This window comes from Callorhinchus milii, unplaced genomic scaffold (genome assembly GCF_018977255.1).
Source record: "Callorhinchus milii isolate IMCB2004 unplaced genomic scaffold, IMCB_Cmil_1.0 Scaffold19, whole genome shotgun sequence".
Classification (NCBI taxonomy): Eukaryota; Metazoa; Chordata; class Chondrichthyes; order Chimaeriformes; family Callorhinchidae; genus Callorhinchus; species Callorhinchus milii.
Genome location: NW_024704760.1, coordinates 10,224,122 through 10,337,074, shown reverse-complemented (window position 1 = coordinate 10,337,074; position 112,953 = coordinate 10,224,122). Strand labels below are relative to the sequence as shown.

At 43.3% G+C, this 112,953-nt stretch overlaps 1 protein-coding gene and 3 long non-coding RNA genes across 4 annotated transcripts; all 4 read right to left on the bottom strand.

The window, feature by feature from the left end:
• Positions 1 to 13,830: 13,830 nt before the first annotated feature.
• On the bottom strand, positions 13,831 to 16,867 carry LOC121850429. Its single transcript, XR_006085591.1, has 3 exons — positions 16,840 to 16,867; positions 15,744 to 15,779; positions 13,831 to 14,215 (listed from the first exon to the last, which is right to left on the bottom strand). It is a non-coding gene; the product is annotated as an uncharacterized LOC121850429 (long non-coding RNA).
• Positions 16,868 to 26,624: 9,757 nt separating this feature from the next.
• Positions 26,625 to 29,439, bottom strand: LOC103188116. Its single transcript, XR_006085590.1, has 5 exons — positions 29,135 to 29,439; positions 28,807 to 28,842; positions 28,136 to 28,162; positions 26,829 to 26,855; positions 26,625 to 26,653 (listed from the first exon to the last, which is right to left on the bottom strand). It is a non-coding gene; the product is annotated as an uncharacterized LOC103188116 (long non-coding RNA).
• Positions 29,440 to 44,244: 14,805 nt separating this feature from the next.
• Positions 44,245 to 110,449, bottom strand: LOC103188142 (centrosome-associated protein CEP250-like). Its single transcript, XM_042342259.1, has 61 exons — positions 110,424 to 110,449; positions 108,840 to 108,872; positions 108,024 to 108,050; positions 107,797 to 107,832; positions 107,421 to 107,456; positions 107,218 to 107,244; positions 106,949 to 106,984; positions 95,444 to 95,521; positions 94,332 to 94,367; positions 93,989 to 94,024; positions 93,748 to 93,774; positions 93,360 to 93,395; positions 93,213 to 93,239; positions 92,145 to 92,180; positions 91,810 to 91,836; positions 91,539 to 91,574; positions 91,133 to 91,174; positions 90,319 to 90,342; positions 90,069 to 90,095; positions 89,863 to 89,898; positions 89,603 to 89,635; positions 89,432 to 89,458; positions 89,205 to 89,240; positions 88,959 to 88,985; positions 88,503 to 88,538; positions 88,158 to 88,184; positions 87,242 to 87,277; positions 86,689 to 86,766; positions 85,576 to 85,611; positions 85,233 to 85,268; positions 84,984 to 85,010; positions 84,596 to 84,631; positions 83,557 to 83,592; positions 83,219 to 83,245; positions 82,067 to 82,102; positions 81,737 to 81,760; positions 81,362 to 81,388; positions 81,154 to 81,189; positions 80,248 to 80,274; positions 78,852 to 78,887; positions 78,292 to 78,369; positions 76,617 to 76,652; positions 76,274 to 76,309; positions 71,635 to 71,670; positions 69,426 to 69,461; positions 68,415 to 68,441; positions 62,036 to 62,065; positions 60,589 to 60,615; positions 59,958 to 59,993; positions 58,924 to 58,959; positions 57,987 to 58,022; positions 57,728 to 57,763; positions 54,856 to 54,879; positions 53,684 to 53,710; positions 52,055 to 52,087; positions 48,124 to 48,150; positions 47,011 to 47,166; positions 46,398 to 46,472; positions 45,388 to 45,423; positions 44,810 to 44,866; positions 44,245 to 44,357 (listed from the first exon to the last, which is right to left on the bottom strand). Exons 3-61 carry the CDS (start codon positions 108,034 to 108,036, stop codon positions 44,245 to 44,247), a joined length of 2,298 nt encoding a protein of 765 aa, XP_042198193.1. The 5' UTR covers positions 108,037 to 108,050; positions 108,840 to 108,872; positions 110,424 to 110,449.
• Positions 110,450 to 111,217: 768 nt separating this feature from the next.
• Positions 111,218 to 111,750, bottom strand: LOC121850431. The gene is made up of 3 exons (XR_006085595.1): positions 111,735 to 111,750; positions 111,564 to 111,599; positions 111,218 to 111,247 (listed from the first exon to the last, which is right to left on the bottom strand). It is a non-coding gene; the product is annotated as an uncharacterized LOC121850431 (long non-coding RNA).
• Positions 111,751 to 112,953: the final 1,203 nt, after the last annotated feature.

Here is a 112,953-nt window from a genome sequence, read left to right as displayed (position 1 = left end):
AAAGGCTGCCAAGAACAAAAGGAGTATATCGACCTTGAAGGATATGTTTTTAACCCTACAATGAATGGTAAAAACATGCTGTTGAAGGTCTCACTGCTGACTTGGCGACTTGACTAAAAAGTTCTAAGTTTGGGAATGAAAAAAACAAGTCTAACCGATCTTAAGAAAAGATATTCTACAATCAACATTGATCGAACCACGTTAACAAGTCGATTCCTAATCACAGCCGCTGTATCAATCTGATTAATTAATTGCACTGAACTTTATTACTCATGTCTTATGCTTTTGTGATTACCGAAGCCATAATTTTATTTACAATGATTGTGTCTTTATGTTATTTGGGCTCCTATCAAGGGCTACACATGTGCAATCTGACCAGTTAGCTCGCGTAATAAATCATAGATAAAATGAGAGATCAAAAGTTTTATTTTCTCACTCTCAAGATGGGGGCTGTTAGTATAAGAAAAGGTTAACAGAATAGATGGCTCATTTGCAGTGACCTGTGAGGAGGGCACCTGACTAGAGACCACGGAAATGCAAGGTTATGAAACATACTGATTGGTGAAGAACAAGGAGCTAGGTAAGGAAGAAAACTAGTCTCAGCAGGGCACATAGGTTAGTGGAAAAGTACCATCACGAGCAGATCACGGGTCCACCAATTAGCTGGGTATGAATACAACAGACACACAAAGAAAAAGTTGAGCTATACAGAGTAAGAACTACAGGTTGCTGAGCCGAGAGCTGGTCATCAGGCAAGACTGCTTATCTGGTAGTATATTTCTGTTTCGTTGTTGAATAAACTGTCTTGATTGTACAACTCTGTGTTCAGACCCATATTGGTTAATAGTGAGGATTCAGTTACGGTAGAAGGAACCCAACACGTTCTGCTGATAGTGCACGAGAGACTATACCGGTATCTTTACCTGGATCTGGGACTGCGGAGTAAAGAAGTGACAATTAGTCCTATTGTCATGTTTTCATGGTATCAACAGTCGTGGATTTATTAACAATAATAACATTATAATTCTCACATTCAACGCAGTGTCTTATCACATCAGAGTGAAAACATCTCAAAGCGCTTCACAGGATTTTCACCATGTGTTTCGTTGACAGCCCCCATAAAGGGTGATACAAAAAACAATAACAGATTGTGGGAATGAAGCTGAGGGGGAATAAAAAATAATCAAAACATTTACCATCCGCTGTCCCTGTCCCTGCCAAACAAGAAAATGTAAAAGATTGGGACATTTCACTAGATTAAACAGGGATTATTTTATTATGTATCTGGATTGTGTTTCTAATTCACCTTAAACCACACACAGTCCCTTTGCCATCGTGACACTGGACAAATAGCAATTCACTTTTCACAATCAAACCCGTAATAAAGTATACAACATTGTAAAGTATCAACGATAAAAATTGGTCATTTTCAATCTACGACTGTTTGTGGGACATTGCTGTGCGCAATTGGCTGCCGCGTTCACCCACAAATATACAGTCAATTCACTTTACAGTGTGTTCTGTGAAGCGCTTTGGGACGTCCTCCCGACGTGAAAAGCGCTATATCAAAAAAATGCAAGGATTATTGTTTACATTATTATTAATAATAGTCCTTTATTATTAAGACTCTGCCTCAGCCACTAGTGCTGTGTCTGTCTTTACCGCCCTCCCCCCCTCCCCCAAGCCTCTCTCTCTCATACACCCGACAACTTCCTTCCTGAACAATTTCTTTCCTCAAACTCCCCGGTCAAGTGCTTTATTCTCATCGATCTGTTGACTTAAAATACTTTACCGGTATCCTTCTTCTCTGTTTCTTGAGAAAGAAAGACAGACAGACAAACACAGAGAGAGACAGAGAGGGATGAAATAACTCTTCAGCCTTTCCTATCTCATTCCCTCCCGCACCCCCTCCCGCACTGCCCCACCTCACTCCCCCGATGCCCCCACCCCCCATTCCACCCCCAAATTTGCAGGTTTAACAGGAAACGAGTGGGGAACGTGTGGAAACTCCCTGTGATATCGCAGACACAAGCCTCAACTAACTTGTTTCTTCTTTATTGCCATCCACATTTAATTCAGCATCTTTTTTCACCGTGAAGCTTCCTATCACTGGGAGTAAAAATTGACAGCATTAAAGCATTGTCCTTCAGTAAAGATCACAAGATCCGGTTTCCGATGAAGAAGGCACCTGCCCCCACCCCCCCCCCACAGGTAAAGGAAAACTACCTGGTGTCTGTTCTGAAATCACAACTCTATCCTGTGCCTCTGGTCTCACTTCCATCCCTAAAGTGTTCTGGGTTTGATGTTTTCGATCCCAGGTAAAGTTTTATGCAACTCTGTGAGGTCCCCTTTGAAGCCTCTTCTCTCAAGACAGAAGAGCCCCCACCCCAACCCCCCCACCCGCCAGCTTGTCTAATCATTCCACTGACCCTTAAATCTATTGTAGTGGAGTCCTGTAGCTCAGTGGTTAGAGCACTCGCCTTGCGAGCGAGACACCAGGCAGGGGGCGAAACCTTGGGCAAGTTTTCTTACTCCACACGCCTAATAATAATCCCTCCAAAACAAAACAATAATAAATTGGTCATTTTCAATCCACGACTGTTTGTAGGACACTGCTGTGGCTGCCGCGTTTCACCCACAAATATACAGTCAATTCACTTTACAGTATATTCTGTGAAGCGCTTTGAGACGTCGAGAAGACGTGAAAAGCGCTATACCAAATGCAAGGATTATTATTATTATTATAACTTATTGGTAAAAAAATATAAAACTTTGTCCTACCTTCGATCAAATATTTTCTGTATTCAGTTATTTCTGAAAAGCGAATAATCTCTCCATTTTCAGTGTAATGTAAAAGTGTGCGATGTGTGTAAATACAGACAAATACACAAACACACAGCAACACGTCGGGGCCTCGCAACTCATATAGTCTAAAATGAATCTCTAACGCAGCACTGGGCAGGGGGGGAACACCGCATTGTAGGAGACGTTATCCTTCGGGTGAGTCGTTGAACCTGACTCCCCCAACTCCGTGCCCCGTTAAAGATCTCCCGTGGCGCTGTTGGGAAAAGAGAATAGTACTTCTCTCGCTCTCGCTCTCGCTCTCTATCCTGGTGGTTCTGGCCGACAATCCCCCAGATACAATCATTCCCTCACTTCACCGCTGTTTGCGGGGACATTGTTGTATGTAAAATGGGGGCTATCCACGAAACGCACAGTCACCACACTTTGCGGGGAAAAACCTTGCACAGCGCTTGCCGATGTCCTCCTTCCTGACGTGATAAGGCGCCGTGTCGAACGTGAGAGTTATTTTAAATGCAAGGCAAAATTTTTAAAAAAAAGAAGCATTTTGACTCATTTGATCCCACAAGGATTTTACCTTTCTGTTTTTCCATTATCGTTTTCTCTACACGGATATCCAGAAAAACAGTTTACCCCACAGATTAAACACAGGGTGACGCAATCTGTGTTACACACACAGCACCTTTCACAAAATCACACAAGATCAGGATTACAAAGATTTACATTGAATGTACAGCACAGAACCACTGTGCCTGCGTTTAAACTCCACACCAGTCTTCCTACGATCCTCACTCCTGACTGTTGCCCTCTCCCTCATGTGAAGGTCTGGCTTCCTCTTGAACGCATCCACCCTATTTAATTCCACCCCCGCTTCAGGGTGTGAAATCCACAGACTCGCTGCCCACTCATGCAGTAGTTCCTTCTAAATTCTCTATTACACCACCCCCCACCGGCATCTTATGTTTCTCTGGTTACAAACTCTGTAACCATTGGAAAGAGCACATTTATGTTGACCTTGTCAAACTATTTTAGTGTTTTTAACATCTCTATTAGTTCCTCCTTAAATGTCTCTTCTCATGTGATAAAAGGCCTAACCTCTCCAGTCTGTCCACTTAGCAGTAACCTACCAGGTTTATCATCCATGTAAACCAACACTGTACTCCTTCCATTCCTGCTATATCCTTCCTATGGTGTGGAGAGCAGAACTCGATACAATTCTCTACACATGGTCCTAACAAGGTTTACACAAAGTCAATAAGATTGAGTTCAGCTGAAGAAAACCCTTTGACCATGTAATGTCCTCCCCTCCCGACTATAGTTCCCCCGACTGTTCCCACCCCAACACACCAGCGGTCTCACATCACAAGAGTTTGGGGAGAGAATGTGTGTGTGGTGGGGGGGGATTTAAAGGTGAGGATGAGGAGGGGCAGGTTGCAGTGTTCCGGACAGACAGTCTGAGGATTGGGCAAAGCAGGGCATTGTACAGATTTTTTTTAGAATTCAAACCATTAAGACATTAATTCATCTTAAAATAGAAATCGTTACCGTGTTGTTTTGTGAGCATTTTGAAATTCTTTATTTCTGAAAAGCAAAATCATTTGTGACTCAGACCATAGCTTAACTGTTCGCGCTCTCACCTCCAAGTCAGAAGGTTGTGGGTTGAGCTCAGCCTCCCACCCCCCTCCCCACCCCCTCACACACACACAAACACACACGTCTGAGACTTGGAACTCATAGTCTAAGCCAGGGGTGGGCAAGTATTTTGACTGGAGGACCGCTTCATGAGTTTTGGTAAGCTTCGCGGGCCACCCACTTAATATAGATGCAAATGCTTAATAATAGCTCAAAATCAAGTCTTACACTTGTACATGCATAAAATAAAGTCTATATAATTGACATTCATTAAAATTAGGTTAAATAAAAACAACTCATTGAGCAGACATTTATTCGATGTGTATTCATTTATTCACATATTGATGAGAATGTGAGAACCTCACTCATTGGGAAGAATGCAAGCGCTGATGTGCATTAACCAGACAATTGAAGTCAGGCATCGTCTCCGTTGCTGCAATGCGGAGTACTGCTGCAGGGTGGTCATCAGTCATCACAGATCTATGTTTTGATTTATTGAATTTCATCACAGAAAATGTCTCCTCGCAAATGTATGTTGATCCGAACAGCACAAGCTTCCTCCGGGCATGAGCCTTTATTTTTGGAAAGGTATATTCATTAAGAGAGGCGTAAAAATTGGGAAGCGCACTGATTTGAATTGCTTCGCCAGCAATGGATCACATTGCAGGTCAATAAGCTCGAGTTGGAGGTCAAATGGGGCTTTGTCAACATTAAATAAGAAAGGTGAAGAGACCAAAGACAGGTCATTTTCGATCCAATTGAAATCCTGGAATCGGCGAGAAAATTCAGTATGTAAGTCAAGTAGCGACTTCTCTTCAACCGTGCCTTCATCTCCCCTCTTGACTCTCTACCCCCTCCTCTCTCCCTCCCTTCCCTCCCCTCACCCTGACCATTTCCCCCTGCTCGGGTCCCAACCCAACTGTCCAGAGCCTTGGGACGTCCTCCCGACATGAAAGGCGCTCTATAAATGCAATCTTGTTGTTGTTGTTGTTGTAGTGATGGAGTGTACTTTTTAAAGCTTTGATCGCAAACCGTTGCTACAAAGTTGGACAGTGGGCGAACAGCCTGTTTCCTACCTGACCCAGTGAAAGAATTTTGTCATTAATGACTTGACACTGCAATTCAAATCATGCACAAAGGCCTTTCCGTTGCAGTTTTGAATTCAGTTTATTCATGTGGCCCATGATTTCAACGGCAAATACGAAATCAGAGCCAATTCATATCATTCAGCTGTGGGAAATCCAAATCTTTTTTGGGTCATATAAATCAATCTCTGTTCTCAGTTCCCACACTCTTTTCAAGCCCTTTCCTAAACTAAGCCATCTTACATTCGTGTGATACAGAATCCATGTGCTCGGATTCCAATTCCTCAAGCAGAGTTATAAATTGCCTGTGGTTTAATTCTCTTGCTTGAATGTAGTTGACCACCTTTGTAACTGTTCACGACATTGCTTAGGTTTAGAACACTCTTACAGAGGACCTCTTGGTGGATAATGCAGTGTCGATAAACAATATTCTGTTCTGGATTTGTTTCTTTCACTTGATCTTGAATTCTTTTCAGTAACCCAACATTTTTGCCTGTCAGGTTTGGGCTTCCATCGGTGGTCACATTCACCAATTTTTTCCACTCCTAATTTTAAGATACACTTATTTACTGCCTCCAAAAAGTCTTCACCAGTTGCCGTATCTTTCATTGACTGCATTGATGCCAATTCTTCTGTGTGCTCAAAATGTTTGGTGATACCTCGAATAAAAAATATCAACTGAGCTGTGTATTTGGCATCACAATTCTCATCGAATGCCAGTGAAAAACATGTAAAAATGCTTACTTTTTGTAACTGCACACTGTTTTTATTGTCTTTATTTATTTGTTTTAAATTATTTTTATTTTATTTGTTTTATTTTCCACCCCCACTGGTTAAAAAAAAATTTAGAAGTCCATTCTTTCTTGAATATTTGTCCTTCAGTGTCCACTTTCCGCTTCTTTGATAAATTCATTGTGAATTAACGTCCTCTTCAGTGAAAAGTATTGCCACAGTTGCCGTGCGCGTGTTTGAAAATTTGCTGATCCGTACATTTCGGATTCAACACTTAAGGAAGCGTGCGCACAACTAAGCCGTGTGATTGGCTGATGCTCCTGGTCAGATTCAAATAGGAAATCTGTGCGACTTTCTGGGACTGAACGAACTATAATTTTTTCTATTGCTAGACACAAAGACTGGCCAGATAGAATTATTTGGGAGGCCGGACATGACCCGCAAGCCATCTTTTGCCCACCCCTGGTCTAAGCCGTCGCTCCAGCACAGGGCTGGGGAATATCAGAGACGCTGTGCTTCGGATGAGACGTTAAAACTCACTACCCCCGTCTTGATCATGTTTAGCCAGACATTAAAAATCTCCCATGGCCGTGGGGAAAAGAGTTGGGAGGTTTTCTCTCTCTCTCTTCGCAACTGTTCACTCTGCACAAAACAGAGTCTGCACCATTGCATTTCATGGTGGAAATTCTACAAAGCGTTTTGAGATGTTCTCCTGACATGAAAGGCGACTGTGTTAAATGCCAGGATTACAATGTTTTTGTGGTAAATAATATGAATAATGATAATTACCTGTCTCTGCTTCAGCCAGAGATGCCACTGTTTGGAGGGAAAATAGATGCTTTGAATATCACATGATGTTTTGAGCATTGAACAATTGGAGGGGGGTATACCATATTTTTAATCATATCAGATTATCTCTCCAACCTTCTCCTCATCAACCGTCTCGCCCCAACTCTGCTGTTCACAAAATCCCACCAATTCAACGCCCTCCACTCACCGTATTCTCACCCACACCAAACTCCACACTCCCCCTTCAACCCAGTCCTCAGCAAGCTCCACAACCCCTCCCTCATACCATTCCCATCACCCCACTCCTGGCCCACACCCACTCCCTCCATCACTCCATCACTCCATCCTCGCCAAAATCCCCTCCCTCCCTCCCCATCATCCCAATTCTCAACCCCTCCCCACCCTCTCTCCTTCCCCATCACCCCAGTCCTCATCCACACCCCCTCCCTCCCATCACCCCAGGCTCCGCTGGCTCCTGTAGCCAGACAAGTAGTGATAGGTCATGTGATGGTCTGTAAACAGTGGACATTTTAGCTTTTCCTGTCCAAACTCTGGTTTACAAATATCAAGTAAAATAAATAAAAGAATTCTGTCAATCTGTTATATTCAAGCCAATCTGTAGCTCATGACTTGAGCGACCGGATGTGAATACTGTAACTCAGTGGTTAGAGCACTTGCCTCACAAGCAAGAGGGGCAAGTTTCCTTACTCCACACACCCTGATAATAATCCCTCAAGAAAAAAAAATAATAATAATTTGGTCACTTTAATCCACAATTGTTTGTGGGACGCTGCTGTGCACAATTGGCTGCTGTGTTTTGCCCACAAAATATACAGTCAATTCATTTTACAGTGTATTCTGTGAAGCGCTTTGTGACGTCTGAAAGACGTAAAAGTGCTATATCAAATGCCAGGATTATAATCTTTTTAGACATCCATTAACGAAAATGTCTATAGAAACATTTGCTTCACCTGCTCTATTCTCTGATTCTTTACTCTTTTCCATTTCTGAAAAAGAAGAAGAAATGATTCTGTCAGCTTAGACTATAGGAGTTCGGAGTCGCTGGCGCGCGTGTGTGTTGGGAGGGGGTGGGGATCGAAAACAACCTCCTGATTCGAAGATGAGAGGCTGAGCCATGGGCTGACACACACACACACCGCACACGCACAGCCGAGCTGCTCCCTTTGGCAAAAATGTTTAAATGTCACAAACCTTTTTTATGATAGTCGACAAATTCTTCTGTGAAAACAAATAGTGATTTTTTAATTTTTTGGGGGGAGACCATATCTCACCTGAGGATTTTTCAAGACAGGAGAGCGATAAGGATGATCCCCGGATTATAGGAACCGGCTATGAGCAATGATTAGACAAGCCGGAGGGTGGGGGGGGGGGGGGGGGGGGCTTCAGTCTTGTTCGAGGAACCAGCTTTATCTGCAGATGATGGAAATCTGAAATCAATTCAGAAGTGTGTGGGAACATGCATTAGGTGAGGCAGCATCTATGGAGAGAGGAAAATGAGTTAACGTTTCAGGTCGATGACCTTTTGTCAGAACCGACAGAACTGACCTGCTGCGAGTTCCCAGTGACTTCTGTTTTTATTATGTGGGAGTTTGTCGAGCGGGGTGGGGGTGGGTGGGGGGGAGAGAAACTCAATTCTCTTTTCCCGACAACACTACAGGAGATGTTTTCTGTACACCTGAACAGAGCACGGCACTGGTGCGTGTGTGTGGGTGGGAAGTGGGTGGGCTTAAACCCACAAGCTTCTGACTCGGAGGTGAGGATGTGGGCGGCTGAGATGGGAAATGTTGATTACTTTTATGATCAGGTGTTTAGTTTTCACTCACCAAACGTCCTGTGCTGTTTTCTCAACTTGTCCACTTCTGAGAATGAAAGCGAGGGAGAAATTTTTTTTTGCTTCATCTTTTACTACCTTTTACTCATATTCCTTATTATAAATTTAAGAAATCACGATTTTTTGGGGCTCAAAACATTTTGTTGTTCGAGGTCTTTCCCAAAACATCTTCAAAATCGGTGTGTAATAACAATACAATAAAAATAACTATACAGTGTATAAAGCTGTGTCTCTGACCTGCCGTTTTCTCAACGAGAAGCTTATCTGTGTAATTGATGAAAATGAAAGACCATAAGAGAGAAAAATATTCCTCTTTTGTTTGTCTCTTGCAAAAACATGATGAGAGATGTTCAATAACATTTTGTGAAAGAGAAAAAATGAATGGACTTTAGAATCAGAGTCTGTGGTCACTGTGGGACCTGCTGGTGATGGGGAAAGGCATTAAGGCGTGTGTGAACATCAGTGTGTGTAAATATCAGTGTGTATTAATGTCAGCGTGTGTGAACATGTGTGTGTGAACGTCAGTGTGTATGTCCTGGGAGCTTTCCCTTGCCTGTCACGCAGGGTGTACACAGCGCACGATTTAACAGAAATAAAAAGTCTGTTCCTCACCGGTATTTGGACATTTGGTGTTGAGCTCTGAACAGAATGATAAGGAATTATTAGGCTGGAGTTTGGACATGTTTGTGTTAAACAGGTTAGAAGCAGTAAAGGTCAAGTGAAAGAATGCATTGCCAGGAGGTGATGTTTCTATAAATGTATAAAATGGAGATGGGTACCGTTCTCCTTTATAATGAGCTTATCCTCTGATCAGTGGGAACAAATATTTCACCATATAAGATAACCGCAGTAAATCACACCCGTCATTCCCTCCTTTTGTTCAGATATATTTCTCCTCCCCACTTTTTGTTTAGATGATAATAATAATCCTTGGATTTGATGTAGCGCCTTATCACGTCTTCAAGATGTCTCAAAGCACTTCACAGAATATAGTGTAAAGTGAATTGACTGCATATTTTGTGGGTGAAATGCAGTATCCACTAGCGCACAGCACCTTCCCACAAACAGTCGTGAATTCAGTGACCAATTTGCTACCTATCCGGTTCTCTCCTTTTTGTTTAGCTATCTATCTCCTTCCCCATTTCTTTAGCATCTAGCTTGTGCCCCCCTTTTGTTCTGATATCTGTCTCGTCCCTGCTTGTTGAAAGCCAATATGGAATCTGCTGTGTGAGGGGTGAGGGACAGGTGTAGATCTTTCTTACCTGTTTCATGAAGCACTTTCCTCAGATATTTCTGTTCTAAAATTCCAAAAATTCAAAATCCAATCTCTCTGATCACCACTGTGTTTGTGTTGTGCTTTGCTGTTTGATATTCGGTTTCACCCTCACGTTTCACATACTATTTTCACGTCAGAAGCAAAGCCCAGAGGTCGGAGAAACCGGCTACGAGCAATGTCTAGGCAGGCTGGGAGGAGGGGAGAGGGTGTTCGGTCACTACACTTTACAGTGAAAACCAGTCAAGTGCTTTGGGACGTCCTCCCGGGGGTATAAGGGGTGGTCTCAGGTGTGGGGATTATTGTTGTTAGTGACTGCTGTAGGAACCCCGTCGCCATGTCTTTGACTGTAAGTTCCCAACAATTAGTAAAATAAAAGACGTGTTGGTTTGAAATCTGCCACTACGCACCTTCATTCCTGCTCTGTATTATATCAGCTGTGACAAAAAAGCAGTGAGACCTCGTCAGCTGCACAGACAATTTGAGCACGAGGATGTGGAACAAAAGGCGCTGCGGGGAGAGAGGGAGAGCGAGAGAGGGAGGCGAGTGAGGGTTAGAGAGAGAGGAAGAGGGGAGGAGGGCGAGGGAGAGAGAGAGAGAGAGAGAGAGGTAGAGCGAGAGAGAAGGAGAGAGTGAGAGAGAAGGAGGGGGGAGAGTGAAGAATAGCGAGACAGAGAGAGGGGGAGAGAAGGAGGGGAAGAGGTAGAAAGAGAGAGAGAGAGGGCACCGGGTGCAGAGTTCTGGCCGTGTACAGGGGAAAGAGCTGGGGTTGTCCACTCAACAATGAAGAACGTGAGTCACGGGATGGAGAGAGCAGCAGATGGGAGAGTGGAATCAGAGAAAACAACAACCACTTTTTAACCTTGGTTCTTTACGATGTTTCGGCAATTTTCTAGTTCTGGAGAGTCCAGATTCCAGTTAGTCATCCAACAACAACAGCAACAACAAGATTACATTTGTATAGCGCCTTTCACGTCGGAAGGATGTCCCAAGGCCCTGGACGGTGTACAGCATTTCAGACCCGAATTGGGGTCCAGGGGGGAAGGGAGGGGGGGGGAAGAGGGGTGGCCGATGGCATGATCGAAGAGGCGGGAATTGAAGGAGGCTAAGGAGGGGGCGAGGCGGAGTGACTGGGGGATGGAATTCCAGAGGTTGGGGGCAGAGTAGCTGAAGGCTCTCCCGCCAATGGTGGGCTGTGCGTTTTTTTATTTTTATTTTTTGGATTGTTTGTTTTAATGGGATGAATAATGAATTGTTATTATCGTTCCATTGTTACATGATTACATTCACGTGCTCCGAGACGCCGTCCGGCATGAAGGGCGCTATATAAATGCAAGTTGTTGTTGTTATTAATTGTTGATCATCAGTGAAAGATTTGACATGAAGGTGGCAGAACCGCTTTGCACACAGCGGCCAGCCCTGGGGGACTGTCGGCCAGGACGCTGGGAGAGAGATCCAGCGAGGGAGTAACCCCCTTCTTGTTTCCCAACAGCACTGCAGGAGATCTTTACCATCCGCCCGGAACAGGACACAGACAGGCGGAGTGAGGTTTAACATCTCATCCAAAGGATGGCGTCTCCGAAATGTGTCTCTCCCTCCCTCCAGCGCTGCGCTGCAGTATCAGCTTAGACTATATCAATGTCTCTTCTCTAGCGAAAACAAGGCCTAACTTATCCAGTCCCTCCTGATGGAGTTAAAATATTTAGGTCTGAAAACTCCATTGATGAATAATTTAACATAAAGAGAAAATCGGTTTACCTGTCTGCCTCAAATTGCTGGCGGCCTCTATTATTAATTATAATAACAATTTTAATATTGGATACAGCAACTTTCACGCCACATGATGTTCACCGTGAAGTGTAGTAACTGTGCGTTTCACAGGCTGCTCCCATTTGCGCTCAGGGTCATCCCTGCAAACAACCGTGAAGCGAGCGATTTTCTCTGGGGCAATTGTCGGCCAAGACACCGGTGGTGACAGAAAGAGAGAGAAATTCCCTTCTCTTTTCCCAAGCTTTAATGACTGCACGGACAACAACAACAAAATTACATTCGTAAAGCGCCTTTCACATCGGGAGGACTTCCCGAGAGGCTAAACAGTTGCAGATCACGACCCAAGTGGCGGATGGGGGTAGGGTTGGGATAAGAAAGGGCAGAGAGGTAGGAGAGTGGCTGAAAGTATGGCCGAAAAGGAGGGTCTTGAGTCATGCCTTCAAAGAGGCAAGCAAGGGAGCAAGGCGAAGGGATTGTGGGATGACGTTCCAAAGAGTTGGAGAGCTGGTCGGGTGGGAGACCAGGAGCAGGGCGGAGGCTGCTGAGCAGGGGGAGCGGACAGGTTGATAGGGGGTCAGCAATTCAGATATGTAATAATAAATATAATAATCTTTGCACTTGATATCGCGCCTTATTACGTCTTTTAGATGTTTCAAAATGCTTCACAGGATACTCTGTAAAGTGAATTGACTGTATATTTGTGGGCAAAACACGGCAGCCAATTGCGCACAGCAGCGTCTCACAAACAGCCGTGGATTGAGGAACCAAATTATTAATTTTTTTCTTGGGAAACTGCCCAAGGTTTCACCCTGCCGGGAATCAAACCCAGGTCTCTCAGTTGCGAGGTGAGTACTCTAACCACTGAGCTACAGGACTCCACTATGTAGGAGGGGGCAAGGCCGTGGAGGGCCTTGAAAGTGAGGACAAGGATTTTGAATTCTATCCTCTGAAGGATGGGGTGTCAGTCAAGGATGGTGGTGATGGGGTCAAGGAGCCTGGTGTCGGAGATGACATGCGCTTCAGAGTTCGGGATGATCTGCAGCTGTGGAGAGACAAGTTGGGGAGGCCGACAAGGAGGGAGCCTTGAGGTGATGAATGTGTGTATGAGAGTTTCGGCGGCTTGAGGGGTGAGGCCGTGGCGGAGTCAGGCATTTTTTGGAGGTGGGGGAAGGTGGAGCAGGTCATGGCACGGATATGGGGGAGAAAGGACAGTTTGAACAAGACGCCCAAGTTCCTGACTGGCTTGGTGAGGTGGAGTGTGCAACCATGGATGCTGATGCTGCCACTGCCTGAGGTACGGAGGCTCTGGCATGAACCAATCAGGAAGGCCTCGGTCTTTCTGACATTCAGCTGTAGAAAGTTGGCTCCCATCCAGGACTTGATGTCAGACAGACAGTCTGTCAGGACATCAGTTGTACTGGAATCGAGGGTGGAGGCAGAGAGAGTTGGGTGTCACGCGCATACATTTGGAAGTTGACCCCATGTCTGCGGATGATGTAACCAAGGGGGAGCATGAGCAGGCTGAAGAGTAGGGGACCGATGACAGAGCCCTGAGGAACACCGCACGAGACTGTGCGGGAGCAGGAAGAGAAACCATTGGCGGAGATAAATTGGAGACGGTGTGAGAGATAAGATCTGAATCATTCAAGGACAGAACCTTGAAGTTTGAGGTGAGAGGAGAGGCGGCGGAGGCAGATGGTGTGGTCCACGGTATCAAAGGCAGCAGAGAGGTCAAGGAGGATGAGGTGGCACTGCTCACAGATGGGCAGGACAGGGATGGAATGAGGAGCTACATATAGTCCAAAGGACAGCATTTCCGACAATGCGGTGCTCCCTCCCCCCGGTGCTGCCGTGGAGCATCAGCTTAGACTATATGAATACTGAATGTTTGGGGGGGTGGGTGGGGGGGAGGTGTGGCTCGAACTTGGAGGACAGAGTGCGAGTGTCTGAGCACAGTTACTGCAGACACGTTGTGATATCATAAATTGTTAAGATGGTGCATTGCTGTCACAGAGAGCCAGAGCTTCCCCCACCTGCTGTCAGCTCGTTCTTCTTACAAATGGTGAGTTCTGAAAAGCAAACCTGCCAATCGGTATGTGTCCTGTGCCTTCCCCGTGGGCCACACGGCCCGAAGCGCTTCACGGGATGCACAGCGAGTCAGAGAAATGCGCGATAATAAACAAGCTTCACTGTCAGCTGCAGATCAGGAAGTTTCCAAACTGTCAGGTGTTCGGTAAAATGATGTAAACTGACCCTCTTTTCTTGTTTGCAGATTTTGATCTGTAATGAGAAACAGGTAATCTTGATGAGGAAGATAATAATAATAATAATAATTATAATAATAATGATAATAGTAATAATAATAAGAATAACAAGAAGAATAACTAGAATAATAATCTCTACATTTGGAACAGCGCCTTTCACGTCAGGGGGACGTCTCAAAGTGCTTGGCAGGAGTTTCATCAAGAAGCGTAGTGACTGTGTGTTTCACGGGCAGCCCCCGTTTTACGCACTGCGAACAGCTGTGAAGCAAGTGAGCGATTTTATCTGTGGGATTATCGGCCAGTTCACCGAGAGAGAGAGAGAGAGAGAGAGAGAGAGAAAGAGAATAATCTGATTTGGGGGATTATCAGACAGGAGATGGGAAAGCGGAGAGTGAAAGAGAGAAAGAGAAGACAACCAGTGCAGCATTTCATTTGAATGCGACATAACTAAAGGTTGTTATTGGTTACATTAAAGATTAGAAACTGTTTAATCTACCGAGCTTTTCCAATATCCTTTTTACAAGTTTCAGCTCTGAAAAAGAATCAAAATAGAAACAAACCCTCTGAGTTGCTAAGAGGTATTGTCACAGCCACAGACGTTATGACTGAGCGGGTTAATATGATTTTTTAAAATGTTTACAGCAAAAGATTTTTAATCTATCAGTTTGAGCACACTGGAGGAAACGGGAAACAAATGATACCTAAATATCGCGACCATGTGGACATTCACAGTATACAACGTGCGGGAGGCCTGAGCCAGGGGTGTGGGGGGAATAGATGTGTGGAAAATATTTGCGTAGAAAATATCTTTTAAAAAAGCAGCTGTAAATCTCACTGCATTTACTTTTTTAAAAAAATAAATACATTGCCAACACCAACCATTGATTTTTAAATGCATAATGAGTTCTGTAAGGATAATCAATAATAATAATTAGTAATGACAATATTAGAATAATTACACCAATAATAATAATAATAATGCTCCTCACATTCGATACAGCACCTATTCACACCAAGAGGACGGCCCAATGTGCTTCAGCTCATCAAGTGAAGTGACTGTGCATTTCGCAGGCAGTCCCTGTTTTATGAACAGCGACGTCCCTGTGAATAGTCAGGAAGCAAGTGAATAATTTTATTTAGGGGATTGACATTCATGACACCGAGAGAGAGAGAGGAGAGAGAGAGAAACTCCCTTCTCATTTTCCTGCCAGTGCCGTGGGAGATCTTTAACATCCACCTGAACATGATAAAGACGACTGGACTGTGAGGTTTAACATGTCATGTGAAGGACGGGGGCTTGTGGATAGATGATATTTCACATGCTGGGGTTTATTGTATCAGTTTCCAGCTGTTTGTAGGGAGGCTGGAATTTCGTTGTCTGGTCCTGTTGGTCGTAACTAATTCAGCACCTTGGGACGTCCTCCCGACGTGAAAGGTGCTGTACAAATCTTATGTGGCATTGTCTTGTAATTCCCACCAAAACATAAGGAGGTTGAAAGAAATAACACTGATTAATAACTACAAAATATTATGTTTTTCTTCACCTGCATTAGTCACACGTTTCCTCATTGTTTCCAGTTCTGGGAGAAGGGAAAAACAATTAATAAGCAATACAGAAAGAACAACAGTGTGTGAATATAACAGCGTGTGTTGGGGTGGAGGGATTAGGAGGTGAGAATGCGAGCAAGTGAGCCACACCGCTGACTGGTATGTGTATGTTTTTTTCAATTATTGTTATATTAACTTATAAGATACTATTTCAGGGGGAAGGAATGAAAGTTGTAGGATGTTGTGGTGACTTCTCTGACCTGCGTTCTTATTAACCAGTCGAATGTCTGTAACATTGACAGTAAAAATAAAAGCGCAAATGTGTTGTTTTAAACAACAATAACAATAACAAGCTAAATTATGCTGAATTACTTATCCACACAATTAATAATAATAATCCTTGCATTTGATATTGCGCCTTATGGCATCTTCGAGACGTCTCTAACACTTCATAGAATATACTATAAAGTGAATTGACTGTATATTTTGTGGGCGAAATGAGGCAGCCAATTGCGCACTACAGTGAGTGTCCCACAAACAGTCATGGATTGAAGTGACCAATTTACTATTTCTATGTTTTTTGAAGGTATTATTAGCCCCGGAAAAGTGATCCGCCAATCGACTACCGAGCGGGTTCCTATTTATTGCAAGGTAAACAGGAGTGTGTTGAGTAAGGAATCTTGCTCCACATTTCGGCCAACATTTGTCAGCTCCTGCCTGGATTTTCCCAATGCGCTCCTCTTTGCCATTCTCTCCCCAGCTCCGCCATTCAACAAATCCAATTCATTCGCAATTCATTCCCCCACCCAAATCCGCATCCTCCCTAAACTCCACACCCCATCACTCCAGTCTGTAAACACTCCCCCATTGTATAAACCTCAGTCGTGGTTGCAATTATTATTGGCTATACAATAATAAATATTAATAAATGGTCACTATGTCTATATAAAAATAGGGAGTTCCTCTCTCTCTCTCGGTATTTTAGCCAAAATCCCCATCAAATAAAATTGCCCCCTCCCTCCCTCCTTCCCTCGTGTTTCACAACGAACTTGTTTATTGCATTCAACGTTTTTTTGCTTTTGCTAAACTCACCATCGGATTTGCATTTTTTATCAACCTCTGAAAAACAACAATAATAATAATGAATACATAAAATCACAATAGTAAATAATATTAGATTAATAATAAAATGATTAATTTTGCCTACAATATAGTTAATCACTTCACAATATACTCTGTGAATTGCTTTAAGATATCTCAACAATGTGATAAGGCACTATATCAAATACAAGGATTATTATTATAATAATAAACATAACATTTGTCAACATGTTGCGGGATTAAAAGAAGTCCTGTTTCCTCGCCGTTGCCCATATTCCCGGGGTCAGTCTGTGTAACTCCAATTTTACACACAGCAAAGCAACTACAATACCTTTCGATTTCTTCGTCAATTTCTCTTCTGTTGTGGAAAGATAACAAAAGTTAAAAAGTGCCAAAAACTTATCATTGGAGAAAAATAGCTTAAACATGCCTGATATTCCAGGTGGAAGAATATTCACAGTGCAATCGAACGTTAGTCTGCTGTGACTGAGGCTCATCTGGTCCTGACAAGACCTGCAGAGGGTCAGCTGCCAGAAAAAATGATCCTCATCCAACACTCCGATCCTAACCTGTTTCTTTCACAGCAGCTTTCATTCTTTTCAGCTCTGAGAATGACAGAAAAACAAACTTTTAAGCTGCGCCATGCAAAACAGATTGACCTTTGCACGAAAGGACTAGTGACGGAGGAAGATCTTGAGACAGACTTTGAACAGGGTGGGTTAAAGCCAATAACCCCCTTTTTTTAAAAAAAATAAAATTATCATATCAATAAAGAACAAATACAAAATGCTTAAGTTGCTCGTTATATGATGCATTAATTTGTTTCAACTACTTACCTTGCCCTTGCTTGCTTATTGTCTCATCTGTTTATTAAAATGATTATTGGAGGTTAAGTTAATAATAATAATTTGTCTTCGAGACGTCTCAAAGAGCTTCACAGAATATACTGTAAATTGAATTGATTGTATATTTTGTGGGCGAACGGCAGCAGCCACCTGAACAGTCTGCTAGACGCTACATTAAGTGATTCTAAGCATTTTCTAGCAAACCTTACAAATACAAATTTGTGCTTCCAGATGACCTCTTTTTACATAGAATTACATAGAATATACAGCGCAGAAAGAGGCCATTTGGCCCAACTGGTCTATAGCGGCATTTATGCTCCACATGAGCCTCCTTCTGCTCTTCCTCAACTAAGCCTATCAGCATAACCTTCTATTCCTTTCTCCCTCCTGTAATTATCTAGCTTCCCCTTAAATGCATCTATGATATTCACCTGAACTACTCCTTGTGGTAGCAAGTTCCACATTCCCGCCACTCTCTGGGTAAAGAAGTTTCTTCTGACTTCCCTATTTGATTTATTGGTGACTATTTTATATCGAAGGTTTTGGTCTCCTCCACAAGTGGAAACACCTTCTCTATGTCTATCCTATCAAAATCTGTCATCATTTTAAAGATCTCTATTCGATCACCCCTCACCCTTCTCCTTTCAAGAGAAAAGAGTCCAAGCCTTTCCTGATAGGTATAACATCGCAGTTCCGGTATGATCTTTGTAAATCTCCCTTGGATTTTCTCCAGGGCCTTTATACCCTTTGGGATATATATTTAACTTTGTTAAATAAACTAATGTTTAATGGTCATTCTCTACTAATGTTGTCCATCTTACATCTGAGACTAACCTCATTTTTTACTATATCTGTACCCGTAGATCCCTTTGCTCCTTTATTCCATTTAGATTCTTATTTTCCAGGCAGTATGTGACCTGTGCCCATTCAGCAAGTTTATTAATGTCTTGTTTTAATTTCTTGCAGTCCTATTCAGTATTAACTACACCCCCAATTTGGTGTCATCTGCAAATTTTGAAATTGTACTTCAATCCCTGAGTCCAAATCATTAATGTAAGTTGTGAACAACAGTGGGTCCCAATACCAATCATTGTAGAACACCACTGCCCACCCCCTGCCAGTCTGAGTAGCCACCCTTTACCCCTACTCTCTGTTTTCTGTTTTGTAACCAGTTTGCTATCCATTCTGCTACTTTTCCCCTGACTCCACATGCTCTGACCTTATTCATTAGTCTATTATGTTATACCTTATCGAACACCTTTTGAAAATCTAAATATATGATAACAACAACAACTTATATAGTACCCTCCACACAGAGTAGCGTCTCAGAGGGCTTAACAGTGGTGGAGCCTGACTCCGACTTGGGGGAAGTGGGGAGGTGGCTACAAGAATGATCGAAGAGGAAAGTTTTCAGGTGGGACTTGAAAGAGGGGAGAGAGGGGACAAGGCGGAGGGATTGAGGAAGAGTGTTCCAAAGTTTCTGGATGTAATGACTGACCTCCAATGGTGGGAGGGTTGAGCAGGAGGCTGGGCCAGTCGAGCGGAGATGCCGGGTGATGGATTGGGGAGTAAGGAGGTTGAAGGGTAGGGAGGTGCCCAATCTTATTCACATGTGGTGAAGATGGCTACCAATTCCAGGTAGGGCAAACAAATCCCAGCATTGGACAGTCAAGGCCTGACAAAAAGCTGTCTGCTATGGCTCTTTATGCACACAGATTCTTGCAACGTGAAGGCAATTACAACAACCTTCTGCGTGCAAAAGACCACTGCCATCAATTCATCGCAGACATGTGTGCCAAGATCGAAACTGAGAGACTCCTTTAGTTCCCACTTGATCCAGAAGAAACTCAGGGCTGAGGAGAACATTCATTTAAGGGACGCACTTATAAACGATGGTGATGCCGGCAACATAGGTCAACTGGGCATCTTGCCATTCAATTTCGCTGGGGGAGGGGGGCACGGTTTAGGCACCAAATAACCCAGGATACATTGTTCTGTGTGCGAGCATACAGTCGACCTGACCTATTCATCACATTCACCGGCAACCATAATTGGGAAGAGATCAAGTGGGAACTGTTACCTGGACAGAAACCTCAGGACCGCCATGATCTCATAGCCAGGCTTTCCTTTGGCTGGAAGTATAGCTGCAGTGGGTATACTCTATTGATAATAATCCTCACATTCTACACGGCACCTTGCCATGTCAGGAGCCATGATGAGGCAGTGTGACTGAGCCACAGGCTGAGACAATTCATTCTGAGATTTTCGCAGTGTTTTCTCCTGATATACGGAAAGTTATCTACCTTTCTTTTTCAGATCAGTGTGACAATTGGCCAGTTCTGCGAAGGGAAGAGAAATGTTACACATCTCCACTGCCGGTGTCCTCATCCGCCCCAAACCCTGAAGCCCCATTGGAAACCTGTCACACAACAAACCAGCAAATAAAATAAAAACAGAAGTCGCTGGGAACACTCAGCAGGTCAGGCAGCATCTATGGAGATAGAAAATGACTTAATCTTTCAGGTCGATGACCTTTCGTCAGAACTCTGCCTATTGTCTCATCTGTTTATTAACAGGATTTTTGAAGACTGAGATTCTGATGAAAGGTCATCAACCTGAAACATTAACTCACTGTCCTCTCTGAGTGTTCCCGACGACTTCTATTTTCATTTCAGATTTCCAGCACCTGCAGTATTTTGCCTTTAAAACCGGCAAATAAGTTGTTCCACGGAGATCAAAGATGCTTCAATGGCATCTTAACTGAGCATCAAACCTGTAGGCATTCAACTGGCACCAGGAAGAGAGAAATGACACTGACAAGCACAGGATATCCCAGTTGGGCTGTGCCCTGAGCTCAGCCACTCCTTGGCTGATCTCCGTACTGTTCAAACCTAGTTTTGCACTCGTACACATGGCTCCCACTTTGAGCAGTAAAGGTTTGGATGTATCCTGTAGTCATTTGGGAACATTAAGAAGAACTAAATGGAGAGGTAAGGATATTATTGCGAGTGGTTTGTGAGAGTGCAGTAAGACAGTACAATTTGCATGTGTAAAACCGGACAGACACCAGGAAATGTTCCTTATCCAGAGTGAAGGGAGCGGGTGAGAAGAATTAATGACTGGCAAAGAGTTGGCAGGAAGGGGGCTTAGTCCAGGACACTGGGACTGGTTAAAAAGCATTTTGATGCCGTGATGGGGGGGACAGTTGGGCTGGTGTTCTGGAGAGGATGAGATCGGATGGGGGAGAAGAGAGAGGGGGGAAAGGGCAACGGTCTTTCTTTATCTGAACCCTAATCTGAACATGTTACAACTGATCTGAGAAAAATAATCTCGCAGCCTGAGGATTAAAAGTAACATTAACAATTAAAACCGAAGCTTCCAATAAATGTGACAGTTATGTGAGTTTACCTATCTTTCTCAGAGCATTTTTGTCTTCTGTTAAGAAGAAAAGGTAATGTTTAAACACACTAGCACATTGTTATCATGAAGAGGACAACACGAATATTCCACAAAAAATCTCTCTCTCGGTGCCCTGGCCGACAATCTCCCAGACAAAATCGCTCCATCACTGTATGCAGAGACAACAACAACTTGCAACAGCAACAACAACTTGGATTTATATAGCGCCCTCCTCGTCGGATGGCTTCTCAGAGCGCTTCACAGTAACGGATCCCGGGGCCGAGCCGGGGGGTGGTGGGGGGAAGGTGAACAAAGGTCGAAAAGAAAGGTCTTCAGCAGAGTCCTGAAAATAGGAAGAGAGGGGGCGACGCGAAGGGAGTGAGGAAGGGAGTTCCAGAGCCTCGGGGCATAGTGGCTGAAGGCACGGCTGCCGAAGGTGGAAGGGAGGACTCGGGGGACAAGGAGGAGGCCAGACCCGGAGGAACGAAAACAATGGGTACTGTTTTGAGGAGAGAGGAGGTCAGAGAGGTCGGGGGGCGCAGAGGAGTGGAGGGATTTGAATACAGGGGTGAGGATCTTGAAGTCGATCCTCTCTGTGTCGGAAGTGGAAGAAGGCGGTGCTGGTGAGGGACCGGATGTGGGGGAGGAAGGATAATTGGATTGAACCTGACACCTTGGTTGCCCCTTCATGTGAGGCAGCGTCTCGGAGCGTTTAATGTTGCTGTGCGCAAAACAGGGTTGCCCGCAAAGCGCACAGTCACTACACCAGAGAGAGTGCGCATTTCATCTGAGACATGGAACTCTCAAGCACTATGGTAGGTTTCCGCCTATGTCCATGACATCTGGCTGATCACAGTGACAGGTTTCTGCATGTTTAGTGTGTGTGTATGTGTCAGACACCCGACTGTTCACAGCTACTGGAGTCCGTGTGTATCTGTGTGTATCAGATATCTGGATGATCAGTGATGGGCTTCGTGTGTTTGTGTGTACCAGACACCCGGTTGATCACAGGCAGGATTTCCTCGCGCATGTGTGTGTATCACACACCAAGCAGCCCACCCCCTCCCCGCAAATTTTATCCTATTGACCCGAAAAACAATTTCTCACCTGCTGCTTTGACATCTTTTTTACAGTTGCTCAGTTCTGGAAAGTGAAAATTCGATTCATTTTAACATGAATACAATTCCACTGAAACATTCTCGCAATTACTTCCCCAATTGTCAATTCTAGAGTCTAGAGTTCCAGACAGTCATTGCCCCGTTCAGCCCACAACAGGTGCTAAAAGCACAAAATCTAGCAGTTTTACATCCACACCCACATTCTTTTACACAATTTTTATAAAAATATTTTGCAGACGAATATTCCTGGTTTACTTATAGATCAGATATTGTAATTATATATTAGATAATGTGCGTCATATAGAAATACAGAGACAGCAGAAAATGTTAAAAGTCATGGGTCTCGATAGTTTACCTAATTCTTTCAGGTTCAACGAATCCTCTGTTCATAACAACAAACAGTAACGTCTCAACTCTAATAGGAAATCATTCGCCGCACAGCGTCTCACCAGAAAATGATTAAGAACATTATTAGCAACGTTTTAGATTCGTTACGGAAACCTCATTCCAATAATAAATCATAATAACTTTAATAACACAAATTACAAATGCAAACCACTCTTGTACCTTTCTTCTGGAGATCTGATCGGACAAGGGCCAGATCTGAAAAAAAAGGAAAATATCAAATAAAATAATCATAATAATCCTTGCATTTGATATAGCGCCTTATCACATCTTTGAGAAGTTTCAAGGTGCTTCACAGAATGTACTGTAAAGTGAATTGATTGTATATATTTTGTGGGGGAAACTTGGCAGCTAATTGCGCACAACAGCGTCCCACAAACAATCACGGATTGAGTGAACAATTTTTTTTGAAGGAATTATTACACACGGAAAAGTGATCCGCTAATCAACTAACAACCGGGTTCCTATTTACTGCTGGGTATACAGAGATGTGTGGGGTTAGGAAATTCACCCAATGTGTTGCCCGGCTGGGAACTGAACCCAGGTCTCTCGCTTGTGAGGCGAGCGCTCTAACCACTGAGCTACAGGACTACACACTGTAGGTAATTCAGGTTGGAGTTGTATTAGACATGATCAACGAGGCAGAGAGAGGGGTAGGGGGAGGGGGAGGTGCGGGGGGTGTGAGGGGAGGTGAGATGGGGGGGGGCGTGAGGTGGGGGGGGTGAGTGGTGTGGGGGGGTGATGTGGAGGGGTGAGGGGGGGGCGTGAGGTGGGGGGGGTGAGTGGTGTGGGGGGGTGATGTGGAGGGGTGAGGGGGGGGCGTGAGGTGGGTGGGGTGAGTGGGGTGAGAGGGGAGGTGAGAGGGGTAAGAGTGGGGAATGGAGATTTCCTCAACCTAATAAGTTAGACTGCGTATAAACAAATGGTCTTCTTCACAAATGAGCGTTCTGTCGTTATCAGATTGAATTTGCAAATCAGACCCATATAAACCGCATCAATAAAGTGGTTTTGAATTTTTTTAAAAGATCAGCGATTTTAAGCGAATTGATTCGGGACGATTTCCCCAACCACTCACCCTGCTTCACAAGGGCAAGGTTTTGCTCTGCGAAAAACAGCACACAACAAAAATAACAACGCGGGAATACAAACTGCCTTCAGGCAGGGGCAGCACCTCGGAGAACTGGGCAGAAGCGGGGAGACAGACAGAGACAGACAGAGAGACAGAGACAGACAGAGAGACAGAGACAGACAGAGAGACAGAGACAGACAGAGAGACAGAGACAGACAGAGAGACAGAGACAGAGACAGACAGAGAGACAGAGACAGACAGAGAGACAGAGACAGACAGAGAGACAGAGACAGACAAAAGTGGAGGGTAGGTGACTGCAGGCACTGCCGAGCTCAAGACGGGTAAAGAGAGGGAATGCAGAGGGATTAAGGCAGAGAGTACCATCATTTCAAAAAATAACATTTTGTTTCCAATATTGATATTTATTTTTGACACATTTATTCATATATATATTATATACATATGATATATATTATATATACACATTTCGCTCACCTGCTTCTTTGTAACGTGTTTTCGCTTTGTGAAATTCTGAGAATCAAAATGATTTTTTTTAATATCAATATAGTTTTATTATATCGTAGAATCATAGAGTTATACAGCACAGAAGCAGACCATTTGGCCCATTGGGTCAGTGCCGGATCTTTGAAAACAGCTATCCACGTCAATCCCACTCCCTCGCTCTCATCCCAAAGCCCTGCAAACTTGTCCTTCCGAAATAATTATCTACTTCTATCTTGAAGGCTGTTATCGAATCGGCTTCCACCCCACTTTCAGGCGATGCATTCTAGATCCCAACAACTCGCTCTGTTTCTTTTAACAACTATTTTAAATCGGTGACCTCGGGTTACCGACCCACCCGTCAGTGGGAATAGTTTCTCCTTGTTCACCCTATCGAATCCCCTCGTAATTTTGAAAACTTCTAAATCTCCTCTTAACCTTCTCTGCTCCGAGGAGAATAATCCGAGCTTCTCTACCGTCTCCTGATAACTGAAGTCCCTCATTCCTGATACCATTCTGGTAAATCTCCTTTGTACCCTCTCCAACGCCTTGACATCCTTCCTAAAGCACAGTGCCCAGAACTGAACCCAGTCTGTAAATGAGGCCTAACCAGTGTTTTATATAAAGGTTCATCATAACTTCCTGACGTGTATTCCATTCCCCTATTTATAAAGCCTGGTATCCAGTCGGCTTTTTCAACAGCTTAACAGATATCCTGCCGCCTTCAAAGATTTACCCCAGGTCTCTCTGTCCCTTCACCCCCTTTAAGACTGTCCTATCAGCGTATATCGACTCTCCGCATTCTTCCTCCCTAAATGCATTACTTCACATTTCTCCACATTAACCTTTATCTGCCACGTGTCGGCCCGTGTTCCCAGTCAGTCTATATCTATTTGCAGTCTGTTACTGTCCTCCTCACTGGTTACTACTGTTCCTCGCGTAGGATCATCTGGAAACTTGGAAATTGTACTCCCAATACCCAAGTCCTGATCATTTATATCGATCAAAAACAGCAATGATCCCAACACTGACCCCCGGGGACACCACTGCACACTTCCCTCCAGTCAGAACGACAGCCGTTCCCCACCACTCTCTGCTCTCACTCTCTGTATAAACGTTTAAGCTTATTACAATATATTATTAAAAAAATACAATTTTTATTTTCTTTCAATATTATATATGGAATTGAAAATAATACCTTTAATTTTTTCAGCGAGGTGAACATCTGTGAGATTGAAACTGCATTAGTCTATCTGTTTCCTCCAGTATTCCCACAACCTCACCCTCTCGCCTCTTCAGGTCTTGTCATCGATTATGAAAATAATCATAATTAATAATCCTTGCATTTGATACAGCGCCTTATCATGCCTTCGACGCATCTCAAAGCGCTTCACAGAATATACTGTGAAGTGAATTGACTGCATATATCTTGCGGACAAAATAAGCATAGTTACTGAGAATAGATACACCACACAGCCCTTTCTCACTCTGCCTCTTTTGCTTTGACTGTCGCTGTCTCTTTCTGTGTCTGAAAAATCTCCCCCGGCACCGTGTGGAAAGTTAAGTTTCTCTCTCTCTCTCGCTCTCTCCCAGGTGTTCTGGCTGGAGGGCCAGGAGGTTTATAATATATTAGTCATTATCATTGATATAATATAAGATTTAGAAACCAGATCTGAGATGACTCCACACAAGAAAAGTCGCCGCAGGAGACAGGAGGCATTTGTAAACTGCGAACGCTTTCACAGAGACCCCCTAACGCAGCGCGTGGAATCACTTCTCAATAGAAAAAAAACTAAAACTAAACTCACCGTCACTTTGACACTTTGCGTCAATCTCTAATGACGGGGAAAAAAACAGCTTTAAAACAACAACAACAACAACAACCACAACAACCACACTGCTCAGGGTGCTGGACAGTGGTGGAGCTTGACCCTGAGCTGGGGAGAGAGAGAGAGGGGGGTTGGGGGGGTGGGGGTGGTGGGTGGGAGGGGTGTGACTGTAGATGTGTTCAAAGAGTAGTCTTCAGGAGGGATGTAAAGAGGGGGCGAGCGGGCGGGTGGGGGAGGTGGGGGTTAGAGGCAGGGAGTGACAGAGGGTCCAATCTGTGGGGGCTGAAAGCACGGTTGCCGACGGCGAAGTGGGGGAGGGGGTGAGGGACGCACAAAATCAAGAACCTCACCTTTCTGCTTGTTATCTAACTCTTCCTCTATTGAGCCCAAAATAAGGAAAGTAATAATAATAATCTTTACATTTGGAAGAGCAGCTTTCCGTGGCTGGAGGAAGTCATCGAGTGCTTCACAGGGTTCACTTTGAGGTGCAGACAATGAGCGATTTGGGGACGAACGCAGCAGTCAATTTGCACAAATGTCCCGCTAACAGCTGCGAAGGACTTTAGAAATGTAGATTTGTCATGTTTCTGTACTCTTTCTCACCTTTTTCTCTGTATTTTTTATTCGTCTCTTTCGCTTCTGGAGACAGAAGAGCAAATTCCTTTCAATTCCTTTAAATCACGTTCACTACCTCGAGAAGAACAGCCTGAAAGGCAGCCCCCCCCCCTCCCCCCTCCCACTCTCACTATCTTACACTGTGTCCCTGGTTACACCCCCACGCCATGTTGGTGACCTTTTTGATGTAAATGTTTACCTCTGTCCAGTTCCTTTTTCTCTGCCTCTACAAATAACAAGGAAACAAAATCATTCAATGAATCGACAACGTCTCGTTATCAGTTACGTGGATTATAAACAGCAACGAATAAAGATTCCTCATAGTTGGAGCACATTGAATCTGCAACGTAAACATCATCATCAACACCATCATCATCATCATCATCATCAACATCAACAACATCAAAATCAACATCATCAACAATAGCATCAACATCATCATCATCATCATCAACAACATCATCATCATCATTAACATCAATATCAAAACGATCAACAACAAAGATACCAACATCATCAACAGCTTCAATGACACCAGTTTTCCATTGTAGCGGCAGTTTGTGGAGTAAACATCAAATCAAACACTTTACCTAATTGTTTCATTCGTTTCTCACAATTCTCTGCAACTGATGTAAAAGCAACGAGCTTTTATTCCAGTAATAATGACATGAAAACCCTCATATTTAATATGTATTTGAGATTGTCTGACATTGTTCATTATAAAGTGTAGTGACTGCGTGTATTCTATGGGGCAAACGAGACAGCGCCGCGATGCGAGTGAAGACATTCGTCTGAGGGATTATTGGCCAGGATACCGGGAGAGAGGGGAAGAGAGAGTGATGGCCTTCTCTTTTCCCGACAGTACTAAGGAACATCTTTCATGTTCATCCTAAACAGAGCACCGGCCGGGAGGGGGTGGCGTGGGAACTGAAGTGTAACGTCTAGAATAAAAAGAATAATCCTTACATTTGCTATAGCAATTTTTCACATCGATGAAGATGTCTCAAAGTGCTTCACAGAATAGAGTGTAAGGTGGAGTGACTGTATTTTATGGACGAAACGCGGCCGCCAATTGTGCACAGCAGTGACCCATAAAAAGTGGATTATTACCCCTGGAAAGTGATCCGTCAATCGATTAACAACAGGGTTCCTACTTACTGCTGGGTAAACAGAGGTGTATGTGTGGAGTATGGAAACTTCCCTAAGGTTTCGCCCTGCCTGGGAATCGAACCCAGGTCCTCCCGCTTGCTTGCGAGTCGAATCCTCTAACCAGAATGCTACAGGAAAGCACTATTTTACACAATTAGGCTTGTCTGAAAATTTTATCCGGGTCTTATTTGGAGAAGGCCTTATCCAAAGAACGATGGGAGAGAATAACTTTTTCATCATTGCTTAAACAGGGGTAGGGAGGAGGGGAAAGGGATGTCGAAATGAGCAGATTATATCGAAAATAATAAATATTTACAAATGTAACAGGTATCATGTGAGGGAAGTTTGGATACTTACATTTTGCTATTGTATTCAGTGAGTTATCTGTTAGAAATATAAACCAGACTCTGCATCACAAAATTGTAACAATCACAACTATTATCTCAAACTAATAATCGGCCACTATCGGAAATTGAAAGTAAAATAACTTTGAATAAAATCAAGATGCCATCCACCTGCTTCTTTATTCTGCTTTTCCAAAGCCTCCAGTTCTATAAGGTATGCATAAAAAGGTTTTTCACAACCATTCCCAATTATTAGGAATAATAATAAGGTCTTGAAATAACGACAATTGTTAAAGCACCCACAGTCTTCTGACTCGGAGGCGAGAGCGCGAGTAACTTAGGCCCACGAGTGATACGTGCTGTGAATATTAATAATAATAACTACACTGAAAACATTATTACTGAGACACAAAGATTGTAAACAGGGTTAAATGCATTGCGCTGTGAGATCATTTAAGTTACCGCTCTCTTTGTCAGCAAGCTTTGCAGCTGTTGACAAAAACAAATGAATATACAAATATTACATGAAATATCATATATAAGCAAATGACATTGCCACTACAGCTGTCATCAACACTTCAACCAGAAAACAACCATCTATCTAACATCAATTCTGTGTGAGTAATGATCTCTTAGTCTGAGATCTGTGTCCAATAATCATATAATAATCCACATTTTCCCAACCTGTCTTTTCACTTTCCACCTTGCACTTCCTCGCTTCTGAAAACGCAACAGAAAATGTTTCAAAAATCTCCCAAAATATATATCCCTTAGACACCAAGAGAGGAAGACAGAGAGAGAGAGATAGAGAGGGAGAGAGGGAGAGAGAGACAGATGGACAGGCAGACAGACAAACAGATAGATAGACAAACAGACACACAGACAGACAGACAGAGGTTAATATCTGATTGTTAAATTATAATTTTGTTTTCCTCCACAGTAAACTCCAATTTCCGAAGCTTCTGGCAGTTATAATCTTATATATATCATCTTAAACGATTTCAACACCAACCTTCGTTCTTCCCAAGTAACATTTTTTCTGCAAAATATTCCACACAAAGCTATCAAAGGCGGAACTGTAGACATTCACACACAGAAACAGTGCCTGGTGTCTGTGCCAGCTCTTTTAAAGAGCAAATCAATTCACTCCCAATGACCTGCCTCCCACATACCCCTGTGGTTTACTCCTTGTGTTCAGATATCTATCTTGCTCCTCCTTTGGTTTAGATATCTATCCCTTTTGTGTCCAAACCGCTCTGTGTTTGAGAACATTTCTCCTGACCTCCTCCGCCAACCCCCACCCCCCCCATCTGCCGGCTCACTGGATACCTTACCCCCACGTCCTCTAACACACTGACTCCCCTGATCGTGGTGGGAATAATTCCTCCCTATCGACTCCGCCAATAATATTTTAGCGTCTGCTTATGTTTCACTCACCGGTTTCTTTTAAGTTTTTGTTCGCAGTCTCAAGTTCTGATAAACGAAAAAAAAATTGAGAAACTGCTTCCTCTTGTTCTCTCTCTCTCGCTCTTATTTCTATTTCTCTCTGTTTATCTCTTTCTCTCTATTTCGTTCTTTCTCTCTATTTGTCTCTGCCTCTCTTGGAAACTATACTAAAATATACCTACTCACTGAGATTAACTTCCACTTACCCTGCCCCCCCCTCCCCCCATTTTGAGACGTTGTTCAGCACAAGGTGACTGGTTAAGTGTATATTAGTGAGCGGAAAGAACACTGTACTGGTTCTGAAGCTCTTAACATGCTCTCACTGTTACAGTTATCATTCGGATCATTATTAATATTCATTTGTAAACATTAATTACACAGTCATTGTTGGCTTTGAAACGTAAATTGGGATCCATTAATATTTACAAATTTTGGGTGTTTAATTCCTTGGTTACCAAAAATAGAATAACTTGTAACTAGATAATCAGAGTTTCTATGCTTTGTACCTATAATTTTCTCTGCAAGGCGGACGTCTGTGGGATTGAGAAAGAACAAAAACGCACCAGAAACTGTCAGATCTTTGAATTTTCCACAAAAGACAAATTCTCTAGAAAATAATTTGTAAAAATAAACCCCAACAACATTCAATGAACCATCATCACTGTGCGCCAACCAGCTGCTGCCTTCACCCACAAACACAATTTTGTGTGCGCCAACTTCACCAACATCATCATCATCGTCAACACCATCATCATCTCCGTCATCATCATCACCACCATCATCATCACCACCATCATCATCAAAAACATCATCATCATTATCGTCACCATCACCACCGTTATCATCATCATCACCAACATCAATATGATCACCGACATCACCACCACCATCATCATCATCATCAACACAACAACATCATCATCATCATAGGAGTCCTGTAGCTCAGTGGTTAGAGCACTCGCCTCGCAGGCGAGAGGTTTTGATTCCCGGGCAGGGCAAAATATTGGGCAAGTTTCCTTACTCCACACAGCTCTGTTTACCTGTTTACCAAGCAGCAATCTACGACTGTTTGTGGGACATTGCTGTGCGCAATTGGCTGCCGCGTTCGCCCACAAATATACAGTCAATTCACTTTACAGTGTGTTCTGTGAAGCGCTTTGGGACGTCCTCCCGACGTGAAAAGCGTTATATCAAATGCAAGGATTATTATTATGATTATTATTATTATTATAAGTAGGAACCTGCTTGTTAGTCGATTGGCAGATCACTTTTCCGGGGATAATAATCCCTTGAAAAAACCAATAATAATTTGATCCCTCAATCCACGACTGTTTGTGGGGACGCTGCTGTGCGCAATTGTCTACCACGTTTCGCCCACAAATATGCAGTCAATTCACTTTACAGTCTATTCTGTGAAACGCTTTGTGACGTCTCGATGACGTGATAAGGCGCTGTATCAAATGCGAGGATTATTATTGTTATCATTTTATCAGCAACATCAGCATCAACTTCATCAGCAACATTATCAAGGACTTGTGTTTACACGGACCAGGGTCTCGGAGTGAACAGTGGGGCAGTTTGACTATGAGCCAATGGGGCTGTGGGGTGGGGGGAAGGTGACCACAGACTTGGATGAAAAACTTTGATAATCACCACTGCTTTTACACTTCTCGTCCAGCTCTGAAAATAACAGCACAATAATTACTTACATTGCAGCTTAGGAAACTGACACACGTTCCATCAGTGATAATCGATCAGAAATAAACACTTTGGAGCTTCACACGGATGATCTTCGATAAAACATTAATTGAAGAGGAATTACGTTTCTGCAGCTTCTCAATTGCAGCATCTGTTGAGGCAAATGATATCCACACACAATCAACGGTTAAAAAATGAACAATGATGATTATATTCGACACTACGACTTAGTGAGTGTCTCAGTCTGTTGTTCGGTCGCTCGCACGAGTCAGAGCCACATCCCCATCCCCTTCCCACCCACACCCACACACCCCCACACCCACACACCCCCCACACCCACACACACACACCCACACACACACAAACACCCCACACCCACACACACACACCCACACACACACACACCCCCACACCCACACACACACACCCCCCCACACCCACACACACACTCACACACACACCCCCACACCCACACACACACACCACCCCACACACGCACCCACACACTCTGGGGACTCGGAACCCACACAGTCTAAGATGATGCTCGGGCCTGGGGGAGGGAAGCGCTGCATTGTCAGAGACACTGTCCTTCTGGTGAGATGTGAAAACCTCACTCGGCGGTTGGTTCAGGGAGAACGACAAAGATCTCTCACACGATGTTGGAAAAATAGAAAGCAGTTTCTCCTTCTCTCCTGGTTCCCGGGCCAACAAACCCTCAGATAAAGTCACTTCGGGCCAACAAACCCTCAGATAAAGTCACTTCATGGCTGTTTGCGGGGTCATCAATTTGAGCAAAATGGGAGCTACGCACGACACACAGTCACTACACTTTGCAGTAAAACACACACAGTCACCACACTTTGCAATAAAATCCTGCAAAGCGCTTTGCAACGCCCTTCCGTGTGAAAGCAGCCGTACCAAACACACAAAATGTTATTATTGTTGTTATCGGAACAGATTTGAAAGCCTTTAAACAAACCCTTTTCTTGCCCATTGCTCCGCAAAGTCTCTATTTCTAAAACAAAATCAAAAATAAGTGAAATCAAACCCGTTTCTGTCATTTTGTCAATATGTGCTTCATTTCAAATTTCAGCAGCTCGGCTTCTCTGGGTAACTGTCCTCTCACCCCACACACGGCAGCTCCCGCCCTCCCCTCAGCTGCTTGTTTTACCACTGCTCGTAGCGGTTCCACTAACGCCGGTGGTCAGGCTTGTGGCTTTCCTTAGGCTCTGGGAAGCCCAACTACGTGACCAACTGTCAGCTGGACTCGGTGTGGACTGACCACAGCCCTGAGGCTGAACTCAATCACTTCAATCCCTCGCACCTCCCTACCTATCCACCCGCCCACCACCCCACTCCACCGACTCTGCTCGGCTGGCTCCAGCCTCCTATTTGTCCCCAGTGCCCTCCGCTCCATCATCGGTGGCCGTGCCTTCAGCCACTCTGAAACTCTCCCTCAATCCCTCCACCTTGACCCCTCCCTCCCACCTTCAAATCCCGCCTCAAGACCTTCCATTTTGATCGTGCTTACGGTCACCTCCCTCCTCCCTCTCCCACTGCTCGTTTTCAGACTCCGCCACTGTGAAGTGCTCCGGGACGCTATCCAGTGGTGGAGTGCGCGATATAAATGCAAGTTGTTGCTATTGTTGAATTCAACTCATTCAGGGATTTTACACAATAAACCCTTAAAAAAAGACAGAAAGCAACTAAATGTTCTCCAAGTATTTACCTTCAGTTTTCAAACGGATCGTTTCAGCTGTTGCAAGGAATTGTATACATTATTTTTTTTGGTTTGTTTCAATTTGACCTTAAAATAAAATACATTTCTCACGGAGTCGACAGTGAACTAAATAAAAAAAGGCAGTCTGGAGGTGGTTTATATTTTCTTGCTTGCCCAGAAAGCATAACATTTGTCTCTCTCTCTCTGAAATTAGAGTCTCTCTCTCGGTGTCCTGGCCAACAAACCCCCAGATAAAACCGCTTGCTTGCTTCGTGGCTGTTCGCGGGGACGTCGCTATGCACGAAACAGGGGAAAATGTTAAACGCACAGTCACTACACTTGACGGTGAAAACCCTACGAAGTGTTTTGGCTAATCCTCTATCCCGATGGGAAAGGGGCTGAACCGACATCGAGTCCTGGACGAGAGACAACTTTCTTCAGCTCAACGTGCGAAAAACCGAGGCCCTCCTGATTGGCTCACGTCAGCGCCTCCGCACCTCAGGCGCTGACACCATCAGCATCCAAGGCCGCACTCTCCACCTCTCAAAGCCAGTCAGGAACCTCGGCGTTTTGTTCGACCCTGAGCTGTCCTTTCTCCCTCATATCCGCACCACAACCGGCACCGCCTTCCATCACCTCCGGAATATCGCCAGATTACGGCACTACCTCACCCCTCACGCGGCTGAAACTCTGGTCCACGCCTTTGTCACCTCAAGGCTGGACTATGGGAACTCTCTCCTCGCCGGCCTTCCCGCCACCTCCCTCCACACTGCAGGTCATTCAGAACTCTGCAGCTCGTGTACTGTCCCGCACCAGACACCGCGACCACATCACTCCCACCCTCGCTCCCCTCCACTGGCTCCCCATCCCCCAGAGGATTGATTTCAAGATCCTCATCCTCACCTACAAGGCCATTCACGGCCTCGCTCCCTCCTACCTCTCCGACCTACTATCCCCCTACCGACCTGCCCGTACCCTCCGTTCCTCTGGCTCCGGTCTGCTCCACGTCCCCCGCCCCAACCGCCCTACCATCGGTGGTCGGGCCTTCAGCCTCTCAGCCCCTAGGCTCTGGAACTCTGTCCCCCAGTGCCTTCGCCGCTTCCTCCCTTTCCTCCTTCAAGGCCGGTCTCAAAACCTTTCTCTTTGACCGTGCCTTCAGCTCCACTCTCGACTCTCTACCCCCTCCTCGCTCCCTCCCTTCCCTCCCCTCACCCTGACCATTTCCCCCCTCCTCACTCCCTCCCTTCCCTCCCCTCACCCTGACCATTTCCCCCCTGCTCGGGTCATGACCCAACTGTGCAGCGCCTTGGGACGTCCTCCTGACGTGAAAGGCGCTTTATAAATGGAATCTTGTTGTTGTTGTTGAACCTTAACTTAAGAATTTTTATTTATATCCATCGTCAAGCATTGCTTAAACAATCTGAATAGGATCGTAGCTTCAGCAAATCATTAAGCAAATGGATCATTGGGTGACTGCGTGGATGATGATAATAATAATCCTTGACATAGCGCCTTTTCACGTCTTCCAGGCGTCTCAAAGCGCTTCACAGAGTATACTGTAAAGCGTAGTGACTGTATTTTTTGAGGGTGAAATGCGGCAGCCAATTGCGCACAGCAGCGTCCCCACAAACAGTCATGGATTGAGTGACCAAATCATTTTTTGGGGTTGAGGGACTATGACCCCCGGAAAGGCGACTCCCAATTGACTAACAACCGGGTTCCTACTTGCTGCCAGGTAACCGGAGGCGTGTGGAGTAAGGAAACTTGCCCAATATTTCTCCCTGCTGGGATTCAACCCCAGATCCTCTCGCTTGCGAGGCGAGTGCTCTAACCACTGAGCAACATTTTCACTCCATAATTAAAACAAACCAAACAATTTGATCACCTTTCGTTTGTTGATGTTTCTGGCAGTTATTAAGTTCTGCAAAGCAAAGGCGAGCATTTAATGGGTTAATTGTCGGAGCATCAGGAAATGGAAACATATCTCATTTTTGAATTTTTGAAACTTACCTTTGATTCTTTGAGTGAGGGTTTCCTCTGTTAGAGACGGACACAGTTTAAAATAATTAATAAGTCATAATACAACAACAAGTTTCCATTTATAGAGCGCCTTTCACATCGGGAGGACGTCCCAAGGCGCTGTACAGTTGGGTCAGGACCCGAGCAGGGGGGAAATGGTCAGGGTGAGGGGAGGGAAGGGAGGGAGCGAGGAGGGGGTAGAGAGTCAAGAGGGGAGATGAAGGCACGGTTGAAGAGAAGTCGTTACTTGACTTACATACTGAGAAAGGTCTTGAGACCGGCCTTGAAGGAGGAAAGGGAGGTGGCGGCGAAGGCACTGGGGGATAGAGTTCCAGTGCCTCGGGGCTGAGAGGCTGAAGGCCGATGGTAGGGCGGTTGGGGCGGGGGATGTGGAGCAGACCGGAGCCAGAGGAACGGAGGGTATGGGCAGGTAGGTAGGGGGATAGTAGGTCAGAGAGGTAGGAGGGAACGAGGCCGTGAATAGCCTTGTAGGTGAGGATGAGGATCTTGAATTTGATCCTCTGGGAGATGGAGAGCCAGTGGAGGCGAGCGAGGGTGAGGGCGAGGGCAGGGCGAGGGCGAGGGCGAGGGCGAGAGTGAGGGTGAGGGTGAGGGTGGGAGTCATGTGGTCCCGAAGTCTGGTGCAGGACAGTACATGAGCTGCAGAGTTCTGAATGACCTGCAGTGTGGAGGGAGGGCCGGGAAGGCCGACGAGGAGAGAGTTCCCATAGTCCGGCCTTGAGGGGATAAAGGCGTGGACCAGAGTTTCAGCCGCGTGAGGGGTGAGGTAGTGCCGTAGTCTGGCGATGTTCCGGAGGTGATGGAAGGCAGTGCCAGTTGTGGTGCGGATATGAGGGAGAAAGGACAGCTCAGGGTCCAACAGAACCCCGAGGTTCCTGATGGCTTTGAGAGGTGGAGAGTGCGGCCTTGGATGCTGATGCCGTCAGCGCTTGAGGTGCGGAGGCGCTGACGTGAGCCAATCAGGAGGGCCTCAGTTTTGCGCACGTTGTGCACTGTCGCCTTTCAGGCGAAACACGAGGTTGATTATTCTTAATAATGCTATTATTATTATTACCTACAGCAGAAAGCTTACCAGCTTTAAACTGATAAGGAACGGACAAATATATAGTTTTCATTGTAACAATCATGAACCCTTTTTTGCACCTGTCATTTTCAGTTGCTTTTGAAGATTCTTCAATTCTGTCGAAACGAAGGAGTGTTTATGTGTTTGGAAGCAAAGGGTCAATGTCGGTGATATGTGAACAGTTCACAGTTTCTCCGATTATAACCAAATCACAGGAATTAAACTAATTTATTTAAATTTGATTTGTTAAATTCAACTTAATACATCGATTGAATTCAGTTTTTTTTAGCAGCCGATTCCATAAAACCAACGCTCAGGAATTCATTAATTCAGTCAAATTAAACTTTGTCCGGGATTGAAAACGTCAAATGCAGAACAACACTTCAGGGAGGAAACCGAGACAGGGGAACGAGGGGACACAATGTCAGGACAGACCCCAGAAAGTTTCCCTTTACCCAAAGTTGGGGGGTGGGGGGTTGGAATTAACAAGAGGAACAGGGTTGCCCAGGAATGGGGTGGTGGGGGGGAGTTGAGCCCAGGAGGCTGGAGCTGGATTAAAAAAGCAGCTCGATGCCATTTGACATTGCGTATCTTCGGGAAGTGTCGCCATTTACCGGTTTCTTTTAGAGCCAGAGAATTTTCTGTCCCGGAAGAAAAAAAGAAGATCATTTGAATGAAGTTAAAATGAATTGGAATTTTTTTCAAATTAAAGTTACGTTGAAACTTAATTCAAATGTTTGTCTCTGGGCTTCTCACAATCACCAAAACAATAAATAGGAACTGAATTTTGCACCTGTATTTATTAACTCCTTCTTAGCATTCTCCAGTTCTGCAAATCAAAATAATAATATCAATTAAAATTCATCACATTCAACACGATGGTGCCTTATCGTGTCTCAAAGAGCTTCGCAGGTTATTCACCGTGAAGTGTAGTGACTGTGTTTTGTGGGCAGCCTCTGTTTTGCACACAACTACTTCCCAGCAAAGTAGCTATAAAATTTGACACTTCACCAACCGACAGCCTCATGGACTTACCACTGATATTCCACATGCTGGAAGAGTACTGACAGAGCTGATGACTTTTTTTTTCAGAATTATACGGAAATAAATGAAACTTAAGACCCAGAAAAACAAGCAATGAGATCTATCCGCGTCCACCAACCTCTCTCTTTGGCGAGGAGCTTTTTCTCTGTATATAAATATAACAAAATAGAAACTGCTGTTATAATAATTATGATAATATTTTTGTGTAAACTGCTGGTCCAAGAATTTAAGGAATAAAAAAACAAATATTGGCTTCTGCGAGTGATGTACTATTTTGTCGGGAGAGTGATTTCAGATAACCAGTTGGTATTAAACATATGAAACAGCAAACATGCATTTATTTGTTTTTGACTTTATTTGATGAATAGGGGTTAGAATATAATAATAAAGATCAAATCAAAGAGGTAATGCTAACCTCATATAAATGGTTAGTTAGAGCACAGTTAGAATTGTGTCTAGTGTTTACGATGGATGTTGGAGCGATAGATAGAATCATAGAATTATACAGCACAGAAGGAGGCTATTCAGCCCACCATGTTCATGCCGGCTCTTTAAAAGAGCTTCCAAATTAGTCCCACTCCCCCGCTGTCTACCCATAGCCCTGCAAGTTTGATATCGAGGAACGGATAGATATCTAAACAAAAGGGGGGAAGGAGATAGATATCTAAACAACAAAACAACAAAATTCCATTTGTATAGCACTTTTCACGTTGGGAGGACATCCACAAAAGGGGGAGCGAGAAAGATATCTAAACAAAAGGGGGATATGGAGTGGGGGAAGGCAGGTAAATGGGACTGACCGGATTTGCTCTTTAAAAGAGCCGACCCAGATAGGATGGGTTGAATGGCCCTTTTCTCTGCTGTGAATGTTTGTTTTTCCAGATACAAAACGTGGCCTAAATTGCCCAACATAATTATCGGATCCTTTGCGATTTGCTCACCTTCCTCTCTGGAAAGCGGTTTGTGCTCCTTGATATCTGTGAAACACAAAGTGGTGATTTACAACAACTCTGTGCATATTTGGCTTCTTTCTGAAAACAGACAGTGAAATGTCAAGAAGGAACATACACACAGGATGTGATTGCCTTATAATGCCCAATAAAGCTCGCGATTTACTTCAATGATAACAATCTTTGCATCAGTGAGATACATATTTAAAAAGAAGCAGTAAACGACACTTCACAGTGAAAGGCACATCGGGAGGGAGGACATCTCAAACACTCCACAAAGAAAGTGAATTTGAAAACAAAAACAACAATTTGTGTTTATATACTGTCTGACAATAACTATAAAATAATCCTCGCATTTGATATAAAGCTTTCCACGTCTCCTAGACAACAACAACTTGGATTTATACAGCGCCCTCCATCCTGGACGGCATCTCAGAGCGCTTCACAGTAACGGATCCCGGGGCCGAGCCGGGGGGAGGGGAGGAGCGAGGGGGAGGGGGGGAACCAGGGGGAGGGGGGGGGGAAAGGTGATCAAAGGTGCGGTCAAAAAGAAAGGTCTTCAGCTGAGACCTGAAAATAGGAAGAGAGGGGACGAGGCGAAGGGAGTGAGGAAGGGAGTTCCAGAGCCTCGGGGCATAGTGGCTGAAGGCACGGCCGCTGAGGGTGGAGCGGAGGACCTGGGGGACGGGGAGGAGGCCAGACCCGGAGGAACAAAGGCAACGGGTGCTGTTTTGAGGAGAGAGGAGGTGAGAGAGGTCGGGTTAGGTAGATGTCTCAAAGCACTTTACAGAATACACTGTAAAGTGAATTGACTGCCTGATTGTCCCAAACACCCCGACTGTCCAGCGCCCTGGGACGCCTTTCCGATGCGAGGGGGGGTGCTACACAGGTGTAATTTGTTGTTGTCGTTTCTGCTTCAACAGCGCACAGGCGGGGGTGGATGCGGGAGGTGCTGGGGGTTGCTGGGGGGGTGCTGGGGGGGTGCTGGGAGGGTGCTGGGGGGGTGAGGTTTCATGTCTCATTCCAAGGATGGCACCTCTGACAATGCAATGACAATCTCACTCCACCCAGTGCTGTACTGGATTGTGAGCTTAGACCATATGAGTTCCTAGACCTAAACGTGTGTATGTGTGTGCGCACGTGTGTGTGTGGAGGTGGGGGTTGGTGTTGGGGGTGGATCTCGGACCAACAATATTCTGACTGAGAGGCTCCTGGAGCACGAGCGACTGCAATATCATATTTTGTTTTGATCAACCCACTTCTCTGTAACGTAATTAAAACATCTCGCAATCGTAAACCTATACCTTCAATATGTCCACATTCTGCGGTATGTGTTATTTATCACGTCACCAATTATTCTGCTCAAAACACTTCATACCTTTGCGAACTGAATCTTTTAGCTCTTCATGACACTTGATCAGTTCTGGAAGCCAACAACAACACAATTACATTTGTAAAGCGCCTTTTTACATCTGCAAGACGTCCCAAGGCGCTGGACAGTCGGGGATCAGGACACGAACAGAGTTGGGTGTCACGCTCATACATGTGGAAGTTGACCCCATGTCTGCAGATGATGTCACCAAGGGGGAGCATGTAGAGGTTGAAAAGGAGGCGACCGAGGATCATAGCCAAAAATAACAACAGCAGCAACAATAATAATAATAATAATCCTGGCATTCGATACAGAGCATTATCCAGTCGAGAGGACGTCTCAAAGAGCACTGCAGGTGTTTCACCGTGGCGTGTAGAGACTGTGCATTTTTTGTGCACAGCGATGTTGCCGTAAACTGTCATGAAGGGAGCGAGTGATTTTCCCTGGGGGATTGTTGCCCAGGATACTGGGAGAGAAAGAGAAAGTCTCTTCTCTTTTCAAGCAGCCCTGCAGGAGATGTTTAACATCCACCTGAACAGGGCACAGGCGAGGAGCGGGGGGTGGGCGGGGGGAGAGGTCGGTGGGGGAGTGAGGTTTAACGTCTCAACCAAGAGACACCGTCTGACAATGCGGAGCTCCCTCCCTCCCACACAGCATTGGAGCATTTTTCTGGTAAAGGTTTGGTGGGTTACTCGGTATAAAAATAAAATGCGTCATATCAATAAATATTGTGTCTATTTATAATCTGCAGTGCCAAATCATTAACTAAATGGTTTATTTGCACTTGCTGTTATTATATCTTCTTCACAAATCTCTCTTTCTTTCTTCGCCCAGTCACCCTCTTACCCCTAACCTCCCCCCCTCCACCGCTCCTGATCCCAACCACCAGCTCGGGTGCGGATGCACTTGTCCAGCGACTTGGGTCGTCTTCCTGACGTGAATGGTGCTGTACACATGTCATTTGTTGTTGCTGTTGACTGGGAAGTGGAGTGCGAGTGGCTGTCACTACTAAAGACAGAAAAAGCATAAGGAATCAGGAGAATTCGGGGCCGCAGGGTGGATTTAATGACCTTGTTCTTTGGCTTCTATTGCCGCCTCTGTCGATTGAACCAACAATTACCATTTACTGAGATAAACAAAGAAAGCCAATAAAGAAACTATTTTAGTGGACTAAAATGTTCTCAATTATTTTTGAAGCTGGTTACATCTGTTATTACGTTAACAAACAAAAAGGGTTTTTTGGCAGTTGAAATTCGTCAATTAATATGTGATTATTGCTTTTACTCAACATCGTTAGACAATTTTAGAAAGCAGGGGAGTGGGGTTGATCAGGGCTATGGGGAGAGAGCGGGGGAGTGGGGTTGATCAGTGCTATGGGGAGGGAGTGGGGGAGTGGGGTTGATCAGGGCTATGGGGAGAGAGCGGGGGAGTGGGGTTGATCAGGGCTATGGGGAGGGAGTGGGGGAGTGGGGTTGATCAGGGCTATGGGGAGAGAGCGGGGGAGTGGGGTTGATCAGGGCTATGGGGAGAGAGCGGGGGAGTGGGGTTGATCAGTGCTATGGGGAGAGAGCGGGGGAGTGGGGTTGATCAGGGCTATGGGGAGAGCGCGGGGAGTGAGGTTGTTCAGGGCTATGAGGAGAGAATGGGGGAGTGGGGTTGATCAGGGCTATGGGGAGAGAGCGGGGGAGTGGGGTTGATCAGGGCTATGGGGAGAGAGTGGGGGAGTGGGGTTGATCAGAGCTATGGGGAGAGATTGGGGGAGTGGGGTTGATCAGGGCTATGGGGAGAGAGCGGGGGAGTGGGGTTGATCAGGGCTATGGGGAGAGAATGGGGGAGTGGGGTTGATCAGGGCTATGGGGAGAGAGCGGGGGAGTGGGGTTGATCAGGGCTATGGGGAGAGAGTGGGGGAGTGGGGTTGATCAGAGCTATGGGGAGAGAGTGGGGGAGTGGGGTTGATCAGGGCTATGGGGAGAGAGCGGGGGAGAGGGGTTGATCAGGGCTATGGGGAGAGAGCGGGGGGAGTGGGGTTGATTTGGAAGCTCTTTTCAAAGAGCGGCACAGACACGATGGGCTGAATGGCCTCCTTTTGTGCTGTATAATTCGATGATTCTATACCTTTTAAATATTAACGGTTACTTTTACTGATCAGGAAAAGCAGACTGTTTTCACAGTTGGTTAAAAGTGATTCTCTGTCGCCCCACGATGTGTCCTTTACGTTAGCAAACAGAAACGTGTTCGTTTTTTTTTCTTTCTGTTTTGAAAGAATAGAAAGGCAGTGATTTGTTTCCTTGCCTGTTGTCTCGAAATCCAGTTTCAATTTCTCCAACTCTGAGGAAAAAAAGAGAGGAAATAAAGAGGAATAAAGAGGAATCTTTGAGCTTTCGGCTATGCTGCATAACACCCCCTTTTTGACATCGGGCTCGGAGCCCGATGTTAAGCGCTCTGGGGCACTGCCCTGTGTGGAGGGTGCTATATAGCAAGTTGTTGTTGCGCTTAGTCTCTTTTACAGCTGGTAACGGGGGTTTGCTTTGTGAGGCTCGTGAAGGCTTGTTAAAGGGATGTTAAAAACATGCACAGACCATTGGAAGCAGCTTTCACTAACACTGAACAAACCTGCAGTTTGTTTAATTTTCAGATCCTCTGTAAAAATGACACATAAACACTTGGTTTATATAAAAATTGCTCCCGATGATAGAGCCCGAGTGATGATATAACCTCTCACAGTTATTGTGTGTAAAAAAAAATCATACAATATATAAATGGGAAAGAGAGCAGCTTATGTAAGACTCCCTCCCCCCTCCCTCACCTCATTCCACAAAGTCCATCTCAAAAACCATCTTTATCTGCAATTTCAGTCATTGTCCCCCACTCTCCCAACACCCCCCACCCACACAAACCCACTCATACACTACACACATACCCCACAAACACACACACCCATTACACGCACACACCACTCCACACACGCCCCCACACACCCACAAGTACATTCCACACGCACACACACCCACTCCACACACACCTCACAAACACACCCCACTCCATACACACCGACTTCACACGCACACCCCACAAACATACCCCACCCCACTACACACACACCCCACAAACACATACCCACACACAAACTCAACACCACACACACTCCACTCCCCACCCACACCCCATTTCACACACACAACCTACTCCACACACATCCCCCCCCCCACACATACACACCACGCCATATAGAAACACCCTGACCCCACTCCACACACACAAACACCGTCCACACACACACCCTACTCCACCCACACCCACACCCCCCACTCCACACACCACGTTAAACATTAAAGCTCACTCCCCTCCTCTGCGCCCTGTTCAAGCGGACGTTAAAGATCTCCACGGGCGCTGTCGGGAAAAGAGAAGGGAGTCTCTCTCTCTCTTTCCCGGTGTCCTGACCGACAATATCATTGATAAAATTACTCGTCCGTTTCAGGGCTGTTTGCAGGTCATCACTGTGCGCAAAACAGGGGCTGTCCTCGAAACACACAGTCACTACACTTCATTGTGAAAATCCCGCAATGCACTTTGATACATCCACCTGATGGGAATGGTGCCTTGTCGAGGATTAAAATGATCATTATTTTTGTTATTATTATTGTTATTGAGACGTTCTCCCCACATCAAATGTGAGGATAATTATTATTGTAATTATAACAAGAAAATTAAAATGAAAGTGATGGTAAATGGGATACCAGCTTCCTGTAGCTTGGTTTGGCATTCAGCCAAATCTGTAAGAGCAAAATAGCAATATTGTACCTCGACTGATAATAATCTTTCAGAGTTGTGGGAATTCTGATCTAATAACAGCAATCGATATTTTATATTGTAAACGCAATGAATAAAACACAGTTCTCAATTGTCATTGAATCTCTGGAAACAGTGGAGATATAATAAATATACCACTTGTTCAATAAGAGGAACAAGAACATCGAGCGTGTACAAAGCAGCCTTCACTCGGGACAGGGTCCTGGAGCGTTTGAAGAACAACCACAGCCACAGAAGCCAGAATATATCTATAGTTTGAAGATTTTGTATTTCAAAGCCATACCCCTGGATATCACCCCAATTGTAGCCTCTAAAAAGGAATAATCATCATGTAAAACAATGCCAACCACAGCTCGTGTTTACACAGGGACAGTGTCTCAGAGCGAGACAGGGAGGGGCTGGGGGGGGGGTTCAGTTGCTGAGAGTGGGCGCGGTCGAAGAGGAAAGTCTTCAGGTGGGACGTGAAAAAGGGTTAAAGAGTGGGGCAGGGTAGGGACAGGGAGTGACAAGAAAGTCGGGGCCTAGAGATATACAGTCAATTCACTTTAGTGTGTTCTGTGAAGCGCTTTGGGACATCCTCCCGACGTGAAAAGCGCTATATCAAATGCAAAGATTATTATTATTATTATTATTATTAGAGCTGAAAGCACGGCCAACAATGGCGGAGTGGAGAGAGCTGACGAGGGACGTGCAGGAGGTCTGAACCGGCCGAGCGAAGGGGAGGGGGAGCAGATCAGAGAGGTACACAAGGACATTTTACACTGAAGCTGCGGAATCTGCCTTCCTTCCTGTGTTACGCTAGCTATTTACATCATCATAATAACAATCCTTAACAATAATCCTCGTGTTTGATATATCAAGTCTTCGAGAACATACTGTAAAGTGAATTGACTGCATAGTTTGTGGGCGAATCGCAATGTCGTTGTTGTTGTAAATTTGGGCAACTGGTGAGAGGCATTTAAACAAACTGAACCCAATCTCAATGTTGGCAATCAATCACTGAATGGATTGTGCTGCTAAACTCTGTAGGACAGGAATGAACTTTTATTTTCTTACGAATGCCATCATTGGTTTCAGGCTGGAATGATCCATCTGGAAGGAAAACAAACAGCCTCTCTGAGACTTTGCTCACAAGATCAGCCATAATCTTATTAAATGGCGGGGCAAGCTCGAGGGGCTGAATGGCTTACTCCTGCTCTTACGTCTTATGGTCTTGTAGTCTAAGATCGGGGTTCGGATGAAGAAGCCTCCCCTCTCTCTCTTGTTCCCCATCCCGATCCTATCTCCTCAAAACACCCCCATCATGGCTGCTTTTTAATCTGGTCCTCGTGTCCCAGCCTCAAACCACTCCTTTCCAAGGTAACCCTGTTTCTCTCGTTAATTCCCCCCCACCACCCCCGTGCAACCTTGTTCCACTCTTTAATCTCCCCCACACACTCTTGGCAAACTTGCTTTGTATTTTAAATTTGCACAGCGCTCTATGATGAAGTGTTCCTCTTTCTCTCCCCTGGTGTCCTGACTGATAATCCCCCAGATAAAATCACTAGCTCGCTTCATGACGAGCACGATGAGGATGTCACTGTGCACAAAATACCAACTACCTGTGGAACGCAGACACCATGTTTCAAAATAAAATCCTGCATAACGCTTTAAGACTTCCTCCCGACCTGACCAGCACTGTACCAGACACGGGGATTATTTTATTAAACAGGACATTATACGGCAGGAGTTAACAGCTTCACTTTAAAATCTTCTCTACTACCATTGTGTGCCCCCCCCAAAAAAAATGTAATTATAATAATAATCCTTGCATTTGATCACTTCTTTGAGACGTCTCAAAGCGCTGGATTTAGTGACCAAAATATTATTTTCTTTCTTGTGAAGGAATTATTATCCCCGGAAAAGCGATCTGACAAGTGACTAACAGCTGGGTTCCTACTTACTGCTCGATAAACAAAGGCACATGGAATAAGCAAACTTGCCTAACGTTTCACCCTGGTGGGAATCGTACGGAGTTTTCTCGCTTGCGAGGCGAGCGCTCTAACCGCTGAGCAAGGCTGTTGAAACTAATAATTTATTGGTGAAGTTGAATTATTTAGATAAATATGAACTTCAGTCTCACCACCAATTTTTTGATCCTCTTTGCAGTCCTCAATCTCTGAAAACCAAACCATACAAATTTACTGAGTAAAAATAAAGTGAAAATTAAAACCTAAATTGCAATAATAATAATAATTATAATGGTAATAATCCTTGCATTTGATATTGTGTTTTTCACGTCTTCTAGACTTCTCAAAGCGCTTCACAGAATATACTGTAAAATGAATTGACTGTACATTTGTAAATATAAATAAATTATATATGTAAATATATTTGTATATTTGCAATATAAAGCTCCTTTCCTCAAAACCATTAGCACAAAGTTATAACCAAATTCATGACACACATTAATGCACCTACTGAATGGAAAACAACTTCTTCCCTGAAATTAACCTTAAAAGTACGTTTGCAAAACTTCCAAACTTCAAAAAACTCACAGCACAAAATTATCACAAACAAACAGACAGACAGACAGACAGACACAGACAGACAGACGTACAACACCCTTCCCTTTTCCAGACAGTGCCACGGGAGATCTTTAAAGACTGCCGTGAACAGGGCACAGATGGGAGAGTGGGGGAGGGGAGTTTCAACATCTCATCTGAAGGACGTCGTCGCTGACAATGTGGAATTCCCTCCCCCCAACACTGCGCTGGAATGTCAGTTAGCGTATATGAGATCCACGTCCCAGACGTGTGAGTGTGTGTGTATGTTTCTATGTGTGTGTGTGTGTGGGGGGGGGGGGGGGAGGGAGGGTGGGGGCTTGAACCTACAACCTTCTGAATCAGAGGTGAGAGTGTGAGTGGCTGAGCCACGGACTGATACACGCTGAGGAATGACGACAAGAGGTGGAGGGTAATATTAGCATTGATGGAAACAATTCATATCAGATTGTAACAGGAGGGCAAATTAAGCTAAATGCCTCACGGAAAAGAGACGGAAAGCTTTCAATCCTACCTTTCTCTAGTGATGTTAGTTGTTTTTCTGAATAAAGAAAATAAAGATTTTTTTAAGGTGAAAAGAAAAACCAACCTCCCAGCTGTAACGAAAGAAACATTTCACGAAAACGAAGGTGATTCTTACTGAGAGCATTGATCTTATCTTTTTCTAGAAACACAACAAAGGAATCAGTTAATCTGTACATGACATTGTGTTGGTAGTCACCCGGGGGGGGGGTGGGGAGGGGTGGGGTGGGGGGCACGAAAGTGACCATAGGCGCAATCGAATAGGAAGGGCTTCAGGTGCGAGCTGTAGACGGGGAAGGAGGTGGCAAGGCGGAGGGATAGACCGAGAGAGTTTCAGAGTTTCGGGGCGTAATGGCTAAAAACCCAGCCACCAATGGAGGGCACGGGGGATATGCAGAAGGCAGGGGGTGGTTGGGGCGGGTAGGGAGGTGCCAGGCAATGGAGGGATTTGAAAACGAGTGTGAGGATCTTGAAATCGATCCTTTCGGTGATAGGGAGCCAGGGGAGGCTGGCCAACTCCGAGCTCTTGCTTCCGAGTCAGGAGGTGAAGCCCACTCCCCCCCCCCCACCCCAGCCAACACGCATACATCGGGGACTCAATAGTCACATAGTTAAAATGGCGGGGGGGGGAGAGTGGCTAATGATTTGCACACGGGGGTGGAGCGATTTATTTTATCTACCTATGAGTTTGAGCCTCTGAGTTTTCTGAAACTTAGCTGTAGCTGCATCCTCTTTGTTTGGCTCTTTCCCTTCCTCTGCAGAAGTCAGATTTTCCAGCGTGTTACTGTGTGTTAAATGGCTCCCAGACTCGCCAGTGAAACGCAAAGCTCGACAGACTGGTAAATGACAGCAACATTTAATTACGAGTTTAGAAATACTTTTCGAAACATGTCCTCACCGACGGCTTTCAGGCTCTCTTTACACAAACTTAGTTCTGAAAAGCAAATGACAGTAATCTTACATCATTTGACACAGCGCTTTTCACCTCGAGAGAACCTCTCAAAGCACTTCACAGGATACACTGTAAAGTGAGGAGGGAGGAGAGGTGATGGAGGAGGATGGCCTGGTCGACTGTGTTGAACGCGCCTAAGCGATCCAGGAGGACGAGGAGTCAGAGGGAGCCCTGGTCACAGATAGAGAGAATGTCGATTGTGACTTTGACAAGCGCTGTCTCTGTGTGCTGTGGGCAGTCGGGGCGAAACCCAGACAGCAGAGGCTCGAGGAGGGAGTGGAGGGAGAGGTGTGACTGAAGTTGACCTGCAACAATGCGTTCAAGGCTTTGGCATGGAAGGGTAAATTGGAGATGGGATGGTAGTTTCAATCCATTCACTCCCTGGCACCTCCCTACCTCTCCGATGTCCTGACTCCCCAATCCATCACATGACCTCTCCGCTTGACTGGCACCGGCCTCCTGCTCGTCCCTCGCATCCTCCGCCCCACCATCGGAGGTCACGCTTTCAGCCACTACACCCCAAAATTCTGGAACACTCTCTCTCAATCCCTCCGCCTTGCCCCCTCTTTCCCCTCTTTCAAGTCCCGCCTGAAAAATGTCCTCTTTGTCCGTGCTTACAGCCCCCTACCCCCTCCCAACGGCTTGGAGCCAGGCTCCGCCATTGTTAAGCGCTCTGAGACACCACCCTGCGTGGAGGGCCCTATACAAGTGCAAGTTGCTGTTGTTGTTGTGTCGGCCAGCAGGGGGGCGAGAAGGCGGAGTTGAGTGACCAGCAGCTGGGTGGGGAGGGAGTCCTTTCGGGACCGATGGCATTTCTGCAAAAGCAATTCAATGGAAATACCTTTATCAACCTTCTTCTTTATTTTTCCTGTCGAGTCAAGCAATAGTTTAGAGAAATCGAAGGGCATTAAATGATCAACGCACAAGAAATAGCAATAATAACCCTCGAGTTCGACCCAGCACCTAATCTGTCGGGAGGGAGGACATCTCAAAGCCGTTCACAGGATTTTCACTGTAGTAGATTTTCATTTTGCGGGCATCCTCGATTTGCATACAGGAACGTCCACTCGAACAGCTGCGAAGCGAGCAAGCGATTGTAGGTGGGGGATTGCCAGCCAGGACACACAACAACGACAACAACAAAATTACATTTGGAAGGTGCCTTTCATGTTGGGAGGACGTCAAAGGCGCTGAACAGTCAGTGATCAGGACCCGAGCGTGGGGGGCAGGGTTAGGATGAGGGAGGGCAGAGGGGGAAGGAGGGCGGCTGAAGGTACAGTCTAAAAGGACATCTTGGGTCGTGCCTTGAAGGAAGCAAGAGAGGGAACGAGGTGAGAGGACTGTGGGGTGGAGTTCCACAGGGTGGGGACAGAGAGGCTGAAAGCCCAATGGTAGGGCTGATCAGGCGGGAGACATGGAATAGGCTGGAGGCTGCTGAGTGGAGGGAGTGGGCAAGTTGATAGGGGTCAACATGTCAGAGATGTAGGAGGGGCAAGGCCATGGATGACCTTGAAAGTGAGGACAAGGATTTTGAATTCTATCCTCTGAGGGATAGGGAGCCAGTGGAGCCGGGCGAAGGATGTGGTTAATGGAGTCATGGAGCCTGGTGTGGGAGAGGACATGAGCTGCAGAGTTCTGGATGATCTGCAGTTTGTGGGGGGAAGAGTTGGGGAGCCCAACAAAGAGGGAGTTTCCATAGTTGAGCCTTGAGGTGATGAATGCATGTATGAGGGTTTTGGTGGCCTGAGGGGTGAGGCAGTGGCGGAGTTGGACAATGGGGGAAGGCAGAGCGAGTCATGGCATGGATATGGGGGAGAAAGGACAGTTGAGGGTCGAAAAAGATGTGCAGGTTCCTAACTGGCTTGGTGAGGTGTAGTGTGCAACTGTGGATGCTGACACTGAAGCTGGGAAGCAATGACTCTTTCAAGGACCTTTGAACGAAAAGGGAGGTTGGAGATGGGCTGGTAGTTAGAAGGCAGGGATGGGTCCAGGGAAGGTTTTTTCAGAAGGGGGTGATTGAAGCTGTTTTTAGGGGGATGGGAACAGTGCCAGATGAAAGGGAGAAATTGATGGTGTCGTGAGTAGAGGGGCAATGAGGTGGAGCTAGGAGGTTAGGAGAGGGGTGGGGATCGGGTCAAGGGAGCAGGTGGTGTGTTTCATGCTGGATATGTGGTGATGAGAGAGGAGGGAGAGACAGATTCGAAGTTGTGGAGGGAGGGATAAGTAGGGGTGGGAGTGTGGGGCTGAGATGGGGTGGGAGTGGCGGTTGGGAGGATTGAGGCAGCTGAATGGATCGACTCAATTTTGCACTCGAAGCAATTCAGCATCTCCTCACAGTCAGAGTTTGAGGAGAGACTGGCCGAGGCGTGGGAGGGTGGACGTAGGAGTCTGTTGGTGATGGAGAAGAGGAGCCTGGGGATGTCCTTCACCTCCAAGATTATCTTGGAGTTGGAGGATGATTTGGCAGAGGCGAGGGCAGAGCGGTACATTTTGATGTGGTTCAGCCGGATCTGCTGGTGGACCTTTAGGTCAGACTTGAGTCAGGTGTGTTGGGCACCTGACGCTTGAGGGAGCAGAGTGTGCCAGGGTGAGATTCGTCAGTAGGAGGCGGTTTGGAAGGTGAGGGGAGGCCAGGGCATCAAGGGTGGTGGAGGAGAGTGAGTGAGGAGGATAAATCAGTGCGGGAGGTAGGCCACAGAGGGAGCAGTTCAGATGACCGAGCACACACACACACGCACACAGAGCACCGCGGATGCTAATGTCCACCTGAACAGGCACAGTCGCGGAATATCTGATGATATATATGTAGGTAAATGGTATTTATATATGTCAACATTATGAAAACTTTTAAAAGAAGAAAATAATTGATAATTTTCCTGACCCCTTCCTTCAAAGATGCTTGTCACCTTAATCAACTCTGTTAAAAATATAATCGTAAACGCTTCATTAATCAGTAGTTGATGCGTTCTTTTATTCTTTCTTTGGATGTATTTTTTGAGGGGGGTTTGCCCGTGTGGGTATCTGACCTGCACGTAACAGGAAACCCGTCGCTGAGACCAGGTACCTGACACACGTCCACGGAAACCGGGGTGGGGTGGTTGCTGGGAGGGTGGGGTGGGGGGGCGGGGGGCGCTTCTGACTCAGGGGAATGTGGCTGAACCAAGGACTGAGACACACAAACTGAGATGCCTGAGAAAGGTTAAGGCGTCTCAAAAACTGAAAGGAATGGGCAGGCAGAGCTCGCGTTGTGTCAGCAGTCTTCAGGACGTTTCATCACCTTCAGTTTGTTGTGTATTGAAATGTTCTGCTCGGAGAATAAAAGAGTCTGGTTTTATTATCGTTCCCACAACAGCAATGACAAAATCATCTGTGACAACAACAACAAATTACATTTGTACAGTGCCTGAGGCTGATGACCGGGGTGATGGGGAGGGAGGGGTGGAGTTTGGCGAGGATTGGGATTATTAATTATTATTATTTAACACGTCTTTTATCACCTAAATCCCTGATTTTCTTGGCACATTCTTTTAATTCTGAAAAGCAAAAACAAATCTTGAATTTGATGTGATCCGGTGATGGCCTTCAGCCTGAGTATGTCTGAGAATCTCCCTTTTATTTCACTTAATCATGAGAAGGATCGCAGTTGATCGCACGTTCTTCCCCGAGCTTCACGCTAAACCCCACCTGCTAAAAGTTGCTTCACACCAATCGGAGTTTGTATACCGTCCGTCACGGCATATATTGACTCCGCAAAACCCAAGCTGGACAAATAATAATCATCCTTACATTTGATGTAGCTCCTTCCCACATCTTCAAGACACCTCAAAGCGCTTCACAGAAAATACTCTAAAGTGAAATGACTGTATATTTTGTAGGCGAAATGCGGCTGTTAATTACGAACAGCAGTGAGTGTCCCACAAACTGTCATGGACACTGTGTTATTTTTAATTATTATCCCTGGAAAGGCCAATCCACTAATGACTGGGTTCCTACTGACTGCCAGGTAAACAGAGGCGTGTGGAGTAAGGAAACTTGCCCAAGACAAGCAGGAGGCCCTAATGGGGAGGGGGGGGTAGAGCTGAGTGTGTGGGGAAGGAAGTGGGATTGAGGAGGTAATACAATAAGAAATATAATAATAATTATCGTATTTGATACAGCGCCTTATCACGTCGTCGAGACGTCTCAAAGCGCTTCACAGAATATACTGTCAAGTGATTTGACTGGATTTTGTGGGCGAAACGCAGCAGCCAATTGCGTACAAGAGTATCAGGACTCAGTCAGAACACTGGTGCAGTAAACTGTGATACAAGAAGCAAGAAGCATTCATATTTGTACATCGTTTTGAATCATCTGCTTACGCACCATCCTTTTTGGTGTAGTACTCTTTGGCTGTAAAGCAATTAGACATTTCAGTTTGTTTTGAGATTGCAATCGCACTGAAAAGAGAAGCGAGTTTTTCTCTCTCTCTCTCTCTCTCTCCGATCCACCATTGGTGGCCGGGCTTCCAGCCACTGCGACTTGATCCTCTGGTACTCCCCGCCTCTACCCTTCCTCACCGCTCGATCCCTCTTTACCCGTTTGGCCGACAATCTCCCAAATAAACTCATTCGCTCGCTTCATGGCTCTTCGCGGGGTCATCGATGCGCGCAAAATGGGGGGCTGCCCTCGAAACTCACAGTCACTACACTTCTCGGTTAAAAGCCTGCATAGCACTTGGTGCCGTTTCGAAAGCAAAGATTATTATTATTACAAATATTTTTATAAAACATTACCTGCTTCAGATAGGTTTTCATACACTTTCTTTCCTGTGAAAATTAGAGCAACTCATAAATACAGGTTCAGAAGAACCAGAGAGGGCAGAGGGATAGATACTTGTAAACAAACAACTTACAAGGATATGGGGAAACAGAGAGCGAAGGAACAGCTGTTCCAAAAAGCCGGCACAGGCACGATGGGCCGAATGGCCTCCTTCTGTGCTGTAATATTCTGATTCTATTCCATGGTACATAACCCACCACTGTAAAAATCAACTGTCAATTTATGAGCAATTATCAGAGGTGGAACCCGGTCACCGTGATCAATCCCACACAAGACATCTATATACGGGAATCTCCTCGTGTCTGGGATGTAATGCGCACTCCCTCTCTTTCTCTCTCATGCTTGAACTTTGGTTGGTTGGGTCTCAGTTACTCACAGCGTAGCCGACTTCGCTCATAAATGCAAACTTTATACTCACTCATTTCCTGTAAGGCTATTTTACAAGCAGCCAGCTCTGAATAAAACAAAACAATTAATCCATGAAACATTTTTATTGTAAAAGAGAAAGGAGCTTATTTCGCTCTCTCTCTCCCCTCCTCGTGTCCTGGCTGACAATCCCCCAGATACAATCATTCACCCACTTCATGGCCGTTTGCGGGGATATGTTCCTTGAATATCAATCCCCCCACCTGCCACCACCCCCACCCCCAATGGAAACAGCCTATATATAATAATAATAATCCTTGTGTTTGATACAGCGCCTTATCACGTCTTCGAGACGTCTCAAAGCGCTTCACAGAATATACTGAAAAGTGAATTTATCGTATATTTTGTGGGCGAAACGCAGCAGCCAATTGCGCACAGCAGTGACCCACAAACAGTTGTGGATTGAGTGACCACTTTATTATCATTTTTTTGAAGTTATTATTACCCCCAGAAAAGCGATCCGCCAATCGACCAACAACCGGGTTCCTACTTACTGCTGGGTAAACAGAGGCGTGTGGAGTAAGGAAACTTGCCCAACGTTTTGCCCTGCTGGGAATGTCTTGCTTGCCAAGCGAGTGCTCTAACCACTAAGCTACAGGACCCCGGAACTATATGTTCATATAATCATGGAATATTACAGCACAGAAGGAGGCCATTTGGCCCTTTGTACCTGTGCCGGCTCTTTGGAAAAGCTACCCAATCAGTCCCACTTTCCGCTCCTTCCCCACATCCTTGTAAATGTTTCCTTTTCTAATTCCCTTTTGAAAGTTGTTATTGAATCTTTTTCCAGCAGCCTTTCAGGCAATGCGTTCCAGACCGTAACAACTTTCTGTGTAAAAAATATTCTCCTCACGTTAACCTTCTCAAACCCCTTTTATCATTTTAAACGCCTGTGATTTGGTCGCCCCCCCTTAACATTTCTTCGCAAGTGTAAAAGAGGTCTGACCTCTCCAGTCTATTGTGATAGCAATGACCTGCTAGTGACTCCTGGTAAACCTGCACTGTATTCTCTCTGTGTCTGTCTCTCTCTTTTTCTCTCTCTCCGTTGCTGCTGTATCCCACTCTGACAGAATGGAGGAGGGGGGAATAGGAAAATAAAAAAACAATCAGTCTCATGTATCGTGTAACATAAAAGGTTTGTAACATTGCTAACCCACCTTCCTTTTTCTTCTTCAACTGATTACCTGTAAAAATAATGATGGTTTTTCGAGGCAACTGGATTTTTGAGCAATTGACATTCACAATTACACGGTGGCAGTTTTGTTTTAAATGCCATGTTAGACTTGCGTACCCCATTTACAGAAATGTGATTTTTAGATTAGTTTTACATTTAGGTTGGGGTCTAAAATCATTCAGAGTTTCAAAATAAAGAGACTCTATTGTCCATGTGGTTCACCAGCCGTACAGCCAGTGGTGCTGCTCATTTCTAAACAGCCCGATCTGGGGACCCTCACACCAGCTGAAATTTATCTTCTTAATGGATTAATGAAAGCGAGATCTGAGGGGTTCGCAACCCAGAACCTGATCAATGGCATGTTTCATCACAAATATTCCCATTAAATAGGATGAATATCATTCTTACGCAAATAGTCTTCAGTTACTGGAAAACAAGGAAACGATTTATCTTTTTTTTGAATAATGATCCCTCAATTTCAAAACTATCACCCAAGCAGCCAGGAGCTTCTGGGGTCAAGTCTAACACGTACAGGCCAGGGACGCGGAACTCAAAGAGTCTAAAATGACCCTTCAGAGGAGGGGAAGGAGCACCGCATTGTCGGAGACTTGGGATGAGAAGGTAATCCTCAATCCCGTTTGTGCCTTGTTCAGGCAAACGTTAAAGTTCTCCCGCGGCATAGTCAGGAAAAGAGAAGGGAGTTTCTCTCTCTTGGTGTCCTGACCAACCTCTTCCACTGGTTAACTTCCCCCCCCCGCACCCCAACCACCTCCCGGCTCTGGGTAAATAATAACTTCACATTGTTTGTTCTGAAATTGTTCACATTGTCTGTTCTGGAACTCTCTCCCTCATTCCCTCCTCCTTGCCCCCTTAGCTCCTCACGTCAACTCAAGCCTAAAGAACTCCCTGTGTGATCGGTCTTACGGTCACCTTTCCCCCTTCCTCTTGCCCTGGCTCCTTGTCAAACTCGGCCACTGTGAAGCGCTCTGGGACACTACCCTGAGTGAAGGGCGCTGTATAAATGCAAGTTGTCATTGTTGCTGCAACTCCAAACCCCTGTTGTGTGGTTCTCCTGTCTCAGTTCCTCCCTAAACCGCTGTTCTGGGTTTGACTTTTATTCATGTCGACTTTCACATTAATCATATTTATTCTTACTTCCTGTTTTCAGCTTTTTGAATTCTGAAAGACAATAAAAAGAAAGAATTCTTGGAACATTTTCATACAAAACAGTGTTTTGTCATTGTCATTGTCAATGGAGGCTTTGCCGGGTGAGACTGTCTTTCGGGGGGCGGTAAACAGGGTGAACTGGCTCCAAGGTCACGCTGCTTGCAATGGAATGCAGGATCGAGCCAGCCCTCAGCGGTGGTCTGGGCAGCCCGGTTCCTGAGCGAGGCGGGTCTGCGGTATCCCAGGGCATTAACTGCTGATGACAGCACAGCCCAGCCAGGCTCATCGTCAGGACCTGGAAGGGCCGACCAGTCACTGGGAGCAGGAAGTCATCCCACTCGGCGCCTGTTAACCCTGCAAGGCAGTAACTGGTAGGAAGTAAATAGTTGGGATGATATATAAAAATCATTAGTATTGATCATGTAGTGAATAGATGAATTAATCAGAATGAATTAAAATAAAAACTGCCATGTGGCACACACACACAGTCCTAGTAAAGAGGCACCGAGCTAGGAGGAGTACACTGGAATGTAATCCATGGCCAGGGAAGATAGGGATAGCTGGATCTAGAGGATGGGTTGTAGGCCATCTGCGCTTACAAGGGCATGTGAGCTACGGGCAGGAGAGATAGGAACCTGGGATAATTGGACCAGGAGAATGGATGGGAAACAAACTGGTAATTAAAACTGAGAATAAACTTAAAGTGAGCAGGTCACATGGACAGAGTTAGAAAGAAGGACTGAAACTTCAGGGACATTGATCCAGGTGGTTTGGGTTAGATAAGATGGAATAGGAGGAGTATTGTTCTTTTGCAGAAGATACTACCAGCTGGTACAAGAGAAACAACTTGAAGATAGGGAAAGAATGCCTGGGAAAGTGCACAGAGCGGGAAAGAAGTCATGAAAAAAAGTTAGAACACAGAAAAAGGGGTATGAGTATTAAAATCGATAGCCAATACTAGTTAGAAGAACTGGCGAAGAGCCATGGAAGAGCCGCGGGAAGAACCTCGAGAAGAGGCTCGGAAGAGCCTTGAGAAGAGCCTTGGGAGAGTCTCTGGAGAGTCTCTGAGGAGCCTCCGAGGAGAGGAAGGGAATGAACCTCAACGGAGAGGAAGAAGAGTGCCTTTGAGGGAAAGAGGACAAGTCCAGCTCTCGCTGGAGTGGACAGCAAAGAGAACAAGTTCAGCCCTTGCCGGAGTGGACAACCAAGAGACGTTTGCAGCTAGAAGCAAGCCAGAGATGTTTGCAGCCAGCAGCACTCCAGAGACAGTGTTTAACTTATGTGCCAGCTTTAGAACTTCATTACAATCTCCTGCCTGCTTGGTAGTATCTCTCCTGCTTACTAAAACACGCGCCCAACATACATACAAAACAGTTAAAGCTTATTTAGGCACATTTCATATGTCAAATAACGTGTTTATATATATGATTAGAATTTTAGTATTGAGTGTATCTTGTTAAGATAGTGCTTTAGTTGTCATTTAAACGCGCTGAGTAATGATAATGGGTCGGGTGTAATGTGATGCTTAGGCTTGTGTGGTTTTATAATTGTTAATAAAACGTTGTATTAATATCCTCGGTGTGGTTTCTGACAAACGCTTGAACCCAATTTCACAAGGGTGGAGTCCTGTAGCTCAGTGGTTAGAGCACTCGTTTTGCAAGTGAGAGACCTGGGTTCAATTCCAGGCAGAGGGCGAAACCTTGGGCAAGTTTCCTTACTCCACACAGAGCCTAATAATAATCCCTCCAAAACCAAAACAATAATAAATTGGTCATTGTCAATCCATGACTGTTTGTGGGGACATTGGCTGCCGCGTTCGCCCACAAATATAGAGTCAATTCACTGTGAAGCGCTTTGAGACGCCGAGAAGACGTGAAAAGCGCTATATCAAATGCAAGGATTATTATTATTATTATTCTCTGGACAAGCAGTGGGAAAGCTTGCTAGACATCAATGGCAATCTGTGCTGTTTTATCTGGTTTGACTCCAGCAGTTACCCCAACTCACACTCTGGGCTCCCCAAGCCTTGGCTCTTGCCAACCTATGTCTACAGGACTCCGGGTGTGCGTGTGTGTGGGGGGTTGTGGGTGTGAGTGGGGGGTGGTGTGTGGGGTGGGGAGGGTGGGGGTGGAAGGGTGGGGGAATATCGAACCAAGAACGTTCTCACTCGGAGGTGAGAGACAAGCGGATGACAATAATAGTCACGATAGAAATATCAATGGAGTGAGGGTGTGACAGACCAATCTTACTGCCTGCTTTCAATTCTACCATTGGTTACCTTTCTCATTTTCAGCCAGCTTCTCCTCTATAAGATAAATGAAGTGATCTAAATCCTTTTTCCACAGTCTTCGCCTCCCGCCTCGCCACTCTCCTCGCCTCCCACCTCGCCACTCTCCTCACCTCCCACCTCACCACTCTCCTCACCTCCCACCTCACCACTCTCCTCGCCTCCCACCTCGCCACTCTCACCTCCCACCTCACCACTCTCACCTCCCACCTCGCCACTCTCCTCGCCTCCCACCTCGCCACTCTCACCTCCCACCTCACCACTCTCCTCGCCTCCCACCTCGCCACTCTCACCTCCCACCTCGCCACTCTCCTCACCTCCCACCTCACCACTCTCCTCGCCTCCCACCTCGCCACTCTCACCTCCCACCTCGCCACTCTCCTCACCTCCCACCTCACCACTCTCCTCGCCTCCCACCTCGCCACTCTCACCTCCCACCTTGCCACTCTCTTCGCCTCCCACCTCACCACTCTCCTCGCCTCCCACCTCACCACTCTCCATCACAACATATATTTCAATTCATTTTTTATTTGTTCATAAAGATTGAGAACAAGACACTGACGTCATTCTCACCTGCTTTTTTCAGATCCACCTGGCATTTTTTTAGCTCTGAAAACAAAACCAACCCAAGGAGTGTTCACACAGCGCCCTTCACTCGGGGCAGTGTCTCGCGGTGATGGACAGTGTTGGGGTTTGACGCAGAGCTGGGGAGGGGATAGAGAGAGAGAAAGCCTGGCGAGGACCTGAGTGATGGGGAGGGAAGGAGTGTGGGTGAGGACTGGGGTGATGGCGATTCTGTCATGAAGGGTTAAACAAACAAGGTTATTCTCACTAGCTTCTTTTATATCCTCTTCACAGGTGACTTGATCTGGGCAGAGAGGCACAGAAAAAGAACCAAAAGGGTCAATTCAATAGGTTTGTTTAAATTAACGCTTGATGGTTTCCCTTCAATCCACCCGATAAAATCACTCGCTCGGTTCGGTCTTGTGAGAGGAAACGGCTCTGAGCGACAAGTTGGCAATCTTACCTTTCTCGCTTTGAATGATTTGCTCCTCTGTTTTTCAGCAAAACAATAATTATCGGACGCTGAGGTATATGAAGTAACAGCCGCTGACTATTAAGACGTAATCTCGAAATATCCCCCCAAAATTCCAGAATATCCGGCAACATATTGGAAAACTTACTCATTTACATCCCCAAACAGCAAAGTGTTATGTTGTGTAAAGTGAACAGCCCAGAGCTTCAGTAACATTGCTGTTCTGATTGGCTTTCTTGTGCTGTTCAAACATTTCACTGTTTTATCAAAATGCATGGATAATCACAGAAAAATGTTTTATTTTAGCAAAGTAGAGATTTGCAGGAAAAACACGCTGAGGTTTCCAGAATTGTTAGCATTGAGGGTCTGTTATTCCAATGATGCTTAATATTTAGAGAAGGCAAAATTGACTGTCTCATTCCCTCACAAATATACAGTCAATCCCCTTTAAAAACCAGATGTAATAATAGTAATAATCCTTGCATTTGATATAATGCCTTATCGTGTTGTTGGGATGTCTCAAATCGCTTCACATAATGCATTGTAAAATAGATTGTGTGGGCGAATCACGGCCGCTGGTTTTAATTAACTATTTTAATTAAATGTGAAGCAATTTGTGTTGTTTCGACTTGGAATTTCATTGCTCAATAATTAAACACCTGCGATAGACACAAGCAGCTAAGGGTATTTTCCTTTAAGCCTTCAAAAAAAAACATTAATTGATTCCCTTTACCTATTGTCTGCAATTCTTCTTTGGCGGCAGTTAAATCTGAGACAAAATAAAATGGTTACACGTTTGGAGAGTAATTTCAGTGTTTGTAATTACATTGTTCTACATTGCCCGCAGAACGCACAGCCACTATATTTTGTAGTGAAAATCCTGCAAAGAACTTCGAGATGTGAGGAATGTGTAAAAATATCAGGATATTTATTATTGTTGTCGATTGCCCCCATGCTGCATTATTCCTCATTAGAGAGAATTGGGTTGATTCCTGGGCAGGGCGAAATGTTAGGCAAGTTTCCCTACTCCACATGCCTCTGTTTACCCAGTAGGAACTGGGTTGTTAGTCAATTGGCGGATCGCTTTTCTGGGGATAATAATTCCTTTAAAAAACAGTAAATTGGTCACTTTGACCCACGAGAGTTTGTGGGACATTCACTGCTGTGCGCAATTGGCTGCTGTGTTTCGCCCACAAAATATACAGTCAATTCACTTTTACAGTATATTCTGTGAAGCGCTTTGAGAAGTCTCGAAGACGTGATAAGGCTCTGTATCAAATACGAAGATTATTATTATCATTAACACTTCTGAAATGGATCCAAATACAACCAAGGTGTAACAAGGCCACAGATAACTCCAATTGAACGGTAAAAGAACAACAAATGTTAACACTGTTCACATCGCGACGTGTGATCGTTTATACCTGTGGACAGCTGTATTTTGTGCGCAACTATGGAAAGAAATTCTCAGTCAAATGTCTGGATTTCTACTCAATTGAATAACATTTTATTAAAAAATTCGCCCACAAACCCCACGCAGTGACTACGTTTTATGTTGAAAACCTTGCAAAACGCTTTGAGATATCCCCCCCAACGTGAATGTTGCGGTACCGAATCTTAAGATTTTTTATTATTAATAAAATATCTTGTTTTTCTTCTGATTGGCAACAGCAATAAAAAGGTAGCGAGACTGCATTCAAAGCGACAAGAGTCATATTTTACTCCTCAATTAAATCACCTAAATTCAGTTTTGATCCTCATTTGTACCTGCTTTTGCTAAACTTGAATTACATTCTTCCAATACTGAAAAACATGAAGCATATTAATCAATGAGTCTTTAAAATAGTACAATAGTGGAGGATTATTCTCATTGTGTTGGCATTTCACACGTGAAATCATTTCTGTTTGTGGGACGCTGCTGTGCGCAATTGGCTGCCGTGTTTCGCCCACAAGATATACAGTCAATTCACTTTATAGTATATTCTGTAAAGTGCTTTGAGACGTCTCGAAGACTTGATAATGCGCTATATGAAATGCAAGGATTATTATTGTTATCAACCACTACACATTACATTTATTTAGTGCCTTCCACATCGGAAGAACCTCCCAAGGCCCTGGACATTCAAGGATTTGCGTCCGACCTGGGGGCTGGAATCAAGAGAGGTGGAGGTGAGGTGGGGAGTGCATCCAGCCCTTGAGGTGAGGAGGCCCTGGTGGGTGCCGAGCAGGAGAGCCTGTGTCTCTGACTCTCTGAAAGGAGGACAATAAACACCAAGATTCCAAGAAGATAGAGAAATAAAAAACAAAGTGATGTTACTCTCTCTCGAAGCCCGAGAAATATTGATTCCGAAACCTCGACTGAAGAGAAACATTGCGTTGTTTAGATCTTAAATCACACCTGTTTCTAATCGTGCCTTTTGGGCGTCTACAAAAGAGAACAAAAGCGTTTTCAATCTAATTTGTTTTTCAAATCAGTTTTACATCAAAAAAAGAGAAACGTTTCTATCGATGTCATTCACTCCGTACTCCTGTTCCCAGGGTTACACCCCTACCCCCCAGTCACTACGTTACACTGGCTGGTGCCCCGGTTATAGACCACCCCCAACCCCTCCCCCCACCAATTGGCTTTACAAACTTTACAAACCGAGAGAATCGACTTGATCCAGAGGAAATTTTGTGTCTGTAAAACACACAAATAGCATAAGACACACAAAGCGTCATTTCATCACAGTCGGTGTATGATTGGGATTGTTCACTTTTCAGCCTTGTTCATCAAGATCACGAGGATAAACAAATAATAATGAATAATAACAAGAACAGAGACAAAAACTACAACAGTAATAAAATAACAATTCCTGCATTTAATGCCTCGCCTCATTGCGTCGACAAAATGTACAGAACTGTTCGCGACGAAGCCACAATGAATTGTCAGCAACAACATCAAATTACATTAGTAAAACGTCTTTCACATCAGGAGGACGTCCCAAGGCGCTGGACAGTCAGGGATCAGACCCGAGCGGGTGGTTGGGATCAGGATGGCGGGGAGGGGGAGGGTTAGGGCTAGGGTTGCCGAAAGTATGGTCCAAGAGGAGGGTCTTGAGATGGAATTTTAAAGAGACAAGAGAGGGGGTGAGGCAGAGGGATTGGGGGATAGAGTTCCAGAGTGTGGGCCAGAGATGATGAATACCTGGCTGCCGATGGTGGGGCAGGAAGTGCGGGGGATCAGCAGTCCAGTGTCCGCCGAGCGGATGGAGCAGATTGGCTGATATCGGGGACATGAGGTCGGAGAGGTAGGGTGGGAGCAAGACCATGGAGGGCCTTGAAGGTGAGAACAAGGGTTTTGTACTCGATTCTCTAAGGGATGGGGAACTAGTGAAGCCGGGTAAGAACAGGGGTGATTGGATGGCGGAGCCTGGTGCAGGAGAGGACACGAGCAGCAGAGTTCTGAATAATCTACAGCTTGTGGAGGGAAGAGTTGTGGAGGGCAGCGAGCTGGCAGTTGGTGTAGTAATGCTGGCAGTTGGTGTAGTAAGGCCAACATGAGGGAGGACAGGGCAGGTAGGCTGAAAGGCTGACCCCGATGGTAAGGGATGGCGGAGGGGCTTGAAGCCAGCCGATGCCCGCTGAGTGGAAAGAGCGGCTGGGTTTGGCGTGAGTGATCGAGACGAGAGGGTCTGTGTGTGTGTGTGTGTGGGGGTGGGGGGGCGGTGGGGGGTTAGACCGTGGAGTGATTTAACGATGAGGACTAGAAATATTGAACTCGATCCACAGTCGGGCAGAATAACGTCATTTTCAGGGAAACTTTAAAATTAATTGATAAGCTTTTGATGATGTGGAAGTCTGACCTGTGAGGGCCAGTAAACACTCGTCTAAATCTGAAAATTAATACAACAATTCCATTATCCAAGTTTATTCCAACAGCAAGTTGAAATTTCATTGTTCCTGCTGCTTTCGGCTTCAAATTCTGCTCTGTGGTTTTGCTAACTTTTGAGCGTGGAGTTGTGGATCTGGAATTGTTTGCTTCAAACCTAAAGCCGAGAGGAGTTTTATTTTTTGGACGCTGATGTGTTCACGAAACATCAATTTCAAGTGGCTCTAATGACTGATTAAACCAATGTAGTAAAGCTGTCATGTTGCCTCCTTTCTTAGATTGATTTTTAAACCTTAGATAAATCCTACAGATTTCAAATTATAAAAGATGTTGAATGTAGAATGGTGGAACATTCTTTGATTCAGTCTTGGTTTGGAAGCCGCTTTTCCACAGTTCGTACAAAAATGGCTTTGGAATTTAATAATTTTCCACAATTCTGTGTGATCTTAAATAATAATTGATTAATAATAATAATAATTTGGTCACTCAATCCACGACTGCTTGCGGGACGCTGCTGTGCACAATTGGCTGCGGCATTTTACCTGCAAAATCTACATTCAATTCACTTGACACTAAATCCTGTGAAGCTTTGAGACGTCTCGAAGATGTGATAAGACGCAATATCAAATGCAAGGATTATTATTATTAACACTGAGTGCCAGTCGTGTGGATCCTCATCTCAGAGTTAGAACTTGTGGGTTCAAGGCTCCCCCCCCACCCCCCCACACACACACACGTCAGGGTCTTGGAACTCATATAATAATTCTTGCATTTGGTATAGCGGCTTATCACATAATTGAGACGTCTCAAAGCACTTTGCAGGATATACCATAAACTATGTTTTGTGGGCGAAACGCAGCAGCCAATTGCCTACAGACTAAGAAGACACTAAGAAGACAGCTCTGGAGGTGTGGGAGCAGCACAGTGCCAGAGACACCGTCCGTCAGGTAAGACTTTAAGCCTCGATTATCCTGTGTTCAGGTGGACAATAAGACAGAAAGAAAAGAACGAGGTGGAGTGAGTGTCAGAGTAAGCTTTTTCGCTGCGACAAAAACGATAATGGAAGCTGCTGTGCGAATGGTTTATGAAAAGATTTATGTTAAATCGCGTGAGAAGCCTGGAACAAGGAGTCAGAGATAAACTGTAACGTGAAGCGTTCAATCATATTCAGTCCCCACCTTTTTTTACTGCGGCAATCTCGTCTTCTATATTAAAAAAGGAACATTTAAATGCTGAATATTTTTAACAATACCAGACACATTGACATGTATTTTTCACGCCATGATAGAAATACAACGCAAACCGTTTATAACCAGCGGACAAAACCACAACAACAACTTGCATTTATATAGCGCCCCTCACGCAGGGTAATGTCCCAGAGAGCTTCATAATAATAATCCTTGCATTTGATGTAGCGCCTTATAACGTCTTCAAGTCATCTCAAAGAGCTTCACAAAACATACTGTAAAGTAAATTGACTGTATATTTTGTGGGTGAAACGCAGCAGCCAATTGCGTGCAGCAGCGTCCCACAAACAGCCGCAGATTTTTAGTGACCATTTTATTATTATTTTGAAGGTGTTATTACTCCAGGGACATCGCTCCGCAAATCGCCATACACGCATACGTCACCTCAAGGCTCGACTATGGAATCCCAACTTGTCGGTCTCCCCAACTCTTCCCTCCACACGCTACAGATCATCCAGAACTCTGCAGCTCATGTCCTCTCCTGCACCAGGTTCCGTGACCTCATCACTCCCACCCTCACCGGCCCCATTGGCTCCCCATCCCTCAGAGGATAGAATTCAAAATCCTCGTCCTCACTTTCAAGGCCCACCATGTCCTTGCCCCTCCTACCCCCTCTGCCCTCCCTCATCCCAACCCTTCTCTCCCACATGCTCGGGTCCTGATCCCTGACTGTTCAGTGCCTTGGGACGTCCTCCCAATGTGAAAGGCCCTTTTCAAGTGTAATTTTGCAGTTGTTATTGTTGGTTCTTACTTGCTGCTGGATAAACAGAGTCGGTGGAGTAAGGAAACTTGCCCAACGTTTCATCCTTCCGAGAATCGAACCCGGGTCTTCTCGCTTACCAGGCGAGTGGTCTAACCACTCAGCCACAGGACAAATGTATTAGCCTAAGCTTTAAATTGACACACACATTCTCCTTACCTAATTCTTTTATCCTTTTCTCGACACTTTTTACTAGAAATCCAACAATAAATTAATTAGGGGTTTTCCTCTAAAGTCCCAAATGTTAGCAGTGTTATTATCACTAAATAAAAGCCTGTGAACGCTGAGGTAAATGAGTGCCCACCTGTGTCCGTCAGCGTGGTTGTTTTGATTATGTCTTTGATCAGGTCTTCCTTTTTGAGTGCTTTCCCCTCCTCTGTTGGGGTCAGGTTTCGCAGTCAGTTTAATATTCCCCAGACTCAAATCACAACTCGAAACCAGTCTCCTATCCTTCTCCTGTCTGACTTTCATCCCTAAAGTGTTTTCCTGGATTTGAGTCTTTCAATGCATTTTTAATACCACACACACAATAGAACATTTCACGAACACTTTCCAATAGTTAAGAGCGTGTTGCTTACTGGTAGCCTGCAGTCTTGCTTTACAAGAATTCAGTGCTGAAAAACCAAACAATACTTCTATTGAACTATATTATTGTGTGTAGTTAAAGATCTCCTGCAGCGCTATTCGAGAACACAATTTGCACTTATATATCTCAGAGCCCTTAAAACAGAAGGCAGTTTCTGAGGATACAGTGGACCATTTTACCCACATCGATGACCCCACAAACAGGTAAACACAGTTTTATCAAGGGGATTGTCGGCCAAGACACCGGGCGGACGGGGGGGATGGGGGGTGTGGAGGGGGGGGTCAGAGGGGAGCAGGGGGGTGGTGTCAGAGAGGGAAACTCTCTTCTCAAGTGAAAGTGCGATGTTTAAGGTGAAATATAAATATAATTATAATCTTTGCATTTGATACAGCGCCTTATCACATCTTCGCGGCGTCTCAAAGCGCTTCACAGGATACACTGTGTATTTTGTGGGCCACTCGCGGCAGCCAATTGCACATATCAGTGTTCCACAAACAGTCGTGGATTGAATGACCATTTTTCTAAAAAGGAATTATTACCCCAGGAAAAGCGATCCGCCAATCGACTGACAACCGGGTTCCTACTGACTGCTGGTAAACAGAGGCGTGTGGAGTGAGGAAACTTGCTAAGGTTTCACCCCGGCTGGGAATCAAACACAGGCCCTCTCGCTTGTGAGGCGAGTGCTCTAACCATTGAGCCACAGGACTCCGTTTAAGATGTAGCCATGAAAAGGTAAGTCGGTTGTTTAGGAGACGGCAAGTAAAGTTAATAAAGATTTCAGTATCATAAAGGTTTTGCACTTTCCAACAGTGTCTGAAAAATATGATGTTCGGTTCCATATATATTTTAAAAAATGAAAATAAGTAAGCGAAAATATCTCAGCTATATCACTTTGCTACGTAAACAGTTTTCAATACCTTCCTCTCTCTTCAGCATTAACTTTTCTGTTGAGGAAAAAATATTAAATATTTAATAAATTTGAAATAAAAATAATAACATTTGAGGACCTCTCAGAGCCCTTAAATTAAGTTCGGTGACTGTGTAGTGACTGTGTATTTTGTGGGCAGTTCTGTTTTACACACAGTGACGTCCCCATGAACAGGCATGAAGTGACCGAGGGTGGGGTGGGGGTGGTGAGGACACCGGGTGAGAAAGAGAACCCTTCTCAAGTGTCCTCTCTTCTCTCTTTTCCCGACAGCGCAGCAGGAGATATTTAACATTGAAGGATGGTGTCTGACAGTAGGGTGTTCCCTCCCCCCAGCACTGCGCTGGATTGTCAGTTTAGACTATATAAGTTCCGAGTCCCCAATGTATGTATGTGTGTGTGTGTGTGTGTGTGTGTGTGTGTGTGTGGTGGGGGGGCTCAAACCCACATTCTGACTCTGAAGCAAGAGTACAAGCGGCTGAGCCAGGCTCATATATATATATATATATATATCAACATGTAAACCTACAGCATTCCACCTCAAAGCACATTGAGATGTCCTCCCTGATATGACTGACAATGCGTGAATGTGAAATTTTGCTGTTGTTTTAATTAACGAGTTGATTTTTCATGAACCTTTTTCTTTTGTGATGCTTTTAACCTTCTCCACAGCTACGAGCGGAAACGAGAAAAGAAAAAATTGGAGCTACTAAGCAACAGGTAATAATTATCATTGTATTCAACACAAAATAATAAAAAATAAATAATAATAATTTGGTAACTCAATCCACGGCTGTTTGTGGGACGCTGCTGTGCGCAATTGGCTGTCGCGTTTTACCCATAAAACATACAGTCAATTCACTTTACAGTATATTCTGTGCTTTGAGACGTCTAGAAGATGTGATAAGGCGCAATAGCAAATGTATTATTATTAACAACGTGTATGACACACATGCAGAAACCTGTTACCATGATCAGCTGTGTGTGTGTCTGATACACACGAGCAGAAACCCATCAGTCCAATCAGCCATTGTCTGACACACAGACAAACCGATAGTTCTTATGATTACGGGAGTGACATATAATATCTGAATGTTTACCATCGGACAGGTTCTTATTTTCTCGGTCTGCTCAAAACAAATTAATATCCTTGTTATTTGTTTGGGTTAGCTCCACTGGCCTCTCATCACACACAGGATACAGTTCAAGATCCTGGTCCTCACCTTCAAAGCCCTCCACAGCCTTGCTCCTCCCTACCTTTGTGACCTCCTATCCCCATTATCAACCTATCTGTCCCTCTGCTCATTGGGCTCCGGTCTGCTTCACATCCCCCGCCTTGCTCACCCCACCATTGGGCCTTCAGCCTCTCTGCCCCCACCCTCTGGAACACCAACCCACAGTGCCTTTGCCTCGCCCCCTCTATTGCCTCCTTAAAAACCCGTCTCAAAATCCTCCTCTTCGACCGTGCCTTCGATCATCCTCCTAGCCCTACCCTCTCCGCTCTCCACCCCTCCTCATCCCAACCATCAGCTCAGATGCGGATCCCTGTCTGTCACGCGCCTTGGGACGACCTCCTGACGTGAAAGGCGAGTTATAAATGCAGTTTGCTCCTGTTGTTATTTCTGACATCTCCAGCTAATCTCTATTCATTCAATGTTGAGGAAAATCATTATATTCCATCTCTAAAAGCTGATCATAAGCACAGATTCGCACAATGAAAACAGACTCTGGTAACAATATAAGTCAATTTGGCGCAAATATATGCCAAATGGGTAAAGTCATGTCTTTTGTGCTGCAGTAAACGCCTGATAACTCGTCTCTCCGAGGGAAAGGGGCTCAGTGATGAGTTATCAGGAGCGGCGAGTTAGCCATGTGTAGGAATACATCAATAAATGTGGTCGGGATATTGACAACATGATGACTTAAGTGGAAGTGACTAGTGAAGCCATGGTCGAGCTATCAGGAGTTTAGTGTGAGTCACACAAAAAAANGTCAGACCCAGAGTTGTAGAGATCTCTGTCAGCCGCACATGGAGTCCTGTGGCTCAGTGGTTAGAGCACTCGACTCGCAAGCGAGAAGACCTGGGTTCGATTCCCGGCAGGGCGAAACGTTGGGCAAGTTTTCTTACTCCACACACCTCTGTTTATCCAGCAGTAAGTAGGAACCTGGTTGTTGATTAGCGATTGCTTTTCTGGGGATAATAATTCCTTCAAAAATAATAAAAATGCGATCACTCAATCCACGGCTGTTTGTGGGACGCTGCTATGCAGCTGCCGTGTATCGCCCACAAAATACTGAGTGGGGGGGAGGGGGGGGGAGTCAGGAGAGTCATATGTTCATGCAGAGTTTACAATTTTGTGTTAGAAGTGTTGGTGACAAAGTTGTATGATGATAAAAGAAAACAGCCAAAATATCTTATTAGCAAATATCTTATTAAACACAAAATAATGACACTTCAATAAGATTTGAACAGAAATTAGCTACTTATCCACCTAATTGTCCCTGCAATCTTTTACAGTCTTTTATATCTGAAACCAGAATATTTATCTTAGAGCAGCGGTGTAGAAATAATAGTAATAACAACATAAGTTTGTTATAGTGCCTCAGATTGGGAGTGAGGTTTAACATCTCAACCAAAGGACGACATCTCTGACAATTTTGCTTTCCCTTTTCTCCTCCCCCCCATTTCCACTTTAGTTAATTTTCAGTAGATTAAAATATTCACCCCAATGAGAGGAACAATCAGGAACTGATCCACAACAGAGAACAATCAAAGCTAAATGTGCATTACAGTACTCATCAATCAAGGTGAATGTCTGTGGTTTTCAGACCCACCTTGCTCTAATTTGATTACGTCCATTGCTGTGAAAAGAAAAATGTTTAAAAGTTTATTGCTTCCAGCGGTCTTCAGTTTCAGAAAGGAACGGTAAAAGTCCCCACCTTCACCACCACCCAGAGAGACAAACTCCCTTCGCTTTTCCTGACAGCGCTCTGGGAGATGTTTAATGTTCGCCCGAACAGGGCACAGACAGATGGGAGTGAGGATTAACGTCTCATCTGAAGAATGGCGTTTTTGACAATGCGGTGCTCCCTCCCCCCAGCATCCCCGACGTATGTATGTGTGGGGAGGGGTGGGGGCTCCAGACCACAACCTTCTGACTCGGATTCGGGAGTGTGAGAGACTGAGCCAGGCTGGACACCCATTGACTACATCACAAGCATTGACAAACTAAGAGGCCAAAACAAATTATCATCATATAGTGATCATATAACATAAAGGATTCAGTGAACCTATAGTTGGTAAAGTCACTGCAGTTTTCTCTTCTGTAGGAATAAATGAATACATTTGTCTCTAGGCCTGGATTGTGAACTGTGTCGCATTTCTTAATAACATTTTATTTTATTCCAACAATGGCAGGCCACCTTTCCAGGACCGTCTTCAGCCATTGCCCGCCAACCCTCTGTCACTCACTGCTTCTATCCCTCTCGTTATCCCTCTTCACATCCCACTTGAAGCTTTTCCTCTTCGACCTGGTCTACAGTCAACTCCCCTCCCTTTCGCTCGGTATCAAACTCTGCCACCGGACAGCACTGCAAGACACTGCCCCGAATTACACTCGTATCAGTTTAATAAGCCGGACAGTCAAAAAGCCCTGACTGTCCATCGCCCTGGGACGTCTTTCCGACGTGAAGGGTGCTGTACAAGTGTAATTTGTTACTGTTGTTGTGGGCATGTGTTGCTCCGGTTGTAAAGGAGAGGAGGTCACACGAGCAGAGAAACACAGCACCAAGTGTGACCAACCAGAAGGAAGGAAAACTTTAAACACATTTGAACTTTTCACTTACTTTCAGCACGAATCTGCTTTTCACACTCAGCGAGTTCTAAAAAGAATACAAGAAGCATTTTGTTATTTTCACTCCGCTCATAATGCTCTTACAAAGCACAGGAGCCCATTCAAAATGTGAAACAAATCAAACTCTGTTTTTCAAGTCAAAGTAGCCTCGTCTCCTGTGTTAGTCTCACTTTCTACCTTATTTATTTGCCCCAGGTTTAGTTGGAGTGGTGTTTGAAATATAAAACATTGAGGGATTTTTACCCCACCAAATAAAATAATAATAATTTATGCAACTGATATAGCACATTATATCTACAATATTTATGTATATATTTTATATGTTTTAATACATATATATATATTATTTTAATCCACATGCAGACACAATCTAATTTCCACGAACAACTAAAACGTAAAATGCCTGCTGTTGGCAATGCCCTCTGTGCATTTACTCCTCAACCTCTACCTTTTCTCTTTTCTTCCAGTTCATTTTCTATAGAAAAAAAATCATTTCAATGTTTATTTTCCAACCATTTTCCGTGACTATTTGTTCAAAAAGAAAAAGACAATAGTCAAACAGCCTCAATGTGGTTTGTGTACAGCGCAGCACAAATGAGTACATTACTCCCCCTTTGACAGGCGTTTTTACACAACAGAACCGTGCAAATTACACAAAACTATAAACTGTTTAATTTACGATCAAACTAAAGCCAGGCATCGGGCGCCAGTTTCTTCCCGCTCACATTTACAACCAGGTTAGTCATCAAAGAAACAGAGAAACCAAACAGGAAGGCAAAGGAAATGTGTGCAACTATATATATGATACATATGAGTGTGAGATTGTATCACAAACGTTTACAATCTGCTATTAATTCACATCCTCCAGGCCGAATTCGGCCCATAGGCCGCCATGCTGGTTTTACATAAATATGATTTTTCTCACTTAAAATGTCCTCTCGATTGTCCTCTGTGAATCGAACAGTAAAATAAAAAAAGTATTATTATTAAAAAATATTTTTTATAAACATCCTTATGTTCCGTCAATCCAATAATTGATGATGGTGCCTTTCATAATAATAATTTCGCCCACAAAATATGGTCAACTCACTCGACAGTAGATTCTGTGAAGCGCTTTGAGACGTCTCGAAAACGTGATAAGGCGCTTATCAAATGCCAAGGATTATAATTATTATTTATAATCCTTGCATTTGATGTTAACACCTTATCACGTCTTCGAGACGTCTCCAAGCGCTTCACAGGATACGCTGCAAAGCAGAGCGAATGGATATTTTATGGACGAGATGTGATGTGTCTCATTTCATGTTGGGAAGACATCATGAAGCAGTTGGAGGATCTTACTGTAGAGTGGGGTGACTGTGTGGGTTTTGTGGGCAAACGGGGAAGCCCATTTTTGTTTTCATTTTCAAGGGGATTGTCGGCCAATACCCCAGGAGAGAGGGAGAGAAAGAAAGGGAGAGAAAAACTCAATTCCCAAAGGATTAAATTAAATAATGAAACATTCACTTGAACCTTAACTCTGAATTCAATCTCACCTTTCACTTTACACCTTTTTAATTCTGGGAATCGGGAGAGGGAAAGATTGGTGAATGGAGTTGTTTTTTCTGTTCATCATATAATTGTTTTATGATACACAAATATGTTAGATTGGTATACAATACATAGAATACATCATAGAATGCCCAGAGGATAAGACTGTCATTGTTATGGAAAAAGCAAACCCCAAATTTCAGTGTTTAAATTGTGATTGCTCCAAACTCAATGACATTAATTGCGTGAATTTACAACAGAATAATAATAATAATCCTTGCATTTAATAAAACGCTTCACAGGATATGCTGTAAGGTGAATAGATTGTGTATTTTAGGGGCGAAACATAAAGGCTGAAAAATGAAAGAGAAACGACGTGGCAGTGGTATCATCAAGATCCTAGGAAACTACCTTTCTTTTTCTTTTCCAAATTCTTCTCTGCAAATAAAATTAATAATGTTTAAATGTGTGTGTGGGGGGGAGAGGGGGGGAAAGAATAAGCTGTCATAACTGGACAAGAGTGTGTGTTGCGAGGCAGTATGGTTTCTGATTGACACACCGTTAAGAGTTTAGGTTTCCCAGCACTACAGTGAGGAACAGCAACAGGGCAGCAAATATCATTGCCACAAGCTCAAAAAAAATCTTAACTCGGTATCAAAGCTCACCCTCACCTGCTTCCTTGAGATCTGTCTGGCATTTGGTTAGTTCTGTGAAGCAAAATATGAATTAATTATAATTACATCCTGATATGATAATGTGTGAGATATATTTGACTTCCTCTATTTACTTTTTATAACCAGGATTTTTAAAGCGTAATCTCTCATTGTTTGTGATTAGCCCAAATTAAATATAACAAACCACATGGTTTTACTGTTCATATCAATCACTATTGCCACTTATCATGCAATTGTTTTATGATCTATAAATCTATAAATATATTAGATTGATATACAATACATTAAATATATCATAAATGTCCAGAGGATATTTCAATTCAAATCTCTAAGACGATGTAAAGTCTGTACCACTGTTAAGGAAAAAGAAACCCAAATTACAGAAAGTGTTAAAATTGCCTCCCCCCCACACTCTCTGGATACCAACCCACAGCTTGGGTGCAAACCCTTAACTGTCCAGAGCCTTGGGATGTCCTCCCGCCGCGAAAGCCACTCTATAAATGTCATTTGTTGTTTGTTATTCAGCACCAGTGACGTGTGCGGCATCTTGGAAGCCTGGACAGTACCTGAGCTTGACACCGCGCCAGAGAGAGAGAAAGAGAAAGAGATACAGAGAGAGGGGATGAGCGTAGGTGAGGTCGAAGAGGAAAGTCTTTAGGTGTGATGTGAAGATAGGTAAAGAGGGGGCGATCGGGGGGGAGGGAGGACGTGTTGAGGCGCTAATTGAGTTGAGATGGGAGGGGACGGGATTTCACCCAAGCAGTTAACAAATCGTTTATCTTATCTTACTGGCAGCTATGATCTCTTCATCACACTTCTCTCGTTCTGCAGGCAGCAAGTCAAGGCCATCACTGAGCACATCAGCTTCGACACAGTAAACATTTGCTTCACATCAGGTCAAATCATCCTGCGCGGGGAGGGGTGGGATTTCCTCGGGGGGAACAGGTAAGCTGGGTCTTTTCAGGGCTGAACTGGCTCCAAGGTGATATGTTTGGCTGCGGAATGTCAGAATCGAGTCGTCCCTCTTTGCTGGTCTCTAGTCCGGTTCATGGGGCCAGGCGGGTCCACAGTATTCCATGGCACTGCTGATGATAGCACAGCCCAGCCTGGCTCATGGGCAGGACGAGGAAGAGCAGGGAACCCTCCCACTCAACTCAAGCGGGGCAGGCTCGAGGGGCTGAATGGCCTACTCCTGCCCTAGTTCCTATGTTCCAACTTCGGTTAGCTCTGGAAGCCAATGCCTTAATGAGTAGCGTGACCCCAGCTGGACAAGCAGTGGGAAAGCTCGCCAGGCCCTGCTATTAATGACAAGCTGTGTGGTTTTAGCTGGTTAAACTTCGGTTACCCCAAAACAAGTGTATTGGTCGCACGGCTGACCAATAAAAAACAATTTTTTGCAGCTGGGAAGCTGTTGGACTTGTGTAAGATTGTAAATCATTGTTATCACCTTTGTCTTTCGTTGCTATGGCCTCCTCTGCCCAGTAAAACAATAATTAATGGAACTGAACATATAACAAAACACAGCCGTCAGAATATCAAACGGGAAGGTTAGTGACGTTGGTAGCAACAATGTGATATTTATATTGCTCAACAATTGCCATAAATATAAAGCCTAATGAGATTTCTGGATCATAAGATAAACAGAATTCAGGACTCCACGAAAAGAAAAACTGTAAAAAAAAGCAGGAAATTTGAAAAACAATATTATCTGCCCATTTGCCCGTCTGTCCGTCTGTCTGTCTGGAAAAACACAATCCATATTTTCCATACCAGTAATTTTCAAGTTTTCTTTCACTTTCTCCAAGTCTACAACAGGAAAGACAAATTCTTCAGCTATTTGTTTATACGTCTGTCTGTTTACAATTTCCCTTGTTTCTGGTGAATGCCTTGATCGTCTTTTGTTTGGGAGGGTGTGATTATCTATTATCTGCCTGTGTGTCTGGGAGTGTTTGCGTAGATGTGTGTGTGTGTGTGCCTTTTGTGTTGATGCGTCTGTCTGTATTAATGTCTGGGGAGTCATTATCTAGTGTTCATTTGTGTCCATATTTCAGATATAAAATTAGCCACAGTATAACTGAAGTGATCAGTATAAAAAATATTTTCAATCATTAATCTAGCCTTACATGTAATTAGAACAAATAAAATAACATTTATATTGTGAGGTTCCCCCCACACCCCCCCACCCGAGCCGTTCGCCCTGAATATGTTTCTATTCCCACCCCCCCCCCACACTCCGCTACTCCCACTCTGTCCTTCTTTCCCACCGCCCTCTCGCCTTCTCTCTCTCCTGGACCCCATCATTACCTCCATCTGCTCCAGCCTGGGCATCCTCCGCCAGGCCAATCGTGGCTTCTGGAGTTGGTTTGTCCAAAAGTAGCCACACCAACTGTCCCATCGCAGCAATCGCCTCCAGCTCCCTCATGTATACCCTCCCCAACTTTCCCTGCTACTCAAACTCCATGATCAATTCTTCCCCACGACCTCAAACCCTCTCTATACCACTCTCCCCATCACCGCTCCCCCACCAGCAAAATTATCCACATTTCCCTCCAAAATGTCCTCTCCCTCTCCAACAAAGCCCTCACTATCCATGACCTCACCCTGGATGAGCACATGGTTGTTCTTGGGCTTACGCAAACCTGGCTCTCCCCTGATGATCCCATCCCCTTCGTTGAAGCTTCCCCTCCTGGCTACATCTTTCAAAACACCCCTCGCCTCAACCTATGTGGCAGTTGGGTGGCCCTCATCTCCCAAGCTTCCCTTGGTCTATCCCCCTATTTCTCTGGCTGTTTCTCCCACCTTGAGCACCTCACCCTCTACCATCCCTCCTTTCTCTGCCTCAAAATCCTCGTAATTTGCCAGCTCCCCCAAACCTCCTGGCTCCTTCCTCACTGATATCTCCCGTCTCCTCTCATCCCTGTCCCTCTGCACTGAACACCTGCTCATAATGGGTGATTTCAATCTCCACCTAAACTCCCACATCCTCGGATTTCACTGCCCTCCTCTCCTCCCTAAACCTCACCCTCCACATGAACTCACCGACCCACAACCCTGGCCTCTCCCTCGACCTCATCATCGCACATGGCCTTGACATTTCTGACCTGTCAATCACGGACAAGGCCATGTCGGACCACTTTCTCATCACCCTCACTTCCCACATCCCCCTCCCCTCTTCCAAACCCTCCACCATTTTTTTTTGCCCCTGAAAAAAGCTTCCCCCCGAGTCCCTCACAAAGGCCCTCTCTCCCTCAGGTCTCCTCTCCCACTGGCCCTCCACCCACAGCCATCCCGAAGCAGCCGTCAAGCTGCTGAATGACCGTCTCACCACAACCTTCAATTCCTGGCTCTGCTGAAATCCAGGGTTGTTTGCAAACCTGCCCTCTCCCCCGGTACAGCAGTCATCTCCGCTCACCCAAAACAAAAACATGGATGCTCGAGCACAGATGGCAGAAATCCAGCCTCACGATTCATCACCAGCTGTGGCTCGAGCACCTCTACGCCTACCACCTCTCTCATTCACAGCCAAAACTGACTTTTAATCGAAAACAGCCACTGTTAAGAGCTACGAGACACTACCCTGCGTGGAGGGTGCTATATAATTGCAAGTTTTTGTTATTGTAAAACCTTATCAACATTTACCTTCAGTTTGTTTAATCTTATTTTCCTCTGTAGGTATTGAACAAGAATTAAAATTTACACACAGACACATATACATATTATATGTATATATACAGATAATATATTATGTATATGTATGTATATAATATATAAATATGTAGTCATGTCACTAGCAACTGAGCAGGAAAATATTATTTTATTATTTTAAACTCAGAAACCTCTTCCCTACCTGCTTCCTTTAGTTTAGTTTTACACTTTTCCAGTTCTGAAAAACAGAGTGATTTTTTTGTTACATAACACAATAGTGTCATGAATTGGGGACAACTCTTCTCCCACTGTATTAGTATTTCAGATAGAAACTCACAACCACCATCACAACATGAAGCCACTGAGACCCCGACCCCAACACAAACAATGACACATTTGAGCACAACAACACAGTGTGATCTAACTGATTCCTCGCAAACTGATGTATCTGAGGATATATGTGAGGAGAGACACTGTGAAACAAGAACTGATCAGAGCAGAACCGTAATCGTGTCTTCTCACAAGAAAAGTATTCAGGTCAAAGCAACTGAAGCCAAAGAATGTGATATTGATCAAATTTTAAAGCTCACCTGTCTCTGCAGTTCCTGTTTTTAATTCTATTTTTGAAAAGCCATAACATTAGTTTAGATTGAAGGAATTCTTCAATGGGAAATGTAGATACTTTGGGAGTTTCTCCTAATTATTACTCAATCGCTTCACAAAGATGTGGTCGGATAATAATAATAATAATAATAATAATAATCCTTGCATTTGATATAGCGCTTTTCACGTCGGGAGGACGTCCCAAAGCGCTTCACAGAACACACTGTAAAGTGAATTGACTGTATATTTGTGGGCGAACGCGGCAGCCAATTGCGCACAGCAATTAGTGTTTTACAAAACTCAGCCATAAATGTGAGTTTGATACAACAGATCGAACACTAACAAACAAAATTCCGCCTGAACATTTAACACAATAATTTGGGCTTACTTGCTGTGTCCTCGTCCTCTGCAACAACCTCTTGCTCTAAAGCCCAAGCAAAGAATCCATTAAGCACTGCGTGAGAATACACTCATTGCCTGTTGCTGACTTTGCCCCCTTGAGCCGGGCAGCCAGAAAAGAAGTCGAGAGAAACAGAACCACCAAGTGACGACCTCATGTAACTAATAATACAAGAGAACACAGTGAGGAAAGGTGAAAGGGTGAGAAGTTAAGAAGTGTTTGCAGTTTGGTATTATGTGCTGGGCGCTGCACTTGGGAAAGGATAGACTCGACTCACAACAAGGATGTTGACATGACCCATTTCACAAGGCTTTCTGGACATGAGTCTCACCTGCCAGGACTGTGAGCTTTTTACACTCTTCTATTTCTGAAAAGCAAACAAAATATTTATGAGGTATTTTTATTTCAACAGTGAATGATTCTCTTGCTTGGGGAGAACCAAACTCCAACCTACGGCTGCCGTTTCCTTTCCAACACAGTAAGAGGAACACATCATATTCACAAGAATTATCAACACTTGAACATCCCAATGTACACACACGATGAAAGAGGTTGAGGTTAAATAACAAATATCCACACATCAATATCTATATAAACTGAGGCGTATTCACTGTTTCTCATTTCATGTGAAGATCTCTTCTTGTTCGTCTCCCACGAGCATGAGAATATAAAACATTTCAATGGAGGTGGTACCTTTACAGCAAAAGACACACATGTGACTGGTGAATTTGATGCAAAGTCTCAAATCAATTCAGTATTTACCTTTTTCTATTTCTTTAATATCCTCTTCTATATAAGCAATAGTGGGTAAACATATATTGGGTTTTGAATGCACATTGAGTGGCAACACAACAATCTGTAAAATGGGATAGTATGTGTGCGATGAGGTACTGTGACAGATGTTTATTGCTAAAGAGTGACAACAACAACAACTTGGATTTATATAGAGCCCTTCACGCCGGACGGCATCTCACAGCGTTTCACAGTAAAGCATCCCGGGGACGAGCCAAAGGGAAGGGGGGGAGCCAGGGGGAGGGGAGGGGGGAAGGTGACCAAAGTCGCGCTCGAAAGGAAAGGTCTTCAGCTGAGACCTGAAAATAGGAAGAGAGGGGGTGAGGCGAAGGGAGTGAGGAAGGGAGTTCAGAGCCTCGGGGCATAGTTGCTGAAGGCACGGCCGCCAAGGGTGGAGCGAAGGATTCGGGGGAAAAGGAGGAGGCCAGACCCGGTGGAGCGAAGGTAACAGGCACTGTGTGAGAAGAGAGGAGGTCAGAGAGGTCGGGGGTTGCAGAGGAGTGGAGGGATTTGAAGACAAGAGTGAGGATCTTGAAGTCGATCCTCTCAGGGACAGGCAGCCAATGCAGTCTGGCCAGGACTGGGGTAATCGGGGAGCAGAGTTTGGTGCGGGTAAGAATGCGGCGGCAGAATTCTGGATGACCTGGATTTTATAATGGTAGTGGAGGGGAGACCAATGAGGAGGGCATTTGAATAGTCCAGCCAAGAGGTGACAAAGGCATGGACCAGGGTTTCAGCGGCGTTTGGGGTAAGGTATTAGCGGAGACGCGCGATTCGACGGAAGTGGAAGAAAGCGGTGCTGGTGGGGGACCGGATGTGGGGGAGAAAGGATAATTGGGGGTCGAACCTGATGCCTAGGTTGCATACGGTTTCGGACAGTTTTAGGGGGAGGTCAGGTTGCTGGGTTACAAACAACCAGACATTTTAAATAAGTAAAAAACATTCATACTTAGGGCAGTAATTTCTTCAAGCTCATCATCTTCTGGAAAATCGACAAGAAGTCTATGAAGCATTTGTGTCATTCAGTCATTGCTGTTTTGCAACGTCCAATATTTTGCTTTTCCACAGTCAGCGCCAAACCCAGGAGAAGAGCATCACAACACACACAGAAATGGGAACCCAAATAAATGTATGTTGAATTGAATTGAAATGTACCCTGGAGGTGGGAAATAACTAACCAATATCGTAAAACTTACAACCAAGAAAGTAACTACCTTTCTTCTTTACATCCACCGGTTTCTTTTCCTCTCTTGGTTTGGCTTCATCTGCTTTGTCTGGTTCTTTTCCTTCTTCTGTTGGAGTCAGATTTCTCAGTATATTTTTAATGTTTTGCTCAGCATAAAAACACAAAGTGAGGCTCAAAGAGCCAAGATGACAAACAAGAATAAATTGTCACTTCTAATAATTAAACCTCTTATTAAACCTGTCCCCATATCAACCCGCCCGTTCCCTCTGGCACTGGCCTGCTCCACATCCCCCGCCTGTCCCACCCCACCATCGGCAGTCAGGCCTTTAGCCTTTCTTCCCGTACCCTCTGGAACTCCATCCCATATTCCCTTTGCCTCGCTCCCTCTCTTGCCTCCTTCAAGGCAAGTTTCAAGATCCTCCTCCTCGATGTTCGGCCACCCTCCTGCTCTCGCTACCCTCCACCCTCCCCAATCCCGACCCCCCAGCTCGGATCTAAATCCCTGACTGTCCAGCACGTTGGGATGTCCTCCTAACTTGTAAGGTGAAGTACAAACGTAATGTTGTATTGTAAAAGTTATATTCTTACTCGCAGCTTTTAGTCTTTTCTGGCAAGTGGTTAGCTCTGCAAAGCAAACACAGCTTAACGTGAGCAATTAGAATTCCATTTAAACATAGTTGAATGGTGTAAGCTACAGTCGATGGTCAATTGAGTTGAAGGTATTAAAGTTCTGCGCTTGATATTAGTCTGTAAAACAGCTTTTGTTGTCCAGTTTTACAGTTGGTCAGGAAAGGAAACAACAGGCCACGTTTCAGGTGATCATGTTGCATAAAGCAAATAGCAACAACAGCAGCAATAACTTGCATTTATACAGCGCCCTGACAGCGCAGTCGTGTCCTGGAGTGCTTCACAGTGGCAGAGGTCTTTTAGGTGGGATTTGAAGGTGGGGAGGGTGGTGGCAAGGTGAAGGGATTGAGGGAGAGATTTCCAGAATTTCAGGGCTCAGTGGCTGAAGTCACGGCTATCGGTGGTGGAGTGGATGGCACAGGGACAAACTGGAGGCCAGAGCCAGCCGAGCAGTTCGGAGAGGTCGGGAAGTGCAAGGGCTTGAAGGGATTTGATAACGAGTGAAAGGATCTTGAAATTGATCCATTTGGTGAGACCTGATAGCAAGTGGATGGCAATACCTTTTTCTCTTTCAGTAAGTAGCTTCTCTATTGGGGAAAACAATAATTAACAGACAGCGAACTATGACCCTTGAACGGGAAAACTGAAATAAATGATTAGTTACGTACATCATTTATATCATAAACAGAATTAAATTATACATAATGATGAGGGGAATTGTTCTCTTTCTTGGAAAAGAAAACCAAGTTATGTTTTTTCTTCACCTTTTTCTTCCAAGATGTCATCAAACATCAAAAATTCTAACAACAGACAAGCAAAAGGAGACTTATCAACACTTATTCTTCTGGCTACATAAACAATAACAATAATAATAAATCTTGCATTTGTATAGCGCCAAAGCATATCTTTCAGACAACTCAAAGTGCTTCACAGTATATAATGTAAAGTGAATTGACTGTATATTTTGGGGCGAAGCGGCAGCCAATTCCACACAGCAGCGTCCCACAAACAGTCGTGGATTGAGTGACCAAATTATTAATATTATTATTATTTTGAAAGGATTATTACCCAAGGAAAAGTGACATGCCAATCGAGTAACAAATATGTTCCTACTTACTGCTAGGTAAACAAAGGCGTATGTAGAACGGAAACTTGCCCAAAGTTTCGCCCTGACGGGAATCAAACTGAGGTCCTCTCACTGGTGAGGTGAGTGCTCTTACAACAAAGCTACAGATCAATACATATGTGTCTTTACCACATCAATGAAGTATCTGAGAATAGTTTCTAAAATATATACTGGAACTTTATAGCAACGTAGGGTGCAGGTACAATACAAATTGGGATCATTGGAATTTACCTTTGAACTTCTTCCTGTTCGCCTTTTCTGCTCAAATCAACACAAATATTCACATTATTTCTCACTGGTCAAACAGTCATTTGCAGGTGGTGAAGCCTTGGTCACCAAACTGCAGGTTGATAATACAACATGTCCTTATTTCCTTACATATCGGCCAAACTATGTAATCGGCTGCAGTTAAGAACAGTGTATGCACCGCACATGTTCTTTTCTTAGTATCTTTACACATATCAACCACTTTCTCACCTAATTTATCCAGTGTCATTTCACACGCTTTCCGTTCTGGAAATCACATTATAATTCTTTGTGTTAATGGAAAACTAGCAGCCCTACAAACTGTGCAAGTGTATTCTTCCATAAAATTGCAGTATTAAATTAATCTCAAATAGATTAAACTGCAAAAAGAACAGTAATTGAAGATAAAAAAATTCTGAAAATCTATGAAATCTTGATCTTTTCTCAATACATACCGTCTTGTAACATGATCAGTTTTTTCACTGTAAAAATAATTATGTACAAATATATATGAAAAGGCATAATTTTTGATTAATTGATTTTGAATTAATTCAACTCACATCAATTATGTTCACTTGTAAAATAATCAAATATTAGTTCCCACGGATCGTAATGTAAAGCATCCAATCTACCTTCTGGTGTTAGTTTATCATAGGCTGTTTCTTCTAATGGAATAAAAAGGATCAGAATATCTGATTTGCAAAGGGCCTGAACTACAAAACCAAATGTAAATTGTGGCGGATTTGATAACATGGCAGAGCTCAAGAATATGTTTTCCAACACAACGATCGTTCAAAGAAATACAACACATTGTTCAAGGAACTTCTGATCATAAGGGCAACAAATACATCACATCCAACGTGTGTATAGATATGTAGACTTTATACTCACGCGCAGCTTTCAATTCTTTCTGACAATCAGCCAGTTCTGAAAAACAAACATTCAGGAGAAATTACTATATCACAATAAGAGAAACACAATTAAAGCTTTATTTACAATGCTATTGCACTAATATCTATTAAACTGTACCACAAGTAAAACAATACATCAGCAAAATACCAATTGGATCATATTATAACAACAGCTCCTCATAATCTACCTGCTTTCTTCTTCTCCAGAACCTCTTCTGTAAAATTGATCAAGCTTAAAGGATTACTGATGAAATGCTTCCCTTCAAAACAACCTACAAAGCGCGGGAGGTTGTGAGAATGGTGTAGCACAGACGGAGATGTTTCAGGTTACATTCACAATAATAGTATATCAGAGGAAAGTAAATACACAATTATCTGCCGATTTGCCATCTGTGCGTGTGTTGGATTTGCAAACTTTTAAAAGGGTTCAATATACAGAGTTATAAGCATTTTAAAATTCAGAGGTTGTTATTTTCAGTGTGGAAATGGCAATAAAGAACAACTTTCAATCTGATGAAAACTTGCATTCCAAAGAGTTACCTAAATATAAATGTTGTCCTTACCTAAAGCTTTTATATTTTTGTCGTCTACAAATCAAACATGGAATCCATTAATTATTACGTCATCAAATCTTGCATTTGATTCAGCACCGAAAGAGAAACACTCTCAAAGCACCTCACATGGAATTATTCACGGCCATTTAAAGGCATAGACTGCGCAGCAATATCCAACATCCATAATGCTATTGAGTAATTTAACTGGAGGATTTTTGCTGTTTTATTTGTCAGAAAGAAGCGATTTTCTCCAAGATTCCTGGTCAGCAAAGATTTATCATTATTGCATCAATATGCAGCCAATTTTACAAATTTCAACAATACAATAATTTTGCTTACTGCCTTTCTTCAGCCTTTCTTTCAACTCTTTTAGTTCTTGAAACAAAACAGAAATTTATGCAACACTTTTATTGGAATCAGTTTTAACAATTGGTAACTTAGCGCTGTTTTACTTGTATCCTGGAAGATATATCAATTGAAACGGTATCACTTTTCCTCTTTACTAACATAATAATAATCAATCGGAAACAGTGCACTATGGCTGTTAATAATAATCCTTGCATTTGATATAGTGCTTTTCATGTCAGGACGACGTCCCAAAGCGCTTCACAGAACACACTGTAAAGTGAATTGACTGTATATTTGTCGGCGAACGCGGCAGCCAATAGCGCACAGCAATGTCCCACAAACAGTCGTAGATTGAAAATGACCAATTTATTATTGGTTTTGGTTTTGGAGAGATTATTGCTGTTCCAATAGCAATGGCACTCATTCTTGAAATTAAATAGAAAAGAAAACATGGACATTGCCAAGTTTCCAACCTTTTTCTGCTGCTTTTAGATCCGTCTGACATTTGGTTAGTTCTGAAATCCAAAAAGTGAATTGGTTAAATATTTTTATTTCAACCGGTTAATGGTCAATTTTGGATTCAGCAATTTTCAACTGATGTAGAACCAGAGAAGATTAATCTGGAGAGAATTTTAGTAATAGAATGAAGATTGCCCTTCGCACATTCCTGTTTATTCTTCCATAATAAACAACCAAATCATTTCCCGATGTTTGCTCTACTTTGATCATCCATTGTAAAATATGTCTTGTTATCCTTCTTAAATTACTCGACATAAATAAGCTTGATCTATTTTCACCAATTTTCACATCGTGAGCAGCAAACAAGATAAGATCCTTCTCCAAATCTTTAAATGAATTATATATTCTTACTTGCTGCTTTTATCTCTTCTTCACAAGTGTCTCTTTCTGAAAAAGAACATTTGATGAAGCAAATTTGTCTAAATCAATCGACAGATGGCTTCAGATTGTGTTATCGACTGCCTCTCCGAAGGAGGACAAACACAAGGAGAGGACGATCCACGAACAACCCATTTGGTGCCTTCAATGAAGGGAGTCTGATACCGAAAGAGGAACCGAGAGATTGTAATGGATATCAGTGATCAAACGTTTGACAAATCTCCTCTCTCAGATCAATGTAATTACCTTTATCTTTCTTATCAATTGATTCCTCTGTTGAGGAAAACAAGAATTAGTGGGAATTCAAATGCTTTGCGTAATATGATCAACATCTCAAGATGTAATTTAGGGTTTTTATACAATTTCTCACTTGTATTATTTTGATATTTTGGTATGGGAATAAACTTACAAGGTTTAAAGTAAAGGGGAGTGCCAAGAAAAGCAAAATTCAGCTGTCTTCATTGGTAAAACCGATTCACTTACATTGTGATATGATCTGCACGTTATATATTATATATTAATGTTAATCAATCAATAAAATGTGATTTGTTTGAATAAAAAAACACAATCATTATTTTCATCACCTGTAGTTTTCAAGCTTTGTTTTGCTTCCTCTAATTCTAAAAAAAAAAGAAATTTCTTCAGCTATTCATCCTTGTGCATAACCTCCCTTTTATCGGGTAAATGCTTTTCCTTCTTTTGTTTGTGAGGGTGTTATTTCGTATATCTGTGAGTGTATGTGTTTATCCGTCTCTCTGTTGGTCTGTGTATATTTTGCTGTATTCCTTTATCAACTGTTCATTTGTGTCCATATTTGTGATCTAAAATTAGTACGTCTTACCCAAAACATAGTTTCAACAAAAATATTTTTCAACTATCAAGAGGTCTAAATTCCTTTTATTATTTCAAACATGTAAAATAACATTCATACTGTGATGATATTAATATTCCTATATTTCATATAGCGCATTTCACATCTTCTAGAAGTCAAAAAGCGCTTCACAGAACATACTGTAAAGTGAATTGCAACCAATTGCGCACAGCAGTGTCACCATAAATATTCGAGGGTTAAAGTGACCTTTTTTTTTATTATTGTTTTTTCTTCTGATGGATTATTATCAGGTGTGTGGAGTAAGGAAACTTGCCCAAGGTCTCGCAATGCCGGGAATCAAATCCAGGTCGAGTGAGTCAAGTGCTCTATCCACTGAGCTACAGGACACCTTGCGATGATTCTATGATCCCAGACTCATAGAATCACAGAAATATACAGCACAGAAGGAGGCCATTCAGCCCATCCTGTCTGTGCCGGCTCCTTTAAAAGAGATTCCAAATCAATCCCACTACCCTCTCTCTCCCGATATCCCTGCAAACTTGTCCTCCCTAAAAAATTATCCACTTCACTCTTAAAAGTCGTGATTGAATAGTCTTCCACCGCCCTTTCAGACAATGTATTCCAGATCTGATGTGAACATTTACCCGCAGTTTGTTTAATTTTAAGATCCTCTGTAAGCAAAAAACTACTATTAAAATTCACACTTATGTATATTTTCCAGTCGGTATCAATTGTATAATCAGCAAGAAAAATATCATTTCATTATTTAAACTCAGAAACCTCTTCCCTACCTGCTTCCTTTAGTTTCGTTTTACACTCTTCCAGTTCTGAAAAACATAGTAATTTTTTTCTTATGTAACGAAATAGTGTCATGAATTGGGGACAACTCTTCTCCCACTGTATTAGTATTTCAGATAGAAACTCACAACCATCATCACAACATGAAGCCACTGACACCCCGACCCCAACACAAACAATGACACATTTGAGAACAACAACACAGTGTGATCCAACTGATTCCTCGCAAACTGATGTATCTGAGGATATATGTGAGGAGAGACGTTGTGAAACAAGAACTGATCAGAGCAGAACCGTAATCGTGTCTTCTCACAAGAAAAATATTCAGGTCAAAGCAACAGAAGCCAAAGAATGTGATGTTGATCAAATGTTAAAGCTCACCTGTCCCTGCACTTTCTGTTTTTAATTCTATTTTGAAAAGACATAAAATGAATTTAGATTGAAGGATTTCTTCAATGGGAAATGTAGATACTTTGGGAGTTTCTCCTAATTATTACTCAATTGCTTCACAAAGATGTGGTCGGATAGTGTTTTACAAAACTCAGCCATAAATGTGAGTTTGATACAACAGCTCGGACACTAACAAACAAAACTCCACCTGAACATTTAACACAAATAATCTGGGCTTACTTGCTGTGTCCTCGTCCTCTGCAACAACCTCTTGCTCTAAAGCCCAAGCAAAGAATCCATTAAGCACTGCGTGAGAATACACTCATTGCCTGTTGCTGACTTTGCTCCCTTGAGCCGGGCAGCCAGAAAAGAAGCCGAGAGAAACAGAACCACCAAGTGACGACCTCATGTAACTAATAATACAAGAAAACACAGTGAGGAAAGGTGAAAGGGTGAGAAGTTAAGAAGTGTTTGCAGTTTGGTATTATGTGCTGGGCGCTGCACTTGGGAAAGGATAGACTCGACTCACAACAAGGATGTTGACATGACCCATTTCACAAGGCTTTCTGGACATCAGTCTCACCTGCCAGGACTGTGAGCTTTTTACACTCTTCTATTTCTGAAAAGCAAACAAAATATTTATGAGGTATTTTTATTCCAACAGTGAATGATTCTCTTGCTTGGGGAGAACCAAACTCCAACCTACGGCTGCCGTTTCCTTCCCAACACAGTAAGAGGAACACATCACATTCACAAGAATCATCAACACTTGAAATCCCAATGCACACACACGATGAAAGAGGTTGAGGTTACATAACAAATATCCACACATCAAAAACTATATAAATTGAGGCTTATATTCACTGTTACTCGTGTTGCGTTAAACCTCTTCTTGTTACTCTCCCACGAGCATGAGAATATAAAATATTTCTATAGAAGTGGTACCTTTACAGCAAAAGATACAGAAGCTCAGTCATAGATGTAACTGATAAATTTCATGCAAAGTCTCAAATCGATTCAGTATTTACCTTTTTCTATTTCCTTAATATCCTCTTCTACATAAGAAATAGTGGGTAAACACGTATTGGGTTTTGAATACATATTGAGTGGCAACACAACAATCTGTAAAGTGGGATAGTATTTGTGCGATGAGGTACTGTGACAGATGTTAATTCCTGAAGAGTTACAACATGAGTTTACTATGCTCAGGATCCAATAGTTAAAACTGCCAATTATCTCAGTAATCAACTGTCTATAAAAGCAGTTTCTTGAATATTTCCAACCAGTGACTTATACAGATTTACCAGAAGGTTAAACACTCGGAAATTTCGATTCTCAGTGAAGAGAAAAGCAGAATAATCTACAGTGACACAGAAGAAGGTTACAAACACCCAAACATCTTGTTTTTCAATAAAAAAATATTCTTACTTAGGGCAGTGATTTTTTCTTCAAGCGCATCATCTTCTAGAAAATTGACAAGGAATCTCTGAAGCATTTGTGTCATTCAGTCATTGCTGTTTTGTAACGTCCAATATTTAGCTTTTTCACAGTCAGTGCCAAACCCAGGAGAGAAGCATCACAACACACATAGAAATGGGAACCCAAATAAATGTATGTTGAATGGAACTGAAATGTACCCCGGAGGTGGGAAATAACTGACCAATATAGTAAAAGTTACAACCAAGAAAGTAACTACCTTTCTTCTTTACATCCACCGGTTTCTTTTCCTCTCTTGGTTTGGCTTCATCTGCTTGGTCTGGTTCTTTTCCTTCTTCTGTTGGAGTGAGATTTCTCAGTATATTTTCAAATTGTTTTCATCAGCATCAAAACACAAAGTGAGCCTCAAATGGCCAAGATGGCAAACAAGAAAAATTGGGACTTCTAACAATAAAATCTTTGCCAATATCCAACTGCCCGTTCCTTCCGCTCAGCCGGCTCTGTCCTGCTCCACGTCACCCGCCCGGCCCACCCCACCATCAGCCGTCGGGCATTCAGGCTCTCTGCCCCCACCCTCTGGATCTCCATCCCATATTCTCTTTGCCTCACTCCCTCCCTTGGCTTCTTCAAGGCATGTCTCAAGATGATACTATTTGACCTCGCCTTCGGCCGCCTCCTGCCTGACCTGCCCTCCACTCTCACTGATTCCAAAGCCCCAGGTCCCAATCACTGAATGTCCAGTGCCTTGGGATGTCCCCCCGATGTGAAAGGCGCTATTCAAATTGATTGTATTGTAAAAGCTGATTTCTTACTCGCAGCGTTCAGCCTTGCTTGGCAAGAGGTTTGTTCTGCAGAGCACATAAAATTGAAAGTAAACTATTTTGTTCTGCACTTCATATCAATCTCTGCAAAACAGCGTGTGTTGTTCAATTTTACAGCTGGTCGAGAAAGGAAACAACTGGCCACGTTTCAGGTGATCATGTCACACAAAGCAAATGAGAAATAGTAAATAATAAGAATTGTTGCATTTGATATAGAGCTTTTCACGTCTTCGAGACGTCTCAAAGCGCTTCAAAATATAATGTCAAGTGAATTGACTGTATATTTGGTTGCGATATGCAGCAGCAAATTGCGCACAGCAGTGTCCCACAGAAAGTCGTGGTTGGAAACGACTAATTTATTATTGTTTTATTTTCTTGACGGATTATTATCAGGCGTGTGGAATAAGGAAACTTGCCCAAGATTTCACCCTGTCGGGAATCAAACCCAGCTCTCTTGCTTGTGAGGCGAATCCCAGAACCACTGAGCTATAGGACTCCATGACAACAACAACTTGGATTTATATAGCGCCCTTCATGCAAAGTAGCATTCCAGAGTGCTTCACAGTGGCGGAGTCTGACAATCAGCACGGTCGGAGGAGGCAGTTGATTGTAAGCACGATCAAAAAAAAGGCCATTAGCCGTGATTTGAATGTAGGGAGGGAGTGTCAAGGGGAAGGGATTGAGGGAGGGAGTTCCAGAGTTTCGGGGCATAGTGGCTGAATGCACGACCACCGATGGTGGAGTGTGGGGGACGGAGCCAGTCGAGTGGAGGCGGCGTGTGGTGGGGTGGGGTAGTGCAGATTGGATAGGTACGGAGGTGCGAGGGACTGAAGGGATTTCCAACCGTGTGAGAGGGTCCTGAAATCCATCTGAAAGGTGAGACCTGATACCAAGTGGATGGCAATACCTTTTTCTCTTTCAGTAAGTAGTTTCTCTATTGGGGAAAACAATAATTAACGGACAGCGAATTATGACCCTTGAACGGGAAGACTGAAATAAATGATTAGTTACGTACATGATTTATATCATCAAAATAATTAAATGATATGTAATGATCAGGGAGGTTAATTAGTGCTGTGGGGAAGGGTTTAAACTAATTTCGAGGGTGAAGGAAATCAGGATGTAACATCAGAGAGGAGAAACGTTACATAGAGGGGTGGGAGAGACAAATAACAATGCAATAAGGAGTAGTCCAGAAGAAGAAGGCATTAGACGGAAGAGAAATGCAAAGCAAGATATGTTTTCTGCTCACTTTTTTCTTCCAAGTACCCATCAACTTTCCTAAATTCTATCAAAAGAAACGCAAAACGAGACCTTTCAACTCTTATTCTTCCGGCTTTATAATAATAATAATAAATCTTGCATTTGATATAGCGCCTTATCACGTGGCAACTAATTGCTCAGTCAGTCGCAGATTAAGTCAACAAATTATTATGAGTATTTTGATGGGATTATTACCCCCAGAATAGAGATCCACCAATCGATTAACACCCGTGTTCCTAACTTGTCCAACATTTCTCCCTTCCAAGAATCAAACCCAGGTCCACTCGCTTGTGAGACGAGTGTTCTTACGACTAAGCTACAGGACTCTCCTTATGAGTCTTTACCACTTCAATAAAATGACTGAGAATAGTTGGAAAACTTAACCTGAAATTTTACAGCAACGTAGGGTGCAGGTACAATGCACATTGGAGTCATTTGAATTTACCTTTCAATTTCTTCATATTCGCCTTTTCTGCTCAAATAAACACAAATATTCACATTATTTCTCACTGGTCAAACGGTCATTTGCAGGTGGTGAAGCCTTGGTCACCAAACTGCAGGTTGATAATACAACGTGTCCCTATTTCCTTACATATCGGCCAAACTATGGAATTGGTTGCAGTTAAGAACAGTGTACGCATCGAACATGTTCTTTTATTAGTATCTTTACACATATCAACCACTTTCTCACCTAATTTATCCAGTGTCATTTCACACGCTTTCCGTTCTGGAAATCACATTATAATTCTTTGAGTTACCGAGAAACTAGCAGCCCTACAAACTGTGCAAGTGTATTCTTCCATTATATTGCAGTGTTAAATTAATCTCAAATAGATTGAACTGCAACAAGAGCAGTAATCGAAGATAAAAGAAAACGTTTGAATATCTATGAAATGTTGGGCTTTTCTCAATACATACCGTCTTGTAACATGATCAGTTTTTTCACTGTAAACATAATTATGTACAGATGTATATGAAAGGACCTTATGTTTGATTGTTGAATTAATTCAACTCATATCAATTATGTTCACTTGTAAAATAATCAAATATTAGTTGCCCACGGATTGTAATGTAAAGCATCCAATCTACCTTCTGGTGTTAGTTTATCATAGGCTTTTTCTTCTAATGGAATAAAAACGATCAGAATATCAGATTTGCAAAGGGCCTGAACTACAAAACCAAATGTACATTATAGTGGATTTGATAACATGGCAGAGCTCAAGAATGTGTTTTCCAACACGACGATCGTTCAAAGAAATACAACACATTGTTCAAGGAACTTCCTGACAAAAAGGGCAACAAATACATCACATCCAACGTGTGTATAGATATGTAGACTTTATACTCACGCGCAGCTTTCAATTCTTTCTGACAATCAGCCAGATCTGAAAAACAAAGATCAGGAGACTTTACTATATCACAATAACAGAAACAAAATTAAACCTTTATTTACAATCTATTGCATTGATATCTATTAAACTGTACCACAAGTAAAACAATACATCAGCAAAATAACAATTGGATCATATTATAACAACAGCTCCTCATAATCTACCTGCTTTCTTCTTCTCCAGATCCTCTTCTGTAAAATTGATTAAGCTTAAAGGATTACTGATGAAATGCTTCCCTTCAAAACAATCTACAAAGCGCGGGAGGTTGTGAGAATGGTGTAGCACAGCCGGAGATGTTTCAGGTTATATTCACAATAATAGTATCTCAGTGTGGAAATGGCAACAAATAACAACTTTCAATCTGATGAAAACTTGCATTCCAAAGAGTTAAATTAATATAAATGTTGTCCTTACCTAAAGCTTTCACATTATTGTCGTCTACAAATCAAACATGGAATCCATTAATTATTACGTCATCAAATCTTGCATTTGATTCAGCACCGAAAGAGAAACCCTCTCAAAGCACCTCACATGGAATTATTCACGGCCATTTAAAGGCATAGACTGCGCAGCAATATCCAACATCCATAATGCTATTGAGTAATTTAACTGGAGGATTTTTGCTGTTTTATTTGTCAGAAAGAGAAGGGATTTTCTCCAAGATTCCTGGTCAGCAAAGATTTATCATTATTGCATCAATATGCAGCCAATTTTACAAATTTCAACAATACAATAATTTTGCTTACTGCCTTTCTTCAGCCTTTCTTTCAACTCTTTTAGTTCTTGAAACAAAACGGAAATTTATGCAACACTTTTATTGGAACCAGTTTTAACAATTGGTAACTTAGCGCTGTTTTACTTGTATCCTGGAAGATATATCAATTGAAACGGTATCACTTTCCCTCTTTACTAACATAATAATAATCAATCGGAAACAGTGCACTGTGGCTGTTAATAATAATCCTTGCATTTGATATAGTGCTTTTCACGTCGGGAGGACGTCCCAAAGCGCTTCACAGAACACACTGTAAAGTGAATTGACTGTATATTTGTGGGCGAACGCAGCAGCCAATAGCGCACAGCAATGTCCCACAAACAGTCGTAGATTGAAAATGACCAATTTATTATTGTTTTTGGTTTTGGAGAGATTATTACTGTTCCAATAGCAATGGCACTCATTCTTGAAATTAATTCGAATAGAAAACATGGACATTGCCAAGTTTCCAACCTTTTTCTGCTGCTTTTAGATCCATCTGACATTTGGTTAGTTCTGAAATCCAAAAAGTGAATTGGTTAAACATTTTTATTTCAACCGGTTTATGGTCAATTGGGATTCAGCAATTTTCAACTGATTTAGAACCCGAGAAGATCGGGAAACAATTTTAGTAACAGAATGAGGATTGCCCTTCGCACATTCCTGTTTATTCTTCAATAATAAACAACCAAACCATTTCCCGATGTTTGCTCAACTTTGATTATCCATTGTGATATACGTCTTGTTATCCTTCTTAAAGTAAATTACTCAAATTAATCGACATAAATAAGCTTGATCTATTTTCACCAATTTTCACATCGTGAGCAGCAAACAAGAAAAAATCCTTCTCCAAATCTTCAAATGAATTATATGTTCTTACTTGCTGCTTTTATCTCTTCTTCACAAGTGTCTCTTTCTGAAAAAGAACATTTGATGAAGCAAATTTGTCTCAATCAATCGACAGGTGGCTTCAGATTGTGTTATCGACTGCCTCTCCGAAGGAGGACAAACACAAGGAGAGGACGATCCACGAACCACCCTTTCGGTGCCTTTAATGAAGGGAGTCTGACATCGAAAGAGGAACCGAGAGATTGTAATGGATATCAGTGATCAAACGTTTGACAAATCTCCTCTCAGATCAACGTAAATACCTTTATCTTTCTTTTCAATTGAGTCCTCTGTTGAGGAAAACAAGAATTAGTGGGTATTGAAATGCTTTGCGTAATATAATCATATCATCATCTCAAGACGTAATTTAGGGTTTTTATACAATTTCTCACTTGTATTATTTTGATATTTTGGTATGGGAATAAACTTACAAGGTTTAAAATAAAACAGAGTGCCAAGAAAAACAAAATTCAGCTATCTTCATTAGTAAAACTGATTCGCTTCGTTGTGATATGATCTGCACGTTATATATTATATATTAATATATCAATAAAATATGATTTGTTTAAATAAGTAACACAATCATTATTTTCATCACCTGTAGTTTTCAAGCTTTGTTTTGCTTCCTCTAATTCTAAAACAAAAAAGAAATTTCTTCATCTATTCATCCTTGTGCATAACCTCCCTTTTATCGGGTAAATGCTTTTCCCTCTTTTGTTTGTGAGGGTATTATTTTGTATATCTGTGAGTGTATGTGTATTCCCTTTATTATTTCGAACATGTGAAATAACATTCATACTGTGATGATATTAATATTCCTATATTTGATATAATATAATAATAATCCTTGCATTTGATATAGCGCTTTTCACGTAGGGAGGACGTCCCAAAGCGCTTCACAGAACACACTGTAAAGTGAATTGACTGTATATTTGTGGGCGAACGCAGCAGCCAATTGCGCACAACAATGTCCCACAAACAGTCGTAGATTGAAAATGACCGATTTATTATTGTTTTGTTTTGGAGGGATTATTATTAGGCTCTGTGTGGAGTAAGGAAACTTGCCCAAGGTTTCGCCCTCTGCCTGGAATTGAACTCAGTTCTCTCGCTTGCAAAGCGAGTGCTCTAACCACTGAGCTGCAGGACTCCACAGGATATAGCGCAGCATTTCACATCTTCTAGAAGTCAAAAAGCACTTCACAGATCTTACTCTAAAGTGAATTGCAACCAATTGCGCACAGCAGTGTCCCTACAGACATTCGAGGGTTGAAGTGACCCTTTTTTTATTATTGTTTTTTCTTCTGATGGATTATTATCAGGTGTGTGGAGTAAGGAAACTTGCCCAAGGTCTCGCAATGCCGGGAATCAAATCCAGGTCGAGTGAGTCGAGTGCTCCATCCGCTGAGCTACAGGACACCTTGCGATGATTCTATGATCCCAGACTCATAGAATCACAGAATTATACAGCACAGAAGGAGGCCATTCAGCCCATCCTGTCTGTGCCGGCTCCTTTAAAAGAGCTTCCAAATCAATCCCTCTCTCTCCCGATATCCCTGCAAACTTGTCCTCCCCAAATAATTATCCACTTCACTCTTAAAAGTCGGTATTGAATAGTCTTCCACCGCTCTTTCAGGCAATGCATTCCAGATCCGATGTAAACATTTACCCGCAGTTTGTTTAATTTTAACATCCTCTGTAAGCAAAAAACTTCTATTAAAATTCACACTTATGTATATTTTCCTGTCGATATCAATTGTATAATCCGCAGGAAGAATATTATTTGATTATTTAAACTCAGAAACCTCTTCCCTACCTGCTTCCTTTAGTTTTGTTTTACACTCTTCCAGTTCTGAAAAACAGAGTGATTTTTTTGTTACATAACACAATAGTGTCATGAATTGGGGACAACTCTTCTCCCACTGTATTAGTATTTCAGATAGAAACTCACAACCATCATCACATCATGAAGCCACTGACACCCCGACCCCAACACAAACAATGACACATTTGAGCACAACAACCCAGTGTGATCCAACTGATTCCTCGCAAACTAATGTATCTGAGGATATATGTGAGGAGAGACGCTGTGAAACAAGAACTGATCAGAGCACAACCGTAATCGTGTCTTCTCACAAGAAAAATATTCAGATCAAAGCAACAGAAGCCAAAAAATGTGATGTTGATCAAATGTTAAAGCTCACCTGTCCCTGCACTTTCTGTTTTTAATTCTATTTTTGAAAAGCCAAAACATTAGTTTAGATTGAGCGAATACTTCAATGGGAACTTTGGGAGTTTCTCCTAATTATTACTCAATCGTTTCACAAAGATGTGGTCGGATAGTGTTTTACAAAACTCAGCCATAAATGTGAGTTTGATACAACAGCTCGGACACTAACAAACAAAATTCCGCCTGAACATTTAACATAAATAATCTGGGCTTACTTGCTGTGTCCTCGTCCTCTGCAACAACCTCTTGCTCTAAAGTCCAAGCAAAGAATCCATTAAGCACTGCGTGAGAATACACTCATTGCCTGTTGCTGACTTTGCTCCCTTGAGCCGGGCAGCCAGAAAAGAAGCCGAAAGAAACAGAACGACCAAGTGACGACCTCATGTAACTAATAATACAAGAAAACACAGTGAGGAAAGGTGAAAGGGTGAGAAGTTAAGAAGTGTTTGCAGTTTGGTATTATGTGCTGGGCGCTGCACTTGGGAAAGGATAGACTCGACTCACAACAAGGATGTTGACATGACCCATTTCACAAGGCTTTCTGGACATCAGACTCACCTGCCAGGACTGTGAGCTGTTTACACTCTTCTATTTCTGAAAAGCAAACAAAACATTTATGAGGTATTTTTATTTCAACAGTGAATGATTCTCTTGCTTGGGGAGAACCAAACTCCAACCTACGGCTGCCGCTTCCTTTCCAACACAGTAAGAGGAACACATCACATTCACAAGAATCATCAACACTTGAAATCCCAATGCACACACACTATGAAAGAGGTTGAGGTGACATAACAAATATCCACACATCAAAAACTATATAAATTGGGGCGTATATTCACTGTTACTCGTGTTGCGTTAAACCTCTTCTTCTTACTCTCCCACGAGCATGAGAATATAAAATATTTCAATAGAAGTGGTACCTTTACAGCAAAAGATACAGAAGCTCAGTCATAGATGTAACTGATGAATTTCATGCAAAGTCTCAAATCGATTCAGTATTTACCTTTTTCTATTTCCTTAATATCCTCTTCTATATAAGAAATAGTGGGTAAACACATATTGGGTTTTGAATACATATTGAGTGGCAACACAACAATCTGTAAAGTGGGACAGTATTTGTGCGATGAGGTACTGTGACAGATGTTAATTGCTGAAGAGTTACAACATGAGTTTACTATGCTCAGGATCCAATAGTTAAAACTGCCAATTATCTCAGTAATTAACTGCCTATAAAAGCAGTTTCTTGAATATTTCCAACCGGTGACTTATACAGATTTACCAGTAGGTTAAACACTCGGAAACTTTGATTCTCAGTGAAGAGAAAAGCAGAATAATCTACAGTGACACAGAAGAAGGTTACAAACACCCTAACATCTTGTTTTTAAATAAAAAAATATTCTTACTTAGGGCAGTGATTTTTTCTTCAAGCTCATCATCTTCTGGAAAATTGACAACAAATCTCTGAAGCATTTGTGTCATTCAGTCACTGCTGTTTTGCAATGTCCAATATTTTGCTTTTTCACAGTCAGCGCCAAACCCAGGAGAAGAGCATCACAACACACATAGAAATGGGAACCCAAATAAATGTATGTTGAATGGAACTGAATGTACCCTGGAGGTGGGAAATAACTGACCAATATCGTAAAACTTACAACCAAGAAAGTAACTACCTTTCTTCTTTACATCCACCGGTTTCTTTTCCTCTCTTGGTTTGGCTTCATCTGCTTGGTCTGGTTCTTTTCCTTCTTCTGTTGGAGTCAGATTTCTCAGTATATTTTCAAATTGTTTTCATCAGCATCAAAACACAAAGTGAGCCTCAAATGGCCAAGATGGCAAACAAGAAAAATTTGTCACTTCTAACAATAAAACCTTTGCCAATATCCAACTGCCCGCTCCTTCCGCTCAGCCGGCTCTGTCCTGCTCCACGTTACCCGCCCGGCCCACCCCACCATCAGCAGTCGGGCATTCAGGCTCTCTGCCCCCACACTCTGGATCTCCATCCCATATTCTCTTTGCCTCACTCCCTCCCTTGACTTCTTCAAGGCATGTCTCAAGATGATACTATTTGACCTCGCCTTCGGCCGCCTCCTGCCTGACCTGCCCTCCACCCTCACTGATTCCAAAGCCCCAGGTCCCAATCACTGAATGTCCAGTACCTTGGGATGTCCCCCCGATGTGAAAGGCGCTATTCAAATTGATTGTATTGTAAAAGCTGATTTCTTACTCGCAGCGTTCAGCCTTGCTTGGCAAGAGGTTTGTTCTGCAGAGCACATGAAATTGAAAGTAAACTATTTTGTTCTGCACTTCATATCAATCTCTGTAAAACAGCGTGTGTTGCTCAATTTTACAGCTGGTCGAGAAAGGAAACAACTGGCCACGTTTCAGGTGATCATGTCACACAAAGAAATGAGAAATAGTAAATAATAAGAATTGTTGCATTTGGTATAGAGCTTTTAACGTCTTTGAGACGTCTCAAAGCGCTTCACAATATACTGTCAAGTGAGGGTGGTGGCAAGATGAAGGGATTGAGGGAGAGATTTCCAGAACTTCAGGGCTCAGTGGCTGAAGTCACGGTTATCGGTGGTGGAGTGGATGGCACAGGGACAAACTGGAGGCCAGAGCCAGCCGAGCAGTTCAGAGAGGTCGGGAAGTGCAAGGGCTTGAAGGGATTTGAAAACGAGTGAGAGGATCTTGAAATTGATCCATTTGGTGAGACCTGATAGCAAGTGGATGGCAATACCTTTTTCTCTTTCAGTAAGTAGCTTCTCTATTGGGGAAAACAATAATTAACAGACAGCGAACTATGACCCTTGAACGGGGAAACTGAAATAAATGATTAGTTACGTACATGATTTATATCATCAAAAGAATTAAATTATATGTAACGGGCAGGGAGGTTAATTAGTGCTGTGGGGAAGGGTTTAAACTAATTTTGAAGGGGAAGGAAATCAGGATGTAACATCAGAGAGGAGAAAAGTTACATAGAGGGGTGGGATAGATGGATAACAATGCAATAAGGAGTAGTCCAGAAGAAGAAGGCATTAGACGGAAGAGAAATGCAAAGCAAACTCAGTCGGTTTTGGGAGTGAATGTGGGTAAATACACAGAGAGTGACAAATACGATTGGTGAGCTGCGGCTCAAGTCGCCACATGGGGTTATGCTACATAACAGTGGCAATAACAGAGACCTGGCTCAAACAAGGGCAGGAATGCGAGCTGAATATTACTGGCTTCAACGTATTTGGGAGGAACAGGGAAAGAAAAAAAAGGTGGTGGCAATATTGAAAAAAGATATGGTTACGGCCCTGGAGAAGGCCGATGTGCTTGAGGGTCCAAAACAGGTTCTACTTGGTTCGAAAGGAGCAGAAAAAGAACGCATTACTCTGTTAGGACTGTACTATAGACCATAGGTTTAGAGTATTTATGGAAAGGGACAAGGAACATTCAAGGAACAATCAAAGGTGAAGATACTCAACTGGAAGAGACTAATTTCAGTGGGTTAAAAAGGGTCCTAGCCAAGGTGGGCTGGAAAGAAAGATTGGCAGGTAAAACAGCTAACGAGCAATGGGAAGCCTTCAAGCAGGAGATAGTTCAGAGACAGAACAAATACATTTCCACAAAGGGGAAAGGTAGGCCATCCGAACCTCCCCGGATGAATAAGGAAATTGGGATATAATAAAACAGAATAAGAAGGCTTATGATAAATGGGAGGTTCAAAATACAGAAGATAATCAAATAGAATATAGAAAGTACAGAGGAGAACTGAAAAAGGAAATAAGAGGGGCAAAGTGCTTGTATGAGAAAGGATAAATGGGTAACAGAAAGGGAAACCAAAGGTATTTTTAAGCATGTAAAGAATAACAGGTTAGTCAAAGGTTGGGTGGGTCCAATTAGGGACCAAATAGGAAATCTTCTTGTGAAGGCAGAGGGCATGGCTGATGTAAGTAATGAGTATTTTGCATCTGTCTTCACGAAAGAAGAGGATGAAGCCTATGTCACAGAATTGGAGGAGAGGGTGGAGAAATTGTATAAGATAAGAATAAACTGAGAGGAGGCACTGAGGCGCTAAATAGTTTGTTGGTGCTCAAGGTAGATAAGTCACTCGGTCCGGACGGGTTGCATCCGAGGTTACTGAGGGAAGTAAGGGTGAAAATAACAGAGGCTTTGGCAACAAAGCCTTTAGATCTTTTAATCCTCCTTGGACACCGGGAGGTGCTACAGGACTGGAGCGTTGCAAATGTTACTCCCCTGAGCACAAAGGAGCAGAAGGATAAACCCGGGAACTAAGGCCAGTGCCTGATTTCAGCAGTGGGGAAACTTCTGGAGACTATAATCCGGGACAAAATAAATTTTCACTTAGAAAAATATGGGTTAATAAAGGACAGTCAACACGGATTTGTTAAAGGCAAATTGTGTCTAATAAACCTGATAAGGCTTTTTTAATCAAGTAACAGAGAGTGTGGATGAAGTAGTGCAGTTGATAAGTTTATATGGATTTTCAAAAGGCATTTGATACAGTGCCACATAAGAGATTCGTCACCAAAGCAGAATCCCACAGTATTAAAGGGACAGTCTCCAATGGATACAGAACTGTCCGGGAGACAGAGAGCGGTGGGGAACGGTTGTCATTCTGACTGGAGGGAAGTGTGCAGTGGTGTCCCGGGGGTCAGTATTGGGACCATTGGAAGGAAGGATGTCAAGGCGTTGGAGAGGGTACAAAGACGATTTACCAGAATGATTGACTTCAGGTGTCAGGAGAGGTTAGAGAAGCTGGGATTGTTCCAATTGGAGCAGATAAAGTTAAGAGGAGACTTAATAGAAGTTTTCAATATTATGAATGGATTTGATAGGGTGAACAAGGAGGAACTATTTCCACTGGCGGATTGGTCGGTAACCCGAGGACACCGATTTAAAATAGTTGTTAAAAGAAACAGAGGGGAGGTGAGGAGAATTTTTTTCACGCCGCGAGTTGTTTGGATCTGGAATACATTGCCTGAAAGGCTGCTGGAAGGCGATTTGATAATAACTTTTAAGAGAGAAGTAGATAATTATTTGGGGAGGACAAGTTTGCAGGGCTATGGGGAGAAAGTGGGGGAGTGAGATTGATTTGGAAGCTCTTTTCAAAGAGCCGACACAGACACAAAGGGCCGAATGACCTCCTTCTGTGCTGTATAATTCTATGATTCTACGATTATAAGGAAAACGTTTTCTTTCTTTCAAAAGAAAAATCAAGTTATGTTTCTGCTCACTTTTTTCTTCCAAGATCCCATCAACTTTCCCAAATTCTATCAAAAGAAACATCAAACGAGACCTTTCAACTCTTATTCTTCCGGCTTTATAATAATAATAATAAATCTTGCATTTGATATAGCGCTTTATCACGTCTTCCCACATTTCAATTCGCTTCACAGAATATACTGTAAAGTGTAGTGACTGTATGTTTTGTGGGCGGAACGTGGCAGCCAATTGCTCAATCAGTCGCAGATTAAGTGACCAAATTATAATGAGTATTTGATGGGATTATTACCCCCAGAAAAGAGATCCGCCAATCGATTAACACCCGTGTTCCTAACTTGTCCAACGTTTCCCCCTTCCAAGAATCAAACCCAGGTCCACTCGCTTGTGAGACGAGTGTTCTTACGACTAAGCTACAGGACTCTCCTTATGAGTCTTTACCACTTCAATAAAATGACTGAGAATAGTTGGAAAACTTAACCTGAAATTTTACAGCAACGTAGGGTGCAGGTACAATGCACATTGGAGTCATTTGAATTTACCTTTCAATTTCTTCATATTCGCCTTTTCTGCTCAAATCAACACAAATATTCACATTATTTCTCACTGGTCAAACAGTTATTTGCAGGTGGTGAAGCCTTGGTCACCAAACTGCAGGTTGATAATACAACGTGTCCTTATTTCCTTACATATCGGCCAAACTATGGAATTGGTTGCAGTTAAGAACAGTGTACGCACCGCACATGTTCTTTTCTTAGTATCTTTACACATATCAACCACTTTCTCACCTAATTTATCCAGTGTCATTTCACACGCTTTCCGTTCTGGAAATCATATTATAATTCTTTGAGTTACCGAGAAACTAGCAGCCCTACAAACTGTGCAAGTGTATTCTTCCATAACATTGAAGTATTGAATTAATCTCAAATAGATTCAACTGTAAAAAGATCAGTAATCGGAGATAAAAGAAAACTTTTGAATATCTATGAAATGTTGGACTTTTCTCAATACATACCGTCTTGTAACATGATCAATTTTTTTACTGAAAAAATAATTATGTACAAATGTTTATGAAAGGACCTCATGTTTGATTGTTGAATCATTTTGATTCAAATCAGTTATGTCCAGTTGTAATGGAACCAAATATTAGTTGCCCACGGATTGTAATGTAAAGCATCCAATCTACCTTCTGGTGTTAGTTTATCATAGGCTTTTTCTTCTAATGGAATAAAAAGGATCAGAATATTAGATTTGCAAAGGGCCTGAACTACAAAACCAAATGTAAATTGTGGTGGATTTGATAACATGGCAGAGCTCAAGAATGTGTTTTCCAACACAACGATCGTTCAAAGAAATACGACACATTGTTCAAAGAACTTCCTGACAAAAAGGGCAACAAATACATCACATCCAACGTGTTTATAGATATGTAGACTTTATACTCACGCGCAGCTTTCAATTCCTTCTGACAATCAGCCAGTTCTGAAAAACAAACATTCAGGAGAAATTACTATATCACAATAAGAGAAACACAATTAAAGCTTTATTTACAATGCTATTGCACTAATATCTATTAAACTGTACCACAAGTAAAACAATACATCAGCAAAATACCAATTGGATCATATTATAACAACAGCTCCTCATAATCTACCTGCTTTCTTCTTCTCCAGATCCTCTTCTGTAAAATTGATTAAGCTTAAAGGATTACTGATGAAATGCTTCCCTTCAAAACAACCTACAAAGCGCGGGAGGTTGTGAGAATGGTGTAGCACAGACGGAGATGTTTCAGGTTACATTCACAATAATAGTATCTCAGAGGAAAGTAAATACACAATTATCTGCCGATTTGCCATCTGTGCGTGTGTTGGATTTCCAAACTTTTAAAAGGGTTCAATATACAGAGTTATAAGCATTTTAAAATTCAGAGGTTGTTATTTTCAGTGTGGAAATGGCAATAAAGAACAACTTTCAATCTGATGAAAACTTGCATTCCAAAGAGTTAAATTAATATAAATGTTGTCCTTACCTAAAGCTTTCACATTATTGTCGTCTACAAATCAAACATGGAATCCATTAATTATTACGTCATCAAATCTTGCATTTGATTCAGCACCGAAAGAGAAACCCTCTCAAAGCACCTCACATGGAATTATTCACGGCCATTTAAAGGCATAGACTGCGCAGCAATATCCAACATCCATAATGCTATTGAGTAATTTAACTGGAGGATTTTTGCTGTTTTATTTGTCAGAAAGAGAAGGGATTTTCTCCAAGATTCCTGGTCAGCAAAGATTTATCATTATTGCATCAATATGCAGCCAATTTTACAAATTTCAACAATACAATAATTTTGCTTACTGCCTTTCTTTCTTTCTTTCAACTCTTTTAGTTCTTGAAACAAAACAGAAATTTATGCAACACTTTTATTGGAACCAGTTTTAACAATTGGTAACTTAGCGCTGTTCTACGTGTATCCTGGAAGATATATCAATTGAAACGGTATCACTTTCCCTCTTTACTAACATAATAATAATCAATCGGAAACAGTGCACTGTGGCTGTTAATAATAATCCTTGCATTTGATACAGTGCTTTTCACATCGGGAGGACGTCCCAAAGCGCTTCACAGAACACACTGTAAAGTAAATTAACTGTATATTTGTGGGCGAACGCGGCAGCCAATAGCGCACAGCAATGTCCCACAAACAGTCGTAGATTGAAAATGACCAATTTATTATTGGTTTTGGTTTTGGAGAGATTATTGCTGTTCCAATAGCAATGGCACTCATTCTTGAAATTAAATAGAAAAGAAAACATGGACATTGCCAAGTTTCCAACCTTTTTCTGCTGCTTTTAGATCCGTCTGACATTTGGTTAGTTCTGAAATCCAAAAAGTGAATTGGTTAAACATTTTTATTTCAACCGGTTAATGGTCAATTTGGGATTCAGCAATTTTCAACTGATTTAGAACCCGAGAAGATCGGGAAACAATTTTAGTAACAGAATGAGGATTGCCCTTCGCACATTCCTGTTTATTCTTCCATAATAAACAACCAAACCATTTCCCGATGTTTGCTCTACTTTGATTATCCATTGTGATATACGTCTTGTTATCCTTCTTAAAGTAAATTACTCAAATTACTCGACATAAATAAGCTTCATCTATTTTCACCAATTTTCACATCGTCAGCAGCAAACAAGATAAAATCCTTCTCCAAATCTTTAAATGAATTATATATTCTTACTTGCTGTTTTTATCTCTTCTTCACAAGTGTCTCTTTCTGAAAAAGAACATTTGATTAAGCAAATTTGTCTCAATCAATCGACAGATGGCTTCAGATTGTGTTATCGACTGCCTCTCCGAAGGAGGACAAACACAAGGAGAGGATGATCCACGAACAACCCATTTGGTGCCTTCAATGAAGGGAGTCTGATACCGAAAGAGGAACCGAGAGATTGCAATGGATATCAGTGATCAAGTGTTGGACAAATCTCCTCTCTCAGATCAATGTGATTACCTTTATCATTCTTTTCAATTGATTCCTCTGTTGGGAAAACACGGATTAGTGCTGTTCAAATACATTGTGTAGTATGAACATATCATCATTTTAAGATCTAATCTAACATTTTAAACAATTTCTTGTTCCTATTATTTTGGTATTTTAGTGTTGGAATAAACATACAAGTTTTAAAATTAAAATTGCAAGAAGCACAAAATTCAGCTGTCTTGAATGGTAAAACGGCATGATTGTGTTGTGATATGATCTGCACAATATATGATTTATTTTAAATAAAAAACATCAGTATTTTCAGCACCTGTAGTTTTCAAGCTTTGTTTTGCTTCCTCTAATTCTAAAACCGAAAATATTTTTTTTCAGCCATTAATAGTTTTTTTTATCTGGTAAATGCTTTTTCCTTTTTGGTTGTGAGGGTGTTATTTCATATATCTATGTCTCCCTGTTGGTCTGTATGTATTTTGGGGTATTCCTTTATCGACTGTTCATTTGTGCCCAGATTTCAGATTTAAAGTCAGGATGTCTTCCCCAAAACATATTTTGAAGAAAAATATTTTTCAAATAACAATATGTCTGAATTTTATTCACTATTGCTAACATATGAAGTAACATTCATACTGTGCTATGTGACAGCACACGAACATTTACCTGCAGTTTGCTTCAGTTTAAGATCCTCTGTAAGCATAAAAGAACTATTGAAAAGAACAATTATGTATATTTTCCTGTCTCAATATCAATTGTATAATCAGCAGAAAGAATATAATTTTATTCTGAGTTCAGAAACCTCTTCCCTACCTGCTTCCTTTAGCTTTGTTTTACACTTTTCTAGTTCTGAAAAACATAGGGATTTTTTTCTTACATAACACAAGTGTCATGAATTGGGGACAACTCTTCTCCCACTGTATTAGTATTTCAGACAGAAACTCACAACCATCATTACAACATGAAGCCACTGACACTCCGACCCCAACACAAACAATGACACATTTGAGCACAACAACCCAGTGTGATCTAACTGATTCCTCGCAAACTGATGTATTTCAGGATATATGTGAGGAGAGACGCTGTGAAACAAGAACTGATCAGAGCAGAACCGTAATCGTGTCTTCTCACAAGAAAAATATTCAGGTCAAAGCAACAGAAGCCAAAGAATATGACATTGATCAAATTTTAAAGCTCACCTGTCTCTGCACTTTCTGTTTTTAATTCTATTTTTGAAAAGCCATAAAATTAGATTCGATTGAGGGAATTCTCCAATGGGAAATGTAGATACTTTGGCTTTGGGAGTTTCTTGTAATTATTACTAAATCAATTTTTGTTTATACGATACAAACTTCAATAAAACACAAATATGTAAACCTCAGACTATACGTATATTCAAGTTTTTTTTAGCATCTTCATCAATCATTGATACAGATTTAAAAAAACATGCAACAAAACTTAGCTATTCTTAGGAAAACATAACCAGTGTTTGTAATGTGCCAAACACATCAGAAAGCGTCTCTGAGCATTTCAAGATGATGTGGTCGGACGCCCTTTGATAAACTGGACAATGTAAAAGTTAGATTCATACAACAGCTCGGACACAAACAAACAAAATATCGCCTGAACATTTAACACAAATAATCTGGGCTTACTTGCTGTTTCCTCGTCCTCTGCAACAACCTCTTGCTCTAAAGTCCAAGCAAAGAATCCATTAAGCACTGCGTGAGAATACACTCATTGCCTGTTGCTGACTTTGCCCCCTTGAGCCGGGCAGCCAGAAAAGAAGCCGAGAGAAACAGAACCACCAAGTGACGACCTCATGTAACTAATAATACAAGAGAACACAGTGAGGAAAGGTGAAAGGGTGAGAAGTTAAGAAGTGTTTGCAGTTTGGTATTATGTGCTGGGCGCTGCACTTGGGAAAGGATAGACTCGACTCACAACAAGGATGTTGACATGACCCATTTCACAAGGCTTTCTGGACATCAGTCTCACCTGCCAGGACTGTGAGCTTTTTACACTCTTCTATTTCTGAAAAGCAAACAATACATTTATGAGGTATTTTTATTTCAACAGTGAATGATTCTCTTGCTTGGGGAGAACCAAACTCCAACCTACGGCTGCCGTTTCCTTTCCAACACAGTAAGAGGAACACATCACATTCACAAGAATCATCAACACTTGAAATCCCAATGCACACACACGATGAAAGAGGTTGAGGTTACATAACAAATATCTACACATCAATAACTATATAAACTGAGGCGTAATCAATGTTTCTCATATTGCGTTTAAACCTCTTCTTGTTTTCCCCACAACCATCAGAATATAAAATATTTCAATAGAAGTGGTATCTTTACAGCGAAAGCCGCAGAAGCTCATAGTAATAGATATGAGTCATGAATTTCATATACATTTTTAAATCATTTCAGCAGTTACCTTCTTCTATGTTTTTAATCTCTGCTTCTAGAAAAATAATAATGGTTAAACACATTAGTTTTGAATGCTCTTTGATTAGCAACACAGCAACCTGTAAAGGTGGGATATTATATGTGTGATGAGGTTCTGCAATAGATGTTAATCGATAACAATTACAACATGAGTTTACAACCTACAGAACAATCTGAGCAATTCCCCATTTTCTTCAATAATTCCAACCAGCGACTTATACAGATTCACCAGTAAGTTAAACACCCTGAATTCTCAGCAAAAACAAAACGGAATAACCTACACAGAAGAAGGTTATAACCAACCAAACATCTCATCACAATAATTAAATAAGTAAAAAAGTATTCTTACTGAGGGCAGAGATTTTTGCTTTAAGATCATCCTCTTCTGATAAAATCGACAAGAAATCTATGAAGCATTTGTGTCATTCAGTCATTGCTGTTTTGCAACGTCCAATATTCTGCATTTCCACAGTCAGCGCCAAACCCAGGAGAAAAGCATCACAACACACACAGAAATGGGAACCCAAATAAATGTATGTTGAATGGAACTGAAATGTACCCTGGAGGTGGGAAATAACTGACCAATATAGTAAAACTTTCAAACTGGCAAATAACTACCTTTCTTCTTTACATCCACCGGTTTCGTTTCCTCTCTTGGTTTGGCTTCATCTGCTCGGTCTGGTTCTTTTCCTTCTTCTGTTGGAATTAGATTTCTCAATATGATGAACATTATAAAATTACTTTGAACCCGAACTGGGGGTTGAGATCGGAGAGGTTAGAGGGGAGAGAGGGGGGCAAGGAGGGTAATTGAAGGAAGGGGGCAAAGATGAGGGACTGCAGCATGGAGTGCCAGATGTTGGGGCAGGGTTGATGGCCTCCCGCCAATGGTTGGGCAGGAGAGATGGGGGAAGTGAAGTAGGCTGGAGACAGCTGAGCGGAGACAGGGGCAGGTTGGTGGAGGTTGTAGAGTTGGAGATAAAATGGGCTGCAGAGGTCTGGAAGATTTGCAGCCTATGCCGAGAGTTGCTGGAGAGCCTCACAAGCAGGGAGTTTGCATAGTCAAGACTGGAGGTTATGAATGAGTGGATGAGGGATTTGGCGGCTTAGGGTGTTAGACAGTGGCTGACACGGGCGATTTTGCAGAAGTGGGGTAGTCATAGCGGCTTATGGCACGGATGTGGGGTAGAAAGGATAGTTCAAGTTCAAACAAGAGGCCAAGATTTCAGACTGGCTCAGTGAGGTGGAATGTTCATCCTTGGATAGCGATGGTGTCAGCGCCTGTGGTGTGGAGGAGCTGACGGAGACAATCAGGAGGACCTCGGTTTTGTTGAAGTCAAATGAAGACAATTAGCTCTCATTCCAGGCCTTGATGTCTGACAGACATTCTGGTCGACAGCAGTTGTCCGACTCCAATGGCTCCCCATCCCCCAGAGGATCGAGTGCAAGATTTTCGTCCTCTGCTTTAAGGCCATTCATGGCCTTGCCCCCTCCTACTTCTCTGACCTGCTGACTCCCTACCAACCTGCCCTTTCCCTACGTTCTTTGGGCTCCCGCCTGCCCCATGTCTCGCGCCCAACCCGCCCTACCATTGATGGCTGGACTTTCAGCCTCTCTGTCCCCACAATCTGGAACTCCATCCCGCGGTACCTTCACCTCGCATCCTCCCTTGGCTCCTTCAAGGCCGGTGTCAAGACCCTTTTCTTCGATCGTGCCTTTGGTCACCCTCCCACCTCTCTGACTTCCCTCACCCCTGCACCCCACTTCCCCATGCTCAGGCTCCGACATCTGACTGTTCAGCGCTTTGGGACGTCCTCCCAATGTGAGAGGCGCTCTATAAATGTAATTTTGCTGTTGTTGTTGTTTTCCTGGAGTCAGTGGGGAGGCAGAGAGATACAGTTGGGTGTCATCCGCATACATGTGGAAGTTGACCTCGTGTCTGTGGATGATGTCCCCAAGAGGGAGCAGATAACAAAAGGCTGTTTCCTTACTCGCAGCTTTCAGTCTTGCTTGGCAAGAGGTTTGTTCTGCAAAGCAAACACAGATGAGAGGGAACAATTTTATTTTCATATCAATATAGTTGGATGGTAAACGCTGCACAGTCGATGGTCAATTTAGTTCAAGGTAAGAAGATTCTGCACATTACATCAGTCTCTGTAAAACAGATTGTTTTGTTTTGTTTACATCTGTTCGAGAAACGAAAGGAAACAACAGCCAAGTTTCAGGGATCATGTTACATAAAGCAAATCGATGGCAATACCTTTTTCCCTTTCAGTAAGTAGCTTCTCTGTTGGGCAACACAGTAATTAACACACAGTGAACTATAACCCTCGAACGGAGAGACTGAAATAAACAATCGTGACCCACATCACTCATATCATAACTGGAATTAATTTAAATATAACATGCAAATAAACTGTTTTCTTCATTTTAACAGAAAATCATTTCATGTTTGTTCCTCACCTTTTTTTTTCAGGGTCCCATCAACCTTCTCAAATTCTAAACACCAAGAAACAAAGTGTAAATGAGATGCCAGTGATTGTTAAGGACAATAAGATGACTATGTGTTGAAATGTAGGTAACTGATAGAAAAATACACATTGATGCCATGGGATTTTACCTTCCAATTGCTTCTTATTCTCCTTTTCTGCTCAAATCAACAATAATATTTGCATTATTTCTCACCAGCCTTGGTCACAAAAATGCGGGTTCACAATACAATGTGTCCTCAATTCCTCCCACATCAGCAAAACTGTGGAATTGGCTGCAGTTATGAACAGTGTGTGCACCGCACATGTTCTTTTCTCAGCAGTTTTACACATATCCTCCACTTTCTTACCTAATTTATCCAGTGATATTTCACACGCTTTCTGTTCTGTAAATCACATGATAATTCTTTGTGTTAACGAAAAACTAGCAATCCTACAAACTGTGTAACTTTATTCTTCCAAAATATTGCAGTATTAACTTGATCACAAATACATTAAATTGCAATAAACTGAGTAATTGAAGCTGAAAGAAAATTGATTAAACCTCATGAAATCTTGAATTTTTTTCAATACATACCGTCTTGTAACATGATCAATTTTTTCACTATAAAAATAATTATGTACAGATGTATATGAAAGGACTTTATGTTTGATTGTTCAATTAATTCAACTCACATCAATTATGTTCACTTGTAATAGAACCAAATTTTAGTTGCCCACTGATCGTTATCACCTCAAGGCTGGACTATGGGAACTCTCTCCTCGCGGCCTTCCCGGCCCTCCCTCCACACTGCAGGTCATTCAGGACTCTGCAGCTCGTATACTGTCCTGCACCAGACACCGCGCCCACATCACTCCCACCCTCACCCTCACCCTCGCCCTAACCCTTGCCCTCGCTCGCCTCCACTGCTCCCCATCCCCCAGAGGATCGAATTCAAGATCCTCACCCTCACCTACAAGGCCATTCACGGCCTCGCTCTCCCCTACCTCTCTGACCTACTATCCCCCTACCTACCTGCCCGTACCCTCCGTTCCTCTGGCTCCGGTCTGCTCCACATCCCCCGCCACAACCGTCCTACCATCGATGGCCGGGCTTTCAGCCTCTCAGCCTCGAGGCTCTGGAACTCTATCCCCCAGTGCCTTCGCCGCTTCCTCTCTTTCCTCCATCAAAGCCGGTCTGAAGACCTTTCTTTTCAACTGTGCCTTCAGCTCCCCTCTCGACTCTCTACCACCTCCTCGCTCTCTCCCTTCCCTGCCCTCACCCTGACCATTTCCACCCAATGCTCAGGTCCCGACTCAACTGTCCAGCGCCTTGGGAGGTCCTCCCGATGTGAAAGGCGCTCTATAAATGCAATCTTGTTGTTGTTGTTGTTATGTAAAGCATCCAATCTACCTTCTGGTGTTAGTTTATCATAGGCTTTTTCTTCTAATGGAATAAAAAGGATCAGAATATTAGATTTGCAAAGCGCCTCATCTACAAAACCAAATGTACATTCTGGTGGATTTGATAACATGGTAGAGCTCAAGAATATGTTTTCCAACACAATGATCGTTCAAAGAAATACAACACATTGTTCAAGGAACTTCTGATCATAAGGGCAACAAATACATTACATCCAACGTGTGTATAGATATGTATCTATCATTATCGGCAGCATTCGATACGGTCGACCACACTATCCTACTCCACCGCTTGTCCTCCCACCTCAACTTTCAAGGCACTGTCCTTGAATGGTTTAGGTCGTACCTTTCTCACCGTCTTCACTTCGTCTCAACGAATGGCTTCTCCTCCACCCCCCGTACTGTCTCATGTGGTGTCCCTCAGGGCTCTGTCCTCGGTCCCCTCCTCTTCACCCTCTATATGCTCCCCCTTGGTGACATCATCCGCAAACATGGGGTTAACTTCCACATGTATGCGGATGACACCCAACTCTACCTTTCCTCCTCTACTCTCAACTCCACGACCACCGATGTCCTGACAGCCTGCCTGTCCGACATCGAGTCCTGGACGAGAGACAACTTTCTTCAGCTCAACGTGCAAAAACCGAGGCCCTCCTGATTGGCTCACGTCAGCGCCTCCGCACCTCAGGCGCTGACACCATCAGCATCCAAGGCTGCACTCTCCACCTCTCAAAGCCAGTCAGGAACCTCGGCGTTTTGTTCGACCCTGAGCTGTCCTTTCTCCCTCACATCCGCACCACAACTGGCACCGCCTTCCATCACCTCCGGAATATCGCCAGATTACGGCACTACCTCACCCCTCACGCTGCTGAAACCCTGGTTCACGCCTTTGTCACCTCAAGGCTGGACTATGGGAACTCTCTCCTCGCCGGCCTTCCCGCCACCTCCCTCCACAAGCTGCAGGTCATTCAGAACTCTGCAGCTCGTGTACTGTCCCGCACCAGGCTTCGGGACCACATCACTCCCACCCTCGCTCGCCTCCACTGGCTCCCCATCCCCCAGAGGATTGATTTCAAGATCCTCATCCTCACCTACAAGGCCATTCACGGCCTTGCTCCCTCCTACCTCTCCAACCTACTATCCCCCTACCTACCTGCCCGTACCCTCCGTTCCTCTGGCTCCGGTCTGCTCCACGTCCCCCGCCCCAACCGCCCTACTATCGGTGGTCGGGCCTTCAGCCTCTCAGCCCCGAGGCTCTGGAACTCTATCCCCCAGTGCCTTCGCCTTGCTTCCTCCCTTTCCTCCTTCAAGGCCGGTCTCAAAACCTTTCTCTTTGACCGTGCCTTCAGCTCCCCTCTCGACTCTCTTCCTCCTCCTCGCTCCCTCCCTTCCCTCCCCTCACCCTGACCATTTCCCCCTCCTCTCTCCCTCCCTTCCCTCCCCTCACCCTGACCATTTCCCCCCTGCTCGGGTCATGACCCAACTGTGCAGCGCCTTGGGACGTCCTCCTGACGTGAAAGGCGCTCTATAAATGGAATCTTGTTGTTGTTGTTGTTGTTGTAGACTTTATACTCACGCGCAGCTTTCAATTCCTTCTGACAATCAGCCAGTTCTGAAAAACAAAGATCAGGAGAACTTACTATATCACAATAAAATAGACACACAATAAACCTGCCAGATGTACATTGTTTACAATACTATTGAATTTATTTCCCTCCAAAAAACCAAAAACAATAATAAATTGGTCATTTTCAATCCACGACTGTTTGTGGGACATTGCTGTGCGCAATTGGCTGCCGCGTTCGCCCACAAATATACAGTCAATTCACTTTACAGTGTGTTCTGTGAAGCGCTTTGGGACGTCCTCCCGACATGAAAAGCGCTATATCAAATGCAAGGATTATTATTCTTATTATTATTTCCTTTAAACTGTAACCTGAGCAAAAAGAAAAATATCAGTGAAATTCGAAATCAATCGTAATGTAACAACATCCACCTTCTCACAATCTACCTGTTTTCTTGTTGTCCCGTTCTGCTTCTGTAAATATGATCAGGTTTAAAGAATTATTGGTGAAATGCTTCTCTTCAAAACAGTCTAGAAAGTTCGGGAGGTTGTGCGAATGGTGCAGTGCAGCTCAGGATGTTTCAGGTTACATTTACAATAATAATACCTCAGAGGAAACAGAAAACACAATCATCTGCCTGATTTGCCATCTGGGCATGTGCTGGGTATTCCTACTTTAAAAGGTTAATTATAAAGACATTTTAAGATTTAGAAATTTTAGTTTTCAGTATGGAAAGGGAATAAGAGAATAACTTTCTTTCTGAGTAAATATTTAATTGCAAAGAGTGAACTTAATAAAATGTCGCCCTTACCTAAAGCTTTATCATCATTATCCTCTACAAGTCGAACATGGAATTCATTAATTCTTACTACATCAATCCTTGCACTTCATTTTGTGCTAAAGTCAAATCCTCTCAAAGCATTTCACATGGAATTATTCTGAATCGCAAATAATGGGCAATAAAAGGCATTGACGGCCCATTAACATCCTACATCCATAAGGCCATTGAGGAATGTATTGAGGATATTTGGCCTGGCATTTGTCACAGTGGGAAAGGATTATCTCCAGGTCTCCTGGCCAACAATATTTACAATTATTTCATAGATATTTAGCCCTTAAACAAGCTCCAAAAATGAAATAATTCTACTCACTGTATTTTCTCAGCTCTTCTCGACATTTTTTTAGTTCTGGAAACAAAATCGAAATTTATTCAACAACTTTTCTCTGAAACCAGTTTTAAAATACTAATTGTTTGATATTAAATAGAAACAGAAACAAATGACCAACAAACAGAGCATCATTGACATCCCCAAACTTCAAACCTTTTTCTGCTTCTTTTAGATCTGTCTGACATTTGGTTACTTCTGGAAACCAAAACAATGAACGGGTTAAACATTTTCATTTCAAGCCATAGATGGTCCATTTGGGAATCAGAGGCACATTTCAACATTTCACAAGAAACAAAAGATTCGTCTGGAGACAATGTTAGAAGCAAAATAAAGAATGCCCTTCACTTTGAAGAATGCCGTCTCCTCCCTTATCTCCTCCCTCAACCTCTTCCTCCACATGCACTCCACACCCACATCCACGGTCACCCGCTCGACCTGGTATACATTTGGCTTAAATCAAACTTATCCTCCAATCTTGATTCCCTTGCTGCCCTCACTTCCCAAACCAATTCCTACTCATGAAAGTCACCATGGTACATCAGCCACCTCCGTTCCCTTAAAACACAGGTGTGTGCTGTTGAATACATTTGGCTTAAATCAAACTTATCGTCCCATCGGCAGATCTGACTGGACCTCATCAAATCTTACGACTCTGCCCTCGCCTCTGCTAAATCATCAGCCAAGGAAAACCCCAGGCTTGTCTTCTCCATCACCAATCGGCTCATCCATCCACCCTCTCATGCCTCGCCCATTCCCACCTCCAATGCCAACTGCGAGACGATGCAGGTCAATCCAAAGTCGAGAAGATCCGTTCAGCTGCCTCTGCCCTTCCATCTACTGCCCCTAGACATCTCCCCCTCTCAACCCAGGGCCTACCCATCCCTCCTGCCAAACCTTTGTAACTGTCTCCCCCTCCTCACCCATCACAGCTATAAACCACATGAAACCGAGCACCTGTTCCCTCAAATCCATCCCTGCCCATCGACTTATCTCCCAGCTCCACCTCTTTGCCCCTCATCTCACTGACATCATAAACCTCTCCTCGTCCACTGCTACCATTCCCATCAAATTAAAAACGGTCCTCATCACTCCTATTCTTAAAAAACGTTCCCTGGGCCCAAAACTGCTCTTAAACTGCCACCCCATCTGCAAACTCCGTTTCCTCTCCAAGGTCCTTGAACGAGTCATTGCTTTCCAGCTTCGCTCCTTCCTCTCCCGCCACTACCATCACAAACCCCTCCAATCAGTTTCCATGCCGCCCACAACCCAGAAAAAGCCCCAGTTAAAGTGATATATGACATTCTGTCCATCTGTGACCAGGGCTCCCTCTACCTCCTTGTCCTCTCTGCTGCCTTCAACATCACTGAGCACT

Bases quoted from the DNA above. Each gene is read 5' to 3' on its own strand.
- LOC103188142 (XM_042342259.1), bottom strand. The intron at 85,011-85,232 runs GTAAGCCCAGAT...TTTTCAAAATAG, and splicing joins AGAGGACGAGGACACAGCAA to AATTAAAAACAGAAAGTGCA. The intron at 81,389-81,736 runs GTAAGGACAACA...TCAATTTTACAG, and splicing joins CAAAAATATAAAAGCTTTAG to AAGAGGTTCTGGAGAAGAAG.